The sequence below is a fragment of the Aythya fuligula genome, chromosome 1 (genome assembly GCF_009819795.1).
Source record: "Aythya fuligula isolate bAytFul2 chromosome 1, bAytFul2.pri, whole genome shotgun sequence".
Taxonomy (NCBI): domain Eukaryota; kingdom Metazoa; phylum Chordata; class Aves; order Anseriformes; family Anatidae; genus Aythya; species Aythya fuligula.
The window spans coordinates 105,498,485-105,642,663 of NC_045559.1; the positions used below are offsets into that span (position 1 = coordinate 105,498,485).

The 144,179-nt window shown below is 42.0% G+C and overlaps 1 protein-coding gene across 1 annotated transcript; it reads left to right on the forward strand.

Moving 5' to 3' along the window:
* The first annotated feature begins 16,484 nt into the window (after positions 1-16,484).
* Positions 16,485-76,677, forward strand: CYYR1 (cysteine and tyrosine rich 1). Its single transcript, XM_032195657.1, has 4 exons — positions 16,485-16,503; positions 20,369-20,474; positions 68,121-68,278; positions 75,050-76,677. The coding sequence occupies exons 1-4, from the start codon at positions 16,485-16,487 to the stop codon at positions 75,181-75,183; spliced, it is 417 nt and encodes a 138-aa protein (XP_032051548.1). The 3' UTR covers positions 75,184-76,677.
* The last annotated feature ends 67,502 nt before the right edge of the window (positions 76,678-144,179 follow it).

Genomic DNA, 144,179 nt, shown 5'->3' on the forward strand with positions numbered 1-144,179 from the left:
TGGCTATAGGCTCTTGAGAAGGGACAGACAGCATGGAAGGGGTGGTGGTGTGGCTCTCTATATCAGAGACAGTTTTGATGTCACAGAACTTGAGGCTGGGAATGATAAGGTTGAGTCCCTTTGGGTTAGGATCAGCGGGAAGGCCAACAAGGGAAGCATCCTGGTGGGGGTCTGTTATAGACTCTGAACTGTTCAGGGCACTGGTTGGTAGAGTCCCTTGGGAGGCAGTTCTGAAGGGCAGAGGAGTCCAGGAAGCCTGGGAGCTCTTCAGGAAGGAAATCTTAATGGCGCAGGAGCAATCCGTCCCCATGTGCCCAAAGATGAGCTGGTGGGAAGAAAACTGGCCTGGCTGAACAGAGAATTGTGGCTCAAGCATAGCAGGAAAAAGAGGGCTTACAATCTTTGGAAAAGAGGGCGGCCCACTCGGGAGGACTATAAGGATGTTGCGAGGCAGTGCAGGGAGAAAATTAGAAAGGCCACAGCTCATCTGGAGCTCAATCTGGCTACTACTGTCAAAGACAACAATGTTTTTACAAATACATCAACGCAAAACGGAGGACTAAGGAGAATCTCCAGCCTTTACTGGATGCGGGGGGGAACTTAGTTAGTTTACTTAGTTAGTTTACTTAGTTAGTAAAGATGAGGAAAAGGAGGAGGTGCTTAATGCCTTCTTTGCCTCAGTCTTTAGAGGCAAAACGAGTTGCTCTCTGGATACTCAGTACCCTGAACTGGTTGAAGGGGATGGGGAGCAGAATGTGGCCCTCACCATCCATGAGGAAATGGTTGGCGACCTGCTATGGTACTTGGATGTACACAATTCGATGGGGCCAGATGGGATCCACCCGAGGATACTGAGAGAACTGGTGGAGGAGCTGGCCAAGTCGCTTTCCATCATTTATCAGCAGTCCTGGCTATCAGGGACTATCCCAGTCAACTGGAAAACATGACGCCCATCTACAAGAAGGGCCGGAGGGCAGACCCGGGAAACTATCACCCTGTCAGTTTGACCTCAGTGCCAGGGAAACTCATGGAGCAGATTATCTTGAGTGTCATCACGCAGCAATTACAAGGCAAGCAGGCTATCAGGCCCAGTCAGCATGGGTTTATGAAAAGCAGGTCCTGCTTGATGAACCTGATCTCCTTCTATGACAAAGTGACGCACTTGGTGGACGAGGGAAAGGCTGTGGACGTGGTCTACCTTGACATCAGCAAGGCTTTTGACATCGTTTCCCACAGCATTCTCTTCAAGAAATTGGCTACTCGTGGCTTGGAATGGCGTACACTTCATTGGGTTAAAAACTGGCTGGGTAGCCGTGCCCAAAGAGTCGTGGTAAATGGAGTCAATTCCAGTTGGAGGCCGGTCGCTAGTGGTGTTTCCCAGGGCTCGGTACTGGGGCCGGTCCTCTTTACTATCTTTATCAATGATCTGGATGAGGGCATCAAGTGCGCCCTCAGTAAGTTCGCAGATGACACCAAGTTAGGTGCGTGTGTCGATCTGCTCGAGGGCAGGAAGGCTCTACAGGAGGATCTGGATAGGCTGCATCAATGGGCTGAGGTCAACTGCATGAAGTTCAACAAGGCCAAGTGCCGGGTCCTGCACCTGGGGCGCAACAACCTCAAGCAGAGCTACAGGCTGGGAGACAAGTGGTTGGAGAGCTGCCAGGCAGAGAAAGACCTGGGAGTATTGATGGAAAGTTGGCTGAATATGAGCCAGGAGTGTGCTCAGGTGGCCAAGAAGGCCAACAGCATCCTGGGTTGTATAAGAAGCAGTGTGGCCAGCAGGGCTAGGGAAGTGATCCTCCCCCTGTACTCGGCTCTGGTGAGGCCGCACCTCGAGTACTGTGTTCAGTTTTGGGCCCCTCACTACAAGAAGGACATGGAGGTGCTCAAAAGAGTCCAGGAAAGGGCAACGAAGCTGGTGAGGGGTCTGGAGAAGAAGTCCTACGAGGAGTGGCTGAGGGAGCTGGGTTTGTTCAGCCTGGCGAAAAGGAGGCTCAGGGGCAACCTTATCGCTCTCTATAAGTACATTAAAGGAGGCTGTAGCGAGGTGGGGATTGGTCTATTCTCCCACGTGCCTGGTGACAGGACAAGGTGGAACGGGCTAAAGTTGCGCCAAGGGTGTTTTAGGTTGGATCTTAGGAAGAACTTCTTTACTGAGAGGGGTGTGAGGCATTGGAATGGGCTGCCCAGGGAAGTGGTGGAGTCACCATCCCTGGAGGTCTTTAAAAGATGGTTTGATGTTGAACTTAGTGATATGGTTTAGTGGAGGACTTGTTAGTGTTAGGTCAGAGGTTGGACTCAACGATCTTGAGGTCTCTTCCAACCTAGACAATTCTGTGATTCTGTTCCTCAGGGTAGAATACAGATCCCAACTGCCTGACACTTTGCCAGTGCCCCAGATGATGTGACAGAATTCAGCTTTGTAATTAACATCAAACCAAGGGCAAGTGGTTGAAGGTTAGAAGGCAGCACTACAGATGGAGAGACCTCAACAGGCTGGAGAAATTGGAGTTAAAAAAAAAATACTCCTAAAGTTCAACAAAGACGTCTTTTACCTGGGACTGAACAATCCCATGAAGCAGCATGGACTGAAAACTTACCAGCCAGAAGGCAGCTTTCCATGGCTGAGAGGTCACGCTCAAAGGGTTATAGTACTGGTGTTACTTCAGGCTGGCAGCCAGTCATTAGTGGGGTTCCCCAGGGCTCCATTTTAGGGCCAGTTCTCTTCAACATTTTCATAAATAACCTAGACCCAAAACAAATATGTACTAAGTTTTCAGATGACACCAATTTAGGAGGAGCTGGTGACTCCTGTGAGGGTAGAGGGGCCTTGCAGAGAGATCTTGACAAATTAGAGGCTGGGCAGTCACCTGTAGCCTGAAGTTTAACAAGTACCAGATTCTGCATCTAGGATGGGGCAGCTCTGGATATATGTATAGACTGGGGGATAAGTGGCTGGAGAGCAGCCCTGCAGAAAGTGATCTGGGAGATGTGGTTGACGTTGAATTGAATATGAGTCAACAGTGAGCACTGACAGTCAAAATGGCTACCATACCCTCAGGTGTATCAGGCATGGTATTTCTAGGTGGTCAAGGGAAGTGATTGTCCCACTCTGCTCTGCGCTGGTGCAGCCTGAACTTAAGAGTACTATGTGCAGTTTTGGATGCCACAGTACAAAAAGGGCATAAAGCTATTAGAGACTGTCTAAAGGAGGGCTACAAAGATGGTGAAGGGTCTGGAGGGCATGTTGTATGAAAAGTGGCCGCAGCAACTTGGTTTGTTCAGCCCAGAGCAGAGGAGACTGAGGGGAGGCCTCATGGCGGCCTGCAGCTTTGTCACAAGGGGCAGGCACTGAGCTCTGCTCTCTGGGGACAGTGACAGAAGCCGAGGGAACGGCATGGAACTGGGACAGGGGAAGTTTGGGCTAGATACTAGGAAAAGGTTCTTCACCCAGAGGGTGGTCAGGCACTGGAACAGGCTCCCCAGAGAAGTGGTCACAGCACTGAGCCTGACAGAGTTCAAGAAGCATTTGGGTAATTCTCTCAGACACATGGACTGATTTTTGGATGATCCTGTGTGAAGCCAGGAGTAGGACTTAATGATTCTTGTGGGTCCCCTTCGACTGAAGAAATTCTATGATTCTGTGATTTGCACGGAAAGAGCTGGGGGTGCTGGTGGCCAACAGGTTGAACATGAGCAGCAATGCAACCTTGCAGCAATGGAGGTCCACCACATACTGGGCTATGTTAGTGGTAGTGTAACCAGCTGGTTACAAGAGAAGTGATGCTTCCTCTGTATGCAGCTCCTTTGAGACCCCAGATGGAGGACTAATAAGAAAAATACCAACACGCTGTATTAAGTCTGGAGGCATACCAATAGGACACTAAGGGACTGGAGCACATAATATACAAGGAGAGGCTGAGGTAACTTGGATTGTTCAGCCTGGAGAGATGGCTTCAAGTGACCAGGAGATTGCCTTCCTCTGCTATCTTCTGGTATTTATGGAAGAGATAGAGTCAGAAAGGCTGGAGGTGCTCAGCAAAAGGACAGGAGGCAATGTTTACTAGTCACATCTAAGGAAATTCCAACCATAAGCTAAAAAGATCATAATAACAGAGTTTACACAGTGGTACAGATTGGCCTGTGAGTTATCAGAACCTCCACCCTTGGAAATATTCAAAACTAGACAGTACAATGCCTGATCAACCTGACCTGACTGTGAAGTTAGCCCCATTTGGAGCAGGGTGTTGAATTACACTTGTGGTACCTAGCTGCCTTGGGATGCAAAGGGATGCCAGGTACTTGGCTAGTGTATTCAAAGAGAATTCAGTGTACCTCCTGTGTGTCTTAGTGTGGAGCTGCTTATGCAGCTGCTCAGAGCATCTGGCAGTACCGTCTCCTCAAGTTGTCTCTTGATGTCTACCTGACCCCAGAGAAATAAATATCTCACATCTGGCAAGCCCATGTCTTCTCTGTAGCACAATTTGTCCTGTGAGGAAGGAAATTACTTTCTGGCTCTTGGAATGTAAAGGGGATTTCTTTCTCACCTGTGGATATTTATAGATAGAAGACTGTATTTGGGGAGAGCCTGGAAAAGTGTTATTTTAATGCTTTATTATCTGTGAAATCTTTTTAATGCTTTTATTTTTATTTTTATGTAGTTATTATAGTACGTAAAAATACCTTATTTTGCCATTTTTTTCTGTATTTTTATTTATTTTTATTATTATTCTTTCATGCCTAAGTAGAAAGCAACAACTCTTACACTTCATTCAGGAGACTAGGAATGCTCCATCTTGGGTAAATACATATTTATTCATACTTAATAGAGCAAAATTACTCCCACTGGAGCTATTAGTCTATCAGCTAAGTATGTAATTAAGCTTTTTTAAAGCATATTATGTACTCAGCAGACCAGAATGACAATACAGAAGTTACTCTAGTCTATCTGGCAAATCGGCAATTATACCTTTTATTCAAATTTTTATTTACCATTTGCGAGAGCCATTCAAGTCCATTACATTCTCTACAGACAGTACTCTTGTTCAACTTTACATGTAACAACAGGTTTCATTTCTTCAACTGAAGCAACTGAAGTGGGGTGTGCCTGAAGAAATATATGTTATCCAATATGTCATGAAAGTCTTAGTCATATAAAAAGATCGAGGGTGCAACACTTAGTTTCTTTCTGTTGCTGTCTCTTTCTTGGGGCTTCTCCAGGTTTTCCAAATCCCTTCCAAGAAGCATATAACAACATTTTGAGAGTTATAAAAATCTTCCATAAAACCAACTTGCCTAAATATGAGAATGAGTTGTAAACCTATGGTATTCCTTTCCTGACTAATGATAGGATAAATATGCAATACCTAACAGCTAATAGGAGTTGGATGTGAATGTCTTACACTATAGGAAAAGAAACATACCTGCTATTCCTCTGAACTCTTCCATTTGTTTTCAGGATCATTTGGTAGAAGGTTTTATGAATTAAACTTATCCTTATGGAGCAAATGCTTTCACACATTTTATTCCTTTGAAATAAACCAACATTAAGCATGGGTTTTCTTAATATAGTTTCTACAGTCATTTTATCTACAAGTGACTAGCCTGGTAAATGAAGGGTGTGCTGTGGATATTGTCTACCTGGACTTCAGTAAAACCTTTGACACTGTCTCCCATACAATTCCCATAGATAAGTTGCTGATTTATGGGATAGATGGACAGACAATGAGGTGTACTGAAAACTGGCTCGTCAGCTGGTCCCAGGGGAGGTCCTCTACTCAGCACTGATGAGGCTACAATGGGAGGGCTGTTCTGGGTTGCCCAGTGCAAGAGAGGCATGGACCTACTGGACACAGACCAATGAAGGACCACAAAGATGATGAAGGGACTGGAGCACCTCTCCTATGAGGAATGCCTGAGAGAGCTGGGAGTCTTCAGCCTAGAGAAGAGAAGGCTCTGGGGGGATCTTATTGATGTATATAAATACTTGAATGGAAGGTGCAAAGAATATGGAGACTCTTTTCAGTGGTGCCCAGTAACAGCAAAAATGGAAATAGACACAAATGGGAACACAGAAGGTTCAGACTGAACATCAGAAAGCATTTCTTTACTGTGGGGGTGACTGAGCAATGGAACAGGTTGCCTGGAGAGGTTGTGGAGTTTCCCTCCTTGGAGATACTCAAAAGCCATTTACGCAACCAGCCCTAAGCAGCCCCGCTTGAGCAGGGAATGGGCCAGAAAACTTCCAGAAGGCCCTTCCAAACTCGACCATTATGTAATTCTGTGAATTTTGAAAACATCAGTACTGAAGAATAATCTCTTTTAAAGCATTTCTAGAGACTTCTGAAAATGTATTAATTTTACTATTTTCTATATATATGCCTTTATATATAATAATATATATATAATTAAAATGCCTTTAAATGACATTTAAAATTGTGCAATTTTCTATAAAACATATAAGACCTCCATTATAAAAGGAATAGTTTATGAGCAAAGTGTGGAAAAAGTAAATAATCTGGTAAAAGTTACAACATTTAAGTGTTGATCCAAGAATGCTTTTAAGCACAAGCTTAACTTTACCAAAGAACTATCCCACTCATATTACTGGAAGAGGTTGGGACACCCCTAGAAATATAAAAAATAAGGCTTCTTCATATTTTTAGTTTTGTAGAGTATGCTTAAATCAATGAATGCCTAGATTCATCATATTCCAGAGACCTGTAAATGGCTTACAATTAGACGAGGCATTTCCTGTGAAGAGTAAGAAAAGTGGTTTGTTTTGTTTTGTTTTGTTTTGTTGACAAGCAAGGGAAATATCATTATAGATTTTTGATATTGCCCTTTTTCAGCATAACCAGCTGCATTTTTATAGTTATTTTTAAGGGGTTTTGTGGAACCTTTGTGAAACAGAATTTAAACAGGAAGCATTTTCAAAACTAGGGTAGTGGTGGTTGTCTTTGTTGTAGAAGAAGAAGAGAATGAGCAGAAATCCCTGGGCTCAAAGTAATATGTTTTTATTTTATTTTTTTTTCTTTATTCAACAGAGAGAATGGCAATAAAAATAAATAAATAAAATTTAAAAAGTTCTCTCAGGAAACAGACCTTTAAAATCCAAGCCTATTACAATCTGTAAAATGACCTCTGTTCTGGAAAAAGTAGATGGTGCTGATTCTCTTTCTTCCTTCAAACAACAAATGGCCTTGGACATACTCAGCTGCATTCCAGCCTTCAGACACGGATGCTATCATGAACTATGCATTCACTTGCACAGCATATTAGTACATACCTCTTTTATGTGGATATAATAATGGAACAAGCAATAAGAAAAGTTTTAGAATCCTCATTTTTACATTTTCTGTTGGCAGGCAACCAAAATTTTTCTTCTCTGGATTTTGGTTATGATGTTTCTTGCTATAGAACAAGTTAATCTGTGAATTTTGTGTTATCAAAAAAGTTCTTCTTTCTTCTACTGTCATGCTGTCAATGCTAAAAGTGTTATACATTTAATTTTATTACTTACTGATTTATTATTCCTGTAGAATTTGAGTGATAAGATATAACTCACCTACTATTGTAGATTCTATTGACGGTTTTCAATGGATCTTGCAAAACAAAGGAGAACTAAGAACTCTGTGGGTAGCTATTGTCCAATTTAATTTATGGTTTGATAAACAAGGAATACAAAGGTTAGGGAGCTCATGAAGGAAATCCTTGCCATTTCTGAGAAGAGCTCTCATTTTTTGTGAACTTTCAGCCCTATTATTCTTTCAATTTCTCATTGTGGCTTCCAAAAAGTTGTTGGTATTTGATCTTGTGGTTCAATACCTTCTCAGTTTATGAGTTTGTATTTGTGTTCTCTGGCAGATGTACCTTCTGCAAGCTTTGTGCATAAACATCACGACCCAGATCCTTATTTGCTGTAGAGTGGTGTAACTGCTCAGATTTTAGTGGTGCTACAGCAGTTTACAACAGCAGAGGCTCTAGCCAAAAATTACAAATGTAAATGACATGTTTCAAATAACTTTCATTAATTCAGAGGTGTTTTTTTTTTTTTTTAATCTGAATGCTAAAGTAGGATTTACCTAACCCTCAAGAACACTACTTTTATAAACCATTTTCCATTTCTTTTTTTGATTATCCCATGTGCCATCAATTCCCTGTAAGGATATCTGTCAAACTGGAGCAAGAATATCACTGTTTCCTGAAGAGGTCACTCCTTGACTGCTTGGCATATGGATATAGATAATGTTGATAATGTAGATAATGGTATTACCTCTAGGAAGCCAAAACAGTATTTCTTTCAAGAGTTATGGTTATGAACACATATGTATTAATTGTGCCAGCTTCCTTCTTATATGTTTTAGTAAAATTGTATTTGGTCCGCTCGTATAATGCAGTGGTTATAATTAAGATGTCATTTTCTATTTTTTTATAGGTAACAATATTTTCTGCTCTGAATAGAGAAAATACTCATCTTTGTGTGATAACTGTCTACAAATCCTAATTTTCTTTGACAATCACATTATTGTAACTAATGACATTAACTTATGCATAAGCTGTGAAACATCTTTGAGATTACTTATATTCATTGCTCTTTTTTTTTTTTTTTAATCAGTATTGCATTCATAGCTGAGTACTGAGTCTACAACTAAAAAATAAGAGACCTTTGGAGATTTTCAGAAGAGGAATTGATTAAAAATGACCTTTTAAAGCTTGTGTTTTCCAACTGATTTCCTTGAAGTGACCCTCATTGGTCAACAATCAGTTACAATAATTACCTCTGATCACCATAAACAAGTGAATGGAATTTTAAACTCATGCTTTATCACAGGAATGTCTGACAGGAAGAGAAATTATGAATACAGTATAGAGGGCCAGTATCTTAGACAGAGACTCCAGATACAACAAAGGAAATGGATAAGGATATGGTCATTATATACGTTGTGCCTTGCATAGACATCTGACAACATTTTCCTCTCAGAAAATCACCCAACCAGAAAATTTAGAAATACATATATAAATTAAGAAGGAAGCAATGGTTAACTCATAGAAGTTTCCCAGCTCTATTCACCAGGCAATCTGGCCAAATCCCAAGCCAGAACAAGTGAAAGGGATACAAGGAGCAGAACAGGAGCACAGGTGGATAAAGAAGTGCCTTCATTTGGAGGCAATTGTGGTGATACGTGTCCGCAGAACGGAGCTCAGTTACAGATGTCTGTGTTGACATAATGCCACTGTTTTTCACTGGAATTGTCCTGAGCTGCTAGGAAAGTCTAGGCAGTTCTCCTGCAAGTGAATTACATGACTGCATTGGTGTGTTCTTGGGAAAAAACATACCTCCTAGGTTTGGCACATGGGCAAGCTGGGTGCCTAATAGCTGTAGAGACACAATTTTCAACACATGAATACAGAGCTTCACAGTGTCCTTTCATCCTCCTTCTCCTACCTTTCTTGCACCCTAAGTAAGTGGGTGGACTGTTGCTCTGATGGCATAGGGAGGACAAAGCCCCAAACTGGAACAGTTTTCATGAACTGACCCATGCTGATTTCTAATAGGAGCTTCAGGCTGTCTCTAGGGGTGAGTGTTGAAGTACTTGATAAAATGTTGCCCCTGCAGCACCCAGTGCATGTGGATTAGTACAGGGGGGAAAAGCTTGCGTTTTCTGTACCTTTTATAAAAAATAGATACTAAGTGTATACCAGGTAATCCATTGTGTGATGCATTATAACAGGATAACTCTGGATAGATGCAATTAAATCAAAATGAGCACAGAGATGCCTTCTCTTTTGATTAAGTTAGTAATCTCTTGGCTTTACTCCTACAATCCATTTTACTAAGTATTTCATCACTCTGACAAGATAATTTTTCAGTTCCTAAACTGAATGTATTTGGCTTGATTATAACTAGCCCCCTTATGATTATACTCCTGTGTTGTTCCAGCCCTTTGCTTTTCAGTTGCACATCTTGTGTCACCACATGACGAACTCTACAGAATACAATTAACAGCTGTTGTGCTGCTGGCAAGGGGGACATCACATGCAAGCTGCCTCTCAATTCAAAAGAAAAACTTTAAAAAAAAAAGTCAAGAGATTGAAACCCCTCAAGTTAAAGTATAGCATGAAAAGTGGGACACTTCTTGAAAATGGATCACCTGAACTATTATGGCAACTGGCCATTAAATCTCTAGAAAATGTTTTCTGCTTCAGAAATTATTCTTTAAGCAAAAGTATCCAAGGCTCAAACACTACAGAAGAGAGCATGACCTCCAAAGACCCGGTGTTTGGGAAGAAAGTACATTTGTCATTGTTAGACATTTTGTTTTTAACAGTATTTTTTAATTGTGTTAACAGCTTTTTGATTCCAGTAAGTCCTTCTTATGGCAAGAAGTCATTGTGAGATGTCTGTGGGGCATTTCTCAGAAGGGTGAGCTTTAATCTCCCATTTATTAGTCCTTGGCACTTACTTCCAAATCCCTGGACTTAATCTGTGTCTCTAGCCTCAGGACTCAATGCCTGTCAATTCCGTCAGATCTCAGGGTTTGAGAAGGAAGTCTTTGGCTGTCTCACATAAGGGTCAAAACACAGTGCCACCATGGAATAGCATAGGGAGAATCTTTGGCAACTGCAGTTTCCTCCTCTGAATCCCATGGATGTTGCCTTTTAGCCTTAGCTGGGAGCACCATGTCTCCACAACAAGCATCTTGTGCTGCTCTTTATCAGAACACAGGCTCATTGCCTACTGATGTATTTACATATATGTGTGTGTATGTGTGAATGTAAATATATATAGTATATATTTAGTGTATCACCAGGAAAAAGAGAGACAAGCTTATAGTTTTTACGAGAAGTTACCAAATCTCTGCGTTTGGAACCACAACAGAGCCATAGTTCTTGAAGCAGCTTTTAAACTTTGTGTGGCCAGAGTGTGATGTGAGGTGTGGCCAGGTTTGTCCTCAGTTTCTCACCAGAATCTGTTGATGAAACTCATGTACCTAGTATTTCTTATGCTGTATGCAGGGTATCATTTATGACTGCACTTGAAGGAGGGGCTCACGATCATTTAGGTTCAAATCTTGACTCTGTCACTGACTTCTCATGTTGGGTTAGGAAAGTCATGTAGTCTCTCTACCTCAGTTTCTTACAGACCAGGAAGCAGAACACCACTGTAAGAATATTAACAATATTTTTATTATAATGTCCTATGTGTCATGGAGATTAATACAAAGATGTTTGCATACATCATGGAAAATAGAAGACACAAGTTGTTCAGCTGAGCTTTTTTGGGAAACTGAAAAAACATCTAGCAATTTTAAGGATGGCTTTTTGTATGAATACAAAGCACTTGTTTCCATTGCCAGTTCTGGTGAACTAGAAGGCTGCCAAGGTGCTAATGAGTGTGCAGTCTGAATAGTAATTCCAATGTCACTGGTGATGATGATTGGGAACATTACTGAAAATAGATGGTGCTGCCTTGACCCCTATCTCTGCCTCCGCTTTGAATGAGTTCTACCCTGCTCCAAAAGATTTTTCATCTTCTTTAACTGAAGAGTTTAGAACATTTTGTTTTGTTTTTCAATGAAAGTATGCTGCTGCTGCTGTCCCGCTTATCAATTTATGTGAGAATTTGAGGTGTGGCCATACAGGCCAAAAGAATTTTGAAAGGTAAGGCACTGAGTCCAGCTACTGAACTCAGGGACTGTTTTTTTTTCTTGTGAAAGGGTTTAATAAATGTTAATATTTTATGTTTTCAATATTATTCTCCTGCTTCAGTTTGTGGAATAGGATACCGAAGAGAATGACACAGGGTCCATTAGCATAGGGTGTCTGCTAGGATAAAGGCATTCCACCACCATTTCCACAAGCAGCATGCCAGACTGCTCTCTTTTCAGGCCAGCAGGGTCTGTATTGCCCTAGGCTTCAAGTGGAAGAGTTATGTTTTGTCCAGTATAATGGTTCCTCTCAAGTCAAGCCACACTGACAACGCAAAACAGAAATGTGTATTTTTGTAACCACGAGGATTAAAAGGATGCTATAGAAAAAATAGCACATTAAAAACAGAACATAGTTATGCTTGCCCAAGCAAATATATAAGAACATAGTATTATAGAAGACTATCTGTTGAAGACTATCTGTTTCAATCCTAATAACTGTAGAACAAGGACTAAGGGATCAGCAGAATAACAATTTCCTCTCTCCTAAATACATGTACAACAAGCTACAGTTCCTAACTACTACACTCCTCTTCATGCGCTACCCATTTTGTTGATTTCTGCTGTTATTTCATTGTTAGTCAAGTAAATAAGTGTAGTTATTTGTAATCCAGTTTATCCACAGACTGAGATGGATAAACCACAGTCTGCCATTTGTTGGCTTTTGGTTTCTGTAAAATGTTTTCCTACATAGATCTGTTTGGCAAGAAAAGTAGATTTAGTGACATTTTTCACAAAGTCAAAGTTCTCTGAAGGTCACAAGTACCAGCCAAGCATCAATAATTATAACAGACACTGATAGGAGAACTTGAAGCTACTCACCCTGCGTGCTGGATGCTACAGGAAAAGGTGACATTTGGCTGTTTACACTGTACATTCCTTAGGAAAAATTTTAGTAAGTTCATTATATGAGTGGGGAGGGAACAGAAAAAAAAAAAATAAAAAGCTTTTCCTAGCACCCCTTCAATTCTACTCTTATCATAGGCGGTAAATAAAGGCAAACTGAGATAACACATGATGTGTTAGGTAAACACAAGACAGAGCAGACTTTGTAAGAGAAAGTGTACAATAAAAGACAGAGCTCTTCTTTAGATACCAATGCATCCTTCACCAGCATTCAGCATTGCTGAACCAATGAGATTTTCATCTACCTATCTTCAACACAAGCTTTTAAAACCTCACTCAACTTTGAATGATAGAGGCATTGTGCATGTGCTCAGAATTATTCTGTTTAGAACAACAAAAAACAAACAAACAAACAAAAACATTCTGTTTGGAGCAGAAACTTGAAGTTCACTGAGCTCATTGTCCATCCTATTTCAGTGTTTTTCTGTTTAACTAGAGTTTTGCCTGATCTGTAGAAGGAATGTGAAAAATAACAGCAACTAGGCTGTTGAGAACAAATTTTGGTTTGGTAATCTCCAGCTGGTTGCTCATCCACTTACATATCTTCCTCACCTGCTGTCATCCTAAAACCAGATACTACTCACAAAAATTTAGCATTGTCCCCTAAAAGTATGTATGGGATAAAATTTGCAAATTAAAAATAGTAATAATAATAAAATAAAATAAAATCTGAAAAAATTATTCAATTAATAGAAAAAAAAAAAAAGTATTATTAGTCAGATGATAAACTACTTCTCCTAACACCTTTTACTTCAAGTTAACTCACTTTATGTCATAGACCGGTGTTTAATGGCTAATGGAAATGAAAGTCTAGTTTAGATCAACTAATTATATTTCTGATCTTGATCCAGTCAAATCATACAACCTCAAATGCTATATCATTATTTAAGAAAGACTATTTATTACCCAGATTCTGAATTTTCATACTGAATTATGAAAAAAAAAGAAAAAAAAAAAAGATTGTAGAGAGAGGGTGTTTAGAAAACAAAAATCATCAATCTTAATGGTAAATCCAAGGCTTCTGCAGTTAGTGAATTTTCCCCAATGTTGTTACTGTTTGCTAAGCTTCACCAAGCACTACTGATTAGTTTATTAAATAAATGTTTCATTAAGGAAAGCAATAAAGCACACAAGTGCCTGTATTTTTAACTAGTGTTGTTCAAGTCTGAATGAGAGTTAGCCTTTCAGCAGATAGATGCTGCCTGCACAGACTTATAAATCACTGCCTGGTGCTCTACCTGAAATGAAACAGCATTTTGGGGACACACCTTGTTCTTAGTAGAAATAATGCTAAAGATATTCCATTATTTCCCTTTCTATAGGCAAAAACTTGAAGTGGCATAAGAGATGGCATGAAGAAGGGAAATGTCTGATTTGTAAATATTAAAAAACAGCCACCTATTTTCTCTACTGCCTTGAGCTTTTCTGTGTGCAAAATGTAGGCAAGATTTTTCTAGCTTTCATTCATGCTTACAAAAATAAAGAATGCATTTATACCTGCAGAACAGTTCAATTCCATAGAATATGAATATACTCTGTAAAGTAGGCATTATATCTACCTTAACACGGTAGGTGTAACTGAAGGGCCAATGTGATGTGTTGCTTGCTGCATCTGAATTACAGCATTCCTGCACTGTGCTTTCTGTGAGCTTCACACAGCAACACGCAGGAGTGTTTGCACATCCATCATGTGACAGAGATTGGTAGTCTGTGGAGAAGAAAAACAGTCTAGTAGCCCAGTCTAGGAGCTTTGTGATAAATTCTCCAATGTCACAGATAGTGGCAGAAATCTGAAACCCTGAAAGAGATAATAAAGTGGCTTGTGTGGAGATAAGCAGCAACGTAATCATAGACAACACTTTTGAAAAAGAAAGCAAGCATGTACTTTTTGTGTTAGAGTCATTAATAGTGTGAGACTAACTATCTGCCAATACTGCAATAGACCTAATGCATGCTAATGGAGTGGTCAGGAAAAGACGTGGCACTTTGTCAGAGAAGGACAGAATTTGATATTGAAAATCCATTTAAATATTGCATTTAGTGTTCATGCCATCCTCAGAAAAAGATTTAGCAGAAATTGCATCCCAAAATGGCAATGAAACTGATTAGAAGTGTGAAAAGATTTCAATTTAAAGAAGGATAAAAGATTAAGACTTTTTGACCAGCAATGAGATAAGTACAGGGAAGCAGAACATAACCAGAAATTAAAAGCCAGGTCTGGCTAATGTGGAGTCACTGGGAGGCCTTTCATTAACTTCAGTGGAGGCTGGAGTTATGCCCTCTGTCAGCTAATCCTGGTTGTACTTTTGTGATGTAGGAAAAGAGAAGGTACTAAATGAAATGCATATTTGTAGTGGCAAGGTTTTGGTAGTAGGGGGCTGCAGGGGTGTCTTCTGTGAGGAGAATCCAGCAGCAGCCCCATGTTAGGTAAGTGCCAGTTTCAGCTAGCTCCAAAGAGACCTGCTGCTGCCCAGAGCTGAGCCAATAAGTGATGTTGTTTGTGCCTCTGTGAGAGCAGATTTAAAAAAGGAGAAAAAAAAATGCTTTGCCACAGCAGCTGGCACAGAGAAGAATGAGAAACACTCTGCAACTCCCAAGGTGAGTGCAGCAGGAGGGCAGGAGGTGCTCCAGGCACGCAGCAGCTGTTCCCCTGCAGCCTGTGGAGGGGCCCCTGGTGGAGCAGGCTGTCCCCCTGCAGCCCATGGGGGAGGAGCCCATGGGGCAGATCTCCACGCTGCAGCCCGTGGAGGAGCCCCCAGTGGAGCAGGTGGATGTGGCCTGGAGAAGGCTGCGGCCCATGGAGAGCCCCCGCAGGAGCAGGCCCCAGGCCGGAGCTGCAGCCCATGGAGAGGAGCCCATGCAGGAGCAGGGGGCCTGGGGGGAGCTGCCCACCAGTGAGGGATCCATGCTGGAGCAGTTTGCTCCTGGGGGATGGACCCCGGGGTACGGAGCTGTGTGGGAGCAGTTCTTGAAGAGCTGTTGCCTGTGGGCAGCCCCCACAGGCTCAGTTCGGGAAGGATGGCATCCCGTGGGAGGGACCCCATGGGGAGCACGGGCAGAGAGGGACCGTGAAGGAGCGGAGGTGTCAGGGACTAACCGCAGCCCCCATTGCCTGTTCCCCAGTGCTGCTCAAGGGGAGGAGGTGGAAAAGGGTGGATGGCAGGAATGTGTTTTTAGTTTGCTTTCTTTGTTTCTCGATTTTCTAGCTTGTTAGTAATAGGCAATACATTTCTCTAATCTCCCTATGCTGAGTCTGTTTTGCCCATCACGATAACTGTTGAGTGATCTCCCTGTCCTTTTCTCAATCCTTGAGCCCTTTTCATCGTGTTTTTCTCCCCTTTCCCTTTGAGCTGAGGGAGTGAGAGAGTGGCTGTGGTAGAGCTCGGCTGCCCACCTGAGTAAAACCACCACAACAATGAAATCATATTTGCTCTCTGCAGTACATTGGCTAATCGTCTGGTCCTTGAAAGAAGGAACCTGCAGGAAAACAAAGGTGATAGTTATTCTTCTGATAGGTACCAAAGTGTATGCAGGCATCAACCATGACTGAGACCCAATCACTTAAATCTTGTAGAGCCAGGATGAGAAGGAGCTCGGAGGTGGCTAATACACAGAAGTTGAGACTACGCCTCAGTATATAATAACATGGGGCAGAGCTCAACAGGAGCATTTCTGGCCTCCCCTCGTTTCGGAACTAGGAGTTTGGCCAAACCAACAGCTCCACTGCTGCCACAGGGAATGTCCAGGCTTTTCTGGAGATGCTGAGAAGCTGCATGGCTGGTTACATGCTGGAAAACATCTAGAGGACTTGTCATTCCTCATGCTCAGCCAGCCAGCAGTCTTGCTTCAACAAGAAACATCTTCAGTATGTATAAAAGATATGCTGGTAAGTGTTCTTAAGTGATTTCTCTAGAGGTAGTCTAGAGGTAAAGAAGTCTAAACGCTTGCCTTAAGCATGTGACTTTTTCTCTATTAAGTTTCCTCTAGTGCTCTACGTGTGATAATTACTGTTTCTAAACTGCTAATTAAGCTTCTGGAGACAGAAATGCCCAATTATAGTGAGTTTCAAAACACTAGTGCACTGGGAACGAGATTTTCTCCTTGGATTGTGCCTGAAGATTGACACTTCAGGGCTTGTACATAACATCGCTTTATCAATCCCACATGCTATTCAAAACTGTCTTCTGAAAAATATTTCTGATAAAAAATAAAAAATGATTTTGTCATCATGTATTGCTGAGTTTTGTAAGAAGTATCATCATGGCTAGGGCCTCAGTTCTCATCTTTTGCTGTTCTTTGCTGTGAATCTGCCTTCCTTTAAAATCTCCTTCTGAGCACATGAAACGGTTTTTGGTCCCAGAAGGCCCTTACCATATCCCAGCTGAAGCAGAAGATACTGCCTTGGCATCGTGCTTCCTCTTCTCAGCCTTCTCATAGTTTGTGCTGGGGAGCATTAGAGAGGCTCAAATGCTGACATAAACAAGTGGCAACTACAGAAAGTCCATAAGCTTGTTATGTGCAAAGCAGTACTGAACTCAAACATGCTATGCTGGTCTATAAGCACTGGGCAATTTTACCCAGCATTTCTGGGTAACAGTGAAATGTGACTTGCTGTGAGATCTATGAAGGGGAGGGGGTTACAAGGGAAGGAACCAAGAAATAAGTGAAATTTCCTTTTATTCATTTAATTCAGGCTGTTACATAACTAAGGTATACACACTGCAGGGTAGTTAAAAACATAAAAAGTTGTTTCTCTTTGTTGATGATTAGATTCTGGCATATATTTAAAAAATAGCTGTGTGCTGATAAACAAAACAACTGGCATTCAAGAGATTTGACTTGGTGCTTTGGGGGTTGCTTTTTGTTGCCGCAGTAGAATAGCTAAATCCTTTTAAAAAATGTCATTGTATGTTTTTGTGTCAGCCCTCCCTTCTAAGCTGCCAACAGCAGGAAGCCCTTTATGAGCAGAAACACCTGTGGATTTTTCTCATTTTTGCGTGCATACTTCAGTGCTTCCAAGTGCATTCCTTGACTTGTAACTCTTTACACAAGGTCAGTGCTGGCCCTATTGTTTTGTGAGAACATGGGGAAAACATTCTGGCCTCCGGGCCCTGTCGATGGGAACTCTGGCACAGGGCTAATTGCCGCAGCATTTGAACAGTTATCAAAAATCTCTCGTGAAAAACACTTTAGAGAGTATGGCTCCAGCTGGGTCACGGAACAACTCTAACAGTGGACAATGCAGACAGGTTGCCTGGGGGGGGGGGGGTTGCAGGCTGCCGGCCGTGCTGTACTCTGCTCTGTGCCAGCTCGGCAAGGGCTGTGCTCCCTGGGGGCAGCAGGGGACCTCGCCACGCTTGGAGAGGTCCCATTCTGCTGTTGGAGAGGTCCCATTTTGCTGTCACTCGTGTAGATGGTATCTTGTGTTCACCAGGAGGTGCCATGCTTTGATGCCTCCCTCGCGGTTACGAACAGGGCATGGTTTTAACCCCAGAGGAGAGAAAGGAAGAAATGTAACTGCTCGGAAACCGTGCTTGCTGGAGGAAGAAGGAAAACAAGCGCGGCCATCCAAACCCCGCTGGGGGAACGCAGACGAAAGATGCAGCTCCCAGCTCCCAAGCCAGACGGCGAAACTCTGCGAAATCTTTGGGAAAGGGGCTCGCGCCCCTGGGACACCCATCGGTGTGCGAAGGGGGACGGGGCGCGGAGCCTTCCCTCCCCCGAAGGGGCTCCCCCGTGCCCTCCTCACACCCCCGACGGCCGCAGGGCCCGGGGCGGACAAAGGCGGGGAAGGGCCGGGGGCCGGGCCGCGACGGGGCGGCCCCGCCGACACACACACGGCGCCGCCGGCCCTGCCCGGGGGAGGCCCCGGCTCGGCGGGGGGCAGCGGGCCCGGACCGGCCCCGACGGCGCCGCCCGGCCCCGGTCCCGGCCCCGGCCCCGATCCCGGCCCCGGCCCCGGCCCCGGCCCCTGCCCGCCTCCGCCTCCACGACGGGGCGGGCGGCGACGGCTCCGCGCCCGCTGCCGGCATGGAGGCAGCGTTGCGGGGCGGGCGGGCCCGGGGGGCGCTGCTGCCCTCCCTCCTCCTCCTCCTCCTCCTCCTCCTCTTCCTCGCAGGTCAGCGGGACGCGGGGCGGCGGGGCTGGGCGGCGGGGCTGAGGCAAAATCTCCCGGAGGTTTTTTCTTTGTGTCGCAGGGGCTGGGGTGTGCGGAGGGGGCTGGAGCCCGGCCGGGGGCTGCCGGGGCTGGGGGAGGCGGTGCGGGGCAGGGCAGGAGCCTGGCACTGCTCGGCCCGCAGGCAGGGCTCGGCTGTGCCATGCCGTCGTGCACATGCCCTCCTCCAACATCGCACGGATTTAGGGCGCAGGTGGGCAGCTTCACCCGCACCTTGGTGCTTGTTCTCACGGGACCGAGCCTGAGCAGGCTCAGGGAGCTGACCTGTTGAACCCCAACCAGCGGGATTCACGTGATGAGCTGCGGGATGGACCAGCAGCGAGCAGCTCGCCACACATTCACATTCACACATTCAGGGGAGCCTCAGAGCAAGGTGGCGGCTTGCAGCCGGGGATGGGGCAGGAGGTGGCCAAGGAAGCGGCTGGGATGAGGTGGAGTTGCCCGGGTCCGGGCAAACAGGGCCAGTGCGATTGAGGGTGGGAGTAAAACCCACAGGGAGAGTGGGACCCCCCCAGCAAGGTCTGCTGCCTGGGGAAGAGGAGCCGCAGCTGGTTGGGAATGCAGAAGCGTGGTTAGCTGTCCTCATGTCTAGGTCTGTGCTGTAGCAGCAAGCGTCTTCAGGGCTGAGGCTCCATTTGTGGTCATAGGGGCTGCAGGTGAGCTCCTTGCAGTCAAGAAGGAGAGCCCAGAACGAGACTCAAGAAATATGCGACCCGTGTGGGTGCTTTTGCAGGACAGTGCCAGCACACTGAGGCTGTACTGTAACATTTACCTAGGGGGACCTGGCTTGGAGCTTCCAAAACAGAGGAGCAACAGCAGTGCTGCAAACAAGCAATCGATAGCTTCAAAACAGCTCCTTGCTACAATAAAAGGATGTGTTCTTCCATACCTCTCACTTGTAAAGAACTCCCTTATTGTTATTTTGCTCTTGGAGTTGCTCATCAGTCCTGAGGAGCATCGCTGCTGAAGCCATTCCTGGCCCCTGGTAGGCAGAAGAGCCCTTGGGGCAGCGGGCAGGACAGTGCTGTGCTGTGCTGGCTGGGGCCCAGCTGCAGCCGGAGCCGGATCTGGAGGTGGCGCAGAGCGAGGGCAGCGCTGCCAGCTGGCCAGGGCAGCTCTGAGCTCTGAACCCCGGTGGGCTGCGCCAGGCGGGGGGCCAGGGGGCAGCCAGCTTGCAGACAGCTTCATTCTCCTCTCCCTCCGCCCGACAGCACGGCATGGGAGGCAGCCTGGCCTCGGGTTTTAATCTGGACTCTTTGTTGGAGCGTAAAAAAAGATCATCCGTGGTGACTTGACATTTTGAGATGCTCTTTTTTTATTTTAAGTGATTAAATATGAGAAGGAACTGATACAGCCAGCTACAAAGTACCTGTACACAAAGCACCTAAATCTGAACTTCTTATTGAAATTTTGAATGAGTGGGAATTGGCTGCCATTTGGATTACAGGGTCAGGTCAAGCCTCAAGTGAAGTCCTGTGATTGTATAAAACTGGTAGATTGCGTTTTCTTTAAAGCTGTGCTGTACAGATTTTTGTTGTTGCTGCTGTTTGACCGCATGAATGTTATTTTTATTCAGCAGAAGATTGTCTGGCTCAGTGTGATAATGACTGCAAGGCTTACTGCTGTGATGGGACTACTCCCTACTGCTGTTCATATTATGCCTACATTGGGAATGTCCTTTCGTAAGTATATTTGCTCTTCAGAAAAGCTGATGCACTGTGTTCATGGACTTGATGTAAACTCAGGTTGCTGGAAACTGTTTTGGCAAGAAACTGTGGCAGGGTTTGGGTTCTTGGGGTTTTAGTTCTTTTTTTTTTCCTTGCTAGTAACAAATGTTGTTATTTCTGTAAAGTCTCACTTTTTGAAGCATGCTTATTACCTAAAAAGCTTGCTAAAATTGAGGGTTACATCCTTAGATTATGTACTTTGATAGAGCCTTTTGAAGCAAACTGTAGAGACACTGAGAACTTTGTTTCAAGCTCTTCAAGTGAAAAGGAACAGAAAGCTTTTTTTTTTTTTTTTTTTTGAAATGCTTTGTTACAATACCTGAGTCAAGCCACTATTCAAATGACTTGGATTTGAGATTTGGGTACTTTTTTTTTTCTTTTTACTGACTCATTTGTTTTGATTAAATGGCGTTTTGGCTTTTGGTGGAATTTATTGAATGTATTCTAGGTGAGAGTAATCTGATCCTTTAATACTGTGGTACAAGTAGCACCTTTCACAGTGCCTAAAAAAAAACACAGCAGGTGAAGTGGAATGGGTATTTTCTGTCTAAAGAAAAGTATAGAGGTGAGCTGTTGATAAAAAACAGTCTCCAGTTCAAGTGTTAGCTCTTCGATCTCTATTGATGAGGAAGAAGAGAAGCCCGTGCACTAGCAGACTTGACTCCAGGCTCTGGGCTTCATTTAAGTGACAGCCCATAAGTATTACATTTGTGCATGTGGATAAACCTAAACAAAACATAAAATGTTCTGAACACAGAACATTTATGTTCAGAACATAAAATATTCTGAAGGTAGGGCATCTTAAATGGTGTCTTGTCAACCCCATCAAGTAGTTTCCTTAATCTTTAGCATGCAGTCTGTGCTGTGGTTTTGGTTTGTATTCTTGGCTAAAACCAGAGAAGGAAGGTGAGGCGTGTCACATGAACTGCTCAGTGCTTAAGGAGGAGTGAGTGCGAAGGTGGTAGTTGCCTTTTCTAAAAGATTCATCTGTTGCAGGTTTTGTTTTAGCCATGGTACCTGGGGAACGTGGTAGTGTTCCCTTCAGCATATTATATAGCACTTTGAAGGAGTAGGCATAGTGACAGCATTTTAGTACAGAACTGATCCACAGCATTTATAGCAGATCAGAGCAGTTCTTGGTTTAAGGTAAATAAAATGGTGATAGAGCGCCAGAATACTTCATTCCTCTGGGAATAAGAAGGCATGCATTCAAGACAGATTACTGTTGGAGAATGACAAGTGATTTTGCTTTCTTCTCACTTAGGGAATGTCTGCTTTGATTTTTTTTTCTTTTCTCGTTCCAAGATTGCTTTCCTATTTAAATGCATGGAAGGAGGTGCTGCTTTTGAATAGCTGATTCCAGCTCATGTGCAGTTAGAAATGATGGACTCAGCAGAATGGGATATTGCATCGTACAGAGGCTTCCCACAGAGCAGCAAAGCAAGTGGATTTCGTCTCCCACTTGCACATGAACACCATTGGCATTGGTCTAGCCTGATGTCAGAGCTGTACTGTGGAAAGGATCAGCCAGGTTTATTCTTTAGAATGGTTGCTGAAATGTTCAAACCACGACCTTAATACCAGGTTCACACTTAGTCTTTTGTATGCTTATTTAACCAAGGTAAACAGCTATTGAATTAGAGCTGAAGTGGGAGTGACACTGGCATGTTGGGAAGGTTTGGGTGTATCTGGATGATTTCGAACACCGGAGTGGCTCTTACAAATACTGTTTGTCGCAGCATGACATGAAGGAGACATTTGATTCTTCTCATTTTTTATGGTTAAGTACTCCAATTCATAAACTCAAAGACCAGTCAGGAGTCATTATACTCCTCTGACCTGACATTTTGCATGATTGAGCCACACCTTTTTTTCCCCTGAAATCTGTATGGGGTGTACCTTCTACAAACACATGTAATACCATTCTGAAAACTTCAGTCATTAATGAGTTCACCGTCTGCCCTGGTAAACTCTTCTCTAGTTCATTTACTGATGTTGCTGGAAAATTTTGTTGGGAAATGAAGGCTGAAATTCCTAATGTCAGCTCTTACCTTATCTGTGAGTTTGAAATGTGGTCCTAAATAGTCGTCATGACAGCCTTCAACCTTATCAGTAAGCTGGGCAAACTCTGTCAGCCTCATATGTAGGATCTGCCTTGTTTTGCTCTGCCTTGCCCAGGGGTCAATTCTTTGGCCTTCCTTTGAGCACCCTCTAGTATTTTCACTTCCTTCTGAAAATGTGTCTATCGGAGCTGAGCACAAGGTTTTGACAGAAGCCTGACTAAGATTATTTTTTTCTATGTCTGAGAGTCTAGGTTTGGGTACGTATTTTGAAGCACTTGTCTATAATGATCACCACCAAAGACATAAGTGAACTTAGCGGTTTGTTCCAGGTCTAAGTCCTTAAGTCACTGTCCTCAGAACATGTCTGCTACTTTAAGCTTACAGATTGTTCTTTGCTAGGGGTTAGCAGCTTTAGTTTTATTACAGAAGAGTGACTTTAGATTGTATCTTCAGCTATGCTCCGTAACAATAACCATCGCTTTTCATTCTTTGGCACTATACCGGTCTTTGTTTCATGTGACACCATTTTTCCACAAAGTTTCATGTTGCCTCACCCCCAAAGGACAAACCTGTGAAATTACACTGTGAGATCTGTGGAATCTGGAAATCACCACTGGTGACCTTTCTGCTCATGTCTTTCTGTGTGTTGAAATCTTTCAAAGAACTGTTTTTAATCCAACAAATGATGTGCCCTGATAGTTCCACATAGCGATGTCCTTTCAATATCCTTGTTTGCTTGTATCATCATTCTTGATCTTACTGCCTGCACCAAACACCAAGTGGACTCGATCTGCACGGCTGCTTTTAGAAGTGCCTTTTTACTGCCTGAAGCACTGTTAGTAGTCCTTAGTGTTTTATTGGCTCCTCTGCTTCTTCAGAGGTTCCCTATGCTTCTTCATTTGTTTACCACTCATTTTTCTCCTCTCTCCATTCTTTATACACTGGGACATCTTTCTGAGGTTTCTGTTCTTTATCTTCTCCAGGATGTTTTTTTCACAAGCATAACTCTCCCTTGCAGTTTTGGAAAAGCCTTTCAGTGTGTGGTAGGTTCCTTTTAAACAGCTCTGTGTTTTGCTTTACGTCTCTCACTGTTCTCTTTCTAGACCCATATGCCAACGACTGTGCAAACAGAATATAAACTCCAGGCAATAATGCACATCCTAATTTTAAAACAGAGTCACTGTGACTAGATCATGATCATTGATACTTAGGCAGCTTTTAGCTTTTCAGTGATTAATTAAGTCTCTTCACTCATTAAAATGAGATTCAACTCTGAGATATTCCATGTAGGGTTCTAGAGTTATCTATTTTAAGAAGCCGTCATCTTTTTAGGACACCAGGGAATTTTTTTCTTTAGTCAGATGAGGTTTTCAGCAAACATCCTCCAGGCTGTGTGCATCTGTGATTAGCCTGTTTTTCTTTCTGCATATGAAAAACAGATGCAGAGTTATCAGCTCACTCTAGTGTTAGGACTTTGGGGATTTTAAGAGGTGCTCCCATAACACCCTCTTTAGCTGGACCACAGGCATAATTTAAGTACTCAAGGTCTGTGACTGAGTCACTTGTTATCCCATGAGCATCTCTAATATAAAGTAATGCATCCTTCCTCCTCCTTCTCCCCCTGCTTTTCATGATCCCCTTTCAGAGCAAGTTGTTACAGCATTAATGTTCCAGCTATATTTCCCTTCCCACTACTTTTCAGTATTTATAGCCTGTCATTATTTCCTCTGATGCATGTGCATTTCCTCCTGTTTATCCACTAGGCATCTAGTGCTCAATACTTTGCCCTTCTAAAAATGTGTTTTTTTTCTTGGACAAATTATAGATTTATGTTTGGACTTGTGCTATGTAATGGAGCTGTTTCTATGCAATGAATGAAAAGATTCAGGGATGCTTGAGTGGTCAGACTGATCCTCCTGCTCAGCTTTTCATTCCTTACCAAACAGCAGAGTGGAGGCACCCTTTCCAGCCAGCCTTCAGCACCATCCCAGCCCTTTGAGGCAAGAAACTCAAATTCCCCTCCTCCTCAGAAGCTAGTTTCTATGCCTGTTGAATCAATGGTGACTGACCTTTTATCAGTTTCCCTGTGTTGTGTCTACTTCTGCAACTTGCTGCCTGGCTGGGGACTGAGAGGACTGCAGTTGTGTTTCCTCTGTGACAGATGCTCCAGGTTTGCCCCCAGCAAAAGTATCTTCATAACCAACCAACGAGCAGCGTTCTGTTACTCAGAGGATCTGGAGACACCTGGTTACTGCCTTCAGCTCCAGCCTCAAACCCCTGTGCTCCTCAGAGGCTCCAAATTTGCATCCATGAGTGTTTCTGCCAGCGCCCTATGTATTTGCTTCTAAGGCCCCAAATTGTCTGGTCCACATACTTGGCCTAGTGGCTGCTGGGTTTTCTGTGGGCTAATTTCACACTTAGTTTTCTCCATCACCTTCTGCCTTGTGTTTACAGTGGCCCACATATACCTTTGGAGTCACAAGGAGGTCCCTGGGAGGAGATGTCAGCAGTTGCATGCTGACAGGACACACTCGGGGTGCTGCTTTGCCCTTTCACTCTTGCCAGCAACCATCAGTCCCAGACTCCAGGTGAACAATGAGGCACAGAGGACAAATAAACCAGCTCTTCTTTCAGATGAATGTTGCTGGGCCAGTTGGTTATTTGTTGGAAATGAAGGGGCTTGCGCCCAGATTTGGCCCACAGTATTTGTGAAAAGTCACTGCTAAAATATTCAGCCTTAGTGGTTCGTCCATATTTTCCTGTGTAAGGCTTGAAGGGGAATAAACTGGAATATTAGCTAAAATGGAAGAAGGAAGCTAAGATGCGGTGGTGCTACACTAAGTCACAAAGTACACGAAGTTTCTTGGTAAACGTCTTCACAATGACTTACGCTGAGGGAACTTTTTTAGAAAAAAAAAATAGTTCCAAGGACTTCAAAAATAACTGGGGGAAAAAGTAAATAAAAACTTTAGGGAACTCTGATCTCATTATAGGTAGTGGATGGCAATTTGCAAGAGAGTAGGTGGAACAAATCTTACCAGAGATAATGAGGAAGCAGCAGCCTATTCAGTGACTGCTGAAACAGGTGCTATTTACGTGAACTTAAATGTATGTTGGAAAGCATGATTTTTTTGCATGGTTTTTTGTTTTGTTTTAAGTCCAGGAGCCGCACAATGTGGCCAGGAAGGAAGGAAGGCAGACAGAGAGAATGGGAGGAAAAGAGGCAGAGAATATATTTAGCATAAAAGTCACATGCAGGCCTCAGCCTGTAAAACCGAAGAAAAAAACGTGCATAGTGTATGTCAGTGTGGCATTTGACATGATTTGACATCATAGCCAGTAGTACTACGAGAAGTGCAGATGACCTCAGAGACCCCCGTTTTGTTTGTGGAAGAAAGAATGTCCCTTAAGTTGATTCACTTAATATGGCAGCTTGAGTTGGAGGGTGGGTATGGACGAGGAGTGCACTGAAGGGCAGAATTAACATTTTAAGAGTTAGGTATAGAGAGATGTAGCCTCCGGGCTTCATAGTGAATAATAAAATAAAATTAAAAAAAAAAATCAGGAAGCTTGGCATTCACTGTATATTCCAAATAATTAAAATTAGATATTTTCAGGCATCCCACAGTAAATATGTGAGGCAACATATGGGTTGGGAATGGTTCTGTGTCTGCACTTCAGCTGCTTGGTACTCTGCTTAAAATAAAACCGGGTTCCTCATTGTCAGTGCAGTGTTCAGAATTTTCCCCGATTGGAGCACTTTTGGACAATATGTAAAACTGCAGTTCACCTGACAATTACCATGTCGTGCCTCTGGCTCCACGACTCCTGATGCGACGCCGGAAGGAGGGACAAAGGCCTGCTTCAGTAACTATTTTTTCCAATTGGCTTGACTTGTGGCTTCTGGTCAGGAAAGCCTCCCTGAATGAGCACACTGAGTGCAGGCTGAACTGCGAGGTGACGAGGGCAGAGCCTGAGGACGCTTGTGTTGAGCACTGGGGGCTGGCTGTAAACACATGATTGGTACAGGCAAGGCTCCAGGACTAAAACTATTTCCCTTTCATTCTGTGTGAGAGGAGGATAGCAGTTCAGCCCTTCAATCCCTGTCTTCAACATCTGCAGTACCTGTGGAAGTGTGCTATTCATGCTTCAGCTTGGGAAAGCCTCCTCAAGAGAGGCATCCAGCTTGCTCTGTGCAGGGGGTTGATTAACTACAGCTCAGAGAAAGACCTAGGACCACGTTTTCATTCTAAGATCTGCTGGAGAGGGAGCTGATATTTGAAATGTGACCTTTGCTAAGCAGTTGAACTCCCAGTTGTTTTTTGTTCCATGCCTATTGTTCCAGCTCATATCCTTCAGTGGAGAATGTGCGATCAGATTTACGACCAGAGCAGTATCTGCTCCCGACGACGGATGCAGAGGAAACCCTTGTCAGCACCAGAATTAAAACGTAGGGCGTCTCTTCTTTAGCCCTTTGTGTTTTTATTTCTGACCCTGTGTTGTGACAAGCAGCTCAAAATGGAAAAAAAAAAAAAAATTCTTTAACTTGCCAAACAGAAACTCTCAAAAGATAGCTCCCACTTCAAGTTTCCCACCCCTTTTTCTTTTTTTTTTTTTTTTTTCCTTTTTATTTGCACAGGGCATCTGACTAACTGTTTTGAAATGTTTAAGGCCAACGGGACTGGGACTGGATTCTTTTGGCTGTTTGTTTGTTTTCAGAAGTTTTGTTGTTATTTATTTATTTATTATTCAGTAAGTAGCTGTAAGAACTAGAATACCTTTTTAATGAAAACTGGAAGCCGTTGTAAACGTGAAAGATATGCTGTTCATGAGAAAAAAGGATAGCATGGTTGTGTGAAGCCCTGAGTTCTTGACATCTCTGTGGATCATCTGTTTTTCATCACTTGGAAGATTGCTAGAATTTGGCCTGCAAATGGATGCATTAAGGTATAAATCACTGAAGTGCTGCCTGTGGCTTACAGAAAACTCACTGGAGGGGGGGAAATAAACATTCTTAAGGAATTCAGTGCAATTAACTTGCCTTTACTGCACTGTTTGCTTTTAAAAGATTTATTCAGTGAAAAGGTGAGATAATTTTGTATTTATCACTTGCAATTGTCTGTTTTGGAAGCTTGTAGGATTTTCCCACAAGGTTTGGTCATGTAAAAGATGATTCTTTCTTAGCACTTAGTAAGACTGGCATAAAGAACTGGGCCTGGGAATTCTGTTGATCACAAGAACCCTGTCTGTCCTTTGTAAGAATTTTATCTTCTGTCTGTTATTTTGTACCCCTCCCCATTTTTTTTCCTTTTTCCAGTATGAGAAAGGTACAGCCCTGAATTTTATATAAAATTGTAACTTTGTTAAGCCATCTGTACATCCAGAGCTTTCAAGATAATTCAGACAGACTGCTAGGCACCAGTTCAGCAACTAGTTAAACGCACGTGTAACTTCAAGGCAGTGAGGAGATGCAGTGTATCATTCACCCTGTTGAAATCAATAAGCTAATTACTTCAGTGGGGATTTCATACACTGGCTGTATTGGGACGAGTTGTAAGCTCAAGTACCTTGTTGAATCCAGCTGTTAGAAAAAAGACACTTTTCTTTCATTTTTTCTATAACCGTGGTACCTTCCATGCTCTCTGCCACTTCGTGCTCCCTTGCTCCTACTTCAAGTGGCGGGAGGTCAGGAGATACACAGGACAAACCCCACCTCCCTGCACTGCCTCCCTGCATTTCTCAGACACATACATGCCTTCCCTACCCTCAGCTGGAGAATTTCTGTTTTATTGGCTAATTCTGAGATTTCACTGAGCTCACAGGATTCTCAGGGGATTGGCCTGATGAATTTTGTACTGGTTCCTCTGGAGTAAGTAATATCAGACTGACTCAGGGTAGGGTTATTAATGAAGATACTTCTGGGTCAAAAGCTGTGCGAGAGGGCCATTTGATGCTGTGCACACTGTAATTGCAGCCAGTCCAAATAATACCTGTAGCACTGGTTCAATATTTGAACAATATTCTCCTAGAAAGAAAACTCTCCAATCTTACATGTGCCTCTTTAAGGGACAGAAAGAAAGTTTGGAGTATATAAGTGAGTTATTAAAAATTAAAGGAAATGAACTATTAATTCACAGGGCAGCCACAAGTAAGTTCCTTTGAGATTTATAACCACCACGTAGATGGAAATTCCACGGTTAATATGATCTTTAGAAATTCAGTGAAGGTTTCTTAATAATTTTTCTCTATTAAAAAAAAAAAAAAAAAGTGGTGACATTTACTTTTGGAATATTCTTTTTTTTTTTTTTTTTTTTTTTTTCCTTTAATGATTTATTTTAGTAAAATAAAAGATTTGTCCTGGGTCTTACTCTATATGTGAGTGTTTAGTATGGGATGGCAAGGCAGTAATACCACATGCTGGGCAGGCATGTTCCATCATCCTATCTCCCTCTGTTGGCTCATCCACACAGATAAGAGGTTTTTACTGCTGTCATTAAATGAAGTTATTCCTTTTGCTCTCAAGGGAGGCTTGGTTTAATGCTGAATGTTCCAGCTTCTCTCTCTTTATTGAGGACCATGGTACAGTTTGTGACAAGCGCAAGAGGATCTACTGCTATTGTTGAAACATCTGTTCATCAGCCAAGATGCAGAGAACCTTATTTTTGGATACCTTGTGGACTTCCTACACTGCTTTTGAAACATAAAGAGACTGTATAAATTCTCTGTATTTCAGCCCTTCTTACAGTCCATAGTCAAGGTGATCTAATGAAGGCATAATCTGGGTACTGCTGACCTGCAGCTATTTCCAGCTGCTAAGCAGCCCTATGGGCTGCTTAGTGTTAGTAAACTAGGAATAATATATAAAATGCAGTCCCAAATGCATGTGCTGATGTGATCCCATTAACTGCAGTTTTGATCTGCAATTCCCTAGTACTGCTTGCTCCTATGCTGCCTGTGCATTTGAGTTTTTTGTTCCAGCAGTGGGGTGAGAGAGGACCTGGAGGTAAGTTGTGCCCTTTCATTCCCTCTCTTCACCACTGGTGCTCCCTGCTCCTCCCCAGTAAAAGGAACAGAATAGATACAGTCGTTTGGGGCACCAGGAAAACAGCTTTGGAGAGCAGTGGGTCCTGCCATGGAAGGTGAGGTACCAGCTTCACCAGTGGATGTCTTGCATCCAGAAGACAAAGACCCCCAGGAGTAGATTGCAAGCCTGTGGTTAAAGTAACAACAGCTGGGGAGAACAGGAAGGTTGGCAAGGGAGGACAGGGGCTTGCAACTGCTGTCTGTTATGTTTTTTACATTATATAAGTATTTACATATATTATTTAATTTATAAATGAATTATAATATATATACATATTGTTATATATATAATTTTTATATATATTATAGAATCATTTGGGTTGGAAAATACCTCTAAGAGTATCTGGTCCAACTGTTAACCTAGCACTGCCAAGTCCACCATTAAACCATGTCCCTAAGCTCTACATCTATATGTTTTTTGAAGACCTCCAGGGACGGTGACTCAGCTACTTCTGTGTGCAACCTGTTCCTGCTTTCCTGTTTTCCAGCAACACTAAAACCATCTAGAGAAGCTGCTGGCATTACAGTCCTCTTTTGGTGTTTGTGTTGCTGAAGCATAAAATTGATGGTGCCCATCATCAGTAGTCGGCACTCAGAGTTCAAGGCTCTGTGACTTTGGTTGTGATTGAGTGGGGAGAAGGGAGAAACACTGCAGAGCTCATGTTCCCATATCGTGACACCTCTACAACAGACCCCTTGGCGTGGAGCAAATGAGAAACAGAAATACTTTGATAACATACTGAGGAGAATTCAGGGACAGAAGACAAGCATTGGAAAGACCCTAAATTAATTACTCACTTAAAAGTAGTGCTTATAATATTATAGCATTTATATGATACATGACAGCAGCTCTTAATTCTGTTTTTTGGATTTTCCTTCAGCAAGTCCCTGAGCTTTAAGGCCTCTCCTCATCTGCTGCTTTGGAAATGTAAAACAACAGGAGAGAAAATAAGCAGCCAGCATAAATTTATCACTTACTTTTTATTGTTGGGACTAAAGCAGTGCTACTCATATTTTATACAAGACATTGGTGAAATATATCTCATGGAATATCTGAGGTTTTCCTGGAAGAGTAACAATAATTTTGTTAGTGCAGCTTTTTTGAAATTATCTTTGCTTTCCCCTTGTGTAGCATATGACCATCCAAAGGGTCCAAAATACTTACAGGCTTATCCTGTCAGGCAAAGAAACTGTGTCTGGGTATTGCTTGCCTGTAATCCACGTGGCGGTGGGCTGGTGATGGGCTAGTCAGTTCTGAATGATCTAGAGGTGTCAATGATCACAAATAAATGTAAATAATTTGGAACTCTGGGCAGAATTTTGATTATTTGGAGACAAAGTTTGACATCTAGATGTGGATACTGAGTATGTCATGGGTGAGCACATTGAGATGAAAACCTCCTGGGCCTTGTGTGTGAGGAGCTTCTTAGTGCTATGTCCAGCACAAAAGCTCTGCAGTTTTGAATGAAATTTCTTGGTGTTGATCTAATCAGAGGAATTAGTAACCTATTCTGTCAGAGCATCCGATGTGCAAATGCTGTGTTTTTCTATGGCAGCTGTTATTTTTGTCTGCCTTTCTGTTTGCCGACAGCTCTGCTCCGGGGCACAGCTTCTCCTGCACTATAGTGTGCCGGCTGCTTGCTATGCCGCATAGTCCTCGTCCCCACAGACCTCAGTGAGGCTGTGTCCAACAATAGCTGATATATTGACATGGCTGAAAGCTAATAATGTCTGCTCAGCCCACTGTGGTAACTCTGTGTTTGGCTTGGCAATAGATGGCCTATTTGCATGAAGTGAAATGATGAAAATGGCTGACAGGATCTCCAGGCTGCTTACCTCGCATTGCTTTCCTCATGTGGCTCCTTGCAGAGATAATGTGATATTAAATTCTGGTGGAGGGCAAAAGGATAGAGTTTCAAGGGGGCGGGGGAAGGATGAAAAGTTATGGCCCTCATTCTCCATTTAAAATTGTTTTAAGTACAGCGCAATGCATCTTTGTTCCTGAGCCTTCATACTGTTGAATGAAGCTCAATGATTGAATTAGCATATTTCCAGAAATGTAATAAAATGTCAGCTTGACAGTAACGCTTTCAAAATTGCTATATGACGGGTGCTGTAAACATAGCGGCATGTCTGGTGCGTGTTTCAAGTACCACGCTACATCAAGATAATAAGATAATGCACTGAAATTAAGAGGGAAGCTGTGGTATTTAACATTTGTATTTGGTACGTTTACATTGTTGCTACCTTCTAAAATAAGCCATTTTGCATTAAGATTCCATATCAAGAAGCGGGATTTTTCCTGCTCTCTCCCCACAGCCTCCCATTACCCTTCCTTTCCAGGAAGGTGTGTGAGGACATGCAGCCTGCTCACAAAATGGCTGGGATGGTCTGGCTGCCTGGCACAGCAGCGAATGGATCTGATGACCTAGGAAGGTCCGTTTGCCACAGAAAGAGGAGGAATTTGGGGTCTGGACAGTTCATTCCATTTGAAGTTCTGGGCAAGCTGCTAGATATGGGGACCCCTCTCTTTCTCTAAAGTCACAAGCTGACAGCAGCTATTTACAAGCCAGCCTCCAGGTTGGTGTCTGCATATGGGGCTGGTACTGTTTATCTAGCAGGCAGAATTGCCTCTGAGGGTGAACTGGCCTCTGCTCTGCTCCTGTAGCAGCCCTGGCTTGTGTCACTCCTATTTAGGAAGTCATAAAGCAATTTTGCTTTGTTTTTTCAGCAGTGTATCCTTCTTTAAAGAAGTTGTTGGCTTTTCCCTCTTACAAGGGAGGTTTTGTTCTGCATGTCCATGAATAATTACCCAGAAGGATGCCCAGGGGGCATCTGAAGAGCCCTTGGTGTCCTCTGAAGGGCTGGGAAATGGTCCTGAAGGACCCTATGCAGGCAGGGGGCAGTGGGAGGCTGCAGGGAGGCTGCTGCTATTGCAAGCCAAGGAGGGCTGAGTGTTCCCTGGATTGTCAGGTATTTAAACAAGTTCAGGAAAGTAATGTCTGCAGCTTATCTCCATGTAATTTGAAATCTGTCTTAGGCTAAAGTGAGGTTATTTTCAGACAGCATCAATTAAGTTGCTGTATACTTCTGCTTTATTTTTCTTCCAGAGAGGAGCTGTCATTTGCAGAGCTACTTGAAATCCCAAATTACCCCAGGAACTTGCAATGACTAGGTTAGGCTCCCATTAAACATTGGCTCGTCTCTTTCTTGAAAAGTTGCGTTACTTGAAAGTTCTTAGTACTTAATATGTTGGGAGGTTACTTTTCCATGGGGACACTTGAAGGCTCATCCAGAAAGTCACCACAGTACAGCTGGACTGGCACAGTCCTGCCCCTTGTGTCATGCTCCACGGCAGGCACCGTTTGAGGCCTGTGGGCCTAGCCTGGTGCTTGGCCTCTTGGCTGAGGTAAGGGTGGCCAAAGTGGTCCCAGGGAGGCTGGGTCTTTGGCAGGGAGGACACAGAGGCCTTGGGGGTGGCAAGGACATGCTCTCACTCTACAGGTGCCTTCTTGCACCTTCCCAGTAGCCTCCCAAAGCCACTCTGTGAGGATACAGCCTTGGCACTGAGAGAAGGCGCAGTACCTCTTCTAGCCAATGTGAAAGCAATTACTTCTCTGCGAGACCGCTAACTGGAAAGCAAATTAGGAGTTAGTAGCCGCTGTTTAAACCTGAAGGAGCTATGCCTCCAGTGACGGTTTTCACTTTGGCTTTGTTACGTGTCGGTAATTTAATCTACATTTCAGGTGCCGATAAGGCTTTGTAATGAGATGTCATTGTTTTTCTAGGCTGCATATTTGCTGCGCTCACACACAAAAAAACATGATGTGTGGATTTGTGAAACAAGCCAGATGATTTATTGCTGCTAGCTGTCACTTGCACCAAGTGGTTTTAATAACTGCCAGAACTAACAGCTCCTTCATAACCACCAGTAGCACCTCTATGGCTGCTGCCATATTTTTGTCACTCTCGTTGCTTTTTCAACTCATGTCAGGAGATGCAAACCGTCAATAAACTAATCAAAGTCATCAAGTCACTTGATTTGCACTGACATGCACAGGCTGAAAATAAAGTTCAGTGTGAGAGGGGTGACCACATTGTCCTCCCAGACTAGCCAGCAGCATTAGTTGGGCCATCTCTCCATGACCATAAGGATTCCTGGTGCTCCACTGCCTGCACTTGGGCTTGAGAAGCACTTCTTTTTTTCCTGGTAGTGTCAGCAAAATCCTCATACTTCACAAGAGCAACACAAGCCCATCCATCCAGGGGCCTGAGCCATAAAACAGAGATTGGAGGCCCTCCCTCACCCTGTGAGTTCAAGTCTTAGGGTTTGGATTTTGTGGTCTAACCTACTTAAGAAGTTGCTTGAGGCTGACCTTCAAACTGGCCCCTGCTCAGTAGCCAAGTGTTTTCAGTCCTGTTTTATTCTGAGCGTTTTAACTGATTCTTCCTCACAAAATAGCCACCTTAATTTACTTTTATCTCTGTCCACCTGCCTGGCCTGCCAATGGGCTTGGAAAGCTTTTGTGATGACTGCAGTGACACAAAAATCTCGACAGCGAGCACGTTGCTTGGAAGAGCTCCCTTCACCAGGCTTTTGCTCTTCTGCTCTAGCAGTTCCACACAGGCCCAGAAGCCAAAATAAAAACAGTTTGGGCCAGACCATGCAACTGTTCCCCAGCAGCAACAATGCTGTGCCTCTCGTGCTGCAGGGATGCATGCGGCTGTCCTGAGGCACATCAGGCCATGGCCCTAGGTGGGAGCTGTCGCTGCCCCTGCCAGCAGATCTCTTCAGAGGAAATCCTGCACTGCAGCAGTGTTACTCCTCTGCCCCCAGTGCCTGCTGCTGCTTCTCCCAGCCTGAAAGCCCCATCCTCCCAGAAGGTGTTTGGCCGAGAGCTGTCCATCCCCGTGAGCAGGATCCGAGCCCGTTCCTCCCTGCCGCGTGCCAGGGAAGCGCTCTCCGGAGACAGATCAGTGACCTTCTGTGGGACAACGCCGTTGTGTAACTGCTCCTTCATTAAGAAGTTAAAAGGATTAAGAACTGGCTGACATGTCAGAAAGTGGAGGCAGCAAAGAATTACCGTGTAATAAGGGTTGTTTGCAGCAAAGTTCGTTGGGGATTAGCACTAGCACTGAAAATTTTCCGATGCCAGTCAGAACCTTGGATGTAAATGCAAAATCCTTGCTCAAAAGTGTGTGCGTGTGTGTATGTGTGACAAAGATACATCTTAAATGAACGCACTTTGGAAGTTCTCAGATTTAAGGGCAGTTCTGTGACCTTCATTTGTTCCTTTTCTGTGTATTTTTGAGGTGCAGGCAATTACATAGTTTCCACAGAGCAGCAGGATTATAACATTTGTATGGCTTTTGCAGAGATATTTTCAACGTATAAGGGAATGTACTTCTCTATACAAATTTAAACTTAGACTCTTAATGCATATTACTCACAGTAGCACAAAAGAGCCCCTCTCTGATCTTGATATGGGAGATTTTGGAGCAGAAAGTGGCTCAAGCCACTCATAGCCAAAATTCTTTACCAGGCCTAATTAAAAACATAACAAACTGCTTTACAGCCTCTATGTTCAGAAGTTCTGTGGGATCCCAGATCCTGTTTTCATGCATCCAGCAAGAGGTTCACTTCCAGAGAAAAAGCATTGGGAAGTCTCAAAAAACTCAGGCTTTCTGCAGGTGGTCTCCTGTGGGTAGGGGCATCCAGAGTCCCCCCTGACTTTTGGAGCACTCACTTTCCGTGACCAAACTTCCGAGTGTTGGAAAACTGAATGTCTTTGTGTACGCTGACTTCATGGTGTGCTTCCTGACTTCATAGTCTTAGCAGCATGGCTCTTTCCTGTTCCTCTTTAAACAAATAAAAAGAAAATGCACTCACAAATATCTCAAAAAGTCCTTGTACTCTCTGCTTGCTCAATTACTCTGATTCTTGATCCCTCCAGACTTTCCACTAACATTGTTACATTATTTCTGTTAAACCATGAAATATAATAAATAAGCTCTTAATCAGATGTGACTGCATTTCTATTTCTGAAAGCTGTCCAAGATGGCAAATTAAATTGGGGGGCGGGGGAGAGGGCATTGCACTGTGATCTCTGATAGTTGAATATAGGTTGAAAACTCCTTTGAATTAGTGCCATCAGATGCAATACAAAATATCTGGAGTTTCAGTGCATCTTCTCAAATAAAGGTCAAGAAGAGAGTGAAAATAAGCTCTATCCTGTTTGAAATAGATTTCAGTAACAATATATTCATTCTCTTAAGCTACTTAGCATATTTTTCATAGCAAGTGTTATATTTAATCTGTGGAACAGGATTTTTTACTTGCATTTTTAGCAAGATATTTTCAAGACTCTTTAAAAAATGAATCTGCCTTTATATGTCTGTCTCAGGTTTAATTTCTACAGTCTGAAAACAGATTTGCAGTGGTCCTGAAAATGCCAATTTGATTTATCCTTAAGTCAGTGGGAGTGTTGTTGAGGCTATAGAACCGGACGGGTAATAAATGCTTCTGGTCTGTGTGCATAGCGATGGTTGATGCATGGTTCGCGTGTGCCATTTTAATCTCCAAAGTAAATAGGCAAGAGTGATGGTTGGAGCCCATTCGTCATAGCAGTGCAGTATCAGTGTAGTGTCTTTATGCCATTCTTTCTTCTCTTTCTGAAGCAGGAGGTTGTACAATCCAACTGAGTGCAGGGCAATGGGCTGTAGCAGGTTGCCCAGTGCCCATCTGCTGGAGTTTGCTCCATGATACAAAGGTGCTGGCAGGGCTCAGCGGACAGGTATGAGAAATGAGGGGTGATGATGGCACGTATCTGCCCCCTCCAGGGGTGCTTTGCATTCGAGGAGAGGCAGGAAAGGGGTGGCAGAAGTTGTCATCCTCCAAGAAGAAGGAGCAGTTCACAGGGATGTTCCTCCTATGTTGTGGAACAACCTGCAGGGTGTGGGAACCGAAAGGGGTTGCAGAGGAACATCATCTGCTAATCCCTCTCCTTCTGGAAGCCTGGTCTGTTTTGGGGATGTAAGAAAGTGGCCAGAGCTGTTTTATGAATCTCGTCCTGCCAGATGGCTGGCATGCTACCTGCACGAGCAGCACGCGGTGGCATACAGCAGGGGATGTTTCCTGATGGCCCCTTGGGGCAGCTCTTACAAGGAACGGGGTGTAAGGAAAAAGCATTCACTGTTAAATACATGGTGGTGTCTGGCTCTAAATTTAGTTACCTTTCCAACACGAGTACAGGCTTTTGAAAGAATCTGTGGTTAGTGGGAGCTGGAGCAGCTTTATACTAAGGAGTGTTGTAGCATTTTCTGAATCGTCTTACAAGGGCCAAAGTGCTGTTTACAGTAGTGTTTATTTTGTAAGTACAAGTGGTTATGCTGAGAGTGTATGGATTTGCTGCAAACCATGTCACTTTTTTTTTTTCTTCTTCTCGAAAAAAAAAAGCATTTTTTCTTGAAAACAGCTTGTGTTGTAACCTATGTCCCAGTCCAGGCCCCCAGGAATTCAGCAGAAAGTTTCACACTGTATTTCATGGGCTGTGATAGAGGAGACCAGAGGACCATCACCTCCTTGGTGGCAATGCTACCCTTTCCTCCTCCACCTGAACAGCAGTGCCATTTGCTTCTCAGTCTTGCTGCTGAGCTGGCCAGTCAGCCTCATGGCTGGCACCGGTTGTGGTGGCTTAATAGCCGGTTATGGCTATTGGGAGCTGGATCCCTTTCAATTCAGGAGCAGGCTGAAGCCATCCAGCAGTTTCGCTGCTGGTCTTACAGCAGTGGCTTCTGAACTGATCACGTAGAGGTATATTTTATTACAGCTCTCTTGGATGTCTCAAGCCTCCCTTAAGCAGCACATTTAAAAATCAGTGTAATCTCCATTTAGAACCTGAAGCAAAGTCATACGCTGAAAACAAGGCTGCGGAGTTTGGCTCCAAGAGAAGTGCTTTGATGTAAAGCAGATACATTTTGAATCTATTAGCTTAATGTCAGGAAGCCGGACAGTGAATATTGCAATGTATAGTCCATGTCTAGAAGTTTCCAGCAAATTAGTTATAGTGCCACGAAGAAGGCAATGTGTAACAAAGACAACGCTTGCAAAAATAGCTAATGTGCCATCAGCTTTAGGGCTCCATTTAAAAGGCAGGGTGATAATGGAAGCACATAATGTTGCTCAGGCATGAATATCTACTGCTGTGATCTGTAGGTCATACTGTAGCTGCTCTCTAAATTTAAATAGGTACTTACTGTGTGCCTCTGCACCAGATGGCGTAGGTTTAGCACAGCCTGTACTGCACCGAGTGAAATGGAGCCTTTTGCGTTGTTGTTGGGAAGGATACGTCCAATAAGTTAGAAATACATGAAGTACAGGCTTTTATTCCCCACAAAATGCCCTTCACTGCAGTGTCTGTCAGTCAAACAGACAATGCTCTAAAGGAATGAGTAACCAAAGGGGGGTCCCAGGTGGGGAAAAAAGTTATCAACTTGCGCAAACGCTTGATTTCCTGAAAAATTCCTCCTACTGAGATACGGGGTTGTAGCTGGACCAGCTACCTTTAATAAAGCATAATCTTTTTGGCAACTCACTGTAGTGGTCTCCCATTATCTCTTTGGAAGGGAGACACATATGAGCAGTCTGTGGTGCATTTATCCTGATGTTCAAACAGAGAGTTACCAACCCAGGAATTTATAATTCCACAGGCAGTCCATGTAAGTAATTTTCAGCATTCTCACTGGACTTAAGCTCTTTTTGTAATCTGTTTTATCCAGGATGCTTAGGAATTGTCCATGCCCTCGGAAAGCTGTGCCCTTAGCTGGCAGAGGCTGTGTGGCATGCTCGGTTGCTCAGCTCAGCTTCGTGCATGTCTCTTGGCTCCTGGGCTGGATTCACAATGGTTCTGGCATTTATAAGTATCACTGCACACACAGTACCTCCACAGAAGTCTATTTATAGTGCAGGCTTGAAGGAAATATAAATTAAGGCATGCACGCTAGCTAGTGACAGAGATAGGACGTGTTTTAGGGCTGAATGGAAGGCAGGTCAGCTGACCTTTGCTTTGCCAAATAGGAAATATATTTAAAAAAATAAAAAGAAAAAGAAAGAAATCACGTTTCATTAAAATAAAAGTAGCTAGCTATTCTCTAATCAGATGCCTTCAGAAATGCTAGGCAGTAACAACCACCATTTTCCTGCTTGCAAGGTGCTACATAACCAGCATTATTTCCTGATGTTTCAAAGGAAGCAAAATTGGGTTTGTTCTCCTGAGAGTCAATTAGTTGTCTACTGGTAAATATTACTAAATCTGTAGGTAAAAAAGATTAATGCTTCATCTGCACTACAGAGAACAGGTCAATTGTGTAACTGTTTCTGTAGAATTCATTAGTGAGTTACACGTCGAACAGGTTAATTTGCAGAGATTTGTGTTCTTCAGCCCCAGGTCCTCCAAGCTATGAAGCTGCTGCCCTTGCTGAGGACTCCGGTGCCCCAGGGGACCCATTTACCTTCTGCCTTTTTTAAGTCCCAGCTTCCGATTTCCAGCTAAAACAGGAGTTAAATTTTACAGGTGTAATCTGGTAGAGCAAGGGGATCTCCCTGTCAGAGGCTTTTTCCACTGTCTGCTCTGTATTACGGGGATACTGGTTTGACCCTTGTGTTGTCAGATCTGCCTCCATCACTTCTCTGTGGGCTTCCAAGGACCAGCTTTGTGACAGCGTGTCACTCTAGACTGTGGCCACCACTTTAATTACAGAATACAAACTGCTGCTAGGGGAAAGATAATTACAGTACAAATAACGTTGTTTCTCTACGATAAGATATGCAAGTGTAGTGTTGAGAGCTAGTGTAAAGAAAAGCAAAATTAGCCCTAAAACATAAAAATAACTGCTTATTCCAAGCTGAGTTTTTAAAGAGAAGTCATTTGCAAGATGAAATCTTAGCTCCTTTCGTATGGATAAGAAGTTGGGAATTGGCTGTTAAGCCGAGGATATCGTAAGTTGCTCTCATGCATTTAAAAAAATTTCATTATACTTTTTGAAGAAGGAGCCTGCCCCTTCTCTCCCATTTATAAATATTTCATGCTGAAATAATGCATGAGGTAGCAGAGCTCACACCATGCTGCAGGGCTGGCATCTCTCTTTTCAGATTCTGATTGAAGTGGATCACTGGGGAACTGAGCTTGTGCTGAAGCCAGCGTACCCAAATCTGCCTCAGTAGCAGGCAGTTTGCTTCTCAGCAGAAGTGTATTAGGGAAACAATTTGGCTAACCAGGACTGAGTGCATTTGTGTTACTCGTTCTTTAGGCCGGTATAGAAGTGGAGCTTTAAGAAAATAGGGGGAAAAAAAGGTTGTGTCTAATGTTATTCTTTAATGCAATTACAAATGCATTGGCCTTTTCACCAGGTAGTGGATAAATGTAATCAGTGCGTGAGTCATTAAGGAAAAAGCTGTCTTTTTTCATCTTCAATTCTTTTCTGGCCCAGAGGTTGAGATTTTGGGCTGCTAGTTAACCAGGGTAATTAAAGAAGCAGTCACAGGAGACAGCCATGGGAAAGAAGGAGAAAACCTCTTTTCCTCTTCGTGGCTTTGGGGAGGAAAGGTAGATTCCCTGAGCATCAAGTCGGGAGTGCTTCATGGAAATGGGGTTTGGCTGCACTGGTGTGTGGTGGTAGAAACCACAACGGGTGGGTAAGCAGCGAGGTGGTGAGGGTGCCCGACAGCCAGTGCTCCCTTCTCAAAGCAGATCCTGGACCTCTGTGAAATGGAGTCTGCCAGCCTCTAGGCAGGACGTGGGGAGAGGTGAAATGCAATTCTGGGGATGCTGTGTAATGAATGCATGAATGCCCAGTGCAGCTTGTTATTTATCACGTAAATAAAGTGTACAGGGCACGCTATATAGTGTAACTCAGTACTATTTATATACCCAAAGTCAGCGCATTTTATCTGTGTAAAACACTTAATTTCCTGTGCTCCATCTCTCCTAATGCTCTATTTTGTCATAAACTCCACAGAATATGGGTATTCCTGGAGGTCATATGTTTCCAGTTATCTATGAGGGAAAATGTAAAAGAACTTAAGCCGAAATAAACACCCTGCCAATTAAAATATAATATGCTTCCTTTTCTGAATCACTAGCAATTTGCATGATCTGGTCAGAACTACTGGGAAAAAGTCCTTGGAGAGATATTACAAAATGCCCAGATGATTTGCATATTTAAACAATTTATTCAGCAATCTGTTAAATCTTAAACGATCTGTTGAAATGGAAAACATAAATCACGCAGTATTTTAGCACAAAGGGGGTTTCTTCATCAAAAGATAAAACTTAATTGTACACTGCGTTTTTCTCTTAGCAGGATTTTTTATCCTGTTAAACCTTTATAAGGTCAGTAATTAATTGTTTTACCAAGCCAGTGGTTTGTAGGGGATTACCGGCATCATCCCTGTTTCTAATGCGTGGGAGAGAAACACATGTTCCAGCAATACTCTAGTTTTTGTGATTCATCAGAATTATCTCAGCTAATACTGGAATCTCCTTTTGGTTTATTTTGTGAAAGTATCAAGGACAAAATGAGGGTTGAATTGCTGGATTATTGACTAGGAAAAGTCATAGGTAAATTCTTTGCTCTGGTTCTGGTGTCCTGGGTAGCCTTGGTTTGGCCTGTAAATGCCTTGCAGGAATCAAGTGTTCCCAATTCTGTGGGCATGTGTGTATTTTTTTTTCTTTTTCAGGCTCAGTAAGTTAATAGCCTTGGTTGAAACCCTGTGGTACTGTTAGTCATAATAAAGCATATTCCCTATTTACTAGATGCACTTTGACAGAATTTAGGAGTGAAATTAAATCAGAATTACCTCCACATTTTATACAGCTCGCAATCCCAAAGCTGCAAGGAACCAGATACTGCTTTACAGCTCTTTTTGGAGGTAACAGAAAATCATTTTTCCCCCCCTATGTTTGCAGTAAGGCACCATGAGATGAAGTGAGTTGTCTAAATATTTTAAATGAGCAAGGAGTAGAATTATATCACCATGTATAATCCAGTTCTCCTCGTATCTGGTCCCTTGCTGCAATAACTGCATCTCTGTGCAAATCTTTCCCAGATGCAAATTGGCAAGGTCTTGCTCAGCTAATGTACTCAGTCCCTGATCTTACCCTGCAGGCAGTTGGCCCTGAAGTTGGAATTTGGTTTCTTTAAAAGTCATTCTCATTGTTTGAAAAGACACAGGCCGTTCTAGCTGCTGACCCAGGAGACTTAGAAACTGATGGGCAAATCTGAATGCAGAAAACAGACACTGGTTAAAATCCAAGTGCATATGTGATACCAGTTGTTTTAACATTACTATAATCAAGTAATTTCTTGTGGATAATTAAGTACTTGGAATTCTTTTGTCTTGCATTAGCTGTTTCAAACATCAGGAAGAGGGTGGTTGTTCTTCTGCAAAAAAAAGCAAACACATAATTAGGTTAAGTAAAAGTACTGACAGAGTGGCAAGGACGAATTACAAAATGCAAAACTGCACTGAAGGAAGAAGGATTGCATAGGTGCTGCTGTCTCAGCAACCTGAATTGTGCCAACATTTCTTGTGTTTCTGTGTTGGGGTGACCTTGGCTGGCAGCCAGATGCCCACCCAGCTGCTCTCTCACTGTTCCTCCTCAATAGGACAGGGGGAGAAAGTGGGATGGAAAAGCTCATGGGTCGAGATAAGGATGGGGAGCTCACTTACCAGTTACCATCATGGGCAAAGCTAGACTTGACCTGGGGGAAAACTAATTTAATTTATTTCCAATTAAAAATAGAGTAGGATGGGGAGCAACAAAGATAAAATTTAAAAACACCTTCCCTTTGACCTCCTTTTCTTTCCAGGCTGAATGTTGCTCATTCCTGATTCTTCCTCCCATCTTCTCAAGGAACACAGGGGGATGGGAAATGGGGACCATGGTCAGACCACCTCTTCTCTGCCATTCCTTGCTCTTCACGCTTTTCCCCTGTTCCTTTGCCACAGGCTGCAGCTTCCTTCATGCCATATCCACCTGATCCACAGGCTGCACTGTGGGTATATATGCTCCACGGTTCTCTCTTTCTAGATCTGATGTGGTACCTGGGGCACCTCCTGCCCTCCTCCTGCTCTCCTCTTGCTGTCTGTGCAGGGCCACTCCTCACACAGCTCCCTTCACCGCCCCCTGCCCTGCGGTGTTTGCCCTCCCTTCCCCAGGCTGCCCCTGAGGTGAGGCGCCGCCATCTTGGTGCCCTGCGGTGGGGCCATTGGGGCTGGCATGGGGCAGCCCCGGCGTCACCTCACACAGCGGCCCCACAGCACCTGGCTATAAACACCTTCACACCTACAGCCAGTAGAGTTTCAAAATCTAAATCTGTTTATGTTCTAAATTAGTATGTATCCTCAAAATTAGCTCTGCAGGGATAATGCACCGTAGGTGCTCAACCTCGGGAAAACTAGGGTTTTGAGGATTAATGGTGTCCAGGACCTTGGTCTCTCAGGTAGCAATACACTTGAAGGTAGTGTTGTTACTCAAGCACAAACCTCTGGCATGAGGATGTGCCTGTGGGGGCCAGTGCAGTGAATGCGGTGAGGTGAGCCGCCACTCTGTGTTTTGGGGTGCCCTGACCCAGACAGGGATAGATGCAGGAGAGGAGTCTAGCAGAGTTAAAGCTTTGGGAGGTATTATGGGGTTTGTCAGCCTGGAGACAGCCATTCCCTGCAGACAGATGTTCCAAATTGTGGGTTGATCACCTACCAGATCCTTTCCATCCCTGGAAGCTGCTGCCCCCAAGGTCAGACAGCTGAGCCAGGATGTGGGGACACAGCTGGGTCCAAAGGAGGAGGTCTCCTTTCAGCCTCTTTGGGGCTAAAAGTGCCTCTGTTTCCCTTCTGTGGTCCCAGGAGAGATGGTGCTGAGCAAGCAGAGGAGGTACTGAGACAAAAGTTAAAGGCCTGTCTGCCATCAGTGTTTCTTCTCCAGTACCCATGTGGCTGGAGGCCATGCTTCTTCTCACCTGTCTCCATTGTAGGTAGGTGAGGCTTTTCCAGACAACCTCACTCAATGGCAGGGTCCCCTCACTATTCCAGCGGGTTGCACTGACATGGTTCAAAATTGGGGCGCAGGGCTGCCTGATTTTTAATCATGACATTAAAATTATATTAATTGGATTTACCACACAAATATTCTCAAAAGCCTTTATAAGTGAAAAATTAGATTTACAAATCCTTCCATGCCTTTATAGTACAAATCCTGCCAATAAATCCTAAATATGCTTTCAAATATAAATCCTTTCTTTACCCTTGGGATGGCAATCACTGATTTATGAATCAGAACAGTAAAAATCATGAGGTTGTGTAGGGTTTGCAAATCCTGGAGTGTTTTTAAATGAAAAATTCTGGTCTTGAATTTCTGGGGTTTGTGTCACATTATCCCTGGAAAAACACTGCATGGTTTGTGTCTGCTTCTATGTTTTCACGTGCTGGCACAGGTCCTGAAGTTTTATTCCACATGGATCAGCAGCAAGAAACATTCTAGTGAATGTGGTAGGAAGGAGTTTTTCTCTGTCTCTGGAGACTTTAAATAGTTACAGCTCCCATGTCAACAGGAGAGTCAGTGCAGGCACTTCCTGTCAGTGGCATGGCTCCCTTTGGTTGGCACATTTAGTGGTCTCCTTCTTCCAGGGCTGACTCTGTCCAGGCCACCCTCTTGCTCCTGATCCTGAGGCAAGTGTCAGGACTGGTAGAGGTGCTGTGAGGATCAGAGGGCTAGAGAGTTCAGCAGCAGCCCTTGGCAGAAGATCAGCCTGACCAAATGTGGAAACCAGCAGGACAATGATAATCCGGAAAAGCTGCTCGGAAGAAAAAGACAGTTTTGCCAAAATAGTAGGTGATACTGTCATATATTTACTGATTTCTGATGTAAGACTAAATTTTCTTCTGAATAAAATTGACAGTAACTAATACATGCAAGAAGTTCTTTTCTGCTGGCAATCACGTCTTCCTGCATACTGCCCTGCTCTCCATCTTCTCCACTGATTTTCTTCTTGCTCCGCAAAGGCAGACTGTTTAGACCAGGGCTAAATGAGAAGCAAACACAGCTGTGCTGGGTCATTAGAACTGTATGTTCACTCTGCACTTACACAAGCAGGGGGGGTTGTGTGGATGACCTTCTCCACAAGTCCATCATATCTGACTGTTTTCATTCAAAAAGTTCATTCCCCCTAACTAAGGGCACAACCACAGCTCAGATAACATGACTAGGGTTACCAGCTTAGCAGCAGCAGCTTATTTTTGTTGTTATTTCATCCTTTGAAAAACTGAGTAACTTTCTGGAACATCTCCAGAGGCTCTCCATACAAAGCTACCTACTTAATTCCTTTAAGTATCTATTGTTTCATTCTATGTATTTTTTTATTTTTTTTTTTTAAATATTGACTCAAATGTGATTACCAATGAGGGGAAGGACCTGATAGACCTGGGTCAGAGGCTTGATGTTTGGTAGGTCCATGCAAACAGCTGTTGTGAGCTTCACTTAGGCTCCACAATTTAACTCTGCTTACTTATCATGCTATTAGCTAGAAGCCCAGAGTTTAAATCATACTGGATTTCTCAATAGCACCTTCTTGGAAATACCTTAAAAGTAACTTTGATCAAGTGAATAGTTGCACTTCTAAGTAGCCCGTAAGACAACTCTGAAGAACTTGACTACAGGTAGTTTTTAAGCATCCCAAAGGTTGAATTTCTTTTAGATCTAACCCACTGCTATTCCCTAGAAATTACTTCAAGATACTCATCTGCCAAAGCTATCTGTAACCATTCTTCTGTCATGGTCATACAGATGAAGAGCAGGGATGGGCCATCTTAGTGTGGGCCCAATGCTGGGTCCTGGGATGTCACCGCTCTTGCATGTGAGACAGTGTGTCACACCCATTTCGTCCTGGGAACAAGTACTTATTATCAAGGTGGTTAATGAGATACTTAGGTTGATAAAGATGAAAAAGCAAAGCTCTAATATGATTCCGTGTTGCCTTATAAAATTGTGAAGAATATTAGCAAAATGTAGACTTACATCTTTCAGAGGAAAATTGCTGGCTTACTTCAGCGTTGCGTCATTTTTCATAGCTAGATTTACCCTAAAGAATGACTGATACGCACCTTTTTTATAACACATGTTGTTACTTGTACTGTGATTGTGCTTGTCATAAATGCTCTGCCTTAATGTCATTTCAAAGACGGTTTATGAACAATGCAAACAAATTCCAAACTTTATGAAAAGGAAGAACAAGAGCAACTCTTATACTGATGCCAAACTTCGAGTCAGTGCTCAGCAATGGTAAATAAAAATATAGTTGAGGGGTCTTTTTTATGCGAGATGTAAGGCATTTTTTTCTGTTCACCAGCAATTCAGAGCTTCCATGACAAAGGAAATAGGGAGTAATATAATGTCAGTAATCTTGTGTCCAACTCCAAGATATGTATTATGCATGAATAGTTTTGCCTGGCAGGCAATGAATTTCAAAAAGGGTTGGATTTACACCACACAGATAACATTGAAAGAATTACACTGCCGATGCCATCATGGCTTCCAAAGCATTTTATGTTCAGGCAGACTCAATACTGAGGGAAAATAACTGTTTCCAATCACCAGTTCCTGAGCCAAGAGCTTGCCTGGTTCCTGAAATGAAAGCAAATGCATTAATAGTTCCTGCTTTATTTGAAACAAGGGAAGTTGACATAAAGATTAAAAGAACTGAAATGTTGAAAAGGGAAAAACACATTGTTGGGGGTTTTGATAGGACTTGTTCTACAAAAGCTCACTCATATTTTATTACATACCTTCTTGATTTTTCTGCCTGGTTCAAAAGTGCACAGCACTGCCATTAAGATTCCCAGGGGAACAGGTACTGTCTTCTTATATTACATTTGTGCCAGCATTTCATTCCTGGTTTTTAGGTCTGAGCATGTAATAATGATCTGAGGAATGTATGTGCTTGTCAGATAACTCACTCTCTGCTACAACACCAGTTGTGTGAAAGAAGGAGTGTCACGTAGATTTATGGGGGCTTAGGGCCACATATAGCCTTCAGGGCATGGAAGGGTCTCTGCAGAGCAAGGTCCCGGTGTAGCACTTAAAAGGCTCTTATACAATCTGACATGAGGATTTTGTGGAAGCAATACAATCTTGTTTTTCCTACCATGAATGCCCAATTTATGTTTTTTTGTTGTTGTTGTTTGTTTTCCTCTCCACTGCTTTTCATCTTGCATGTTTACAGAAGAACAGTGTAATCTCCTGTCCTTATTTGCAGACCTTTTACTGTCATCTCACATGAATGTAAATGGACACACTAAAGTGCGTCCTATGAAACACTATAAAGAATGGGATGTGCTATCAGATTTTCTTCCTAATTATTAACAGCGGACCTATTTCTTTTCTCCCTGTTCCTCCTCTATCAGGAAGAGGGGAATGACTCCATTCCACTCAGCTGCTTGCCCCATGACTTAGTCCTAAATAAAAGAAGTATTCTGTATTTACCTCAGCCCCAGGACAGCTGGAGGCCTTTCCCTCACTACTACTCAACAAGCAAATCTACAGCATAACTCTTCAACATGGAACCACTCATTCCATTCATCCTGCAGTTGAAAGGGGAGGAAATGTCTAAGAGTCACTGTAGAAAAGGGTAGAAAAGTGCCTGAAGTTGACTACTTCCATCAGCTATGTTCAGCTTGTCTGCAGCCCTCAATGCTTATGTATTGAGCACATTACGTATTCAGTAAGTGTTCTGTTTGCCACCATGCCTGAAGCAGGAGAAGCACCCAATAAACCCAAAGTCTGCTTTTAAGATGCCTGGATGAGATCAAAACTGGCTGTTCTGGGGGTGCTCCTTACCATTTGTTGCCAGCCTTGCTTATACATCAGTGCTCCCCCCTGTAACTTCGTCAGCTTTGGTTTGCATTTAGCCCAAATCCAAACTAACGGATCATGGAAATTTGCTGGTAGATACAAATGGCTGCACATTTATTTATGACTGCCAGCCTACTTGGGTAAGAACTCCTTGTGAGCAAGGAAGGAAATTCAAGCCTACAGTCAGACTGAATCACTGGAGGGCTCTTTGGCTCAACACCAATATCTCAAACACATTCTTTAAGTTTAAGACCCTTTGAATGCGTACGCAAAGAGAAAGTAAAGCATCCCACAGCCTGCATCAGACTGCATTCTGCACAGATCTTTGTGCTCTGACTGTTGAGGAAGCTTCTAGCACTGTTTTTCAATATCTCCTTATCACGTGCAGTAGAACATTTGGAAATTATAAAGCTTTATTTTGCAAGTTTTCAATGTGAAGCAGCTGATACCTATGATGACTGGAAATCCCTGCTTCTTTTTCAGGGACTGCTGCAATTCAACTTCTTGTGTCTCCTTTTCTCCTTTCATAAAATAGGGCTGTTGGTTAGTTACCTGACAGGAGTGCTTTTGTAAAGCTAATTTGCTGTCCTACACAAGATTTGTAAAAGCAAGCTAGGGACACCGGCATCAACTTCCAGAGCTTAAAAAAATGCGATTCCTAGTGTTTATCTTGGCAAAGAAAACCTGCTACATAGGAGTAAGTGTATAAAAATTCCATTTGTCTTTTCAGATAGCAATGAGAAGACATGTGCTGAAGGCAAAATACAGTCTGTGACCTCTAGTTTGTCCAGGCATGCTATACCTTCCACCATGACATCTCCATTTCATGTGATTGATTCAGCCAACCTTACTGAGATCCCATCCCTAGGAGCTGAGACTAGTAGGGAAGGAAGGGAATGGGTATCATCCACTTTTCCTTGTTAGCCCCAGGACAGCAGCAAATCTTCTTTCTGCCACCATGGTAGCTTCTAGGCTATGATTTTCTTGGCTGCATTTCCCAGCTTTGCTCTTCTGGCACTGACTAATTTCTTTACAGCACCATATAATAGGAAAGCAGCACACATACTAAAATAAGCGCCTCAGGTTTCTCTGTGGGAGGTTAATAGGGTGGGCACAGGTATTTGTGAGAAGTGTGATTTAGCTGTATTTTCATAAATTTAGAGGGTGATACACGGGTGTTTAACGAGTTCACTTTTAAAGATAAGAATGCTTTTCCTTTATAGTACTGAGACAGTATTTATTTTCACCCTTCCACATTAAATCATGGAGATTCTTGTTTTTCTGGAAATTATGGCTAACCAGCTACTCTCAAGTCTTTTTAAATATTATTGAACTACGAAACACAATTTTTTTTGTCCCTCATTCTATTTTTTCTTTCTGTTTAAACTATTGTCACTTACCTGCAGTTTTTCAGTATGACATTTTAATAAACAGCCTGTTCCCTCAGCTCGGTTCACAAAAGCTTTTCTCCTTATGTTTTTATGTCATGTCAGCTTGAGACCAGAATAGGTGAGCTCCACGTCTGAGCACCTGTGTTACATTTTTTAATATAATGTATTCTCTGAAGGTCTGTGCAAGTTCTGGTATTTCTACAATGGATTGCTTTGTGTTTGGTCTCACCAAGCAGAAATGTTTGGAAGGAGCAAAACTTTCTATTGCCTTGTTTTGGAGGTCATATTAACATTACACCCCAACCTGAAAGAAGAAAACAGCCTACCTTTTAATGAAAATATAAGCCTTACCACTGCCTCCTGCTTCAAAATGGCAGTCAAGCTCTGTGCAGTTAAAGTAAACTCACTCCGGTTTCATGTTTTCATAATATAGCAGGCTGTTATTTGCTGTGGGTGGGTAAGTGATTAGCAGAAACCTGAGCGGTCCCTGCAGCAGGGTTCTCTGGGGAGGTGGAGTGGGCAGCTAAGTGACAGTCCTGGGTGTTTCTAAAATAGATCCTCCCTGATAATGAGTTGAAAATCTGACTTCTCCTGGCATAGGGATTGGGTACTTAAGATATCTTAGGACATCTGTGTCTGAGAGCCTGAGTCATGGAAGAAAATAGCTCTAGTATTTATCTGCTTGTGGTGGCTTGACCTTGCCTGGCAGCCAGATGCCCACCCAGCCCCTCTCATAGTTTCCCTCCTCAACAAGACAGAGGAAGAAGAGAAAATGGCAAGGCAATGGTCAAGATAAAGGCCAGGAGATCACTTTACCAGTTACTGTCATGGGCATAACAGACCTGACTTTGGGAAAATTAGTTTATTGCCAAATGAAAATAGAGAAGGTTGTTGAGAATCAAAACCAAAAACTCAAATGCCTTCCTGTTGCCCCCTGCTCCCTTCTTCCAAGGCTCAATTTGTCTCCTCCATTACCAGCTCCTCTGCCAACAGCCTCGCCCCCGACCCACCAACAAGTTCTGCACAAATTAGGAAATGTGGGGGGTTGTGGTCAGTCCGTTACAGTTCCTCTCTGCCACTCCTTTCTCCACATCTCTTTTCCTCCACATCTCTGCTCTGGTGCTTGGAGCACCTCCTGTGCTCCATGCTCTCCCCTTGCTGTCTGTGCAGGGCCACTCCTCACACCACTCCCCTCACCGCCCCCTGCCCTGCAGTGTTTGCCCTCCCTTCCCCAGGCTGCCCCTGAGGTGAGGCGCCGCCATTTTGGTGCCCAGCGGTGGGGCTGTTGGGGCCAGCTGGGGCAGCCCCGGCATTGCCTCAAGCAGCATCCCCCAGACCCCTGCCACCACCTGGGCACCCGCCCCTCATACGGGGCTGTAGGCATCAGCAGAACTATTTCATCTCTCATTGACCACAGTTTTATATGGAGGAAGAACAGAAATGGTCATTTGATTGCTACTGGGGAAGGAAGTATTCCAACACCTTCTGAGCCAGGTCTTGGGCTGGTGAATACCTGCAGTAATATTTGTTAGGTTCCATAGATCTACATCTTCTCAAGCCACCTGGGAATCTGAAACAACTTTTTTGTTCTCTGGAAGGAAGAAATGAGAAGCTATTTCCTGTATTGTGAATATTTTCTTATGCAGAATAGAACAGTTCAGTTGGAAGGGACCTTCAGAGATCATCAAATCCAACTTTGTGAACACACCAGGGCTAACCAGAAGTTAAAGCATACTATTGAGACATTATCCAAATGTCTCTTGAACACTGACAGATTTGGGGCATCAGCCACCTTGCTAGAAAGCCTGTTCCAGAGTTTGACCTCCCTCCTAGTAAAGAAGTTTTTCCTAATATCCAGTTTGAACCTCCCCTGGTGCAGCTTTGTGACATTCCCTCACATTCAGTCACTGGGGTGTCTGGGTATAATATGTCTGGTGTCAATCAGTTAAAAAGAGATGAGGATCCTTAGAAAGCTGAGAAAGAGACTTTCTCTTTGCTCCTTGCTTTCCCTCGCCCTGAGATCTCTTGCTTACCTGAGGCCAAAGGTTGAATAGCTGGACACAAAGTGTGTTGCAAAATGGCAGTCAAATGCAGTCAGAAAACGATACCTTGGTTGGCATCTCTGGAAACAAAGCACAGCTGTAAGGCTAGGAAAAGGGGAGTATTTGATCTTGAGTTATGTATTGGATATGCATTTAAATTTTCCCTTCTTCCAGTCAGACTTAACTGCTTTCTGCTAGCCTAAACTGTCATTGATTGACCATGATATACGTTTTGGTTCTGTAGAGTTTAATTCTGTAAAGGGCTAAATAAGCTAAATGAAATAGCTTTCTGTGTAATTAGTAAATGAGGAAAAGGCAAAATTAAAACATGACTTTCCTTTGACAATTAAATAGGAACAAAGGAACACCATCGTTTAAATCACATGAGCTTTCAGCTAAGCCTGTCATTAGTGGTGAAAACCTTTTTTCTGAAATCTCCTGAACCGTGTTTTTGAGGAGGGAAATGGGAAAAAGCACTTTACCAAATTGCTGTTTTGAAATAGAAGGATTTAATTTATCTGTTTCTCTGCTTCCCAAAAGTTAGTCTTTACAACAGGGTCTCCAGACCACCCATAATCTGGTAATGGGTCTAGCACAACCTTGAGTCTCCAAATAGATGTTTATCTGAGCATTATCTGATTCCCTGGTGGTGGGAGAGTCTGTTCATAATCCCCACAGCCATTAAAGAAATGAGGGGGTTGTAAAAACATTTTGAAATAGATGAAACACCTTTCAAGAGAAGTTGCTGGAAAAGGAAAGCCAAAGCACCATGGGACTGAAATGATTCCGTGGATACTTCATGCTACTTCTTTGGCAGCTGCAATATTTATCTCTTACTGTGATAACTGCACTGTGTGGCATGTACTGAACAGTAGTTCTGCAAAAAATAGCTGCTGGAAATACAGTGAGGCTACTCCTTAACTTACTTTCTTATACATGCTTTAAAAATGCAAATTACTTCTTAAAAATAATGGTGATTATTTGGTCATTGATGCAGTCCAGGTAAAAGCTCTGTTGTTTTTGGCCAGTGCAGGACTTGAAGGTTGAAAATCAAGTGATAGTCTGATGTTTGAAATTGCAGTCTTATAAAACGTGCAAGCATGTATGTTTCATTTTCCATGTGAGTTCTCCAAGCAGAAAAAAAAAAATAGCTGTAAATCTCTTTCTTTGTACTTACCTACGTGATAAAGCGGGGTAGAAACATAATGTGGAAAAAGGGATTATTAAAGAATTCCTAAGCAAAACAACCTACGGAATCATTACAATAATTAGGTAACTAGAAGATCACATACTTTATTACTCATAAGCTGGCAGGTGATAAGAAAGGCGCAAGTGCATTTTTATAGCAGGAAATACTTCCATTAAATTACACCATTAAGTCATTTATACCATTTACTGTATTCTCTTGCTTTATGGGTTTTGTATCGACTTCTATTCAGTGCTGTAAGACCAGAGGGCAGCATTAAAGATAGGCAGATAAAAATACCTTTACCTGATTGTTAAGTCATGTTTTTTGTTCACACAAACATGCATAAAAGTATGAAATAGTGAAACTGGAAAAAAAAAATACTTTCAAAAGTGTGTAAGCACTCCATTGCTGAAAAAAAAAAAAAAGGCTGAAAATGAGAACTGTATCATAAAACATTATTTTCCCTTATTTTCTCTGATTTCTTCATTATACTCAGTAATGTTTTGCTTTCTTCCTTTAACAGGTTTTAAAGATTGTATTTATTTTTCCTGGTGGTGCTATCCTTTTGTGTGGTGATTCAGTTTGCTCAAACAGGAGTTCCTAATTTTCTAATTAACGCAACGGGCACCTTACTCACCACTGTTCTCATTCTCTGTGGCGCTTCCTGCAATTTGTGGCTGGATGTGCTTTCATCTTGGGCCAAAACATAGCAGCTTCCCATGGCAAGATCTCGTTCTGCGGTGTGTGTGCCAGGTGATACAGCCACAGGTTTCTAGTGCAGTTCTCCTACTTTTGGATGCTCTCATGTCAGGCAACCAGAATTCAGATATTCCCATCACCCCCACCCTTGCTTATTCACATGATCCACGTGTGCCATTGCTGTCACATCCCTAAGAGGTGCCATTTGCAACTGCAAAACTTCAGCCCAATTATGTAAAGGGTGGGAAGCAACAAAGTTGCTATTTGAAAAGCAAAGCACTAACCAAAGGTTTGCTCGTAAAACTTGGTTCTGTTTTAGAGAAATTGGTGTGCCTCATTAGCTTCTCTTAACTTCAGGGTTAGTCCTTCCAGGCCATTACATCATCTGGGCCATTGGTACTTAAAAGCTTGTTAATTCCTAACTCTATTCCCAGCCTTCTTCCGTTTCAGTTAATGTCACGTATTAGATGCAGTGCATTCTGCTACTTCTGCCAAGTCCAACATACTGCCACTTATTCTTTTTTTTTGTTCTTCCTTTCCTCATTCCATTTAAGTGCTGGAGTCCCAGTGCAATAAAGCATTTAAACATATGTTCAGCTTGAAGTGATGAAGTGTTTTGTTGAGTCAGGACCTTTCTATTCTACTCTGCGTGTCTGAGTGCGAGTATCCTTTGAAGTTTGAAAGGCACATGGAGAGGTTCTCAGTGGCACAGAGAGGACCAATTAATTCTTCCTTTTATTAGTCTCTTTGGCCCTTTAATGTAGTTGCTCTTAGCTTCCCATTTTTTGCTTTCTCTGCCATATTGTATTGTCTGCCTTTTTGTTTCTCATCACTCTGCTCTTATTTTATTTACCACTTGTCTTCCGCAGAGCTGGCAAGCATGCTTCTATTTTGAACTTCAGAAAACATAGTGAATGGTTATTTAACTGAGTTGGCACCTGAGGTTGTTTGGTCCATGACATGCTTCTGGTACCATCAGGTGCCTGTCTATACATGCCACTCTCATGCCACAGTGAGACCGGTCTGAGGGTACTATCTCACCTTAATTTGTCCTGATGGGATAAAAATATACGTGCTGGCCTAAATGTTTACTTAGTACAAGAGTGTTCCTGGGTTTTGTAAGCGAACAGTTGATGTGTGCAGCTGCTTCAGAAAGAAAAGATTTGAAAATTTGGAGAAGTTGAAAATGGGGGTTGCTAATTAGATCCTTCTCTCAATCTGAGCCCAGAGCTTTCCCAGAGTGTTGGTGACTTAGCACTGACTCAGAGAGACACGAGTCCTTTTGATGTCTTTGCATTTTTTTTTAACCTGCTGCAGCTTAGCTTTGAATTCAGAACTTTTGCTTGCTTTGCACTCCCAGGTCACCGTGACCAGGCTCTTGCTATCACAGGCAATGCACCACGTGGTTGCTTTTATGAATGTGCCAAGCTCAATATTCACACCTCATAAGTAGCTAACCCCAGCTGCATCCACGAAAAGCTGTTCCAGAAGCCATACTCTGCAGATTGTTGAAAATCTTGATTTTGCAAGCTTCCTCTACAAGTGTGTTAATTCTGGTGATATATTTGGGGCTTGGTCTATTCTCCCACACGCCCGATGATAGGACAAGGGGGAATGGGCTAAAGTTGCGCCTGGGGAGGTTTAGGTTGGATATTAGGAAGAACTTCTTTACCAAAAGTGTTGTTAGGCACTGCAATTGGCTGCCCAGGGAAGTGGTGGAGTCACCATCCCTGGAGGTCTTTAAAAGACGTTTAGATGTAGAGCTTAGGGATATGGTTTAGTGGAGGACTGGTTAGTGTTAGGTCAGAGGTTGGACTGGGTGATTTTGGAGGTCTCTTCTGACCTAGATTAATCTGTGATTCTGTGATTTATAAATTGACCCTGCATATGCCATGTTGCAATCTTGAAATATCCTTTTTGGTCCCTTCTTGAGTGATGGTGTCTCCAGACTGGAGCTGCTCTGGGGAGCGGCTGTGGGGCAGAGTACATGTATGTCCTCATATGTCTCACAGTGTTCCTCTTCAGTATATTAGTCAACTGTGTAGGTGAATGTGCATTTCTTGATTAAGGGATGTAATTCCTGTTTAATTGGGGTGCATGGTTTGCTTGCAGCAAGGGACATAATTCAGTCTGCTTTCCTGGGGAAATAATTCTCTATGTTACTTCACCACAGCGTTGACCAACCTGGCTGTTCTTTCCAACAGATGCACGCAGGTCTGAAGTGACTCTAATGGACTGTGACACATGTTAAAAAAAATGACCCGGTGAACATATATCTTAATTTAAAACTGTATTGATGTGTGGTTTAGCAGTGGTGGATGCTTTTGATTTTGAATATTTTGAAAGCCATATAATGTTATTCAGTCACTTCCTTCACACTGTTGCAAAACTGTGTAAAGTTTAGATTAGTAACAGGTCGTGGCATAACAGCAGTGCTTAAAGCCTTGAGGAAAACTTCAGAAAATGTTATGTTTACAGATCATCCTGTCAAAATAACTCAGACTGTCGCTAAATCTCTATTTCTGCTGCCAGAGATACTTGTGTGGATATGAGCTCCTCTGGCTCACGGATGCCACTGTGGTTTCACAGGGTGATGCTGAACGCTCGGCCCCGTGCAGGAGCACAAACCTACTAGAGCATGCAGTATGACAAAGGACACCTGAAGGTTGGCTGTGCTTTGGTGTTCCCAAGTGTGTTTAACTACTGTCAGATGTGATAATCACAGCACGGGAGAGCCTTCTGCCAGGCTGCCTCGCCTTTCGGGGAGGGGGAGCAGAGCATTTATTTTCAGATAGTCAAGCCAGCCTCAAAGCTGTTGTTACCTTAGGCAAAACTAAAACGGAAGGATAACATTTTAATTGTTTGACAGGCAGCGGATTTAGGCTTTTATTTAGCAAAGTACATGGAGTCTGTTGGCTTCCTTGGGAGTGTTACATTTAGACCTAAGCATATGTTTAAGTTCATTCCTGAGGCTGCCAAGCAGGGCCTTCAGGGAGAGAGCTTCTCACCTTCCCTGCATGGGAGGGAAAAGGCACCAGGCTCTGTGCCTGAAGACATCAGGGCACTTTGCAGCATCACATTGGTGTAAACAACAAGGTGAAGCGACTCTGAGAATAGGGAGGGAGGGACCAGGAAGACAGCAGGGTGTCTCTTCTGCACAGCCCTACAAGGTTAGGCGATGAAGATCTAATCTTCAGGGATAGAGGAGGAAGATCCCTTGGTCTGCTCCTCCTCACCCAATGTGGAGGTTTCCCTTCTTTGGGGCCCTGTACGCAGTTGAGCAAGGATCTCTCGCATTTACAAGGGAAGTTGTTGCTGAGTGATCAGTAACTGGCTCTTCTCCAGCCCCCAGAGAGCTCCGGCAGGGGAAGAGGTCAAGTCTAGCTCAACGTTACTTAATGTAGTGTGTGCATACGGTTTTATCGCACAGCGATTTCTGCATCCTCCTCATAGCTGCCTTCAGATTCAGCAGCTTTCAACATTTTATGCAACTTGTAAGAGCCACGGAATATTTTTGTAAATACAGTTTAATTTTCAGGTTTTTTTTTTAGTTTTCTGACTCATAGCCCTTTTCTTCAGAAACAGAAAATGATTCATATACCCAAGCACTTAACTCACTTTAAATTTGTAAATGGCACTTCATGCATGCTTAACGAGGGTATTCCAAACCACTAAAACCATAATTTGCTTATGCTACGTAATAAGGCTCGAAGCCTGCAAAGACTTATGTAAATACTGCAGTTCATTGTAGGTTTCTGCAGATGGTGACTTACAGCCACAACCTCCACTGGCGTGGGCTCGATGCATCTTTATCTCCGTGGTCCTCATAAACTCTGACACAGCACCTGGGAAGAAAGAACGAGAAAGAAAAATGAAATTGGTGCTATAAATCTGATGCAGAAAATAATGCAGAAGAAGCTCTTTTATTGCTTTCACAGGAGTAAGAGAGTTGAATATTAAAGTGCATTAGAAAAAGGAGATGGAAAGAGAAGATGAAAAACATTTTTTTTTCTTTCAGTCTGATCCAGAATTTCTAAAATTAAACTCTCAGTGTCTTATTATTTTTATTGGAAGATATGAGGGAAAAATCCCCCTATGCTGGATAATTCAATGCCCAGCTAGATTTATTTAGACTCAAGAAGTGCAGTACTGCCTTTTTTAAATGCTATTTCACTCAGGCAGTGCACATAAATTATGATTTCCTTTTTAAAATGGAATCAAATAATATATGAAGCTGACTAATCTCTTAATCCAGACTTTTCTCCCAGATCTTCCAAGAGCCACTTCAGATTACTCAATTTCTGAAAAAAAACAAAAAAAGAGCCTGCATCTTTGCATCTTTTTGTTTGTCTGTCTATCAGACGGAAGTCTAAAAGCAGTGAAGTATTCCATTTTGAAATATGGTAAATCGTAAATGCATTTGGGGGGCATGGCTTATGTTGTGGGAATCAAATTTCTGAAAAGGTCAAAAGCATTTTTTTAGGTACATTAAAGGAACATTGTTGGGAGTCATCTGTTCATTTTCAGGTATTTTATTGCTTCATCTTGTATTCACTTTGTTGTTGTGAAAAGGGGGTTTTGGTTACAATCTTCCCACTCTTCATTGCATAAAAAGGCAAAATTCTCTGCTTCTTCCTCCCCTCTATCTCCAAGGGGGGGAAAAAAAAGATGAAGAGTTAACAAGCATCTGTTCTGGGAGTAATTTATAGCTCTCTAATGTCAATGAAAGAGTACAAATGAAACAGTGCTGTTACATAGGTGCTGAGGATATATCCTGGGATGCCAGAACAAGGTCTGTGATGCCTCTTGAGGGGGAACGGTGAGCTCATGAAAAATGTGCTGAACAGGCAGGGAGCATTTCGGGGATGATGGTCTCTGTGATGCTCTTCCAGGTCAGTTGGCACAAAAAAAGAGCTGCCATTAGCCTTGTAATATCTGGTCTGTGGGCATGTGCTTGCTGGCTCCTCCCTCTGCACAGCACGGCCTTCATTCCCCTGAAAGCTCATATTTGGATTTGCTGTCTTTGTCGGGAGCTGACAGTGCAATTCTTTGCAACAATTACCAAGCGTGTATTTAGGGGCTACGTTGCATCTAAGCAGAAATCTTTCAATATTAAAAATATGTCTTACTTAGCAATTTACATAAGCTACTAGATTTGCTTCTAGGTTACTTTTGTCTTCAGAGCTGACCACAAAGGAGGAAAAAATGTTTCAGTTGGCCCTCAGTTTTTCCATAATTGGGAGGAAGACCTTGAGTCAGCAGTGTGCAGTTTTGTATGAAGCACGGACCAAATGCAAGAGACCAAGTTTGGGCTTTTGCCTCTTTGAGAGTATTTTGAGAGAGAATGCTTGAAGCACGGCCTGGTTGGGTGCCCCGGAGGGGAACCTGGAAAGCCCATGGTCATAGCCTGGAAAAGGCACATTTACATCATGCAAACAGGTTTCTCATTAGCAAACCAAATAATAACCTTGTCTGGGAGTTATATTCAGTAGCTTTTTGCCTCTCAAAGACAACTCTGTCATGAAAAGCATTTAACTGGCAAAGAAAAAAAAAAGTGTAATTTTGACTCAGTCATTGAGTTTGGGCCAGAGATGCATGGTCAGTTGAGTTTGGCATGCATTCGAGCTTCCACTGGTCATGGAGAAGGAGAAGTCATTTCCAGTGCTGCCTTCCTAAGCCACTAGATCCTGCTCTCTGCTCTGCCAGCATGAGCATTTCTGGGAAAGCCCAGAGGGTGCCGTGTCCAGGAATCAGGTCCCTTCAGCTCTTAGTAGCTGAAGAAAGTCACCGTGGTGCCTATCTTCCTCCACCCCATTACCCAAATGAAACACAGAGGACAGCACTACTTCTTCTGTTTTGTTTTTTTCAGAAAGTTAAAAATGGTGGTGTGGTTGTCAGTTTAACAGGCAGAGGTGTTTTTTTTTTTTTTTTTTCCAACAACCAGTTTATTCTCTTTCATTAGTTTCTGTTCAGCTAAAGGAAATGTGGCAGCAGAGGATGGTTAGCTCAGAGCTCTGCCAGCAACTCCAGCTTGTGCCGCAGTGCTCAGGGCTAGCGGCTGGATTGCACATGCAGGGCTGCTGAGAAAGAGAAAGCCTTGTGTGGAGAAAATTAAATAAGGTAGGGCCAGCCTTCACCGTGCACAATTTTGCAAGTGAAGTTGATCAGAATGGAAAGAGTGGTGCGAAACTATGGAGACAATATTGAGGCCAACAGCAAGAAAATGAAGTGAGTTCGCAGAAGACATCCTGGACTGTGACAGAGGTCTCTTCTGGTTTCCATATCAAGCGTTTCCTTCTCTGTTTAGGCAATTGCCATGAAAATCATGGGAAACTGCTCTTTTTAATAGTAGCCATTTGAGTTCCTTGTCTTTTAAAATTCATGAATCTGTGGGTCACCTCCATCCTGCCTTGGTGCTCCTCTGCCTCATGGAGCAAGAGTTTAGAGCCCTGCCTTTTGGCCCATTCCTCTAGTGCCTGCTCACTTCTTTCACCAGCCAAGTAACAGCCCCATGCGGGATGTTCCTTGGCAGATTGAAATCCCATCAGAGGCTGGCTTTGGGGTTTGTTACAGCCTCAAAGCAGGGAGTAAGCATGCTAAGAAGTGCCGAGCTATCAACCTTTCTGGCAACTGGGTAAAAACAATCTGTAAAACCAGGCAGGTCTGACTTCAGTCACTCTGAGATTTCAGGATCCCACAGGCAAGAGGTCCAGAAGTCAGCACAGTAAGTCGGGCTCTTAGAGCAAGAGCTTCCCAGGAGGGGAGCTGTAGGATTCTCCTGTGCTAAGCTCACGGAGTGTGCAAAGTCATTGTTTGCAGAAGCTGGTATAAATAAAATTGCTGTCAGAAAGAGTATGTTAAGAATTACCAGTAAGATAATATTCCTGGGATTCTATGAAGTGTTTACACCCAGTAAACAGGTTGGTGCCAAAAGTGAGTTATTACTGGGGCTACTAGCCTTGTGATCTTCGTGGAAACCCACCACGTCATCTCAACAGCATGCACTTTGTCTCTCAGAGGGCTGCGAGTTGGGCAGCAATTTCAGCCTCTCCTGTTGTTGATTCAGAAAGTGTTTTAAATGGCAGGCTCTGCCAGCAATGCAAGCTGCAGGCATAAAGAGAATAAAAAATGCCTAAAATAAGGAAAGTCTATGTTAGGTGCAGTTGTGCCACAATTTTCTATTTCAGACAACGCCGGCTTGGGCCTTGGATTCATAAACACAATGAGGAGCCTTTTGAAAAGTGGAAATTGCATTATGGCTCTGTTTCCTTTCCAGAGAAGCATGTGAAGCACATTACAGAGCAAGGGAAGGTCACGACTTCAGGGAACAGGACAGGATGTCTGAGCAGGGAAAGGTGGAGCAAGAGGAGCTGCTGGAAAGCGAGGGCAGAGAAGCAGCAAGAGAGCATGAGGGTGGAAAATGGTAACTGGAAACTTTGGCAGCATCTTAATCAGAATTTGTTTGGATATAACGTCGAAAAGAAAAGCATTTTCTCCCTACCCCCAGTTACTTCTGTATTTCTGATTTTTTATTTTTTTTTAAGTCTCTTGTTTTAATTTAAACACACGTTGATTTTTATTATTTTCACATTCTGGCAATGTTCTGAAATTTTTGAACTGCCAGACAGGCTCAGAGTTTCAAAACCAGCCTCTGCATATGTGCACAAATCAGTCTGATGAACATGCTGGGCAGGCCGAGACTGAGCAAAATGTATTTGCTTAACCATGATCGGTTAATAACACCACTGTGTCTTAAGTGTTGTGCTTGTTAAATTGCGGCGTGCACTTCCTAGCTCCATTTCATGCATCATTCCCTCTGTCCATAAAATTGTTTCTGAGACAGCCTTGCTCCTGGCACTGACTCTTTAAGCAGGGTGCAAGCGATTTGATCCCTGCCTTCGCCTGCTTTGTACAGGGCAGCAGGAGGATGTCAGGCCCATGGTACGCAGGCAGAGGAGTCTATGGTTTAGCATAAGGGAAAGAAGCATAAGACATCTACATATTTCTCAAAGGGCAAATTGTCCAAAGAGTCTCTCCAAGGCTAGCCCAAAACAGAACAAGCTGTAATTTCTTGTCCTTTTGTTTTGCACTTTGTATGATTTTCTCTCTGGTTTTGCAAGCATGCCGCAGTTACACTTCAGTGGCGCTGCAGCTTTTTAACAAGCTGTAGTAGGTACCCTATTGCTCATGCACTGGTAGTACTAAAAGACAGAAAGTACCAGCCTTTAACCCTTTGCAAGGTTACGCAGCTTAACAGTACAGAGTAGTCTTAGATGGTGACCTGCCACAGGTAGGTGGGAGGAGGGAGGTCAGGAACTGGGATGATTACCCACTCACTACCTCTCCATTGTACACCGGGATTACTCAGAATATTTTGCTGCTTGAGTTAATAATGTCATGAATATAGCAAGGCAGAGAGAGAAGGGCACAGAGGAAACAATTTTGAAGGAATTAAACATTAACAGCACACCTTAGATCCAACTGAACGGGAACAAAAGAAGGGAATAGCGTCCAAGTACAGTTTGTACTTAGTTGTAATAGGCAGACAGGTTTTGTTTACGGAAGCAGACAATCATTGCCTTCCTCTGTGCTATAAAACATGCCTTAAAATGAAGTACTAGTAGGAATTTTGTCTAAGTAGTGCCTGCAAAGTACAGCCTCAAAGGCAAACCTGGTCCATTTGAGTTGCTAGTCCATAAACTAATTATTTAATTTAAAACAGGAGGCAGCAGACAGCAGACTATTGCACTGATTCCTGAGTTAGATGATTTTGCAGTCCACCTTACACTGTTTTCTTCATTTCACGGCTGTAAAAATGTGGCTGCAGGCTCAGCCATGGGGTACCTGGGCTGCAGATATAATCAACCATTGCTCCATCAGTTTTAGCAGTGGCGCTTTCAAGGTGCCCCAGCCATAAAGCCAAACTGCCCCGAACAGCACAGCCTCTGGGACGGGCGCTCACTACGTGGTTTTGCCCTTATTAGAACAGAGGGGCAGCTGTAAAGAGGGGGAAAGCCTCCAGAGCAGGTCTGCATGCTCAGTGCGCTCAGGAGAAGTGCATTTCTGCTGCCAGTCTGAGTAAACCAAGGTTTGCTAACCAAATTAAATAAACAGCCCAACACCCCCTGCCTGCAAGGAACATCGGGTCTGATTAAGAGTCCAAAGAGTACATTTTTCAAAACGTCCATGGTTGGGTCAGAAGATCAAAGATTATTGATTTCTTCTTATTTTATTTTATCTCAAAGAATGATTTTTAAAAAATCCTTTATCAGCCTCTTTTTGAATGCCCAAAAGATGGAAGAAATTAAAGGGTATTTATTAGTATTAGCAGTAGTATTCCAAAATGTATTACATGCATTATTATTCATATTATTCTGGAGATGCAGCGCCAGCAAATCACAGATACAGAGAATTGGCAAGAAATTAATTGGAGGACTAAAAAAGTACTGGAAATTAGGAGAGATGATGAGATAGAAGAGATCAGCTGACCAAAGTGAAGACTGAAAATGGCACGTCATTCTTGCAGTAAAAGGGTAATGAAATACAGCGAAGGCAGAGTGGGAATACTGATCTTCACATGCTTCTAACCAACTTCTTGCCATACTCGGTCACATTTCTGTAAGATTGCTGACATAAGCTATTACAGAATGAAAGGACCTTTATGCCAGTATAAATGAATCTCTGGTGTAGTGCGCTACCACTTCTGCAATGATGGCTTCTAAATTGATAGGATATTACAGAGAGAGCTGGGCTTTTGAAAATCTGGTGGCTTAAGTTCTCCTGTGCTCGCTTTAGTCTCTCTCATCCAGTAGAGGACACGTGTCCAGGCACCATGGCAGGAAACCCAGGGCCTGTAAGCATTATCTAATGCATATTGGGAAAAACAGTCCCAAGTCCCACATGAAATGATGGGCTCTGAGCTGATGTTGCCTCTCAGAAATGAGACTGGGAATTATGATGAATAGTTCCACAAGATCTCAGCTCCCAACTGTTTGACAGCCAAAAAAAAAAAAAATCTAATACCATGGATTATTTTAGGAAAAAAAAATCTAGAGAAGAGACAGCAAACATTATTATGCTTCTGTGTAGCACCAGCATCAGCTGCATCCTGAATGCTGTATGCAGCACTCAAAAACCAACAAAGTAGGATGAGAATAAGTACAAGGACAGGTGCCCAGAGCGATTAAAGGTATAAAGCAGTTCCTGTACACAAATCAACCAAGTAGGACAGGGATCCTGTAGGATGGGAGGGAGCTGACTGCCAGGCGTGATGCTAAAAAGGTCTGTAAAATCATGGGCAGTGCAGACAGGGAAGCTGGTGACAGAAGAGCTGAGAGCTAGGAGGCTTGGGGAAACTGCCTGTTCGGTGCAGAATAGAGCAGAGGAGGTGGTTCTTCAGGTGTGTAATTAAGCTGGGGAGCTCCTTGCCACATGAGGCTATGGATGCTAAAATTTGCATGAGGGCAGAGAGAGGCTGGGCAGGTTTGCAGAGAAGTGCACTGAGTGATACAGTTAAAAACAAACAGACCTGCCTGGGTCAGAGTTGCTGTGCTGCAAAGCATTGGAGGGAGCAAGGAGAGAAATGCACATTTTCTTCCGTGACTTGCCATGCAGCATCTCTTGGGCATGATGACACGGGGAGTTTGGGGATGTGCACCTTCCTGGGCATCCCCAGGTGGGAGCAAGGGGTATAGGGGGGAGTCAAGGGAGGGGCTGTTTTGGTGCTGGTGGGATTAAGGCATGTTGTATTATGGTCTGTGGGCTTTCTGGAAAAACTGATTGAAAGCTTTTTCTTCTTTTTGTACTAATAAACGAGGGTTCCAGGCAAAGTTTTGTGCTCTGGGCAATACTACTCGTAAAGTTAGGGTAGAACCAAAGAAGGAGAAACTGCAGCAGTAGAAGGATGCCAGTGGATGAGGAAGTCTCTGCCATATCACACTGCAGGCTGTGGAGACTTGACTCCCAAACTTTGGCAATACATTTAAAAATCAATGCCTATTCAGTAATCATTCTTCTTTTGGAAACAATAACCTATTGAGTTGTAAAGTTTTTAGGCCTCCAAGATCCAGTAGTCCCAAAGTGGAGATGACCACAGAGACAGTATTAACCTATATCTGCAAGTTTGGCATCCACTTTGCTTGCCTAAATCCCAACCTACTGGCTTTCTGAAGGGGAAAATGGTGCTAAATGAACTTGACTCCCACTCGTTAAGACCTGAAGGAACGGGGCTGCTCTTCAGTCCCCTCCTGTTCTCTGGTCACCTCAGCCCTAGCACTGGCAGGTTGGAGCAGTAGCTGCTGATCACCAAATCATGGTACAGCTGAGGTTGGAAGGGACCTCTGGAGGTCAGCTGGTCCAACCCCCTGCTCCAGCAGGGTAAATGATGCCTCTGACACCTGAGTAAAACACCCAGCTGGCCGGTTCCACCAAGCTACGGAGTGCCTGACGCCGGGCACCTCGTCCATGCCACCTGCTCAGGCAGTGAGAGCCCTGCCCAGCTGACCCCTGCACGAGGCACTGTCTGGCGGGCAGTGTAAATCAGCTTTATATTCTTTCCAGTGGGATATTGCTAAAGACACCTCCAAAGCTGCTTCTCTATCTGATTTTTACCCTGGCAATTCCTCGTGACATTTCCACCAATTTAAAATTATTTTTCCCCTCTCTCTTTACTTTCCTGTGCATTGTTTTTCTCTGGTGCTTGTTCTCTCATATGTCTTTTGCTCCTGTAAATGACTTTGCATAATGTTTCCCTTTAAATTGTTCCATTTCAAAGTTTTCCCTCTGTTTCAAACTTCCCAGTTGCTATGTGACTCTGCTGTGTGGTTTGTAGGTCTCCTTTTGCGCTACAGTGTCCTTTATCTCTTAGGCAGCTTCCCTTGAAAAGCTCTGCGGTGGAGATAGAATGAAAAATATCATCTGTATCCCTCTGTGTCACTACATAGAAGTCTAAAATATCTGTGAGACAAAGAGACACAAAGCAAGCATTTTTAAATATAAAATAAGGGATATGTATTTGTAGGACATTTATTTTCAAAAATTCCCTAATAGCATGAAGAGAAACCCAGACACTCCATTAAAAAATGCATACTTTATTTTTTAATTCACACAGTCTAGTCATGCCATGGGCTTTCCACAAAAAGCACAAGTCTTTGTTTTTGTGTTATATCCACAAGACCGATACTACATGCCTGTGATGGTGCCGGGACGCTCAGACTGATGCAGGAAAGCAGAGTGCCCGTAGCTTTACAGGAGACACTGCGGGTGCAGCAGGTTCCTGCACCAGGACGTGTGCCAGGGAGTGTCCCCATGTGCATCTCCCCACATCCTCACAGCCAGCCCCTTCTGAAGTGAAACACTCTGTCCCTTGTGGCAGCTCCACGTGTGTGACTCTGGCTCTAATCTGAATCCCACAAAGGCCAGTGAATGCCTCTCTGCTGATGCTCAGGCAGGCTGCAGCCGGATTTAAAAAGTGACCTACATCTTCTGCTCCACACCTCAGGCTCTCTTTGCATAACTACTCATAGGTGGTCTAAATTTACCATTGCAGTCTGGAAAGAAGGATCCATGAGCAGCAGTAGGTCTAGCTATTTAAACCACTTTCTGTCCTGATTTCTGAACCAAGGCAGGACTTGCACTTAGCCACGACAGAGCTGAGCTGGTGGATATTTTCTTTGGTGACCGTTTTTGTTCCTAGTTCATGGCTATGCCAGCAGGAGCTACGGTGGATACAAGCAAAAGAATTTGCTATCTGATGGGGGCTAAAACACAACTGAAGCTAAAACACAACTGTAAGCTAAAACACAACTCCTCATTTTGCTTATTGAACCTGGCAGAAGGTGTGTTTAGACTGAGAGGCCTTTTCAAACTTGGAAGTTTTGCCAGTGAATTTCAGGCACATGTATATACTAGCCAATTCTAGCTCTTTATGAATTTCAGATGCGGACAGATGCTGATGGGTTTTGTGCAGCTGTCTTGCCCTGCCAGTGTTTCCCTGCAGAGGCAGGATGGTGTCCGTCAGCCAGCACCATCCAAAGGTCACTAGGAGAAACTGCAGGACTGCAACTAAGGCCTCAGATCTCACTTCTGTCACCCAAAGCAAGCTGACAAGTGTACAAGCATCTGCATAGTATCTCAGGAACGGTGGAAACTCCTCTTGAAGACAACATCAGACATTTTGTCATGTTTTTTCCTTTCTTTATGAACACTTTTCCTATGAAGAGTATCATTGAATCTGCATCTGAGCAGAGAGACACTGCTTTGGAACAATAGCTGTTCATGCAGGAGGGGAAAGTGGGCTTTGGATGCAAGCTGTCTGGTGGGCACTGGTGCATGAAGAATGCTTTCTGTGTTGCTAGTGCAACCCATCGCTTGGGGCAGATAACCAAATGGCATCCAGCTGAACGCCTGCAGAACAAACAGGGCACCTTTGCCTTTGGAGACAGCTGAGTCAAACTCTATTTAAAATGGGCTTCATCAATATTGAAGTTTTAATTTAGGTCTTGGAAAGTAATTATACTATGTATTAGCTATATGTGTGTGCAATATTGGGCATTACCCACATCTGTCAACCTTTAGGATGGAAGTCACATTTTCCTCAGCTTGCTGCCAATTATGAGCAAGGGAAATTATTGTAGTTTCTGGGATTTAAGGAGATTTGCCTGGCAGATCCTACCTGGGTTGCAAGCGCTGTGCAGCAGTGAGCCATGCACAAAGAAGAAATGCAGCCCAGGTCCTGAGGCCAGCAGTGGCTGCTTCTGTTTCTTCCACCTGGGAGTGGGTGGAAGAAATGTGAGTGTAAGAGCATTCTCTGTGACCATAGCACAGAGCTCTCAGGGAAGGTCATGTTGAAGCAGAGGCAGGGGAGGTGTTTTTTAAGTCATTCATACAGGCTAATACCAAAGTACTTGATCACAGCAGTGCTCCAAAATGACTTCTGAGCTACTGGTTTTGTGGCCAAGTGCTTGCTGCCGTGAGTTAGCATTTCATAAATTCGACCTTTATGTATTCTGCAAAATATTAGCAGGTTTACTCTCCCTGCACACCCTTCACTCATTGCTACATAGCAGCAGAGAGCGATTTAGCTCCCTGGCAGTGTATTTTACTAAGACAGCAAATTGTCTGTGTTTACTTATGCTATACAATTCAGTATTACCGCAAATGTTGGCCAGATTCCTGCAAAGTTAGTACCTACAAACAAACTCTTAAATTCATATTTAGGTCCCTAAATAAAAGGTTTGGTTTTTCAAATACTGAGTCTACTCTGACTCCTGTTGACTTTTTGGAAGCCAGTAAATGGCTTCCAAAGAGGAAGAAGAGGTGCACGAAGTAAGAATATTTCTGGCAAGTCACTGGGTTTGTTACATAAAAGGTCAGGCTATAAATACTGTCGTTCATATAACCTTTCATTCCTATGCCTGACAACAAGCCCAAGTGAACTGCAGGGTCCATCAGAAAGGCCAATTTTGCCCTTGGTATTATTGGGAGTTTTTAGTGAGGTTTTTCTCCTGTGTGCCAGCACAACGAGGCTTCCTGTCCTTTCTCTGTATGATTTCAAGGAAAGCCTGATTCATTACTTCAGGGGCTGAGCTGAATTCCAGCTCCTGGACCATTTTAAAAGAAATCATTTAAGCCTCAAATCCTTGCACTGGTTGCAGCAGCAGATGTGTGAAAGGATAGTCATTGCTTTGCCTCTTGCTGCTCATCCTCAAGAAGAGCAGGCTCTCCTTAATCTGTGGGCCGAGAAGCAGAGCAGGAGGACTTTTTGACCCAAGATAAAACAATGACACAAACATTCCTGTGGAAGCAGGCTGCACTTCTGGATGCTTCTGGAATATATTACTGGGGATAGCTTACACTGCCTTTAAAAAGAAAATCATGCCAATGCCTTCAGGAAAAAAAAGGTCTTGTGTGATGAGGAGAAAGGGAGGAAGTTATTCTGGCAATATTTAGAAGTGTTTAAAGGCAGAAGGACCTGGAATGGGAGGATTTCACATACAGTAAATCAGGAGAGTGATCTGGCATAATTGCAAAGGTGACTTTGAAACAGTCTGCGTTTCAGTCTCTGAGATCTTTCATTTCTTTTATTCTAATGGGTCAAAATTTGCAGCATTTTCAATAGCCGATATGCACTTTTTCTGCTCAAATGAGGCCACTCCTGAGGAAAGAATTTATTATTTTTGTAAACATTATTCAGCTGCGACTGACTGCATATTTCCTTTCCCCTTGCAGAGGCACAGCGATAGCCGGGATCGTTTTTGGCATCGTCTTTATAATGGGAGTGATCGCCGGGATTGCCATCTGCATCTGCATGTGCATGAAGAACAACCGTGGGACTCGAGTCGGGGTCATCCGCACGACGCACATCAATGCCATCAGCACCTACCCAGGTGAGGGGGCAGAACAGGGCCGGCAGGAGCGCTGGCAGTCCGGGTGGAGCCATGGTTCTGGACAGCCCCAGCCCCACAGCGAATGTGGGTGCGAGCGCAGGTGGCTCTCCTGGGCCTGCAGGGGAGAGGCAGGAACCACGACTCCCAGCTGACAATCGCAAGACAGCCCAGCCTGCGCAGGGTTCATTAGTGCAGCTCTCCACCCAGGCTCATTTATTCCGCTCCTCCATGGGCTAATGAGGTCTGGCCAGGTGCCAGATCCTCAGCACGGCTGCACGGCGGGCAGTGCCCGCAGCAGCACGTCCAGGCCTCGCTGCGCTGTGCGGAACTGGCTCTCTCCACGTGCCAGAGGCTCTCCGGTGACAGATCAGTTGGTTTTCCTTTGTGCTCTGGTTCTTGTAGTTGCACTGGGTCACGTACAGTCAGCTCCCTTTCATCACCCAGCACCATGGGGACCCAGCATGCCATATGCCAAGATGGCCATATGCCATTTTGCCGTAATGGTTTATCAGGGCAGCACCAGGGGAGGCACTGAGCCAGGGCCCTGGGGCACCCCAAAAGGCAGTAGGGACCCCTTACACTTCTGCTGTAGCGTAGCTGTGCCCATGGTGACCAGGAGCTGGTAAGTCTGGTGGTACCCAGACAATCCAGCTGAGGCGATCGGCTCCGGGTCAGATGCGTTCTGCAGCGGAGCGGGGGATCGGACAGGCAGGGCTGATTTTTCCAGCACCGTGCCCACTCGAGGGAGCCGCCAGGACCCAGCAGCCCTCGCGAGGGAGGTGAACGAGGCGGGAACGAGGCGTAGCGGGGCCAGCAGTGCCCCCTCCCCGGCCGTTCATAACCTGCCCCTAGGGAGCACGGCCACCAGGACGGGCACACAGCGCGTGGCGCCTCAGCAGGGAGAGGCGCGGCAGTTGGCGCGGGTAGGGCAGAGCGTTCCCCCCGCCCATACCAACACCTCCTCTAATGGCGGCCTGCCGCTAGCTAGGCTGCAATGGTGTACACCAGGCACAGTGCGCTCTCCTGGGAGTCTGTACGCACCCAGACCAACTGCCCGCTCAAAGCTGCGGCAGTTCAGGTCTCTGGGTGCAGGGAGTGCCTGAGCCTGTTGCTACCACCTGCGGGGGGCAGAGAGACTGTGTGCGTGAGGTGCAAGCAGGTGGACAACCTGGTCCGCCTGGTGGCAGAGCTCAAGGAGGAGGTGGAGAGGTTGAGGGATATCAGGGAGTGTGAGCGCGAGATAGACTGGTGGAGCAACTCCCTGCGTGGCCAGAAGGACAGGCCCCGGGTGAGACACCCCAAATGGGGGTGGACCCCCTGCCCTGTTGCTGTTGGGCAGAGGCAGGGGACCAAGGAGTTAAGGAGGAATGGGGACAGGTCCCTACTCGACATTGCAGGCGATGCCCTCCCCCACCAGCCCCACCTTCCCAGGTGCCCTTACACAACAGGTTTGAAGCCCTGGAGCTTGAGACACTGGTAGCTGAGGAAGAGGTAGAAAGTCTGCCAAGGAGGATGCCTAGGGCGAGGAGGTCAACTCCACGCCTCAGGACTGCCTCCACCAGGACAGAAAGAAGGGTGATTGTTGTGGGTGACTCCCTTCTCAGGGGAACAGAGGGCCCTATTTGTCGGCCTGACCCTACCCGTAGGGAAGTCTGCTGCCTCCCTGGGGCCAGGGTCAGGGATGTTGCCAGAAAGCTTCCCAACCTGGTTCGCCCCTCTGACTATTATCCTCTTTTAATAGTCCAGGCTGGCAGTGATGACACTGAAGAGAGAAACCTGAAGACCATCAAACGGGGCTTTAGGGGACTGGGACGGTTAGTGGATGGAGCAGGAGTACAGGTGGTGTTTTCATCCATCCCTATGGTGGCAGGGAGGGGTACAGAGAGGACACAGAAAACCGACCTGATAAACATGTGGCTCAGAGGCTGGTGCCAGCACAGAAACTTGTTTTTTTTTGACCATGGGGTGCTTTACTCGGCACCCGGACTGATGGCCACAGACAGGTCCCTATCTCTAAGGGGAAAACAGATCCTAGGCCAGGAGCTGGCGGAGCTCATTGAGAGGGCTTTAAACTAGGTGAGAAGGGGGACGGGGCTGAAACAAGGCTTGTTAGAGCTGTGCCAGGGGGAACAATGGCAAGGCTGGGAGAGAAGGCAATGACCCAACTGAAGTGCATCTACACTAATGCACGCATCATGGGCAACAAACAGGAGAAGCTGGAAGCCATCATGTGGCCGGCAGGCTATGGCTTGGTTGCCATCACGGAAATGTGGTGGGACCACTCTCATGACTGGAGTGCTGCAATGTCTGGCTATAGGATCTTCAGAAGGGACAGGCAGAACGGAAGGGGTGGTGGTGCAGTTCTCTATATCAGAGAGAGTTTTGATGTCGTGGAACTTGAGGCTGGGAATGATAAGGTTGAGTCCCTATGGGTTAGGATCAGCGGGAAGGCCAACAAGGGAAGCATCCTAGTGGGTGTCTGTTATAGACCACCAAACCAGGATGAGGAGGCTGATGAGGAGTTCTACAGGCAGCTGACAAAAATTGCGAAATCATCAGCGCTTGTTCCTGTGGGGAACTTCAACTTCCCTGACATATCCTGGAAGCACAACACAGCCCAGAGAAAGCAGTCTAAGAGGTTTCTGGAGAGCGTGGAAGATGGCTTCTTGACACAGCTGGTTAGTGAATCTACCAGGAGTGATGCCCCGATGGACCTTCTCTTCACAAACAGAGTAGGACTGGTGGGAGATGTGGTGGTTGAAAAATGTCTTGGGCAGAGTGACCATGAAATGGTAGAGTTCTCCATTCTTGGAGAAGCCAGAAAGGGGACCAGTAAAACTGCTGTATTGGACTTCTGGAGGGCTGACTTTGATCTGGTCAGGACGCTGATTGGTGGAGTCCCTTGGGAGGCGGTTCTGAAGGGCAGAGGAGTCCAGGAAGGCTGGGCACTCTTCAGGAAGGAAATCTTAATGGCGCAGGAGCAGTCTGTCCCCACATGCCCAAAGACAAGCCGTCGGGGAAGAAGAGTGGCCTGGCTGAACAGAGAATTGTGGCTCAAGCATAGCAGGAAAAAGAGGGTTTGCAATCTTTGGAAAAGAGGGCAGGCCACTTGGGAGGACTATAAGGATGTTGCGAGGCAGTGCAGGGACAAAATTAGAAAGGCCAAAGCTCATATGGAGCTTGATCTGGCTACTGTCATCAAAGACAACAAAAATGTTTTTACAAATACATCAACGCAAAACAGAGGACTAAGGAGAATCTCCAGCCTTTACTGGATGCGGGGGGGAACTTAGTTACAAAAGATGAGGAAAAGGCGGAGGTGCTTAATGCCTTCTTTGCCTCAGTCTTTAGCGGCAATACCGGTTGTTCTCTGGATACTCAGTACCCTGTACTGGTGGAAGGGGATGGGGAGCAGAAAGTGGCCCTCACTACCCATGAAGAAATGGTTGGCGACCTGCTACGGCACTTGGATGTACGCAAGTGGATGGGGCCAGATGGGATCCACCCAAGGATACTGAGAGAACTGGTGGAGAAGCTGGCCAAGCTGCTTACCATCATTTATCAGCAGTCCTGGCTATCAGGGGAGGTCCCAGTTGACTGGCGGGTAGCAAACATGACGCCTATCTACAAGAAGGGCTGGAGGGCAGACCCAGGAAACTACAGGCCTGTCTTTTTTACCTCAGTTCCAAGGAAACTCATGGAGCAGATTATCTTGAGTGTCATCACGCGGCACTTACAGGGCAACCAGGCGATCAGGCCCAGTCAGCATGGGTTTATGAAAGGCAGGTCCTGCTTGACGAACCTGATCTCCTTCTATGACAAAGTTACACGCTGGGTGGATGAGGGAAAGGCTGTGGATGTGGTCTACCTTGACTTCAGCAAGGCTTTTGAAGGCCTTTAGGAAGGCTCTGCAGGAGGATCTGGATAGGCTGCACCGATGGGCTGAGGTCAACTGCATGAAGTCCAACAAGGCCAAGTGCCGGGTCCTGCACCTGGGGCGCAATAACCCCAAGCAGAGCTACAGGCTGGGAGAGGAATGGTTGGAAAGCTGCCAGGAAGAGAAGAACCTGGGAGTATTAGTGAATAGTCGGCTGAATATGAGCCAGCAGTGTGCTCAGGTGGCCAAGAAGGCCAACGGCATCCTGGCTTGCTTAAGAAACAGTGTGACCAGCAGGGCTAGGGAGGTGATCCTCCCCCTGTACTCGGCTCTGGTGAGGCCGCACCTCGAGTACTGTGTTCAGTTTTGGGCCCCTCACTACAAGAAGGACTAGAAGAAGGTGCTCGAAAGAGTCCAGAGAAGGGCGACAAAGCTGGTGAGGGGTCTGGAGAAGAAGTCCTACAAGGAGCGGCTGAGGGAGCTGGGTTTGTTCAGCCTGGAGAAAAGGAGGCTCAGGGGCGACCTCATTGCTCTCTACAGGTACCTTAAAGGAGGCTGTAGCAATGTGGGGGTTGGTCTGTTCTCCCACGTGCCTGGTGACAGGATGAGGGGGAATGGGCTAAAATTGTGCCAGGGGTGTTTTAGGTTGGATCTTAGGAAGAACTTCTTTACTGAGAGGGTTGTGAGGCATTGGAATGGGCTGCCCAGGGAAGTGGTGGAGTCACCATCCCTGGTGGTCTTTAAAAGTTGGTTTGATGTTGAACTTAGTGATATGGTTTAGTGGGGACTGTTAGTGTTAGGTCAGAGGTTGGACTCGATGATCTTGAGGTCTCTTCCAACCTAGAAATTCTGTGATTCTGTGTGCTTCTTTGACACCTGAGCTAGCTCCGTGCAGATCTGTCAGCTTGCTATGCACTAGGAGTGAGGTACAGGAGCACCAAAGGTGAGTCTGCACCAAGCTGCAGGGCTTGTTTTTCTGGGGTCCCCACCTTATGAAAATGGCCACATTGTTGAAGAACAAAGCTGGCCCCTGGAAGCAGCATTAACAGCGTTTATGCATTTCAGCTGTGTCTCTGCTTTGGTATTGTGATTAATTGCACATCCAGGAGCAACTGCCTAGGGATAACTGCGAGTTCAGTGTCATAAAGGGCAATGGCATTTCACAGAACATGTCCCCCCATCCCACTCTTGGAGATCTCCTGCCTTTATATTCCCTCCTGTTTAAAAGGTTGCCACAAACCCCAGGTGCATTAAGTATACTCACAGGCAAGCCATGCAGTATTTGTCTTCCTTCATCACATTCACTGCCCTTAGTGTCTGTTCTCTCCCTCATCCTCTGACTTTCCAGTTAAACTAAACCCAGCTATAATCATCCTTATCATGGCGACCTTGTTTTGCATAGAGAGATGAGTAATGAAAGAAAACTGCAGTACTCTCAGCCATGAATTGCTGAAGAGCTACTTCAGAATCTAACAGTGACTGCAAGCTGTAAAAACAACAGCAAAATGAAGTCTCTGGGGCTGTAGCTTCCCCAAGTTTGCTCCTGCTATGACTCACCCCCTATCTCTCCACCTCCAGGCAGTTTGACTGCATACTCCCTGTTCCTGGTCCAAATATTTGTTCGTGCAGTTCTTCCTCTCAGCAGCAGCACCTTTGGAGGATGGGACAAGCCCTGAAATGGCTTCTGTGTTCCCCATTGTCATGAACACTTCTGGAGTGATGACTGACCTGGCCTTGGCTCTAAGATTTGTTCCCCCCTGCCACTGCCAGTTTTGGAGAGGAACAGCAAGTGAGGAGGTGCCTTTCCTTTGGCCTCAGCCACCGTGGCAGCCAGTTTTTCAGAGAGCAGGGAGTGCTTTTCCTGCCACACCGGGACTTGAGTCTCTTCCCTCCATCACAAACATCCCAAGTTTCTGTTTCCTCTCTGTTAAAGTGCTGTTTTGATGCCAGTCTGCTTGAGATACCTAGGCAAGGAATAGAAAGGCCTCCGTGGTGACACAAACTGAGAAGAGGCAGACTCAAGCTTAAAATTTGTGGACTACTGTAATGGGGTTTTGATATGGGGCCTTCTGTTCCTACCATACATACAATTCTGCAACATTTACTGTCTTTATGATCACTGAATTAATCTTTCTCTAAGGTTAGTAGAAGTAATTGAAGAAAAGCTTTTCAGCCGCCTCTTAATATATTTATTTATTTATTTATTTTTCCTAACTGCCTGACCTGGTTTACAGACACAGGGCTCTCTCTCCTCAAGTGTCTCCTTTGGGGAGAACAAGATGAAAGCTCTGTTATTGTTCAGCCTGAGACCTGGGAATATCCTGGAAAAATGTCCAGCATTTGCCCTAGCAGGTGTGACACTGCTGTGCTGCAAGGAGCTTTCCACTGTGTTTGGCATAGTGTGGCATGGCATGGCACACACCTCCTGGGGACCCAGAGAATATTCCAATTGTCTGTAGGGATCAGTGAAGGCTACACCATCATTTTGAGACACCATAAGTCTATGTTGCTGGTGAAGAGGGTGAAAGGGAATAGATCTGATGAAAACCCAACCTCCCTCCTCTGAAAAGGTGTAGCTCTGTGCCACACTACCCTGGTCTTTTTTGCCATATGGCCACTCAAGCCCTGTTAGCAGCACAACATGTCTGTGGCATGTCTGTGGGCATAGAGACAGCAGTGAAGGAAAGGGCAATAAGCAAAGACTGGCATTGACATAAAGTTACTTATAGCAACAGTCTGAAAAAACAAAACAAAACAAAACAAAAAAACACAAGTGTGTTGTCAGGAGACTTTACATCTGTTCTATGGAAATCTTAATGCCAACAAGAAAATACTTAGGTGCCTGCATATGAAAAAGATTAATTTTTAACTCTTTCTTCCTTCTCCCTTTTTAGTGGCTCCACCACCGTACAGCTATGAATATGAAATGGAGTACCCCGTTGATCTACCTCCACCATATACTCCCACTCCACAGACTTCAATACAGTATCCTCCACCCCCTCCTTACCCTGGATATTCAGGGAAATAATTACATGGCTTCACCTGGATATTAACTGCCTGTTGAAACAGCCAGCACCGTTGGAACAAATATTTTTGGCTCAGGGACAAGGAGGATGGGGTCTGCATCAACACATCTGGTCAGAGGTTGAAATAACCAAGGAGGGTTGATGTGGCTCAGGGCAAAGAAAAATACTGTCTACTCTGGACCATCACATTTCATGGTTAAACAGTGTGTGACCAAAGTTCCTCTAAGTCAGTGCCTGATGAGTAGCCCTTAATACCAGTGTTTAGCCTCAGCTGCAGCCTGTTACAGCACACGGGAGCCATGGTCTTCCCATTTAGGAACATGCAAATGTTGCAAATGGTTCAACAAGGTCTGTTTCAAATGCACAAGAGGCAGCTGCTGGGGCTTATTCTGGGAGAAAATTCCAACTGCGGTCTTCAAACATGTGATACACCTTTCCGTGAGACAAGGGGAATAAGGAAGAACAAGGAAGACTGAAGCTATTTTCAGTTTCTACTTCAGGATGATGATAACTGATGATCAGCTGTGCATATTGACCTGATAGGTGTATTACAAAGAGAAGTGCTGTTGGGAGTTACTCAGTAACCAAAAAATGATGGATGGTATTTTTGGCCAGGTGCAGGCTGTTTTAAGTGCCTACTTTTAAACAAGTTGAGACTAGTTTGTGGCCTAAAATGTAAACATAAAGAGCATTTTTATATGTGAATTACACTAATTTATAGCTGATTAACTTTTGCCTGGACTTAAATACCGTGGACATCGGACAATGCCACAATGCCTTTTTTAAGACTAAATGATACTTTGATTTTTTAATAAAATATTAATTCAGGAAAACTCACAAGTGGGAGATGAAAAACAAATCAATTACTAAAACATCATAGATCTGTGTTTCAATTGGATTGCTTAAAGACCTTTTTTAAAAATAAAAAAAAAATTGTAGTGTTTTTCAGTAGTAATGAAATTCAGCCTAAGCAAAGAGATGGGAAGAGAGACTGTGAGCATCAGATTACTTTTGAATGTTGCCTTGGCCATTCTAAAAGTCTAAGTTGCCAAGTAGTATTTTTTGCATTTGTCATGTATATTGTTCAAAATTGTTTAATCTCTGCTATGTAAAGTACAGACCTTCATGATTTAAAATCTTCCATATACTTATTGGCCTAACTGTAATTCAGCAGCAGCTATTTCAGAACAGAGTATCCAGTTGCCTAAAGCATCATTCATCCTAAAGCATTGTCCTTCAATGACAAGACTGGTTTTACATGCAAACCAAAAGGGAATGGTTCTCTTCAGGGATTTAGAAGTGTTGAACTCACTTAGTTTGAGTTGGGTAGCTGGGCAGTTGGAGAACTGTGCAGCCAAAATACTGGAAGGTGACAAAATACGACACCTGGTTCGAGACAGTTCAAGACAGCTGTGGCATCAAGTTCATTTCAGAGGAGAAGCTTCAGGTTACCACTGATTCCTAGAGATCTGAAGGTATTTAAATGTTTTCCAGTATAGCCCTCGTCTTTTTTTTTTTTTTTTCAGATGTTTCAGCATGTTAATGAACTGAAAAACAGCTTGCAAAAGGTGGTATCCGTATCCCTGTGAAGCCAGATAACAAACTCTCTCATCACCCCCTAAGTGAGATATTTTTGGCATTCAGTCCTGATTTAGGGAAGAACTCAAGCAACCTTTTAGCTCCGAGTACAAAACTTATTCAGAAGCTTTCTTGCATCCAAGACCTTATTGACTGTTCTTGCTCAGATTTTGTAATTGTATTTGTCCTTTCCAAGATGACTAACTTTACCCTCTTGAAAAAACACACTAGAAAGCACAAATGGCCTCAGTCCTTACCATTCTAGGATCAGATCTGTGTTGTGGCCTTTGGCCAAACTCAGCCTTGAATCACCGACCCACTAGCTCTCCAGGCTTTTGTGACCTGGTCAGAGGAAAACTGAGCTGTGTCACAGATTTTGGTTACTGCTGGTTCCTTGGAGCCTTCCCCAAGGAAGGAAAGTTACATTCTCATTTCTGTTTTGCTTTCTGAGATGAAAAATCCTGAACTAGGTTATCTTTACAGTTACTTCTCTGGGCTTTGTCCTGTGACATCTCTGCTGCTAACATGACCTCTCCTAAGAGACGGATGCTCCTCAGTTGCAATCCTCCTGTGAATTATTACCTTCTGGGTTTTGGCACTCCCTTTGCAAAACCATCTGTAGGGGTGCTGGTGTGCCTGCCAAACTTCCCATCTGGGCTGGTGGTCAGTGTGAAGGAAAGGATGAGCATGGTGTTCTATGTGGGAAGTCCTGCTTCTACACCGTTCTACGCTACTACCTCAGCACTTTACCCTTGATTGCATAGGATGATATTTCTGTGCCAAAAAGTTACCTGAAAATAATGAGTATTTGTCATTTCCCCCATTTGTGTATTTCATGTCTTTGTATTGAACATGTGGACACACCAATCAAAAAGTAGTTTGTATTTGATGAATCCAGTCTCCTGAAAAATACAGAGAAAGAAAACTATCCTAAATCTCCCCTGAGAGGAAGAATTTCTCCACCTGTGACATTTGTCAGAACAAGTGACCAAGCAGATCTCTTAAATAAAAAGGAATTTCAGGAAAACAATTAAACATCTTTGGTCATGGAGTCCTCTGTTTTTCGGCTTTGAGACTGCATGTTGCCTCTGATGATATTGCATAAATGTCATGGTGACCTAAGTAACTGGAATGTATACATGACTAATTTCAGGGGAAAATTATGGAAATAGCAATTTGAGAATTTCATGGTGATAGAGAGCTATTTGTTTGATATGAAAACGCTAGTGAGGAGATTGATTTTAGTATGCCAGTTAATGTTCTGCAGACCCATATGTATTGGGCCATACCAGACAATTATTTTACTTCTCAGAGGTTACCACATGTCTTGTCCTTGCTAAGAAGATAAAACACACAGGAGCTGCTCTTCCAGCAAATCAGGTAGAAGTAGTGTCAAGTCACCTCTTTTCAAAATCAGGTTAAGATTGCTTCAAAAATAAGGAAATAACCAAATAGGAGGGAGTTTGAGAAATGTATAGAAGTGAAGAAATAGCACATGAACATAGGCTGCATAAACAAATGGGAGCACTTGCTAACACTGAAGTTGAATCCTGTTGAAAAAGTTGAAGTGTTGTTATACCTTAGGTGTTATTTTCTTTGTGTGGAAACATGTAATTTATTCAGCATCTCAGTATTCAAAGTTCCTGCAGTTCGGATATTGCTGGCCAGTAGTCATTTATTCTGTCTCACATGAATAGCTTGCAGATGAGTGGGTTAGTACAAAGAGTTTTTACTTAGTCATAAAGATTTATTTCGGCACTGCATCATATCACAGAATCACGGAATCAGAGAGTGGCTGAGGTTGGAAGGGACCTCTGGAGATCGCCAGGTCCACCCCTCTGCCAGCTCCCTGGGCGCAGCCTGACCACCCAGCTCTGCAGTGATGGAGTCACACCACACTCCTGCAGGTCCAACACGACAGAGAGACGTCCCCATACTCCCATGCTTTGGAGCAGGGCTGTGCACCACCCAGCATGCCTGATCAGCACAGATACTAAAGATCACTACATCGCAGATAATACATTATAAAAACATTTTAGTCCTACCATGAGTAGATCTCTTTTCAATGCAGTGAGGACATCAAGACCCAACAGCTGTCCTCCATGCAGGCAAAATAAGGCAGCATCAATTGTAAGTGATTATTGTAAATACCAAAATGATCTTTTGCTTCTCTTGCTTGGCAGTGGACAGAATAACTAATTTAGTTAATGAATGTAGCATTGCCTTGGGTGATTCAAATACTTGGACTATGTGCTACTGACTGGCTTCTGCTCTCAGTTTGCCCTGCCTTTGGCTCATGATTTCTGGGCTGGATTGAGAAGGCAGAGGGAAGGTTGTAATATCAGGAGTACAGGATTTGGTCCCATGAGCCTTTCTCCTCGGTTTCATAGCTTAGCATGTTAGAAGATTGCCTGGTTGCGTGAGTGTTATTATGGACTAGAAGTATCAGGAGTTACAAGTACTTCCAAGAGCACATATGCTTGCATATGTTCTGATGCCAGTCCTCTTTTGTGAAAAAAAATAATATATATATATATTTTTTAATATATATATATATATGTAGCATCTTAGATAATCACATATCGGGGATATTTCAAGCCATGATTCATTTCACAAATTTAGTTTTAATCTGGTATTTTGTTAACCTTTTTTTTTTTTTTTTTTTCCCTTGGAATAAGCTACTTCTAAAACAGTTATCTCTCTGACAGTCTACTTTTCCTAGGATATATAACAAACAGCAGGAGAAATGTATTTAAGAGCTAATGTCCCATTTGGGAGACTTTACAAATTAGTTAATAATCAGTTGGAGGAGTTACAAGGCCAAGGCAAAGCCAAGGGAAGTTAATATGCTAGGCTACCATTACCTAAATGACACACTCCAATGAAAGGATCGTTAATGCAATTGTAAGCCCTTTTTAATTAATGTAAGGATTTACTTTTTCATTGTTGCTAACTTTGAAAGATGCAGTATCACCGTTGTACAAGACCAGATTTTCAATAGTGCCGCAATGAAAAGATTAGATTGCTCCACAGAACACCCGGATCGATATTAGCAGTGTTCTTGGTACTGTAAAAATACATTCTTTCAATTTAAAGCAAATGTTCTCAAGACCCTTTGTTAAGACACAATGATTTTTATTTTTTTTTTGATGTAATGGAATAATTCATAAGGCACTGATGGCTATCTATTTGAATAGTAAATGTTCTGCATTTCTATATTCATTTTCATCCTGGAAGCTCGCCAAATGCTTTAGTAACTGGCAAAAATATATATATATATTTTAGTCACCTTAGAATAAAACACAACAGGTATTTAACAGCAGACAATAGCAGTATATAACACCTTGAGGCAGAAGTTGCAGTAAAGAATTTGGACATACTGAATATATTTCTTCAGTTTCACTTAAATGGCAGTGCTCAGCAAAACACCTTGAGAAAATAATGACCAGGAACCTTTATCAAAGTGGTTCCAATTGCTACTTTCCAATGGATACATCCAGTCTAGCAGCTGTTTTTATATTGCAGCAACTTCTGAGGTCCAAAAAGCTGAACATCAGCCCAAGTGTAAATTATAGTACATCTATTGTAAAAACACCTCTCCCACTCTGCAGTGGTTTTGGTGCGAAGTCAAACTAGATGAACAAATGGAAGACTAGAGGAAGAAGGGGTGACAGTCCCTCATTTTACAGAGATGGAAAAACAACATGATGGAGACGTTTTGCTTTTTTTGTGACCTGCGGAGGATGGATTGCTACTGCTGTGGACAATAGCTATCACTGTGGGAAGACTGAGAGGTATGAGTAAGAAGTGTGCTAAGGAACTGACGTGCAACCAGGAGGAGAGCCCATAGAAGATCCCAGGAAGCTCATACTTGGGGATAATGCAATTCAAGGTGCTGTCGTCAGTAACTAGAGAAGAGGTGTTGGTCTGTCTGGTTTGCTGTGAAGATTAGATGGTCAATATTTGCACAGCACTGGAAAGGGGAAACATTAATTAGTTTTGTTATGCTGTGCATGATTAGTATTTTAGTGGAGATTAGGAAAGGGCAGCCTTTGGATGCCATTGCAATCACAACAATGACTAAGAATGAAGTAAAGCCAACAGAAACAACAGGAAAGCCAAAGACTGAGGTGTTTCTGAAGAAAGTGTTCTTTTTTGCTAGCATGTAATATGGAGCTGGCTCCTCATGGGAAGCGAGCTGGCAGGCCGCCTGCTCGGGCAGCTGATGGTGAGCAGCTGATGCCAGAAGGAGCGAGGCTGAAGCAGGAGCTGTGTGGTGCTGTCTTCCCAGAGGCCTCAGTCTTTACCTGAGCTGCCTGCCCACTTGTGGGATGATGTCTGTGGGTGAGGGCTCAGGGCAGTGTTTGTTTCTTGCACTCTTGCATAAATGCAGAGTTGGCTATCTTTGCCCATAACCTTCACAACAAATCTAAGACACGTTTGTTTTCAGTAACATGGGCAAAGCCACTTTTACCTGGCCAGGAAAAAATCCCTCCACTTTCCCTCAATAAATGCCATATTCTATTGACAGAAAGTCCTTCACAGAAACGAATTTGCACACCGGTATCGCCTTTCACCAGTTTATACAAACTGCCCGGTCTTTTCTTGTTACAGCATTTTTACCGATGACTCCTCTCACTGTCCTTGTTTTACGTGCTCCCTCAAGATCCCTCAGGCTGTGTCCTTATTTTACCATCGCTTGCCAAAGAGCTTTTCTGAAGAATACTGATCGCAGGAAGACATTTTATTCCCCTGCCCCCACCATGTTACCACCTTCAGCGTGGGAAGATCGGGCTCTACAAGAGTAATCCATAGCCCAGTTTTAAACATCACCTCCTCCACAGGGGAGGAATGCCAGCTGTTCTCCAGCTATCCTGATGTCACCCTCAGCCCAAGAGTTAGTCGTGATAAACCTACACTTTCTTGGTTTTCCCAAAATCTAAATATGGCCATTAAATTTAGAGAGAGTAAATGGCAATGGAAAAAAAAGTCACGCACACATCTGCCCTTAGCTTGGCTCTGAGAGATGCCTTTTCTCCGTGTATTTCCAGCTATCCAGTTGACAGGATGCTTCCTGATTTCTGAAGAGGGGTCCAGCCCCTTTCCTGTACAGCGGCCTTTAAGACAAGAGGAGGGTGTGCTTCAGCAACCCACACGGCTGTGAAACCCAAACCCTACCTGGGGTTGCACTCTGATTTTGGCACTTGTGTCCCTCTGTTTTGTATCTGGATCCTTGTGAACAATCAGTCAACTGGGAAGTTTTTGATTTGTTGTTGATGATGATGATATATAACACTTTTCAGGGCTTACTTTTTAGATATCTCATGTATACATACCTGTGGTAACGTGGTGACTAGGCTGCATTTAATTGCACAAAATGTTAACCTAAGGCTGGCAATCCAGTCAACTCATGTGGTGGGACTCAAAACTTCACTGTACATTTCATTATACCCTGAAACTTGAATAATAAATCGACTACTACAGATTATATAGCTTGTATGATGGGATCTGCATAACACACATGCAGATTAAACCTGCATACTTGTGACTGGCCCTTGCTTGAGACAGGCTGTCATGGCAGTGAGCTGCTTTGTTATGATAATAGGCTTGGGGTGGTTGATTACTCGCCAAGGCATGAAGAGATACCACGGTACCTGCCATTTATTGACAGCTAAGAGACAAGGTTGTTTCTGATGCTGCTACCTCACATAACGAGAATTTATGAAATCATCTGAGGCTGCCCTTGTCAATTATCATCATCATTATTTCTGTGCTTAAAAAAAAACAAGGCAAGGTTCTTGTGGGCATTCATCAAAGAAGCGCTGCGGTACTGCAGTCTCCACTGATGTGCCTCAGCCAAGACCTAATCAGGTAAATTCTTGAGTTTTAGGAATAAAAATAAATACATATGTGTTGCATTGCTGTTCCTCATTTGGTGGTGCTCTTCCTCTGAGGTCAATGGCAGGGGATCAATGACCCGATTCAGGATTAGAAAATCAGCATATATGTTTGTGCATAAAATGATGAACTGAGAGGTAAATCAACCCAGCTTAGTGATAAATTTTGGTCTCCTTACTGACAAATTGTCAGTATATGTTTAAGATATTTACAACTGTCCTAGTTAAGCTATCGCTGTATATCTGTCTTCATAATCTACCGGAGAATATGGAGAAGAATGAAGAGTCCCTGTCACAACTGAGAGGCTGGTAGAGTAAAACAAAGTTACCACTAGCTGTCACCATGTGATTACAACCAAAATGGAGCAGTTTAGTAAGCCTTCCCTACTCGACATGTGTGGTGGTTTCACACTGATGGGCAGCTGAGCTCCACCATGCTGCTCTCTCACTTCCCCTTCTCAAAAGCACAGGGGAGAATGATGAAAAAAGGCTCATGGTTTGAGATAAGGACAGGGAGAGTCCTTAACAATTATAATCACGGGCAAAACAGACTCAGTATAGGGAGATCAATGTAATTTATTGCCTAGTAATAACAGACTCAAGCAGTAAGATCTAAAAACAAACTAAAAAAACCTTCCTCCCCATCCACCCTTACTTCTGGTGCTGGTGTTTATTGTTGGTTATAATTTCTGGTCAGCTTTAGTGAGTGAAATTGAGGACTACCTGTGACTACTGATGTGGTGCAGAGGTGAAACTGTATGTCTCAAAGGATTGGAGTCCTGCAGAAAGGTAAGATTGACTTGATAATCAATAACCCTGGAAAAGTCCCAACACAAATATGAAGGTTTATTGATGCTTATCTTTAAAGCCTAAAGAGTAGCATCCTGACCTACCCATCCCTTACATGCATCATATTCATTTAAAAAGGAGTAGGAGCCCAGCATATCTTCTTTCTCTAGCTGATGAGTGCAGAGAATTTCCTTTCTAAGCCTGATATACTCACTGGTAAGCTTAGAGAGTGATCCTTCTGATACCAATAAGGATAATAAATGGGCTTCGTTCAGATCTTAGATCTAGGCTTGTGGGAAGTGAGGGAAAACAAAGCATCCCACTAGTTGGAGCTCAAGATTCACTGAAGTTTTAAAACAGTTTTCCATCTGTGGGTTGTTTAGATCATGATAGTCAAGGTATCTGATGAGAAGTCCCATAAATGAAACAGGACAACAGGCATCAGTTCTGTCTGCAGCAGCAGAGTAACTCTCCTGGTCTAGAGAGTGTCTGATTTTCCTGTGCCCTGAACACCATGACCCTCACATAAGACATGCATGCATGATGCAGGTGGATTAAGCAAAGTGGGATCTACATCCGGAAATACAGCTATGCATTTTATATCAGTTTGATAAACTGGTATTTTTGCCCATAGCAATGTAAAAAGGCAAGTAAGGCTTTGCCATTCACTTCTTCCATGCCTCCAGAGTGAGAAAGTGGGGTTAGCCCCTGGCTGTAGCTCTGCCAGTCACTGCCCACCAGCAGAGCCCAGTGACAGCGCAGAGAGAAGGAATGGATGCAGCTCTGACATCTCCAAAGGGTGATATTCTGCATCCAGTCTTAGGAACTGTTAGACTGGTATTTCGCCAACTCTGCAGTCTCTAGACTGCTAACTTTTGAGAGGTAGTATAGCTTCTTTGGGTAAGTTTTCTTCATATCTGGGTGCCTACAGGAGAAGTGAGAATATTTTGTTCAAGCCTACAGGAGAAGTGAGAATATTTTGTTCAGATTTCCAGTTTCTAAAAAAATTCTTCCTACACAAATGTCATACTCCTATGAAAGGCCAATTCCACTAAATCTAAGGGCAAAACAAAGAAAATGATAAACTTTCCCTGAACTTCATCTGAAGACTTCTTCACTTGGAGGTAATTAGTCCCAGTGCACTCTGGGTATGTTTTCTGAGCTGGAAAATGACATCCAAAGATTTCTGTTAAGGGAAGTTTCTCATGCTGGGCAGTATGAATGGCTTTGTTGCTGCTTCTTTAGAATATGCTTAATGCAATCTGTAATTTAGCAAGATTTCAGTCATCCTTGTTGTGAAAAAGAAATAGAACAGGAGTTAAAGGAAATTTTCAAATGCAGATAAATCTTTCTGATCTTCGTATCTTGAAGGTCAGTGTTTAAAAGTAAGAAGCTGTAGATAAAGATCTTCAGTAATTTTCAGTCTTCTCTTGCTTATGTATTTCCCGTGTGGCTGTCAAGTGTTATTTCTTCCTAATGTTGTCACCTTCTATTGCCTGGGACATGATATATATTTTAATTGACAGCCAGGAACAGCCATTCCAATCATAGTGAAAATGGTGTTTTATAGCCAGCATAGATGGAAGTCGTAACTTGAGGATGTGTCAGTTACTTGGTGAAAGTGTGAATAATTGATACTGAATGTAATTCTTTTTCACAGTTCCTATTTATTAGAGACAATGTAATCACAAAATAGCATTTTTTTTATTGTTTCCTTTATATCTGATTTGCTAGTCTCTATGTAATTCAGGAAGAAAATTATTCAACGTCTAGGTAGGGTCTGGGTGAAGGCTTGAACTTAGAAATTTTCTCGAGCATGATGAAATATTCAGTTCTGCCCATGGAAGTATTGAATACAAGGTAAAAATTACAGCGTGTTTCTAGCATTGTTCATTGAAATGTGCCAGCAAGATTTTGGGTAAAGTCTGCATGGTGACATGGGAGTGTGATTTTATGGACATGCAGACCAGCAATCAGAGGATGTACACAGAAGCTCTGGAGAGGTTGTACCATGCCCTGAGACTACTGCTGTAAGTTCCTTGCTCCCATACCTTTGTTGCTGTCCTTACTCATGTTGTTACTGGTAAATTTGAGTTGGGTATGTTGAATTGAATGAGATCTGGTAACCCACCAAAAGCAAGCATTGGAACAGAGGTAGTGCTACTTAAAGAAACCTTTGGTCTGAGCATCCATTCCTATGGACGATGAAGCTCCCATGGCGTATTTGGCTTCACTGGTGATTAACACGTTTTCTGTTACCTGTGCGGTATTGCTGAGCATAGCTAAGGCTCATCAATGGCTCTCCTCACAGATCTTGAAATTTATTTTTTGCTGAGATGGAGTGCAACACAGAGACGTAACTATCTAAACTTTTTGCTAAGATCATCCCACTATTATCTCTTGTGATGACTACAGACTACCAAACCTGCCCTAAGTCCTTTAGTGAAAGGAAATACTGTTACCCTTATACATGTTTCAGAGATGTTTTCAAACCCTGAGGAATTTAAAACCAAAAATTCAAAATCAAAGTGATTTGGAAGGCACTTTTTTTTTTTTTTTTTTTTTTTTTTTTTTTTTAACCTTTCTACCTGATGCTGTAAGTTATAATTTGCCTTAGAAGAGACAGCCTTGAAGAAGTTTGTCTTGGTAAATGAAGGGTGAATATCGTCTGGAGAGAACAGTTTTCTTTAACTGGGTTTGTATACCCTGAAGTGAGCAGCTGACTTGTTTGGTTTGGCTTTTTTTTTTTTCTTTTGGCAGATTTTGAGGATTTTCCAAGTTTTTTGGGGAATACACTGCAGACCTGTTGGTCCCATCATACAAGAGTTGTTTAGTCCTAGACAGAAAGGCTGCTGCTGTTAGGAACAAACACTGTTGTCTGTTGTATGATTGCCCACATGCTGCTGTAGGCCTGATGCGTCTGGGAAGGGGCAGACAGGTCTTCAGGTCAGATGGTGCCAATTGCCTATTCACTGTGGTAAATTAAGTTTATATTTGAATTAGATTTAAAGCATCTTCACAGAGCTTTCTACACAATTCAGATTTATTGTGCATGCATTAATATTGCTGTCCAGAAAGTCTTCAGACTTAAATAAAGGGTATTGGGGGGGTAGAGGGGGTGAGGATGGGTGGGGGAGTGGGGAAAAATTAAAAAGATGTTTTACCACAGGCTAAGCTAATGGCCAGTCCTGGTTATCTTACTGAAAAATCAAGTGTAAATTAAAGTCAGGGTTGGGTGGTTGCTTGTTTTAATATTGACAGCAACTTTCCTTTTCTCATCCCCACTGTGCAAACAGGAATCCAGCCCCCTAAATTTTTTAAGTAAGGTATTAGACGTCACACAGCTTTAAAAAATAGGCAAAACCCCATCCTTCACATAAGGAAGATAGAGTCTTTTAAAAATCTCTAGTGACTGGCACCTCATACCCAGCTGGGATATGCCAATTTCTTCATGAAACATTGCCAGAAACATGAGTTTAATGACACTGAAGGCAGCAGGTAGTTTGGCAAGTTATCTTTTTATGTCCATAGATGAATTTCACACACCAGTGCCCTCTCGTTTTTTCTCTGAAGGCTGCCTCTTGAGCAGAAGTTTGAGTAAATAAGTAACAGTCCCTTGGCCCCAACTCTTCTGTTGTTGATTGTAATTCCTCTTCTCGGTAAGGTGAGCAGCACTGAGCCCTTTGTTTCTCTTTCTTGTGAGAAGCCAAAGAATAATGCCCTGATAGGTGAAATCCCAACACAAGATGGCTGGATCATCCATGGGTACAGTCCTTCACTGTGTCACTTCAAAGCAGGCAGAAGAAAGCATCAGAAAAATTTAAAGCTGCAAACATTATGCTGTGAGACCTGGGGTCATTTGCTGTCACCAGGCTGCTTGCTCATGGGTTCCTGAGCCCAAGTTGTGGCAATCCCTGAAAGTAATGAGAGCCAACATGTTTGCTATGGCAAAGAGCCACCCCCTCAGTGGAGCAGGGGCCCCTGGTCTGTGATGTGAGGGCTTCCTGGAGTCCAGCATTCAGTTCTTCATGCAATCAAGTATTTTCTTTCTGACTTCATGCTTCATCTGGAGCTGAAATACTCCTGTTTTATTTTAAACTGCTTTAGTAAATGAGATTCTTTTTCCTCTTCTGTCTGCTCCCCAGCATATTATTAGGATTTTTAAGGACATGGTTATATTGGTATAAGGACGCTTCATTTGGATACTTCACACTTTTTTCCTGTGTGGGAGTAACTGTATTGGAATTAAATACCTTATACCATAGTTATAGCAAAGGAAAGTCATACTGCTTCAAATGTACTGTCTACCATGTAGTTTTAAATGCTTACCAGAAAGACCATGAAACTCTGTACATCCCTTATAAGATACTCTCCAAGGCAAAGCTTTTGTCCTTTTTTTGGAATCTTTCAGACACAAACCTAAAAAACTACAAGCTAGCACAAAGGCCATCTCATTGCCTTAAAGATTGTTTGACTCTTCTACTGGGGAAAGAAAAATAAACAAATAAATAAATAAATAAAAATGAAGAAATAACTGGGAACTATCAGAGTTTCAGAAATAAAACACAATGTTTGTTATTACTAACATATTTTTTTACGCTTTTGCTTCTTTTTTAATGTACGTTCCCTGTGTTTCTGGAGAGTGCTGTGAGAGGAGTTTGTTGAGGGACAGGGCTGCTGGGGGACAAGGTGAGTAGTGAAGCAGACAGAATTTCTCCATTTCTCTGGATGGGTACTTCCATTTTTTCAAGTGTAAATTTAAGTAGGTATCTCTTAGAGACAGATCAGCCTTCAGTGGACTTGGGTTGATATATACCAGATGAAATATTGTCCCCAGATACAAGGTAGGGCACCCCTAGAAGGACCATATAGGCCAGACTCTTTCTTAGAAGTGTTTTGAACATCAATTTTAAAAATAAAATGTCTCAAAAATGTCCTCTTACCCATGTTTCAAATACTAGATAAATCCTTATTAAATGATATTTCCTAAAGGGCAATGTGTTATGTCATTATCTCTAGGCAGTAGGAGTTTCTGTGTCACATGAAACTCTGGAGTACACCTAGGGTAAATAACAGCTCTTAACAGAAAAAATGCGTCACAAATGGGCATAGGTAAGCCTCGCCACCTGGAAGGAGTTCCTTCTACAAGGCAGAGAACAGCACAGCCTACCCAACAGCTCTGAAGAGAGACACAGCACATTCGTTCTATTCATCTTTCGATGAGGAACAGTTAAATCCAGGTCTTTAAAAAAGCACATCTAAAATTTAGAGGTTGAACTTGTTCAACACAACGGTGTAGTTCAGGATCTCCACGCAGCTCTGCAAAGTAAACATTTTTTCAGCTAAGAAAAAGATGGACAAAGATTTTCATGAACATCATATAAGCATGAGGTGGTGTAACCTCATTACACTGTAAGGAAAAAGTATTTCAGAACATTTCTTTTTTTAAAGTATGGATTCCCTCCAGGTTTCTAGGATAAGAGGCATTCTTACAAATACACTGTGAATGACAGGCGTCCTTGACTCAGAGCATGTGGGCAAGTGTTCTTGGCATCCAGGGTAGGCTTGCAGAGTGGTGCTCATCTCCCCAGCCCTGATACACAGGAGCCCTGGGGCAAACATCTCTTGCTCCCTGCATCTGAGTCATCATTACATCTGGGGCTGCCTACCTGCTTCTGTTTGGGCTGGTGCTGCTGCTTCCTTACCCGTTCCCTGGGTGACAACCCATGCTCCAAGAGCATCATGCTCTTGGTGGGGTGTTTCATCTCTCCTCCCTCCCACCACCTCATAGCCCCAGCTTTAGCAATCCTTCAGGTACTCCAGCTGGCCTGGGACGTGTCTCAACAACGTGGACCCCTCTGAGGATTTCTAGTCTGTTCCTCAGGAGGGTGTAGAAGATCATTAACCTTACGTGAAGGTTGAGGCATCCAAAGGCATGAAGCTGGGGGACCTACTGGGTTATGACTTCAGGAGAGGCTTGTGAAGGTGCCTGCAGGCTGACAGGCTCAGGCATGACAGGCATTAATAGTTTTCCTGTCACCTCAGCAGGAAACAGCTCTCTCCAGAGGCAGCCTCTGATAAATTCCTCCAGAACCCAGGACCTTCACAAATTTTGTTTCCATTAGGAATGAAATGTGTATAGGTTATTTAAAGAGACAGCTCCTAAGAAGAAACACAATCAGAAGAGTAGGAGAAGGGCCCAGCCTCCACAGCACTGGGGAGCAGTGGCCTGGCCTGGACGGGATAATGGCAGAGCCCACCAGATCAGTGGAAATAGTCTCAGTACAAAACATAAAGCATGTACCTTGGTCTTTCACGTATTGGAACCTGTGGTTATTACGCAGCTTTCTTGATGGTGACCTTACTTTATGTCAATTATTTGAAATTCATCATTCCTCCAGCAGTAGCACATGAAGCAACCTCTTCTGTATGCCATTTCTCTTTTTTTCATATCAGAACAGCTTTTGTAATAGGCAATTATTTGTTACATACACATTACATTCTGATGCAAACTCTATTTTTTTCTGCAGCACAAGGAAGAGGTGGAACAGTTAATATCCCCCCTTTCTGAGAAAGACTGCAGAGTAATAACACAGGAAGCTGAAATAATCATTCTGCCATCAGTTGTTCTCCCCTGGGCCTGCCCACAAGAAGTCATATGGAGAACTATTAGAGGCAGGCATAGCTGAGGATTGTCTGCTAATTTAACTCTCTGTAACATAATCTGTTTATTCAGAAGATGCACTGTATCTTCTCTGCTGTGATTCAGAAGAATCTCAATCTGACATGATTTCTTCCGTTCTCTCTCCTTGGTAATTAATATTGCTGCACCAAATCTGAGGCTTACCCTTTATTGCAAGCAATATATTATGAAGCAATTCTTTCTACCCAAGAAAACATAATCCATATTTTATTATTAACTCTCTAAATCTGCCGCTTTTATTTTATAATAATAATGTTGTCTTGGGAGATGGTAGTTTAATGCCTAGGTTTTTGTTTTTATTGCAAAAGAAAATTTGATCAAAATGGAAGCAGAAATAGTAGGAAACACTAGTAGGAATATGGGAACACTATAAAATTATGGTGTACATAATTATTTAAATACAGCCTTTGTTTGAGTTTCAAACAGCTTCCCTAAGGTGAGTATCTGTTGATTACCCTACGCGTGAGATATCCAAGGGACAGTGGATATCTCATTTTTCTCACTTTGGAGAATGTGTGCTTTTCCTTCTCCCTCCTTCCCCCCCCCCCCCCCCCCCCCCCCCCTCCCCCCCCCTTTTTTTTTTTATTTCTATTCAAACTGAGTTTGGCCTAAGTTTCTGAAACTTGAGTTCTTGAAACTCTGAGCCATTTCCTCAGAACAAAAATCTGACCCCAAATCGCCTCAGTTTGAATAGTGAGCATCTAGTGATATATTTTATTACAGCGTTGAGAAATACCTGACCAGTGGTCAGTGTTTAACTTATTTGTGAGATGTTCTCAAAACGGCAACCTGGGGTTTTCTTCTCACTGTCCTGCTTTTCTCTTTCCTGCCTTCCCCTAGGTTCCTGGGTCCAAGCAGATACTGCTCCCATTGTCCTTTGTCATTGCAAAAAATCCCACACTCACATAAGCAACAACTGAAATATGAAATACAGATTGCACCCTCAGCAATTTTACTGAAGACACAAAGCTCAGAGGAGTGGCTGATACCCCAGAGGGATATGCTGCCATTCAGAGGGCAGCATATCATTGACAGGCTGGAGGGTTGGGCCATGACAAACCTCATGAAGTTCAACAAGGACAAGTGCAGGGTCCTGCACCTAGGGAGGAATAACCACAAGCACCAGTACAGGCGAGGGGCTGACCTGTTGGAATGCAGCTCTGCAGAGAGGGACCTGGGAGCCCTGGTGGACAGCATGCTGACCGTGAATTAGCAATGTGCCCTTGTGGCCAAGAAGGCCAATGATAGATATCCTAGGGTGCATTTGGAAGAGTGTTGCCCCCAGGTCAAGGGAGGTGATCCTGCCTCTCTACTCATCCCTGGGCTACGAAGATGATTAGAAGACTGGAGCACGTGTCACAAGAGGGCAGGCTAAGAGAGGTTGCCCAGAGAGGCTGTGGAGTCTCCTTCTCTGGAGATGTTCAAAACACTCCTGGATGCCATCCCAGGCAATGTGCTCTAGGGTATGCTGCTCAGCAGGAGGGTTGGACTAGATCTTCAGAGGTCCCTTCCAACCTCGGCCATTCTGTGATTCTGTGAAATGTCCAAAATGCCATTTTAGTTATGTGACGGGACATTCTCAGGCAGTCAAAAATGGAAAACATTTGCCCGTTCCATAAAATGTTAATGATAAATCTTTCTTTCCCACAGTTCTTTTCTTTCTATTTATGTCTACGTCTCTCATTATTCTACTCTCATTTTCCTTTCCAAATATATAACTGTTAATAGGATGGTTGAATGAATAGGACACTAACATAGGATGTACTTTGCTTTTGCTCATAACTCCACTGCAGCTGTGATTTTTCAACATTTAATCTTTGCTGTGCTTTAGTTCACTGTAAGGTAGAGATGGTATTTTTCTGTTACACAGGGGTATTGTAAAACAGAACCACTTAAAGTCTGCAAGTGGCTGAGATAGGATGCTGGTGAGGGTGTTAAAGGACTTTAATAGATTAGGGAGTGGTATGCCCCCGTCTGCTAGGCAGAAAGCTTTCAGGAAACTGACAGTCACATCATCTATACAACCTGTAACAACCAGGGAAAAGGATGTGTTTGTGTATTGATGAAAGAAAGACTGTACAGAGGTCCATGCAAAGCAGAAAGGGCCTGTGTCTTCAACCACAACAGTGAGTTATCCTCCATAGAAATCGGTTTGTGGGTACAGATGAAGTCAGAATGATTCTGAGAATTTTTGAAAATTGCTTTTGACAAAAGAAACAAAAAATAGAAAGTGAATTTCCCAGTCATGGCTTACAGATAGAGGAATTTTGCAAGAGAAATAATGATTCCCAGTGAAAACTGAACTACACTATACAAGCTCCCTTGAAGCTCCCTCTTCCCCCAAGGTGCTCCATATAGTATGGATGCTTCTTGCCTAAAGGAGTATAAGAAGACCAGAAGAGACTGGGTCTAAAAAGGCTTGCCTAGGCATGTAGACAGTAAAATAAAAGATTTGAGTATCAGTGTTGGAAGAAATAAATGAGACCTGCCCAGTGAAAAACTTGTAGCCTAAGGAAACCCATCACCAGCAAGGCTGATTCACAGGCCAGAAGTCCCTGTCATGGTGAGCTGTCCCCTCCTTCACTTGAGAACAATATGGTCATTTACCTCCTAAAAATGCCCTTCTCTCCTTCTCAACATTTGTGACATAAATACATACCTAAGCTGTTTTTGTTTTACATTTGCTCTATGTTCTGCAGAAGCATTGCAGTGGCAACACCAGGGAGCTAGTATTTCAGCCAATCCAGGAACAAATTACTGTTTGGGACTATAAAAGGTACAAACGTCGGTAGTTTAACAAAAGATGGTACAGCTCTGTACTATTCTGTATTCTTTTGGGAGAATTGCTTGGAGGGCAACCAGAGAGATCTTTTTTTTGCTTAACCTTAAGAACCCTACTGGGGAAAATAGTTCCCTCATCTCTCTAGTTCTATACCAGTGCTTTAATTTTCTTATTTTCCCTAATTTTCCTTCAGAACTAAAGCATTCTGCATAAATGATGGCAGGGTGGATAATAATAAAACTGTATTTTGTAGGACATATGCCCTAGGGAATTGGGTATTGCTCTTTAACAGTGTATTAACACTGTAAATTGGTTTGCCACATGACTATATTGGATTAAATCACACAAAGAGTATGAGGAAGCAGGCAGAAAAGGGATAAAAATGTCTCTGGATACTGGCTGAGTCTCCTTTGAACTTGCAGGAACTCATTACTTGATGGCCCAGAGAACAGAAATAGGGAAGAATACGAGGGCTCTGGCAGATGCTAAAAATTCATCTTCCCTCAAAGGTGGCCAGTTATGGGACCAGACTGGTGCATCATCTAATGATGAGCTCCTAAACACGAGAGCAATTCATGTGGACAATTTGTACTCAAATCTTCTCTTTGTGTATCAAGATAGGTGATTCATACTTTTTCAAACAGTTCTTTGAGTGATACCAGACTGTACATGGATTCTTGTGGGGAATATGAGGACATGCCTGAATTCATTCAGATCCAGTGGATCAGCACAGTGAATACACACCACACTCACATCAAGAGCAAGGCCAGAGTGGTGACAGGTGTGAAATTGCTCCAGGAGACAGACCTTGACAGCTGAGTGGAGAGGAGAGACCCACGTGAGTTAACATTGCCGTGGTGGAGTTACACCTGCAGCCATGCCACGTGGGTCTGCATGGGTCAGCATAACTCCTATGGGATCTCATTTGCAAGATGAATGTTCTTGACAGGAAATGTGAAATTCATGGAAGGCAAGCAGATCAGTGTAAGCAGCTGAAGTTCTAGAAAGTATGAATGAATATTCTTGAAAAAAAAGAAAAAAAAAAGTTTTCATCATATTTTCATCATTCAACTCAGCTAAAAACCTTGTTCTGACTTTGTTGTTCTCCTTGTTGAGAAAAATGGGTTGCAGTAAGCACAGCTTTTCACACTACAGTTTCCTACATTTGTGTCGTTCTTTGGGCTTGTAATTAAATATTGAAGAGACAAAGGAGACTTGGCAGCAATCATACTCACAGCGGTCTAATGTCATATGGTTCATCTGAAAGGAAAATGTTCTGAAACAGATGAGATAATGTACTTAACTTTGGGGGAAAAAAAAGCCATGAAGCACTCATTGGACAAATACTCTCATAACATTTTATCAACAATACAGGAAAGTCAACACTTCCAAAACATCTGACTGTGATGATGGCAGCCAAAGGTCCATGTTAACATTAGAGCAGATTTGTGCAGTGCAACATTGAGTTTGCAAGGGCCATTGTTTTTCTGTTTCTCTGAAACCAAATTAGGTTCAAAGCAGTGGGAGACCAGCTTGCAGACATCTCTTGAACAGTGCATTCCTTTTATGCAGTGATAAGTAATAGCTTCTTCAGGGTTTCCTAGCTATTGGTGAAAGGCAATCTTTTATTTTCCCTCCTGTTATGATTTTCAAAAGAATCTCAAAAAAAACCTTGTACAAACAGAACTCCAATAATTACTTCTGTCTCGGTAAAAATAAAGGGTTACTTGCCTGCCTTTTCTGAGAAACGGATAAACTCGGTGTTTTCCTAGAAGCTCTTGGTTGTTTTTTTCATGTAGCCCTGACCTCCCATTTGCCTTCAACTGAAGACTATGGAGATTGAAAGAATGAATAAATAAGTATAAAATTTTGAAAAGTTTGCAGTTACTTAAAGTGATGTTGTCACAAGCTGTCCCCATATAAAACAGCCCATTTATTCCATTTAATTGGCCTAATTCTTCACACAGCTTAATCAAGGAGTGACCAGGAGCTTAATTCTAAGAAAATATGATTTATATTTACATAAAACTTTCTTCCCTGGGATTCAAGGTGTTTGTCTTCCTGCTGCTTTTATGCTTTTTCTCAGAACAGTTTTCCTTCTTTTTTTTGTGTTTCCTAGTTCCTAATCTCAGGAACCAGAGTCTGACCTGCACAATCACACAGCTGAACTGCAGTTCGTATAGCTAAATGCCTTCCCAGTATATGTCTGCCTGATCCTTTCCAGGATAAATACTACCTTACAGGTAACACTAGAGGAGAAGCCTACTTCTCCCATCTCTTTTAGATCCTCATTAACCTGAACATTATTTAACGTCTTGTTTGTATGTTTACTATGAAAAATGCACGAAAGTTAAACTACTAAAAACTCAGCTGAACAGAACATTCCTTACATTGAAGCTACTGTTTGCAACATTATAATGACTAGAAGATCAATTGCTTGCTATAGCAAGGGTAACTAATAGCACTGCTGCCAATGAAAGTGGTGATAGTGCAGACATTCTGATTGTCAAACTTGCAAGTCTTCCTTTTATCCTTCCCTTTTCTTTTCCCCATTTCCCTTCTCTAGTCTCTTTTTTTTTAATTAGAGTAATTTTACATCTGGACTCTGAAATTACATCAGGCTGAACCCTGCAATATAAGTTGGTCGGTCTCCTGAAGAGAAATTTGCTTCTTTGGGGAACCATGGACAGCTGTGGCTCAGTGTCTTTACAGAAAGAAAGGCAGACAGCAAGAATCTAGTTCATACTAAACCACAGACCAAAGTCTGGTCTGAGATTTATCTTTGTGGATCCAGAGGACGTGGATGTCGTTAGAACAATTCAGCAATCATGATTCTTACGGTCTTCGATCTCTGTATGATTCCTTTGGTAGAGCTGACGTACTGTGTGAATGATTTTCTCATAAACTAAGTCTAAATTTGAGCTTCTTAAACCCTATCATTTAAACTGTCATCTGAAGAGAAGACAGTGTTTGTGTGACTTCTGTTCTCTGCCAGAAATTAAAACAAGACAAAGCTCAGATTCCCATAGCCAAAATGATGTGCAGTATTTGCAATACTCATCAGTAAAGAAAACTTTATTTCCTCATTTTCTCTTGTCTTCTCTGATTCAGTAAATTCCATTTTAGAAGCTAATCATATTAAGTAGCTTAACTTATAGGCATGATGGCAGGCAAGCACACATAAGTCTAATATCTAAATTATTCTCAGGGAGACAATCTATTGTGTCAGTTAGTGATCAAAGTGTCCATTTATATTCACAATGCTATATACAAAACAATTTAATTTCAACATCTAATTTTTTTTAACCATAAATGATTATGTGATAAACAAATCATTTGGAAACTAAAAGAGTAGTATCACTGTAAATCTCTCTCCACGTCTCAACTTGCTTAATATGGGTTGTCAAAAATCTGAGAAAATATGACCCACAGGGGATTCTCTCAGCTGCCTGAAATAGGGAGAAGATACAGCATGTCTTTACTACATTTTCAAAGGCAAAAGAGGGAACACTATTAGAAATAAGCCTGCTGTTCTCTGTCCTCCCTGAAACTGTACTCCAAACATAGGTGCTTCTATATTTTTGCTTTATACTATAAGCCTTATTTTAAATAAGAAGCACAAGGAACCAAAAGCTCTTATGGTGAGCCTTCGCTTTGTATTGTCTCTAAAATAAATAATTGGCCTTCTTTTCTGAACGAGATTCACATTTACTTCAGAAAGGGCATCCTCTTTGCGGGACACAGTGGAATTTATTCATGTTTTGGAGGTAAAGAAGACAAATTTTCTGTGAATTCTGGAATACATGGTCATAAAAGAATATTGACTCTTTCTCAGTAGTTTCTTAGTTAAATAAAGCAACATCTGTGCTAAACAATTGTGGCATTTCTTTAGCCTAAGTCAGCATTTGCCCAGAATCCCAGTCTCAATGAGAAAAAGATCACTCATACAAAAATATTTGGCAGGGTTGGATTGATATCCTCGTGCTCCCATACAGCAAGAGTTAGGAACCCCAGGAATTAGTAGTGTTAAATGGATGAAACAGCTACAGAAAGACTCATGTAAAATGCTGAAAACAACCAAAGGTGTTCCTGAGGTACTAATACTTCCAGAAAATATTGAAAAGAACCATGTGGTTCTTTCTTCAACCCAACCACAAATTTAATTCAAAAACTTCAATTGCCTTATCTCATTTGTCATCTTTGACCATGGGTAGTATCTGTGATCTTCTTTGCTGGCTTCCCTTCAGCTGGAGCTAATGCTGAATGTCTGAATACTCATATAGATTTTGGGTAGTACCCTGCTGACTCTCAGGGTGTGAAGAACCTCCCATTTGCCCAGCATACAGCTCTCTACCAGCTTTGCACAGCTGGATCCACATCTTCACCAAGAAAATCTCATCACTCTCTATTTCCAGATGCTCCAGCAATGGATCCCTGAGGTGCTCCCACTGCAGGTACCTGGCTCTCCTGGCACCAGGGTTCATGCAGTCTGGTTCCTCTTCACCTTTGCAGTCTTCCCTTCTTTGTGGTGGTCAGAGGAGCACCGAGCTTCATGCTAGCACCCAGCAAGTAGTGCCAGATCAGAAGTCTTGTCCCTGAGACTGCTACTGAGCCACTCTTAAGAGAGATGCCTGGCATCAGTGCTGCAGTCAGGAAGGACGTGTAGGCCCCTGGGCACCGGGATACGGTCCCATACTGGATATTTGAACAGTTTCAGCCCAGATGAACCAGCACATTGCCAAACAATTCCTGGGAATGACTGTGAGACTCAGCATGGCCCAAGGACCATGTTGGCACCCTGCCCACAGCTCGGCCAGCTGGGGGTCAGGGTGCTTGGTGGCTCCTGGCCCCAGAGCCAGGAGCAGTCATGGATATCTTTAATTTACTGTTATGCCTCCAAGCTACGCATGCTGGTTTTGATTTCAGTAGGGCCAGAATTGCCATAGATTTGTGGCTTGTGACAAATCTTTTACCGTATATGTATGTATATATATGCACTGGAGTAAACAGGTATCTCTTTTCTTCTCTTTTTTTGAAAATCTCTACAAAAAAAAATGAAGGTTTAGGTACCCAGGGATGTATAATAACAAAAATATTGTTTGACACTTGGTAGAAGAATAATTGGTTCCTGCAATTTCTTCAGACCACTGCCAATTTACCACCTTTTTTATTTTAAAGGCCAATGGAGTGGCCCTCACGCAGACAATAAGTCATGCTCATGCCATTAAAGTAAACAAGAAAACAAATAAAAGCTATACCTGTCATGTTGCTTAAACTATATTGATGAGAAGGGAAAACAGGCCATAGAACTGATTATGTTTATTAGATAACAGGCAGCCTATGCTGTCATTGTGCTCTGATTTAAGGACTTGTCTAGCAAGAGGACAACATTGCCTCTTAAAAACAGGAATATCTGAAAAGGAAGGATGCACTGCTTTTCGAGGGCCTGCATTTATTTATTTTTTTCCTTAGACCTTTTTTTTTTTTCTTCTTCTAATTACTATCTTTAAGGCAGATAAATTTGAAATTCACTGCCCTTATAAAAACAGCAAGTATTGGCACATCTCCTTTTAAATATACCTTGTTTAAACTAGCTAAGACTCTGAGCTGCTGAAGAAAGCACTACCCATTACATGATAGCTGTTAGATGTTGGATAGCTGTTAAGTTAGATGAATCACCTGCTGAAAACACCTTGTTTTCTTAATTGCCTACAGATGGAACCCAGATGAAAAGTGTAGTGTAAACACCTGGGGTGGGAATTCAATTGCTTAAATATAAGGTTTCAAAGGAGTTTAGCTCTTTTGGGTTACCTAGAAGGGGTTGTGTGGGACTGGCAGAGATGACCTAGGATCTGTGACTTCCTTTGACATCCAAAGTTGACTGACAAAGATGATCAGGTTGATTAGGCTGATAATACCTAAATGATACTGGATATTGGTGGTCTTGTTTTTGAATTGCACCTGGAATGCTGCGGTTAGCAGAGGTGAGTGTTCCCCTGGTTTCTACCTGTATGCTGTTGGGAAAAATTCTCTTGATAAGAGACCTGCAGCTCTTGAATTTTTGAGTATTGGTCAAGAAAAGCAATTTAGATCTCTTTTGTCTATGCCAATACACTGAAAAGACCTTTATTGAGTACATGATTAAAAAAAAAAAGTCTTTAAACAACAAGGAGTTACAGCTACTTCAAGAACTGTTCATAGTATGCTGTACAGCTGTTGTAGTACCCATTGAGTCCTACTGTTATGATAGTGATGAAATCAGCTGAAAGGAGACTGGGGAGAGGTGTCTATAAGTTACAGTTATTTTCAGGCACTATTGTAGCTACAGGAGCTCCAGACTGAAGGAGTTCTTGAGATCACATTTTCTATTTCAAGAAAAGAAGAAAACTTTCAAATCTGACCTTTTGCTGGAACAGTAATGGCAGTAGTATCCTACTGACCAACACTTTTATTTCTGAAGTTCCTCAGCCATATGTACTCTTTGGCTGTGGCACACTTTGATGTTTCTTAATTAGACACTAGTATGGCAAGTCATTCATTTAGCTTTAGACCTATAATTGTTTAAAGTCAGTTGACAATTGTCTAATTGTCAGCTTTTGTTGTCTGATACGTAACTGCATCTTGCTTTAGTGCCACAGAAACAAGACTTGCTTTGTGTGTGAGCGTGCATTTATTTCATTTATTTACGCATATGTACCCCTGTGTATGAATATGTAAAAAAAAAAAAAAAAAAAAAAAAACCTTGTATGGGGAAGACAGGAGGGGAGGCACAGAAATAAATGATTCCCCATCACAGCAGTACATTAATTCAAATGAACAGGACTATCCTTATGCCTGGGAGGTGAATCACTTGCCAGCATGCTTCTCAGGCTGTAAGAACCAGAAGGTTGCATGAAGTGTCCCCAGCATGCACAGAGGAGAAAAAGTTCAGAAAACAGGGAAGTTTAAGGTTTCTTTGCTGTCAATGTCATCCTCTATAACATCTTTTTTCATGCACTTCTAATGTAAACAACGTGAGTGATTAAAAATGAGAACAAACAAAATCAGAGAGGGAGAAAACTGTGGAACAAATCCAGCTGTATCTCACAAAATGGGGAAGGAAGATGTGTGCTGTGGAAGGTCTTTCTCTCTCTCCTTTTAACTATTCAGCTGCCTGGTTTTGGCCCTAAATATCCTTAATACTCCCACAGTCATCTATTTAAGGGAATATCTACTGTGTGGTACAACTCTGACAAACTCCCAAACGTTTCTGTGATGTGCCCCTGTTTCAGACAGTTTTGTGGGCTGCAGCGGGGAACTGTACTCAGGAAGAGGGGTGAGTCCTCATCCCTAAAGCAGCTTCTGCCTTAAGGATATCTGAAGTGCTGGCTAATTCAGACCCATGTCTGATAATCACATTTGGTTGGATATCACTTCTTAATTCTACCATAAACGTGTGAGGAATCTACTTGTGTTTAGAGTATGGAGATTAAAATTAGAACTGTTTTCTCTGTTATGTGGGTGTCAGTTTAACAAACTAACATGGCACAGACAACTATCAACTGAGATGTTGAATAAGGCAGTCATTACAGCAGCTGTAAAGGCTGCTATTCACTTCACTGCTGAAGGAAATCCTTGCTTAGTCTGTGTCTGCAGGTAACAATGAATCTATTAAAATAAACTCTGGATTCATTTCCTGGCACTTCACATTGCTTGAATGCCTGATCTTCCAGTAGTACATAGAAAATATCTTCATGTCTCAGGGGTGAAATAGGTCTCCAAAGATGTATTTTGTAAATATTATGTGTATTAACACTAGCAATGAGGGTACCCTTACATCTTCCATTTGCTTTTCTTTGGGTCAGCCAGGAAATGGTGTAAAGAAATTAGATCTAAATTGTTTCTGGAAGCCAGTTACTGCATGATGACTGCAGTTTCGATTCTTCTGTTATTTCTTGGATTAAGAGGAAAACTTCTTCAGTTTAATCCTTCAACCTTATTGTTCTGGAGGCAATAAGAAGTTAATTTGTGCACAACAGGTGTGGATGGTAACTTCATTCACCAGTTCAGTGGGGGGAAAAACAGTGAGGTTTATTCATGGGGCAACAAAAGGGCAATACAGTAACTCTTGATGTATTTTGGAGGCATTACCTGGAAGGCAAATGAAGACAAACTTGTGTCAGCTGGCATTAAGCAGCACCAGTTTCACTTATGCTTTACTGGTTAGTACTTTGTATTTTCTTTCATATAAGAATGAGATGTAATTACGAGATTAATTAGGGCAAATACAAAGCATTTCATTAGAAATGCTATATGTTCTTAATATAATTTGTCTTAAAGCTAGCCAAACTTTATTTCTGAAACACCTCCAAAGCACCAGACTGTGCTTGTTATGGGGAGTGGGTCTTCTCATTCTTGACACCCAACTGTTAGTCTGGAGAGTTCCTCTAAATCGACTACTGGAATACATGAGTTTGGGATATAGTTTGCGTTAGTGGAAGGTAAATCTTCCAGAGGCTTGAAGTTCATACTAATTGGGGTTTCTGTACTGGTTGTGGATGAACAGCTATTCTGGAAAATGTACAAGCAGCCAAGAGTACTTATCTACTCTAGTCAAAGTGCTGCATATGCCCTGAAGTACAAAGGTGAGGGTCGTGGTCCTGCAGATCACAGAGGAGGAGGCACCCTGATCTGCTGAAGCCCTCTCACTAGTCATCCCTACTGCTTGCTGGTGAAGTAGTGAGGAGCATGACCCAGGTCCTGCAGGGTTTTTCCTTCAGCTGCCTCTTTTGCTCTTGTGCAGCAGGGTTGCTAAGCCCTGAGTGCTCACTGCTGCCCAGCAGCTGGAGGTTGCACATAACAAGTGGATGATTTACCTGGTGCTAATGGATGCACTACTTTCTGGACATCATCTTGGAATGCTTTCTTCTGGCTAAAGGTAGCTTTTTACTTCAATCCCTCTATATTTAGCATTTCACTGTTGTAGACCTTGATACTGACTTATCCAGTTTCGGCCAATTTAGTACCAAGATTAGTACAAATGCATTTGTTTTTAACCAGAAATTGTGGAAGTGGGTTCTGGTGTGCAAGGCATTAACCATCTTTAATCAGATACCAGCTAGGTCTGGAACCTATTATCTGTTTGAGAATGCATCTTTTTGTAATGTAATGGTCTGTGATGCTTTCTTATAATGATATCTCACTGTGCACAAAGTCCCTTCCAACATGAGACCCAGTGCAGTCCTCTGTTTGCAGGGGAATATCTCTTGTAGATAGGTGAAGTCTCTGTACTTGACTCTTATATTATTCACTTCAACAATTATAACTACATTTATAGATTACATGGCTTGCTGGAAGAGACTGAAATAAGTGCAATGAAACTAACCATTGGAGTACTTCAGTAAAGTGGAATAAACTCTTTAAATACTATCTATATACAATGCTGATAATTATGGCTATGCTTAAATGAGATGCATATTGTGAGTCTCAGTTCTATCTTAGAATAAAAACTAAGGATTCTTTTTTGCTGCAAGATAAATCTATTTCCCAGAAACACATTTCTAACTTTACATATTCTTTGTGTTGAATAGGTATATAGCGTTGTAAGTTTGGTGTTTTGTTTTTTTTTTTTTAAGTGTGTGGGTAGCTCTTTTCCCAGACACTGGTTGAAGAATTTTTGTCATGTGGCTTTAGTGTTCACCATACATGCAAAGCATGGCTTCAGGAAGACATTCTAAACATAATGCTGGTAGGATGTATTGATCAAGTGTACTTGATGTTACGTTCTCTCAGAAGTGAAAGAAAAACAATCAGTATGCTGATTTGAATGACTTTACCAGGAAATATTCTGAGACATAATTTTTTTATAGAAACAGCAGAGTTCATGATACTTAAGCATCTACACAAACTGTATGCACAGCTGTTATAGTAGGTTTCCATAATTTTTTGCTCTGTTCATGAAGGCTTTTAGTTTGAACTTGAAGTTTACCAGCCAGGAGCAAAATAAGGAGAAAAAAAATACTGACTTAATCTGAAAGCACCATGAAATATTAAGGAAAACTTGGAATTGCAATTTCCTGGAGGAAACACCAACTCTTTAGTAGGACAGTCAAAGAAAATGACATGTTATCGGAAATATGAGAAAATACCTAAAATAATTCTAAAAGCTTGTCTTATATAAAAAGGGATACAGAGATGACCTTTGTATTGAATTGATTCTGCCATTGGAAACTTTGTGAGAACTTAATCAAGCTTTGGAGCCATCATAATACTGCTTATGCCTCCTCTAGAGCAGTCTCTGATCTGTAAATTTACAGTGATTTATCTTACACCAGGGTAAAGACCATGTCTTTAAGACCTTAACACAGTGTTCTCACGTACAAACTTGATATTGGGAGATCAAATTAAGAGTTCAACAGACTTTTGTACAGATTAAAACCATGGTACCAGCATGACTTGCTCCTTTCCAGATGAGATGAAGAGGTATTTCAATTAACAAAGTTCAAGAAACAGTTTTCTGAAATACCTTGTTGTCGAACCCTTGCAAGCTCTCATTAAAACTTAAATCTTATTTAGAGATTAAAAGCAAGAGAAGTAGCTAAAGGTTAATATCGTGTATCTTAACTTTTGTCTTCTTTGTTTCCAGTGCTCATGAGAAGTACAGAGGCTGGAACTTCCAGAGGCAAATGTTTGATTTAGAAAATCTGAGTCCCCCTTGGAGGACCTCTATATTTCTAGAGGCAAAAGTTTGCCTCCAAATTCTTCTGAGGTTAAGCTTTATCAACAATCAACACTGTGATTGTAGCCCTTAATACTGGTATAACCATTCAGGAATGAAGACCACTGTTTTATTTGCTGTCAAACTTCCAGATGCTGAAAAGGAGGTGGTGAGGTTTGCTATTGTTACATCTGGATTATGAGTTAATGTATTCCCCAAATGGGGGAGAAATTGAGCACAGCATGTGTGATGGTTATTTTGGTGTACTGTTGAGTTGTTATCCCAGGCTTTGACTGATTGTTAGATGCTGTCTTCAAGAATGATAAAAGATGGCTGACTAATGGCTGATTTGCATCCTCTTCCACTCTGTATCAAAGTATTGCATTTAAATGTTCTTCATGTTAATCTACTTGAGGTAGAAGGGGGGAAAAAAATTGCTTCTATCTCTCCACCACTATGACCTTTACTTATTTTATTCTGATAACTCTTGTTTGTGGGAATAGATAGTGGGAGGAGATACTGTGACTTTTATGTGTCAATGTATTTTTAACTAGAGGCAGATTTAACACTATATTAATCTGGTTGTACAGCTGTGCACTGCAACTTGGCCTCAAGCCCTGTTCCCCAAGCAAAATGTCGGGGGGAAGGGACCACCACGTGGTTTTTCTTATTGTGCCCACCACAAACACACCAAATACTTATCAATGAACTACACTGAACCCCAGTACTCCTTGTGAACATGGGATGCAGATGGGGTACGGCCTGGAAAGAGCTTTGATGATAATTTCAAGCTAGAATAGCTTGTTCATAATTGTCAGTTTGACTTTGTTTATAAATAAAAGTGAATAGATTTATCCTTGCTTAGCTTAGAATGGGGGTGGAGGAGGGGGGGCAGGGCTCTCTGATAAACTCAGAGGGGAATCAAATCTATTTATACTATTCCATTTTAAGTTTACTTCACAATTAGGCAATAAATGTAACAAACTCTAATGCACAGGCTGGTTTAAACTTTATTCCTTTGGCAAGAAACAAAATGGATTTTGTGGTAAACTTTATATGCCTGAAGTCACAAGATAACAAGAATTGAATGTAGTGTCACCCCAGACTTGGCAACAGCAGTGTCTTGTTGGAGAATGAAAAGGATATGATGTGTAAAACTCAGAAGAGGAAAATGGTTACAACAGTCTGGTGCCTTGTTCTAGGAGCTGGGGAAGAAGAGGCAGAGCTTCTGGTTTTAATTCATCCTTAAAAGATAAAATGAGGGTAGTTAAGCAAGGATAAATATTAAAATAGAGTAAGTACTGGGAGAAGATAGGATTTTAGGAATAAATCCAGGACACCAATTTATTTTAGGATCTTCCAGGGAATCTTTAACATGTCCAGCTCTCAGTGATTTTTGCCCCACTTCCAAGTGAATTCCTCTGAGTCTGAGGCCTGCCAAGTGCAAAATGCAGAACTGTTAGTAGCAGGCTGTAAAGCTCCCCATTGCCTCCTTTTCATCGGCCACTTGTGATGTTGTGCTACATCTTTGCTGTTGTCCCTTTGGCTGATGCTGTGAGGAGCAGCTCTAGTGAGATGGGCATAAACAACTACAGATTGACTTCCAAGTGATTGTCAGACACCTGGAGACCCACAGCTTCTGTTTAATGGAAGCACAAAGCCAACTTTGCCAAGCCCTCAAGGCAGCTGTAATTACAAATGTGACTGATGTAGCCACTCCATAGAGACACAAAACCACCACATTCACAGTCAGACCTGCCATCGAATTCACAGCAGAGCTGAGTGTTTGAGTTACAGTTCAGAGGATTTGGTCCTTCTGAAGGAGTATTTGTAGGGCTGCAGAAAAGAGAACTTCCCATGTTTGTTATATGATGTTATAAATAGCTCCCCAGGAAACAGAGCTGCTGTTGCATCCAGGAAATATAACAAATGCAGTATTTTAGTCTTTTTGAAACAGCGTGACTTGAGCCACTGATCAGACCTGTATCCTGCATATGTATGTACAGAACACAGTAGCAGAGATAGATGTTTTCTCAGTTGAAATAATATTGTTTTCAACATAAAATTCTTTATTTTAAGCATATGGTACAATGTTATTTGGTTAATCTTAATTGTAAAATAAACAGATATGAAATGTGTGCTGACATCTTCCCTTATTTGTTTATAGAAAAGTCCCTTGAAAGATTAATCTTCCCACTGGCCATGTCTGCAGCTTTTCTCTTGAGCTCAGCATGAAAGTCAGATGCCTGCTGAAGGCCTTGTAGGATCCAAAACTGCACGTTTTGAAAATGTCAGTTTTACTGAAGACTCTCTCATGAATTCTCATTTCCAATAAAATAATCCTGGGATAAAGGAGGAGCACTGAGGGACTGTGAGACAGCCAAGTCACACTCCAGCTTTTTCAGTAGGACTCATAAAAGTAACACCTTAAAGGAGCATTTGACTATTACTGTGTTAATCACTTTTACATGTTCTTTAATCTATTTGGATTTTTTTCCCAAATCTGATAACCTAATTTAAAAATAAAAGATTCAAAGTATGCAAACAATCTTGCACAAGCTGATGTGATTTTATCTACCACTTGATAATCTAATGTGTCATGTAGAAGACCTATTTATAAATTCATAGAAGTGTTTTGCATTTAGTGTTTCTGATTTGTTGATGCCTTCTTGCTAAGAAGCAAAAACTTAGGTTAAAAACATTGACACACTTTAATTCAGCGTGAGGGTGAACATATACCCTTTTGCACTAGTGTACCTGGATTGGTTTCAAATCCTACTTTAACCTGATCTGTGCCAATTTGCTCTCAGCCTCATATCAGCTATTTCTAGAGGTGATCAGGAGATATTTTCTTCAGGAATGCATTGCATTTAATGATTTGAAAATCCTTCATTCAAATATGTATAAGCCTTCTAAAAGTGTATTTGCCAATATAGTGTTATTAGCTTTTTATTTTAAGTGTAAACTCTTTGCAAGCTGCTACAAAGACAAACCTGATCTGTGTGGAACTGTTTGATGTGAACTCGGTACCATTGCTGAGTACTTTTGAGGGAGAGAAAGTCATGCTACCCGCTTTCAACATGCATGAACTTCATCTATTCAATGTCTAGTGCCTGCCTGATAAGCATGGGTTTAGTTTCTCAGTACACTTATGAAGTGGGAATTTCTGACAGTTTATGTTAAGAAAAGCTGAAGAACCAGGAGGATGTGACTTAATGTTCCTGGAAATCTCTATTGGTCAGCCATAAAAAGCAGGATGTCCAGACCTTAAGAGAAAGCTGACTGAGCTTCTGCGAGTCTTACTGAAGGGACTTTGCAGGACTTCAGTAAAATATTTCTTGCCTTCTGGTCAATTTTGCAGGATGTTCCCATTTGCATTATGTTTTCATATGACCATCCTATATTAATATTGCTTAGAAGGAATACATGTATGCAAGAGAGCTCTTCAGAGCTGTTGGAGGATATACCTAAAGGAATACCAGGGTAAAATGGATTGAGGAACACTGCTGCTGACAAAGCTGCTTCAATGCGTGACCCTACAGAAGTAAGAAATCAGCTGAACATCTTAAGCTTCAAAGAAGGAATCTCTATTTGGGACAGGAGTTGGGCAGAAGACTGCAAAGTAACAGCTGACCTAGAAGTGAAGTATATTGTACAAGTATGTAGTCTCTACTCTAAATGTATACCTTTACTCATAAGTTATTTCATTAGTCCTGAAATACAAGGATGTGAGTGGTGTCCTTGTAACACAATTGCTATTTTATTTTTTTCTGCTGCTAGTAATATGTTCTTATATCTATGCCTGAAGAAGAGGGCCTTGGAGTGCTTGTGGTCTACTGGGTCTGAGATCATAGCATTCTTCCTGGAAAGAACCTAGAAGGAGCTCTGGCCTTTCTTTTGCCCATGTAGAGCCTCAGCTTCCTCTCAAACTTTGTCTGCAGTTGAAAGGGAATAACTTTGTCAGTCAGTTTCTAGATAAAACCCCAAGACTCTTCACAGCTCTCATCTGCTGCTCAGGTGGACCTGCTGCCTGGTCTATCAGTGTGTTCATGAGAGAATTTACGGTGTTTTATGCACCATTTAGCTCCTGCCTAGCTGTGCTCAGAGCTTCACTCTGTCTCCCAAAGACGCTGTCAGACAGCCAGATATAATACAAAGCCAGAAGAATACTGATAGCTTGTCAAAACCCAGGAAAGATGGACTCTGAACTGCTAGAGGGAGAGCTCCTGGCTGTTGAGATGTATCTTGCTTAGGGGAAGTTTGTCACAAGTTGCTTCTGCTTTTCCTGGAAAATGCTCAGGTTGAACTTGCACTGGGATGTTGCTTTGGGATGTCACTGGCTGTTGATGCCTGCTCTGCTACTGCCCTGCAGCAACCATGGTTAATTCATCTCTTGAAGATGGGAATAAAAACTCACTGGAGCCCAGGAACGCAGTGGACCTGCATGATCAGCCCCTCTGTGTTGGCTTTGGGAGTCTGTTTTTTGTTTGCTGAGATGGTAGCTGATCTTTGACAGATATCTAAAGGAAATGGAAGTATGATTTAGGAGGCAGGATGTGGCTAGCAATAATAAAGGGCTTTTATTTGTCTCAGTGTTTTTTAAATGATTTTAATCTTCCCTCAAAAATAGGTGTATAAAAATGGAGAAATTGGCCTGCTTTAAATAGGAACAAGGTCCTTTTTATCTGTGCTCTTCCGTACTACCCTTCAGCTCCTGGTGCATTGCTCACTTCTGTCAAACTGAAATCTGGAGCAAAAATTCCCAAGTAAAGTTCGTGATCATGTTTCCTTAAGTGCCCTTTGCTAATCAGAAGTAACTGCGAAGTTAGAAGGGTTTCACTGATAGCCAGTTAAATGATTCTGCAGTCAGTTGCCGTTGTGCAGGATCATTCTCATGAGGATAATAAAAGCTCATTAAAAATGGAAATACCAGATTTTTTTTGCAAAATTTGTTTTTTTATTTTTAAAGTATCCTAATCACAGAGCAGAAAACCTCCCTCTTACACAGAGGGAAGATAATTTATATCAAACATTTGATGTTCAGTAATCAGATCGTTGATATTTGATGATAGGGTTACATGCCATGGTATGTTTAAGTTAGAGCAAAAAAAAAAATTCAAGTCATGAATTTCCTTTTCTTCTTACAGTGAATGCTTTTGCCATAGAAATGAATTCCAGTATATCTGATTGCAGAAAGAAAGTAGGACTGTTCCACTAGTAAGCCAAGTGCATAATGTGTAGGAAGATTTTGATCAGAGTTTACTGAAATAAACCAAACAACTACAAGGTTATGATTTTTGTATGCATTCTTGGCTTGAATTCTGTAGCTTTCGGAGATTTGTTTGTAACTTGCTGATTTTTAATTAAAATGACTTCTTTAGTCAATATCAGATTAAAAAATGGTAGCACAAAAGGGGTATGTTTTTTACTGCATGATAACCTAGTGTATGTTTTTAACTTTTAAAAGATAATTAGGAAAACCAAAAACCTTTACAACTCTCCTTTAAAACACCAAGCTAATAAGGTTCTCTTTGGGATGAACATTTCTGGGACAGCAGAACACTGACACTGGCCTAAGGGAGTACTTAACATCAGAGCCCACTATGAAGATGCGGTATGCTTGACTTCATTCACAAAGTGAAAATCACACCCACTTTATAAGTGAAGCTCATTAAATTTTTCCTTTTTTCATGAAGCATAAGCACTACATATTTTTATTGAAAGGAACTGCTTGCTTGGATGAATTGAAATTAACTGTTTTTCACTTTTATTAATTCTGTTCAGTGTTTTGCAAATCTCAGGCTGCAGGGAATTATTCACTATTTTAAATGTGAGCTATGGAAGTCAGCTGTGATTGTTCTCAAAACTTCCTCTTGTTTCATGACCAACCAAAGACATTTTATTTCTTTTGCCAGCTGCTAGAATAGTAATTCCTGTAATCAAGATAAGGATACTGCCACTGTGTGTTTTTTTTTTTTTTTTTTTTCTTTTAAGGGAAAATATCAGAAGATTAGGAACTCTTAAAATTGAAAACCACTTCCTTTGAACTTCCCCAGGTATTGTTCCTGTGTTGGTTAGGCTGTTTTAAGATTTACTGGGTTGGGTATAAGTTTTAAACCTAAGGAGTTTCTTCACATTATGATAAAGATCTTGGTATGTGTGCTTGGGGATGTGGAGACAGCTCTTGCTGAGCTGCTGTACAGTTTGTGGGGTTGTGGGAAGGGGCTTGCATGAGCTGCCAGAGAGAAACCCTGCTGAGAAATTCCTACTGATGGATTCTAGATTTGAACCTTTTTTTTTTTAATTTCCCTCCCTCTTCAAGGATAACAGGCAGTTCATTCATAACCATTTTATGTTGTCTAAAGGATGTAAGTCAGGAGAGAAACAGCAAAAAAGATTCTTGGACAATTTCTTCAGGAGCTCAAGTCCACCAGGAAGTGGACAAAGTTGGCAAAGGTTTTATGACATGCTTCATCAAAAGTACTCATCAGCAGTGCTTATGCTGGGAAGTGCCAATAACTATTCCTGATACTGGGATTACATTGGCTAGATTAAATGAACCCTCAATCATCTGTTATCGCATAATGGTGTGAGGTGAGCATCAAGCACAGCAGTTTATTTTTATAGCGCAGCCACCAGTCTGCAGCTCCAGAAGCTCCTAGAATTGAATGTGATCCTACATTATTTCAGAAACAAAGGGTACTGAAGTCGTAACAGCATAACAATGACTATGAAAGAGTAACTTTGGTGTCAGTTTTTCACTGTTTAAATCACATTATTTGATCGGATAAAGCATAAAGCTCCAATATATTGCATCTATCAGCAAGATTTGAATATTTGTCTTACCGCAGAAAAGTTATCTGTTTTCACTAATCTTGGTGATCTCTGGTAGTATTTCTGCAAGTTTGTTTGGAAAAGTGTTTTGTGAGGCATAATATAGCTTAACACTATCAAGCTTTCCTACAAGAATATTTCGCGTTGATGTGATTTTTACATCTTTATTGTGAATTTGTTACTGTTTTGGGCTGCTTGATAGCACTGTGCTCTTTTAGAGCCACTGCACCATGGAATTGAAGAGCAAATAAAAAAGTATTGCACTTCAGGCATCCTCATAAAACCACCCCAAACTTGTTCAGCCTGCTAACCAAACAAAATAAGGAGTGTCTCAATTACTTCCTCTTAACACAGTAGATTTTTCTTGTGGGCTTTGCCTATCTTATTACCCTCACACAGATATAGATTAACTAGATTTATTCCAACCTGTATTGATTTGCAGAGCAGTGGCCCATCTGCATTTGAACTGCCATCCCCTGAAAAATTGCTGCATCTGGTGGAATGGCATTGGGGAGTGAAGTAGTGAGAAATTTTAAAGAGGAAGACAAGCACAGCCTTGTAAACTTTTTATACACAACTACAAAGCAGCTTCCAGTTTTGCTAATATTGTTAGACATGTCTGACCTCCTCTACAGTCACTAGCTATTCAGCTGAGGGAGCTGGGTGTGTACAAAACTACAGCTGAGGTCAGAGTGTAGGCTTATATCGATGCAGCCTTACTGACTTAACTGGATATGATTGAGAGCAGCATGTGGCCTGCTAGGCAGTTCAGAAAGCAGGCCGGGCATATTCTCTTATTCTTTCAATGAATAACTGTAGACCTCTCCATTCAGACCTTCAGAAGCTGGCTGGAGATTATAAACAGGTGAGAGGGAGAAAACTCTCTGTAGTCACAACTCAGGGATGCAAAACCAAGAGGGGGATAGGACTCAGAATAGAAATACTTTGCATACCTGATCTTTGGATCACATTTGAAGGATCTGAAATGCAAACAGGGCTACTTGTGTTAGGACAGCAGATGATGCATTTGCCCTCACTGTATGGAGGCTGTGCTGGCCTGAAGCAGTTCCTGTGAAGGTTTTGTCTGAACACATCGCATCACAATCTGCAATAGAGAAAGTTCAAATGTTTCATGAGCAACTTGTCCTTCCCTGTAGGAGGAAGAAGTTGGAATTTATGAGAGAAGGGCACTGTGTGCGGTGGGAGGCCCTCACATTGCCCATCATCGCACTGTAAAGTAGGCAACCCTACCACCTGAATGGAGACTTCTGAAATTGGCAGATACATGGTGCTTGGTTCTGGATCCTCCTCTGGATTATAAATCCCTAAAATCTGCTTGCATGAATGAAAAAAAAAAAAAAAAACTATATATTATTTAAAAAAAAAAAGTGCTAAGCTAGGTTTTATCAGCAATACCTGACTAGGGAAGAAGAAAAAATAGCATAGCCCAGCAGCCTGGTAGAGATTTCTGCTCCTGTGGCTGAGATAATGGAATGGCTTGTCAAATAATTCAGAATTACCACCTGAGTATTACGGTGGGGTGAAATTGATGTTAGATAAGTGTAAAAAGCCAAGAATGTAGCAAGGCAGATATTTTACATTAAAGTGCTTTACAGGTACAGGATGGAATATACAAAAGCTGTGCGTGAGAATGTTTTTAGCACTCTGCTGTTCATACACCTGCTTGGATTCTTAGTTTAAGCTTTCCAAGTTAAAGACACCACAGTGATTGTAAAAGACATGCTGTGTTTTGTACCATCATTTATGGTTGTGGATTTCCTTCCATCTCTAAACTGCAATTAAATGTTCCTATCATCCTGTAAATTAGCCTTTCTCTTTTAAACATCACATTTGCAACTCTATGTTCATATAATCCTGTAATTATGTAACTATTTTCATTTCAGCACTGATTCAGCAATGTACTTAAGCATATGAATGATCTCTTTGAACCCAATGGGACTCCTCACATGCTTAAAATTAGGCATAGTTTAATTACTTTGCTAAATCATCAGCGATACTGATACAGAGATGGAAACAAAGGAGGTGGTTTGCATCTACTTTAGAAGTGTCCAGTTCAATAGTGGTGTTTAAGCTCTACTTTAACTTTCCTATTTTAAATATTTTCAGCTGAATCATAGTATTGGAGCAAGGTATGCAGATTGAATCATATCTTTTAAAACTACAGTTTCTCTAGAAGCAAAGCTTCTGAGGCAAAAATTCTGAATTATTTGACAAGCTTTTAAGAGGATCAAGATCTCTCTTGCCATCTGTGCTCTCTTTATATCGGTTGCCTTTTCAGGCATGTCATTGCAACTGGTGGCACACCTGCACCAGGAAGGGCATCTTGCACAAAAGGGGATCAGTGTGCTCTTCAGGGTTGAAACATGGTCTTACCCATTGCATGGGAAATTCTGAGATGGTGATAAACCATGATGCATGAAGAGGAAAAGGTGGGGGGAGGGGAGGAGGTGGGAAGACTGCAGCAATCTCAGTCTGTTATGCAACTTTTATACTATTGAAGAAAATACATGTACGTCTGCATCCTCATAAATTTCTAGTCGTCATCTATCCTAAAATTGTATATTTGCTAGGATCTATAATATTAATGGTTTAAACCAAAGCATTTCTGTGAGATCTCTAACTTTTATATCATATTGTATGAAGTAGGAAACTTGAGGCATGACCACTACATTGGAATTACAGCTCTTCTATATTCAGAAGTAATGGGACAAGAAGTACTCTTGAAGAAATTGGGAACACTGAAGAAAAGAATTAAATGAAACATTGCAAATTGCCTTTTGTAGCAGAATATGAAAGTCTGCAGCAAGTATCTCCAATTTTCACATTAGGAAACAGAGGCAGACAGACAAAGTTCTTCAGAGTTAAGTACAAATAAATGATTTCTATGAGGCTTAATGTTGTAATAATTGTAAAAAGCTCTTGTTGCTATCACAATAATTTGCCCTAGCACAGAAGAGCTTTCAGAAAGCATGTCTTTGGTATTTAGTGCTTAAGTTACAAAAATATCAACATGCAATCAAAATTCTCTACAGCAGGGCAGGTGGGAACAAATTCTGCCCCAAAGTTAGAATTTAATCTTAACACAAAAAGCGCTAACATAAAAGATCAAAATACACTTAAAGACTCTTAGAAGCAGAAAAAAAAAAAACATACAAAAGTTATAAAAGTTCTGTTTGTGGCTTAACATCCACTAATGAAGATGGACTTAACCCAGAGCTATGAATAATGAAAGTCTGCCCACACAAAAGTTTATGCAACATGGTGAAAGTCTGCAGGGAACCTGGATCTCAATTAAAAAGTCAGTGCATGGTTCCATAAGATGAGGACAAAAAGAAATCAGAGGAAGGTTATTTGTACTGCTTGACTAGGAGACCTATTTGGAGATGCCCACTGACTGAATAGGAAAGGAGCTCTTACAAGGAAAAGAGAGGGCTTAGAAAGATTTGGACATGTAGCAAATCGATCTATTTGTTTCAGCGCTTAGGTTTAAAAAACAGATCAGTCTGTGAGGAAAAGTACTGATTATTGGTTTCCAGCTGAAGTTCCTTGTCATGCAGGCTTCAGTGGTAGTGGCCCAGAGGTGTTAACACTGCAGCTAGCAAAATGACTAATGTACTGGGAGGCATTACTAGCATAATTTGCTATCTTGCACAGTCCAGCCCACAAGTTAACCAAAGGGTTTTTGCATGAAAACCTTACCTTCTGTCTGAATGTGTCTTCTTAGTTTTAAATGTTGATTTACAGATTTGCTTGGATGGAAAATAAATACCCTTCACTTAGTGAGATTTTTTTTTTTCTGAATTTCTCTAGCTTCAGCTACCAACCATGATATGAGTCAGTTAAATAGTTTTTTTTATATCTCATTCCAAAAGAAAAGATCACTGAGGTGCTATATATTACATAGAAAAGCTGCTTTACCTTTTGATTTTCCAACAGTAGTCACCTCTGACTCTAGAGCTAAGCCACAGTAGGACAGGGAATCCAATTAAATAGCATATCTATAAGAAAAGCATAGCAATGTTTAGCACACAGAGCATATTTCAGCTACCTAGAAGCTATTCTGTGCAACACAAAGTGGGGATAATTAAACTCCAGTTCCTACTTACCTATGCAGACTAGAAGTAAATGCTGTTTTACATTAAAAACTTAGTTTTGCATGCGGGAGGATAGAACGTAGTTTGTTGTTATTAGTGTTGCTGTCATAAAGCACTGAGACTGCAGTGTCCCCACAATCTGGATGCTGCTACAGTGGATTTCTAGGCACTTGACCTCAGTGGAGTAGGGATACAGTCTGGCTTCTCACACGCTGCTGTAGGAAGTGCTGGATACCACAGAGGGGATGCAAAAACTATACAGCTCCTCAGTCTGTATTCTGACTAAACATAACCTTAAATAAAATAACAAGGACATATCAGATATTCTGCTTTTCTTTAGGGCTTTGGGGTTTACTCACAGCTGCGTGTCTTCCTCTGGTTAGGATCCCAAATTTAATAGTAGTTCTCTCTGTTACTTTGCAAGAATAGAACAAAGAATTGTTTTCTTTTTTTTTTTTTATTGTTGATGGTTTTTTTGTTGTTTTTTTGTTTGCTTTTTTTTTTTTAAAAAAAAAAAAAAAAAGAACTGCTCAATAGCTGTTTTTGTGTGTTTTGTTGCAAGTTTTAACTGGTGAGTGCGGAAAGTTTTTGATAATGAACGTGTACTCTCCTCTTTTTCAGAGATACAACTACTTTGGTTATACAGTTACCTATATCACTTGCTTTCTTAGGTCTTCCACAGTTCCATCAACAGGGATAGGGATTGTGGCTCCTTGCCCCTATGCTTCCTTTTTCGTGGAATCTCTTAGGTGAGGAGAGGAGCTCTCAGGAGTCCTTTGCAGGACTAGCTCTGGGATCAGACCAAGCTGCTTGGGACTCTCTTCAGACGGATCCTGAAAATCACCATAGATTCCAGATGGAGCTTTCTTTCCCTTTTTTCTCCCTTGGATAACAGCCATTATCCTGTTGATCAGGCCTTTCTCTTTCTTGTGAAGCAAACAGGCTGAAAAGGCCCTTGCAGAACTGGATTATTGGTAGTTTGTGTGACAAAGGGTGGTAGCAGCATCCCATTTTTTACCAAGCCTGCAGCTGCTACAGTCTTAACACATCCACGTCTGCCATTGGCTGTCAGGTGCCTTCTGAGAGTGTCTACTGGGGTAAGGGTATAAGATGCAAGTAAGGATGGATTTATAGTTGATTTAATGGCAGTACGTAAAATAATATCTGTTGATATTTTGCTGGGTGGTTGTCTTTACAAACACAGGTACATGTCTTCTTTGTAACTTATTCTTCCTTTCTTTTCAGTGCTCTTCTCCTATTTCAGCTCCTTAATGTTCTCAAAACATCCTTCAAAATTGTACTCAAGTTATATTATGGGCAAACATCTTTATAGAAATTAAAGGACAAAAGTTTCATTAATATTTATGAATAATGAATAACTGGGATGTTGCCCTTTGATAAACCATCTATAAACATTAATACAAGTGACCATTTAATGTAAACACAAGTATGATGTTCTAATTTATTTTCCGTTTCCCTCTGTTTGCTAATTCATTGATTTATTAAACTGCCTAACTAGAAAAAAAAAAGTCTCTGCAAATAACAATTTCATTTATAACACACTTATAAATGTTTAATACTAATAGTTTAGGAATTGAAGGATGAAGTTCTGTTAGAAAGATGCTATTACCTGTGTGACATGATTTTCCCAGTTTGCCCTTATCCTCCCATTGCTTGAGAGCAATAATTTTAGCATGATAATCTCTGACTTCCATGTGCAGGCCAGGGATGAAACAGCTCACAACAGCCTCCTACACACCATGTGTGCTACTTTTGAGTAACCAGTATACTCTAGGAAGAAGAAAAATACCTCAGGCCCCCAATGTGCACTGTTGCCCTGGCAGATGTGGTGAGACATAATTAATGTGAGGATGGCATACATCAAAATTTGTTTGTTCTGCTGAATTGTATACCTTGCAAGGTACAGGAATTTTAAGCTCAATGCAGCTATTAGAATCCTGCTGGCATTGCTCTGATTCCTTACTGCTTATTATGAAATTATTCAGACTTGTGAAAAACATCATATAATGATGACTCAAACAATGACTTGTTATGCTAGATCTTCCCAACACTCACGAAGCTGTTTGTTTTTGCTTTAAGAAAGGGAAGTGAGTCCAAGTAGTTGTTCAGCTCCTGCACTTTATGGTCGCTTAATTTTTTTTTATAATCTAAGTTTGCTGTTGTTGGTCACAGAATTATGGTGAAATTATAGTAAATATTTTGCTAGCCTTTGACAACAGGAGGGTGGTTTCTATTTGGGTAGCTTCATAGTGTGGCAAGACTGCAAGCGACAGCTTCTGTTTTGCTTTGCTTATGAAATACACTGGAGTGGAGAGCTGGGACCCAGTGATGTGGGGTTTATGAAGCATACACAAGCAGATTCTACCATGATCAGCTCCCAGAATAAATCTATTTTCCTAAGCATCCAATAAAAAAGAAGGGATGAGCTTTTCCCACTCTGAGCCTCTTCATTCCACTCATTCTCAACTAAGGATAGTCTGCTTTTTCCTTTTATTAAAAATATGAGACCTAATTTTCCCCATCATTTGTGTTCAATGAGCCACTCCATTCCTGATGTGACTGATCTTAACAAAGTTATACCAGTAATATATCTGTTCCAAAGATTTTCAGTAGACTGTTTTCTCCTTTTTCCTCCATGCACTTTTTTTTTTCCTTGCAGCTATTGAAGTGGTAGCATTCCTATTTTGTGTTATAAATACACGGGTATTTTTCTTCATGTGCTTCAGAAGATCTGTTTACAACACACTGATACACAGCCTGATTACTATGAGATCTTAATTATAAACCATTAGCAGTATATTATCTTCAATCTTCTGAATAAGAATATACTTTAGTTTCACAATACTATTAAGAAAAACAGTGTTACTTTCTTTCACGTGTATGTGAACAAAAGCATTCACTTGTTAGTAGTCAGTTATCGTCCCTGCTCTGTGGTCAGTATAGTTTGCCTCAAGGGGTTTATATGACTTGATTAAATCTTTTAACCATTAGAGCCCCAAACTGCCTTAGTATCGTTTGTGAATATACCTTCCACGGGTCCAAATAAGCCCTTGTATTTGATAGTCCCCTGGCTGAGATTCTCAATGGAAGCTGATGAGGGCTTTTAGCAGGAGCACCTGTGTGCTCAGAGGCACCAAGTATTTGTGTCCTGAATGCTACAAAAACAACACTGGTATTTTTCCAGAGGCCATCTGGTAAAGATTAAGAACTCATTTTAGTCTTTGTAAAACTTACAAATAGAATTAAAAAGGGACAATGGATGATTCTGAAAAAAGCTTGAAAGAAAAAGAAAAGCAAACAGCCCTGAAATATTTCTTGTTCATACTTAGCTGCAGCCATTTGTTCAACACAGTGGAAAGCGATAAAGGGAAAAGTAATGTTCTTAGGCTGTTGTCACATAACAGGGAGGAGCCAAAAAGAGCAAATAAGTGAATTGCAAACTGCCCACAAAAGAAAGAAATGACTCGGACATTTATATAAATGCACTGGTATATGAAATGAAGAAAAATGTGCCAGTTGACTTTTGTTATGTACTGTTTCCTTCTTAATCCAAGAAAAGTTTTTTTCAAAAATTGTAAGCCAGCTACCAGCTGCAAAATTGACTTTTCTACTTAAGAAGCTGTTGTAATGAATGTGAGCTTTTTTTTTTTTTTTTTTTTCAATATTATGGGTACTGCTCAGGCATTCCATGCAAGTAACTTTCTATTTACCATCAGCACTCCAGTGAGGTTCAAAACTGCTGCCTTGTAGCATAGCCACAGGGGCTCAGATTTTCAGAATACGTATGTGATGCATTTTTCTTGAAAAATAATGGAAGATTTCTGTCTTCTGTCTAGAGAGCCTCAGCCAGGACATTTGTTTCACAGGCGTACTCAGTAAAGCACTCTAGGTATGTAATCATCCAAGATGTCTTATAGACAAGGAATGATGTAAATGTTATTACACAGGTGTTTTGCTCACACTGACGGGCAGATACTAATCGCATTGCAATTAATGGGACAGTGATGTACACTTAAATACACACCTGAAGAGTGAAAAGCAGGGAGTGATGAAAGAGGGTTTTTATAACATCTGTGCTGTTTAATTAAATTATTAAGGGTGCTCTCAGCTCGAGCGCTCTGGGTGTACAGCACTGAGTATCCAGAGGGCTCCACGCACACCCCAGAGGAGCACCCTCAGGCTGCCACCCACACCCCAAAGCCTCCACCACGGTTGCCCCCAGAAAGGCTCCTGGCATTGTGCTGCTGCTCCTGGGTCCACATTTACTCCCTAACAGTCTTGCAGTCCAACAGCAAGGCGCCAACCTGGCCATACCCCAGCCCACCACAGGCCTCTTCTGCCCTCCCTCCTCAGACTCGGGTGCCCAGGACCTTGCAGTGGTCTGAGGCTCTACCAGGAGCCTCTGCCACTTGGGGCACACCAGGATAAGGGCATTGGGTCCCATAGTCAGCCCCAAATTGTGCATGTCCTGTGCTGGTGGTGGCAGCTCCAGTAGGGGAGGACATGGGCTGCCGTGGCTGCTGGCAGCAAGCTGGTGCTGAGCGCCAGGAGGAAATTCCTGTCTCATTCAGAGTCCCATACTGAAAACCTCATGGACCTCTGTGAAAGCAGATGGTTTGTATGCGAGGCTGTGTTTGGCCATGTGGGCTCTTACAGCCCCTGACAGAGGATCGCCGCTCCCCACATACACATGGATTTGCACTGGCAAAAGCCTCAGCCTGTGTAGAGCACCCACAGGCCTTGGCTGGCAGTCTGTCTGTCTGTCTGTCACACAGCTGGCATGCTCTGGTGGTTTGTCAGTACTGTGAACTCAAACTGAAGCATATGCTGTCTGCTATCTCCTGATCCTTGAGCTGATCTGTAGACATAAAGGGAGGGGAAAGAGAGGTAGAAATGGAAAACTGAAGAAGTAGATTCGCAGACCCGAGGGTAGTAGCAGTGTTGTTTTTGTATTCCATGGCTCAAATCCCTATTTGAATGTTCCAACCCTCAGCTTCTGGGAAGTACGGAGTCAGGGATACCATCCCCAACAGTACGGGGATTCAGACAGTGTCAAATGACATGTCATGATAAATAACACTAAAATTTTGGAAGATTTTCCATCCTGTAACACAAAGATCTAAATATCTTAAATTTTATCTGAATTGTATGTGCATATGCAACCTTTTTCTTCTTTCACTACCCAACTGAAAGAAAATGGCTTTTGCACATCTCCATTGTAGACCAAATAAAAGGGAGAGATGTTGCTAGAGAGGCTTTTGATCCTCAGACTTTTTATTACACATAATAATATATAATACTTTACAATACCAGTCATGGTGTGCCTCTTTATGCAAATGTTTATGAAGTGCCTGATGTACATCCAAAAGGATTAGCACAGAGGGATGCTATTCTTTGAGTATCACTTCATTAGGGCTTCTGTAAGCGTTATGACTCAGAGGAAAAGTTGTTGACAATGGCTGCCTACAGTAGCATCCTACTTTCTTTCTGCCTGTAAGCTGCCCAAAGGGAAAGAAGAGGATTTAGTCTGTTTTTTGAAAAATAAACTAAAATTTTGGTCAGGTAAATTAGTAAAAATGGACTTAGATTGTGTGTAGTGGGCACCATGCAAACAGGACTAAATTTGCGCCTATTCTAGAAGCACGAAGATTTGGAAAATATTTCAATGATAGCCTTCTCTGCTCTGATGAAAATAGATGTGAATCTTAAGTTCTCAAACTGCTGTTATAAAAATTAAACAATAAAATTATGGTAAAAGTGAATATCTTCAGATTATTAGTAATGTTAAAAAAAAGGGCAAAATTTAGTAGTAAAAATTCTGCCATCCCACTTAAACACAGCATAAATTGTTCATTTTCATTTATTTAATGGTTATGGTGCTTGCAGCTGCTACCTATTCATAGGCATTGTGCCTTACTCTAAATGCTCCTCTCCAACCTGAATCTGAAGCTCTGGAGAGCAGGCAGCAGCAGAACAAGAGTTCAGTCCATTGCTATATACACAAACATGCTAGGACTGAACACGCTGAAAATGTTTCTTTGTGTGAAACATCAGGGGAGAAAAGGTTGCTTTTCACATGGATTTCTTTTCTCCTTTGGGATTTTTCTAACACTTTGTTTTTAATTCAGATGGAAAAATCTATCTGCCCTTCATTCCGGTTGCTTCTAATTCCCCAATCACTTAACTCTAGGAAAGCTGCAGACAGAGGAAGGAAGTAGAGGGCAAGAAAGACACCGAGTTTACTGAATACAACAATTGTTTTTCTAACCCTGTGCATGTGTGTGGATGCTTGGTTTGGAAGGCACACCAGAGGGAAGACAAATCAATAAAAGCTGTTCTCACAGGTTTGAAATTAAACATTTATAAAGCATTGGTATAAGGGAGGTTTTGACTTTATCTGTTTTACATGTTTTCACTCACAAAAATTCAGTTTTGATGAGACCTTTTTCCAGCTTACAATAGAAGTTATTTTTTAGAATTTCTTTGTGGTTTTTGACATGACTTTCAAAACTGACCAATGATTTTGATTGAGGAAAGATTTTTATGTAAATATTTTAAAGAACCAGCTTTTTATTGCCGTCACAAGGCAGATAATTTGATGATTGGTCTTTCTGTGGTTCAGGAAAAATAATGTAGTTGAATAATGTAGTCAATATAGTCTTGGAATGCATTTCTTCTAACATCTGTCAGATGTCAACTAAAATGTTTTAATTCATGCAGTAATGTCTTTTTTATCATGTAAATTGTATTGAGTCTACTTTTGATTAACTTAATTAAATATGTTCATAAACTAGAAATCTGAGGAGCTTCAGATGACAAAATTATTTGATGAGCTGCCCTTTGAGTCAATCAGCATTATTCCATTGGAAAAAAAAAAAAAAAATGTAAACAAGCAAGGATCAAATTAATACATAAAGCAAAAGGAATGGATGTTGTTGTAATTACGGCTAATACATCTGGACAAAAGGTGAGTTCCACATCTGCCTTAGGTCTCTACAATGGCTCAGCTCCACATGACATAAAGGGAGAGGCATAGATTTAGGCAGCTCTGCCACATGTCAAAATAAATTTCGTAAAACAAAGCAAATTAAGAAGGCATGACATTGTAAGGATGACACCAGCTCTCTGGGTGTGAGCTTCAAGCAGTACAGGAGAGGAATTGTATCGCGTGCATATCTGGCCAACACATCCTCTGAAGTGAACATAAAGCTCCAGAGCTGAGCTTTGCTCTGGACACTAAGGCCTCTGGTGTTACACTGATGCGCAAGGTAGAGATGCCTGACCTGGTTCTGAGCAAGAAAGCTGCAGGAGGCAGATAGGGGAGTCTTAGTACCCAAACCCCAGAGAGGCAGGGCACCATGTTCTCCATCTTGCCCTGGCTGTCATCTCCAGAGAGCAAGCGTGCTCTTTCTGAGCTTCATCTCTGTCAGTCATGGCACAGGGTATGTCAGCTAAGTGCTTGTAGCTCTTAGCTGGCCATCTGCATACTGAAGGTTTCTAAACCAGCCAAACATGAGGGAGGAAACGCTGAAAAGAGAAGCGAAGGAAGAATGTTGTGCTTCAGAGATGCTGCTTACTGAATATGCTAAGGAAGCATCCTAAATCAGACAAAAGGATGTAAAGCATAAAATGGTCTTGTACTACCTACTACCTCAAGGAATAGAGGTACTTTTTTTTTTTCCTTTTTACTTGGTGTTCAGTATGTCCAACAGAATTTGGGAGAATTTAAGCTAACTGGTGTTTTGCCCTAAAAACAAAAATATAGTAATTATTGAAGTTGAAATATCACTTTTGAGGGGAAATCATTAAAGAATGAGCACCTGAAAAGAGGATATTTTAAGGCCACCTTGGCAAAGAAAACTTGCTGTTCTTGGAGAAAGGAGGCCATTTTTTGTTTTCAGCAATAGGTACTTTAAATGTCTGATAGACTGGTAACAGTATAGGTACTTGGTGTGAGGAGTTCTTGAATGATCCATCTATTGATTCAATTCAAAACAGCTGTAGCATTTTCTTTTTTTTTTTTTCTGCCTATACTCATTGAAGATCATGTCTCTTGACCTTGCTAAGTGGAGATATATTTGCAAAGCAGCAATGCTTTAGATTTTATTTTGACAACAGAATTTATAAGTCATACCAGCATTAAGATGAAAAGCACCCTGCTCAGTCTTGTTGACCAAAAATTCTTTTTTTAAATTGCATTCCAAAGTAGAAGATGAATCCTGGAAGCATCTGGTTACACACAAGAAAACGTTTTGTGACTCAGTTCCTTTGACTTTCAAATATGCACCCAGGTAAAAGGCGTGCCCAAATTTACTTTCATTGGTACTGCCGCTCTTGGTGTTCTGACTGCACCACCTGCATATTCATCCTTTTAAATGTATTTAAAATTCAGCCTTGGATTTGAATACATACAGATTGAAATTCACTTATGATACAGAAAATAGGTGTGCTAATGAATGTATTATGGTGCCTAAAGATGAACTGAGTAGATAAGTAAGGAAGAACATAGAAGATGAAGGGTTAAGTGATGATGTGAGCAGAAACTGAGCTCTATATTGTAGCTGTTATAAACTGAGAAACCAATATAGCTGCAAGATGTTTTATGACTTGAAAAGCTATTCATTCTTTACATAGCATTACCATTAGTTACCTATGTAGGTTGTATTAAAATAAAGCCAGGAGTTAACTGAACCTTACATTTTATAGGTGCACGTTTAATTAAATTGTATGTTTTATCTGTAGTAATAAAATACGAAACTCATCTGAGTTAACACACAGCTTTACACTTTTAAGGTCTGAAACATCTCCAGCATCTCCATTTCAGGCTGTTTGGTATATGAGCCATAACATCCATTGGGGGAAAGTGCTAATCTCTGAACCTTTTCATTTGCAGCTAGAAAGCTATCCTGCTCATCATGCTGATGCTGTATTAAGCAAGTAAATAAAACTGCTTCCTGTTCTGGAATGAAGTGAACCTACAAACTCAAAAGAAAATTCCCCTGCTAATCATTGTAGAGCACTCAGCTTTGCATATTATTTAAATCTAAAAGCACCAACACAGGATAGTACTGTGAAAATATAGTCAAGTGATCCTGAAAGACACACAAATATTTCCTGTTGATGTTGGACACTTTTACAAAGGCAACATTACATGAAAAAAAATCTTATTTAACCATATGCATGTTTTTTGCAGTGTTTTGTTTCTAGACTTTGAGTTAAGTCTTTCATATTTCCCCCTATTACAATAGCCTTACAAGCACTTTTTTCTTTTTTTTTTTCCAGGTATAACCCCAGAAAAGGCTTATTTGTAGGAATCAGTATGTCTTATTGCCTCCTACCACATTTTTGTTTACAGAAAAACTCAGCTTGCTTGATGGGTACTTCTAGAGCATGATTTTGCAAACTGAATTTCCAAAAGTTTAGGAGGGAAACCAATGACCTGATCTGTCACTGCTCTCTTGTCATAGGGCAATCACTTGTCCCTTACTTCTTCTGAAAAATTATAAAGTCTAGATCCTATTTAAGTTGCTGTAGAGTCCCCCTTCAGGGGGCTGTCTAATGAGGTTGTCTCAATTTGGCAAAGCTCTGCATTCAGCTCCAGAAGTATTCTGCTGGTATCACAGTGTTTACAAGGAGCAGGCTGGGAAGTTGTGTGCACTACCACTATGTCTGTCCTTTGTCTTTGAGGAGCCTGAACTGGACAGGCACCTGCCAGGCCCTGTCTGCCATTCCTCTGATCACAGCTCAGACAAAACGCCTGCTCTGATCTCCAAGAAGGATTTAAACCCAGAATGTCCACTGATGGGCATAGTTATATTGTGTGGAGGCCACTGCTAGACCTTGTTTGTCCAGGCTTTGTGACAGAGAGCTGGGTTGGACCCTGAGTACTGAACATCTTAGTTTTAATAATTCATTAGAGTTTGGCCTGTTTTCGCTTGCACATAGACAAATCAGGACTTACAAAAGCATTCAGATCACTGCCAGTACGTCCTGGTAGATAACCCTACTTGACACATCTGTTGAGCTCTGGCAGCACAAACTGTACAAAACTTTTAAGGTAGAATAGATGTAGCTGAAAGTTATTTATATTTCACTTAGCCAAATGTGTGTGAATAAGGAGTGGTCTGGACAAAACAGACCAAGAAGTATTTCTTCTGAAATTGGATGTGAAACATCTTTACAGTACCTTAGTGTCTGTGAGAACTCAGGAAGATTTTCATGTCTGCTTCCGTTGTTGAGGTCAAAGACAATTTATAAGGACAGGTCAGCAGAAACCAAGTTATCTCATTTTCTCTACAGGCCTGCTGTATTTTGTATACCTTTGACTGAGCTGGGAGAGAAAGAAGGAAATAAGTTGTTTGTTTTTATTGTTATCTTACGATTAATTTTCCAACTATAATGGGTTTGCAGTGGCTTCACAGCAGCCATGTAGCTGCTAAGTTCCCCAGAAGCCAATGGAGCCAACAAAAACCTCTGCTGAAAGAAAGCACTGCCTGTACCCTGGAGATTATCCGTTATTAAAACCAGTAATGATTTGTGTTCATCAGAGGGCAGAACACATCTATCACACAGATAACCTTTCTGTTCTGCCTCTCTGGAAGAGTGCTTGTAGGTGTGAAAGAGATTGTTGAGGACTCTGTTTTGGAAAGCCTGGGCAAACATTTCTAGCTGAAGCATAAGTCTTAGTCCCTCGTATACAAGTTTCCATTGCCTAAACTCGTTTACTGCGTAGATAGGCAAAAATGTGTAACTTTATAACTTTGATTGTAATACACATCAGTATCACATCATCAGTCTATGGCACTGACGATTATTTCACTTTGGGGATGTGGAAATATAATAAATATATTGATATTTCTTTTTAAGGCTATTAGCCTTGTGAATCTTTAGATATATAAAACCGTAACCTGACTCTTAAACAACTACCTTTTATGAAGCAAACACTACTTCACACAATCATTCCCAAAATAAATAGTATTACATTGGTAACAGGAAATCACAAGTCATTTATGTTAAGGTTTGGTCCTTGACTGTAAATTATCTTTCAGCAAAGATTGTATTCTTTCAGCTATCTGTAATTGCATACTAGGTTTGAACTTGAGACTTTGGGTGTCTGTAATAGTAATGCATTCCGTGCACTTTTGGTGGGCAAAGTTACATCTGGGATTACATATGGCTTTCAATTTAGTTTACACTCAAGAAGAAGAGAGGAAGCAAGGATTATTTGAAGAAGGAATATTTTGTTATTGTGCCTGACCAATCTGCTTGCTCTCCATGATGAGATCATTGGCTCTGCGATGAAAGAGAGAGTAGTGGGAGTTGAATACCTGGACTTTAGCAAGGCCTTTGACACAGTTTCCTGCAGTGTTCTTTTTGCCAAATTGGTGAGATCTGGGTTGGGTAAGTAGACAATAAGTGACTGGACTGTTGGGCTCGAGGTGTGTTGATCAGCAGTACAAGGTCCAGCTGATTACTAGTGGCATGCCTGAGGGGTAAATAGCAGGGCCAAGGCTGTTACTGGCTTTACTTACAACATAGGCAATGGGATTGAGTGTGCTCAGCATGTCCCTTCCAGTATAAATTATTCAATGATTATTTTCATCTGGGGATTCACAAAATAGGTAGGGTTGAATGTTGAATACAAACAGATGTAAGGCATGGTGAATGTGTAAGGAGCACTTATTTCTGAGCAGTGCTCAGCAGTGTAAATGTGGATTTAGTAGCATGTTGGTTTCATGTGTACAGTAAGTATGAAGGAAGTGCTTTAGGACTAGGCTAGAAAATTCCATCCTGAGTTGGCATTAACCCAGGTGGCTGAGTTACTCCAGGGACTGTCTTTTATGTGTAAAAGGAATCAGTAAATAATAGTATTTTTCCTTGTATCTGAAATGGTAAGAGCAGACAAGGTGGATAGCCTTAGTGTTGCTTCAGACGCTACTCTCATGTGATTCAGCACCTCCTGTAGAACTCTGCTTGCTCTTTCACTGGCCAGTGCACATTTCTCTAGGACCGGTTCCCAAACCTCGATCTGCCATTCTTTCTCAGGACAAAAGTGGTACAAACAACACTTGCAGGTATTTGCATGAGGACAAAAATACTGCCCTGTGATAGAGCAGCAGTTTAGCATTTGTTCAGAGAAGAAAAACTGAATGCCCAGGGGACAGGTGTCAGCTGGTTTGTGGCTTTAACATTCTGAGCTTTGGATTTTTATTTTTTTGTGTGTCTTTGGCCCTCTGTACCAAAATAGCTGTATCTTAACTAGTAAGCAATATACAATTTGCAAACAAACAAACAATAACAAAAAAAAAAAACAAACCAAACAAACAAAAACCTACCGTGGCTAGTTATTTCTAGACACCACTTCCCACCTGCTGTTTTCTAAACTATAGATTTAAAACACTTCAAATAGACCCCACGACATTCATCTTCCTATTTTGCCATTTGTATCTTCTGTTTTCACTGTGCCTGACGTATGTGATATGAGTCATCCCTGTCACTTTTATATTTCCTGACTACCAGCAGTTTGGGATGAGACAATTTTTCCTTTCAGCTGACATTTTCTTTGGGACTAAGGGGCAGGGAAGTATTTAAAAGTAAATTTAGTGTTTAAAAATGTTGACAAGCTAGCATGGGAACTTTTCAATGAAATCCAAAAAGGCACAAGTCTCATCAGTTTCGTGCTGGGATTCTTCTATCCTGACCTTAAAGAAAAGCCTCAAGGAGTAAGAGGGCATTTCATTTTCCATACAACCCATGTTTCTCTACCCCACCATTATCTTTGTCTTTGCCCTTCCACTTTTTACTCCTGATGTTTCGACTTCTTTATTTCCTAGTCATTTCTTGATTCCACCTACTCTGCCTCCCTTATGTACCTTTCCCACATCTACACTCCATGCTCCATTTTAATTTTTCAGCTTCCTTCTGATTTCACTATTCTACCTGCTCCATTCTGTCTTTCTTGGGTAGTAGGGATCTAAATTGTATGCTAAGAAAAAACAAACTTCCCATCGTATTGTCGAACCATATTGTCCTTGATGCTTACAGGGAAAAAGAAAATACGTGTTTTTTTCATTGACTTGGAGTTTTTTCCCCTATACGTCTTCTTCTGTTGTTGTTACTTTTTTAGATGGAGGTGTAAGAGCAAAACCAAGATAACCTACTATAATTATAGTAGATACAGATTCACAGCATCAAATCCTTGCCATCTTGTCCAGTTTTTGTCACTCATTTTCAGCTGCGGTTGCAGCTGAGATGAGGTTGGAGCATAAGACCCACAGTGAAGAACAGACGCAATTCATCTTAAAATGATGCAAAGCTAACATATTTGTAAATCCTTAGGACAGGCAGTAAAATATGTTTTATCACTCCATATTTAGTCATTGTGTTACATTTCCAAAGGCACAGTCCACAGAAAAGACAATTATCTCTTTCTGATGTCAGAGGAATGGCTCATTAAATGCAGACACTTAGCAGCCACATAAAGAAAATGACATCATAAGCAGATTTGGTATGTCACAACCAAAGATCTCCAGGTTTTCTACAAGCTATTTAAGTCTTACAGTCTTATATAAGGTAGTCTTATTTCAGAGCAATACTTCTTCCTGTAAAATAGTACTACTGTTATTATTTCCACCCATTCCTATTTTTATATATATACATCTTTAAAAAGAGAAAGGTTGGGTTTTCTTCTTTTCCTTAAGCCATGATTAATACTAGGCTTTTTTTTTTCCTTTTTTTTTTTTTTTTTTTTTGAGTCATTCCTTCTTGCAGAGGCAGAAAATCAATAATCACCTTCAAAAAGAATGCATGTCAGAACCTGACAGAGTAAAATATATCCCTACCACGTATATGCCTCAGATTGACTCCACAAGTCTACTACCATCCCTTGTAGCTTTGGAGCAAGAGAGAGAGAAAGAAAGATTGAAATCCAGAGATTCTCACTCTGAATATAGGACTTCCGATGTACTTTGGAGTTAGCCGTTCATTAAGTGTACCATTCTGGTACTGGAACAACCTATAAAATATTTACATTCTGTAGAAGCATGTATCATGTAATGACAGGAACAATGAAATATGCCCATTTTTAGCATGCCATAAAAGATCAGTCTTCACTTCAACACCCAACCATGGCAAAGTTTTATGGTACAGATAGCGCTACTTCAAATAAGGAGTTGCCAAATAGATAAAGATCCAGCTACAGGAAGGAGCTCAGGGAGACTTTTACTAAAACAGTTGTACTTTACAAGCTAAGGGAGGGCAGGGGAAATGATTAAATGCCCTCCCTGAGGGTATTTAACTACCTCCTGTCCAACAATCAAGCAGTCTTACTGAGTGCAGCAAAGCTCATTGTTTTGTTGTTCACAGATAGTTGTAAGCAGATGGATTTACTCAAGTGCTTGGAGTTGTGCACTTCTAAAAGCTTTCCTGAATCAAAACTTTGATATGACATTCTTTTGTTTGACTAGTTCATTTCCTATTTGGCACTCCTCCTCCTCACAAAAATGATTGGGTTTGCTCTCCAGTGTCTTGGCAAGCAGTCAGAAACATCTCCACAAATCTTTGGATGCCAATACAAATGCCAAAAGTGTCAAAAAAGTGCCAAAATAAAGGTACTCCATAACACTTTAAATGGCATTTTCACTTTTATTGACAAAACCTTGCTCTTTTCATCAACCATGCTTGTCCATTCTGATTTATTTTTATATACGTAGCTTTTAGAATCACAGCAAAATATGATTTACAGAGTTAGATCCAACTAACTGTAGGTGGAAATAACTGAAAAGCAGGAGCACCATTCAAAGCAAGGGTTTAAAATATTCATTATTTTTGAAAAATATGTATTATTTTGGGCTTGTTTTTGTTCTTTCTGTTCAATTCTTTTATTTAGCTCAACACAGAACTTGCTTCAGTGTGAACTGTCTGTCTTAAAGAAAAATCTAAATAGTTTAAAATATAATATCACAGTAGCAGTAGGAGATAATACCTCCAGTTTGTTATGCCTACAAAAATATCTGGGCCGACAGGACTGCCAAGACTCATAAAACTCTTGCGTCACCATCAATTTATTGGCATGAATCTATCATATCTTTATATGATGTTTACTGGTTTTGATACTAGCTCATGCCAACGTTAACTTCCTTTAATTTTAACTCTCTCCATGTGGTTGGATGTCTTTTGGTAGTGGAAATTTTTTGGTTTGGGATGTTGGTATGTTTTTGTTTTGTTTTTTGATGATACTGGTGTACAAGGTTGTCTTCAAATTTGCTGTTTTGAGAAAGGGAGGGTCTGATCAGGCTGATAAGCTAATTTCTTTTTGAATATTAAGATTTATGCAGATTGGAGCCTAAAGAGATATGTTTTCATACTTGACATTGTCAATACTTCACACAGTCTTTTTTTTTTTTTTTTTTTAAAAAAAAAAGGCAGTGAATCTTCTGCTATGATGAGACCAAGCTCTTTATAGTACAAAATGTAATCAGCTGCCTTCCATTACTATATTGTATGATAGTATGACTTCATTCCTAACACAATTTACTTAAATTGAGCATTTTGGCAGATGTGTGCATGAGACTAGAGGAGCAGAACTTCTATTAAATCATATCCCGAAACAATAACAGATTGTGCTGTAGCTCTAGCTATGGAGAAGTTTCCAGCTCTGCTCATAACTTACTGCACATTATAGGAGACATTAGGAGAGTGCACCCAGCAAATGACTGAAAAATATTCCATGATCTGGCCAGAAATGACATACATAGATAAACAATTTGATCTGTGATAAGAGGTTTGCATAGCACTGCTACCTAGTCAACAAAGGTCAGTGAACATGTCCACTTGTAGTGATTCCAGTGAGGCAGATGAGAGGAAATTAACATATTTTTAGTGAATAATGCCTTCCTCCACTTTTTTAGACCCACCTACCATCTTCCTCAGAATTAATGACAAACTCAAAACATGATTCTTCTCTCTGCAGGTAGTGAACTCTTTGAGCATGGTGGAGTTTTTTATGAGTTATTCATGTGCATGTATGTGTGAATGTGTTGCTGTTTGCTATATAGTAAAGAAGGCAGGTCAAAGAAGTTCTCCTATCGCTTGGAATAAAGTCCTATGAGTGTCTGAAGAGTCTCCATTAACAAATTCAGAGCAGCCCCCATCAGCTCTGTCTCCTGCCTAAACACAGGGGTACTCTCACAGCAGAATGCTCCTGAATTCAGCTGCAGAATTCAAGTTAAAAGCCAAGGAGTGCTGGGGTAACTTTTTAGATATGTTGGTTTGAGGGACAAGTGCTAGAACTTGATAAAATATTCTGAGGAAAGTCAAAGGGACTAAAACCTGCATTGGTTTTCACATTTTGCACTTCTAATTTCTTTTGCGTCTTCTCATTAGGTTTGTCTGGTCTAGATCTTACAGCTTTGGCTAGGGTAGTTTCAGCTTGAACTGAGTCAACTTTAGACTGATCACAGGGTAAAATTATTCCAAGTGAAGCATTAGACATGAGGCTTTCTGTACTTCGGTCAATTACTGGCACTAACTTAAAAGCACTACTGGTTCTATAGCATCTGAAAAAAAAAAAAAAAAAAAAAAGCAAAATTAATTCAGTTCTGTAGACCCTGATTCTGCTGTGATATTCATGGAATTTTCAAAAACAAAACAAAAAGACAGGATGCTCAAAATGTGTGATCATCAGGCTCTGAGCACTGTAAGAAGATAAGCTTATCTCATCTTCAGTACTATTTCCACTTTTCTTGACTTTCTGATCTCTTTAAAAGACATATATATATATATATATTTTTTAAAAAAAAAAAGTACCATTGGAGGTGCCACCTGTGTCACCAAATCAATAAAGGACTTGTTTCAATTCTATTGATGTAAATCTGAATCATAAAATGTCCTACCAATATTAGAACAGGAATTTGCATTCCAAATGCAAACAGAGAACACGTGAATTTTCTAAGCAGGTTGAAGCATATGAATTTTCTAAGTAGTTGAGCTGCAACAAGTAACAAAATACCTGCAAAAGTAATTGGCAATAACAATTGCTATCCTAGTTAGGATAGAATGGGGGCTTAGCTTGACCTCGCATGCATTAAACATTACAGAGTAGCTTTAGCTTCTTTATTCTACCACTGAGATTCAATGAAAAGTTAAGGACAGACTCTTTGTCTCTGGGCTTCTGTCTTATTTGTGAAAGATGAACTTCAACTTGCAATTCTCATTAGGGGAAAAAAAAAAAAGCCCCTACTTAAACATTAAGTTGCGACTCTGTAAAGAGTAAAGGATGAAAAAAATAAATAAAAAAGCTGATGTTTCCTCTATTGCCTATTATATTTTAAGCTCACAGATCACAAATCAGAATACTTCAGCTGTACTTTTGATTTTTAGGTGTTACTGAGAAGATTTGCTGGGGCCACCTTCGTGCTGACTTGGAGTCTTTATTCTACATATAGCTTCGCCGACTCAGAATTTGAGAGCAAACGAGTGACGTGTTGGTTGTAGGCCTGCAGCAACCCCTCCTATTCCTTAGTCAAGAGGTAGCTAAAGAATCATCTCCTCTAGATGCAGATTCTTCCCGCTACCTCCTGAGAGCAGTGTGGAGGATGTAGTCCTTCCCTTCCCACACGGCTATTCAGAACCGAGCCTTCAAGGCTGTAAGAGCTGAACTTGCAACGAGTGAGGCTGCTGCCCAAGTGCCTCTGGCCCACTTGGTTCTGTTGTCTACAGTGGCACACAAGGGCGTAAGAACCCCAGATGACCTTGCAATCAGTAAAACCTGCTCAAAGCACACCGAGGGTGAAAAGATCTAACCCGACCAAATCTCAGAGGACCTAAAACACTGAATGTGGCATTACCACATCCTGCTAGCCCCTGTAATAGTCAGGCCACGAGCCAGCAAAGTGCTTGTATAGCTGTTTAACTTCAAGCACACCAGCAGCCTCACTGAAGTCAGTAGGGCTATTTGTATGTTAAATATTGACTACGGTAAATGTTCTGCTGGCTCAGAGCCAACAGACATCTGTCATGGCTATTCGTTTAAAGAAAGCAACTGCATCTAGCAGCAAAAGAAAAGGGCTGCTTTGGGGCTTTGGGGAAGGGGGAGGTCAAAATCTACCTGAATGTAGAAAAGGGTGGGTTTAACTACCTTGGCCGATGAAATAATTTTTTAGGGGGGTTGACTACCCAAGACTAACATACAGGCAGTTCTCTTAGTGTCTTTATCTGCCCACTGAAAGCATGAAATGCCATTACTAAAGAGTGTCTATGTCAATGGTGTCTAATGACCTCAGAAATTGTGTGGCTGTGTCACCTGGGGCAATGGAGCTGTTCTCCATCCCTTTGTAGCATAAATGAGAGCACAAAGTGTTCAACTTTGTCTAGGTATTCTTGAGTTTTAGTTTTCTATTGGAGTAACCTATATTTAACTTCAGTTTTTTTAAATTAAAAGCCTGATCTTTTCAGTTCCTATTTCTACTAACGGTCCCTATTCATTTAAATAAATATACAGATGGAAAGCTATTTTCAGAAATGCTCGGCATTGGCTTATATTCTGTGGAAGTCAGCAGTAAAACTCCTACTGATTTTACTTGGGAGTGGAACTATGTCAATACTGAATGGTTTTGAAAAGCACAACTTAAGTATCATTTTGACTAAATGCTGCCCAGGTATTATAATCTGAAGATATTAAGTCAAAACATTTAATTAAATATGTCACAATATTTTCCGTCCATATTTTCTCCTTAACATGGGTGCCTTGTCTGCACAGGCAGAGACATACCACAGAATAAGTCAAATGCTTCCTACAGAGGCTGCTGCTTAATTCAAGCTGCTGTTACAACATGTTATGTGGCTTACAAAGTTTAGCTGAAACATGTATTTGAAATATACCAGCTATTTGCATCCTTGCTGCTACACACAACTCCTTTCCTTTTGCCTATTTTCTCCTTTTTTAACACTGACATCTGCAGAAATTTAGGTAATCTGTATTTGAGCTTGAGCACTATGCCATTAACACCTAGATAATGACAGTAGTCAATGCAGTTTCACAAGAACAGAAAAAATCATCCTTAATATGGTGATTCCCAATCAATATATATATATATATATGTAAAATATGTATTGTGGTAATTTCAGCACACTGATTTCTAATGCCTCTTTTCAGCTAGATTTAGGATGTTTTCTGAAGAATGAGGCTGTGGTTCCATGCCAATTTAAGGCTACATAGTTTGGGGTGACTGCAAAAACAAATTTTATAAAAACAAACAAACAAACAAAACCAATAAAGTATATATTGCAACCAAATCATCTTCTGAGTGGACTCATTACAGAAGCACTGGTGCTGGAGTAAGACAGAAGATGGGAAAGCTTGGCTGAAGGCAGAGTCATGGATCGCTCTCACACAGGTTGGTTTAAATGACCATGGAATTGCACCAGAATATCTTCAGTATTCCTTGACATGCACTGGAGACTGTAAGACTGTCCCCTGAAAATCCTGTCTGATATCTGTTAGTTCATAGAAACATTTTTGTTGATCATGATGAAAAAGACTTGGATCAGCCCATAAGCATGTCATAAGAACAATAAACATCCTGCTTTCTTAATTTTTTTCTTAAGATTAAGTGATCAGTGATGGTTCAGTCAGTTTTGAATGTCACCAATGCTGTTACAACACTAATGTGTTGTTTCCACTAGCCCACGTGATTAACGGGGACCAGGGCTGTTTTCCTCATCTCGATATATAGCTATGCCAATAACTACCTTAACAGATAAACAGCTATAAAATGCACCATAGAGAGTGTATCATATTAAATATAAATTTATGTAAGTACGTATTACATATTTAATATAATTGTGTATGTAAAGAATTTCTGGCTCCAGATATAATGTTTAAGTGCAAGGAGGAGGGGGAAGGAATAAATGCCTTCACAGTGTGATGGTGAGAGGTGTGTTAGGTTCGGTATAAAAAGCATAAGAAACCAAATGAAACAACTTAGAAATTGTATCCAGTGATGCTGGATTTATCTGCTTAATTTCCTGCTTTTTTAATTATTTTTATTTATTATTTGAGATTTTGGAAACAGAGTATCATTATTTATGCTTGCTTATTATTTTCAATATGTTTAGGTTTATAGCAATGGTATAGCACATATACTGTATACTTATTATGATAGAAATATTGGCCCATTATGTTTTGAGATGCTGCTATTTTCCATATAGCTTTTCATTAATTTTCTCTATGGTAAGAATTTATCCTGTCTCTGAAAACTGACTTTGAGTGAGGTTTCCTGAATGTATTATATGCCAAATTCAGAGCAAATGACAGAGATATTTGCCATTTCAGCTATGCTGTGTAACCCTCTGCCTCTTTTTAAAAAATGTGGTGAGTGGTTATGTTTGCTTAAATTGAAAAATAATTGAGGATCCATTCAGGTCAATGAATGTGCAAGTAAAATAAGTCAGGTGGTATACTCGGAATAACCTGGGTGATTTCAGCAACATTTCTCACATTTTCAAAAGTCCCTTTAAAAGAAAGAATGTCAACTTCAGACAAATCACTGTTGAAAGCAGGACTAAGCAAGCTTTAACTGGATATTAGCTTTTACGATTTGATCTGATTCACTCTGTGATTATATAGTGCAGTGGCTCACAGTTGGCTGAATTGAGAGTCAGTTCCCAGGGCGGTCCTTCTTTTGTGTACAAAGATAAGCTTTCATATGCAGGTGTCAGAGCCTGTTCTCTCTGCTGCACCGTGTTGATGTTTTGAAAAACTGGATGGTTCTTCAAATGTCTAACATGACACTGATCTTCTTTAATGCTGCATTTTTCCCTGCTATTATAAGGGCAGCCCTATCGCTTTCAGCGTTTCACTAGTAGCTCATTAAAAAAAATGCAAGGAATAATGTCAGCATCTCTGTTGTGATGAATATTTTGACATTCACACCTCTGCTGATGGGTGCCTGAATAAACAAGCTATGTGAGCCACACAGGTGCGGGGTGCCTGGGACCCTGCCCTAGCCCGAAGGCTCAAGGCTCCTGCTCCACCGAGTGCCGAGGTGGAAGGGAGGGCGCGTACAAGCCTCTGCAGTCAGCACGATCGGGTGGTGATGCTGGATCTGGGTGTTGGCAGCTGGTGAGAGGAGCCTTGCTTTATTCTGCCAGTACACAAAGTCTGTTTTTGTGGCTGTTTTTAGTAGAACCAATGTTGTCTGCTCCAGTGGGTGCCATTCAAAAATCCTGCTGTGGGGGAAGGAAACTTCACCTACTCTCCTACTCTCAACATGTTTTGGATTCTCTGCTCTAAGACAGGGAATCAGGGAATTATATACCTTTTTTTTTTTTTTTTTTTTTTTTGTAAAGAAATAAGGCAGATGTATGTCGAATCAACATGACCAAATATTTTAAAATCCTTTTGCTGAAAGAAACTTCAGGGTGATTACAAAACACAGAGGATCTAAGGATGGCATTATTCTTGTATACAGAACAGTCTGCAGCTCTTCATTGCAATTCCACCCCCCCACATCCTTCAACACAAAACCATCCATTACAAAGCTACTGCAGTCATTGATTTATGTGCTTGTGATCAAACTTCCCTGCTTCTGATACTGTGAGCATTTTATAAAAGATGCCTGCAATTCCTAGATGGACTCAACGTGTCTGTTCCTGTGCTGTTGTGCAGCTGCTTTATTATGCTCCTGGCTTCTCATCAGTGATTTCAGTCTTAGTACAAGGCTCTACAGAAATGAATCTCTTGGAAGAGCTCATTTATATTTTGATGATCACCTCATCTGCATAGCTGCACTGTGTACTATGCTCTGTGATAACTGTCCATGATACCAAAGTCCCGGTAGCTATGCTACAGCTAATTTTCAAGGCATCATGAGATGATATTGGTCCTTGCCCCAGAGCAATATCAACTGTCTCACTGAGCAGTCTGATTTGTACTGTCCCATGTGTGCCTGTTAGGCTAGACTTGTGATTTGGGGCACCAGGTAAAACATGAGAAGATGTCTCATGTTCTGTAGCCTCATGCACAGTTATGAAGAGGACACTGAGCCCACTGGTCTGGCATATGTGAATTACAGCTGTGTGGAGGGTTCATAACAGGACCCAGCAAAGGAAATCATATTTTAAGGCTTCCTCCTCTTCCACATTGTTATAAATGAAGTCTCAACTCAATCTGAATTTAGTAATGTTTATAAAAGGAATATTTATAAAAGGTATAAAAAGCAAGTAAACAGCATTGGGTGTGCGGGGAGTCTATGCTCCACCAACACAAACACACGAACATCAAACATTTTAAACGTATAGAACATTGCTTTTACATACTAAACCCGAGTATGCCTCTACATACATACAATCAGGAAAGGTAACAAACAATCCTTTATGTTCCATGACTTAACAGTCTAAATTTTCCATTCCTTTTCTTGACTACATACAAGTCTCCATTTTCCATTCCTTTTGAACAATATGTCTCGCTTTAAGTTGTCAAGCAAGTCGGTCGTCAGGCCTTATGTATCCTGTTCTTCCCGGATCGAAGAAAAGCATATCCACCTCCTTTTCAAGGCCAATAGGCCTGGGTCAAAAGGCACGTCCAGCTCAACAGGGGGCGTAACAGCAAAGGCCTTCGATGGCTGTAGCAGCAGAGGGGCCCATGGCGTAGCAGTTGGATCAGTAAAGGAGCCCGCAGCTCCCTCACTGTCTGGCAAACCACATGCTTCTGACTGTGGTCCCACAGGGCTCTGTAAGGCCTCAGAGACTGCTAGCCAGGTGCTGAGCAATCCCACTGCAACCTTGTCATTTTTAGTTGCAGAGTCCCACACCTTGACCTCAGTTTGGTCCCATATTTCAGGCTCATTAACTGTCCAATTGTTAATGAGGAGAATAAGCTGTAAGGTTACCAGGACAGTCTTTGTTCTTAAGGACGTATGATTCCCCATAAGGCGCAACTGCTTACCAGCGAGGGGCAGTTGTGTGCGTGGCTCCGCTTCTCTCAGCTTGAGCTTCTCTCCAGCTCCAGTGCACCTGTTTTCAGTGACTTTCTGTATGAGCTTCTCTGAGCAGTTTGCTGAGTTTGGCCAAACCTATCTTCATGAGGCAATCAAAGTGCCTGTTCCCGTCCTGGTCTCCGTTCTGCCAGCCTGTTCCTCTTCACTCTTTTTTCCTGCTTCTTTATTAATGACATAACTTCATCGAGTTGCTTTTTTTTTTTTTTTTTTTTTATCTTGAGGACACGCTCCGCTCTTATACACTTCTCCCCACAGCAGTCTTTTTCAAAACAACTTTTCGTTGGTCAAACAACTTTGCATATAACAACAACAGCAAACACCCAGAAACTTCCATGCCTTAACAGCTGGAGAACAAGCAACCCAAGACTGCATGGAGTCTCCTGAATCACCCTTCTCTGTTCTCTCTAAGCTCTCTTAAATTCCTGATGGTCTCATTGTTAAGAGTCTGATGTTACCATCAACCATGGGCCTTTCCGACCCCCATTACCACACTCCCAAATCTCCCCCTTCTTTATTAATATCAACCATTTTCTCGACATGAACTACCACTCCATATATAACATACATTCTTACATTTTATTCTGTAGAATACATTTATTTCTAGATGATAACCATAAGAGACATTACCAATCTCTGTAACATAGAAATATAAGAAGCCAACAAGAAGCAGTATTTTTAATTCAATGTTTCCTTTATTTTCAGGTCTACTACTTGGCTTGAACTGCAGATCTTGAGGAAAGAGCTACCAAACACTGGTAACAGGAATGAGGGGAGATTTCTTTTTTCTTTCACATTTGTTTCCACTTTAATTACAACCTCCCACATCTAGGCACTGCACAGGCTATTCCATGACGTTCTTTCCCAGGCTCCTAATATGAATTTACAAATGCTAGGAGAGTTACAGATGCAGTCTTTACCCCCAGCCTCCCCCTCCTCTGGTTCAGAAGCAGCACCACAAGGCTGCTGCAGTGTGGTGCTGGGAATGCAAAGGTACTGGTGGTATTGTGGAGGACGGTGGCAATTGTCAGAGTGGAAGCCCCAGCTACCTACAGAGAGAGCGCCTGGAGCTACAGCACAGCCACCGTGATTTACAGCTCCACTTTCTGTCTCTCCAGCTGGGCCCACGGTCTTTCAGGTAACGCTTTCAGTCTTACAAATGGCTGCACAGGGAGGGAAGAGACAGAAACCTGTGGCACTTACACATCCAGCTGCTGCTGAAATCTCTACACATATATCCCTACTATCCCTAGGGGCAGTTCAGGAAAGGGTAAATGGTGTGGTGGGGCTTCCTATAAGCAAGCTGAGGAATGGTCTGCATTAAGCGGGGTCTGCTACTGTTCTTAAATGTATTGTTTTTATTTTCACCTTTACAAACTAGCTGGGACTTTCAAAATCAAGTTGAGCATTGTATTGCTATACACAGGTGGTAGGATGGGGCTTTGAGCACCGCAACCTGTTGTGTTAGCAGTTTGCAGCTATTTTAGGATCTAAGACACTATGATAAAAGAATCAGAATAACAATGTCTGTCTTAATTCTGTACAAAAGTGTTCAGTTAACTAAACTCAGAACCTAAGATATATTTTGTGTATATGTAGCTACATACATACACTATCTGCTAAATTCCAATTCCATTTTTTATTTTAATCCCAAGACAGTTTTGAAAGAAACTTTTTACAAATAGCTCCCTGTGCCCAGCCAGAGACCTCTTTTTTTATCTTGAGCTCCATTTCAGATGTACATGGAAAGCTTGTATGGCCAGGAAAAAGCCAATACAAAAATACTAATATCTTTGTTTAATAACTTCACTACATCCAAGTACAGATGGTTGATTTATCGGCAGCACCCGTCTCTCGCGTACAAAGTTTGTAAAGGAAATACAGTGTATATTGGTGTGTTCAATCACATAATATGGAAGAGGAAATAACAGGAGCCTAAAAGCTGAGAGGAGTGTTTGGGAACTTCTGGTGTTTGGGGAGGGTTGGACAGGTGGCAGACAACTAGGCAGATTTGGGCAAAGCTGCAGAAGAGCCAAGCCCTATGGAGGAGAACCTGACACGGACGAGGCTCTAGAGATATGTGTCCATGGAAAGAGGGCAAAGCATAAGGGAGAAACAGGATAGGATTAAAAAAAAAAAAAAAAAAAAAGTAAATCTTGGAGAGACGTCCTGTTAGTTGACTCTGTTTTTGTGAAATAATGATTTGGGACATTCCCACCACAAACTGCAGCGTTGTTTTTATCTGGGAAAATAAAACCATGGCAGAACAAGCTGACAAAAAGAGGCCAAGAGGACAGTAAGTATCTCATCTAGAAGCCTTCTTTACACGCAAAAAGTGCATCATAGCAATCAGTTGTAGGGGTGCAAATAGCCAAATGTCATTTGCATAGTTGCTCTGGAATTCCTGTGGAGTTAGATGCTCTCAAGGGCTTGCTTTAATCATTCAGAAATGCTTATTGTTCTCATGAACAATGCCAAACATGACTTGCCTGAAAATAAATATGCCTGTTGTATTGTAGGATAACTTTTTTGTTTATTGTGAGAATTGTGTTGGTATTGAGTTGTTTCCATGTAGGATGGTGGGGAAAAACAACACCAGAGAGCCAGCACCTGCAATATTTTACTGGTGAATTGACCACACAAGGCATGAGGCCAAAAATATCTGGGAAGATTCAGTGTATACAGTAGGAAAAAAAAAAAAAAAAAAAAAAAAAGTTAAATCCAGATTCTGCTAGGAATATTTGCATTATGCAACATTATGTAATTGTGTAAACAAAATCAGGGAAACAGAATCAAATGAAGAAGCAGCCACTCCATCGCTTCTCTACTGACACCATAAGCGAGCAACAACAACTCCTGTCAACAAAGGGAGAAGCCAAAACAACACCGTATTTGTTTGGTACAGAGCAATGTCCATATACGTTAGCATCCTAATCAGTGGAGCAATTACTGTTGTTCACATCTCCATTTCATTTCCTTGGCTGAGCACTCCTGGGATTTTGGACTGTGATCTCATTATTTGCTTGGCTCTGCCATTTGTATTGTGTACCTGCTCCAGCAGATATCATCAACTCCTAATACTTCTGTGCTATGCAGAACAATCATTTGCATTTGAGTAGGTCGCTATGGCTACTGGCTACCTAACTGTGTACTGCATCTGTACAAGCCAAAAACTGAAGGTGCTTTGCAGAATTCAGACAAGGATCAACTGTTCAGGCTTTGAAACCATATCCGCACCTATTGTTACTGCTAACAGCACGTATTTGTGTAGGCTTGATTAGGTACAATCTCCCTCTTCCTATTTTGGATTAATATTTAGAGGCTCTCTTTCTCAGGGCTGCCACCTGACTCCAAAGGGAAGATTGTCTCTAGAGGACACTTGTGTGACAGTGAGCGGATTAATTATACCTGCAGCAGTTCAAGGTGCAGCATAAAACCTAAAGGTTTTCCATTAAAATTAATTCCATGCTGTTAGAAAATACAACTTCCAGCTGGGGTTGTCTGAAACAAATCAGTAATTTGTGCTGTAGTAGTTTCCAGAGTGCAAAAGAGCTCCTTAACTGGGACCAGCACGGGAGGTGCTAGTTCAAGTAGGATCCAACTCCTTAACTTCCAAGGTTTGCCCAGAAATACTAACCTTCATGCTTTGTTCTGTTCTCTAGATGAATCACAAAGGCAGGGAAACAGCATTATCCACAGTAAAGAAAGTGTGGAGACTGAAATGAAGCGACTCCAGAATGAGACAGTGAGTCAGCATCAAAGTCTGGACCAAAACTGAAGTCTGCCAACTTGGAGCCCTCTCCTCAGAGCTGAAAACAAATGAAGAAATCATCTCAGTGAAAGCACTGGCTGCAGCGTTATCCTAAAGGAATCTGACTGAGGAATCATCCTAAGATGAATAAAATACAGCTGAGACTGACGACAGTAATTTTGTCCATGTGCATGAAGTAAGTCTCCATGATGAGAAATTCAGTGAACATTGGCAAATTGCATGTATTCTATAAAACACTTGCACATATTGAGGGATGTCTGGCAGTGTGTCCATGGCACAGGCTGGCTGCTCTCTCCTCAAGACTTATGTATGAGTCCTCCCCTCAAAACTCTCTGCTACAAGATCCATGGGAGTATCAAGGGGAAGTTTATTGCTTAAAATTAATCAAAGAATGTTCTAAGTCTTGTAGTACAATTTTTGCTTCCCCCAGCAAATATGTTCACTTAACTATTATTTTGGGAGGGAAGTTGGAGAATTTTGAAATTTCCCTATTTCCCCCATCCCAAAAGAACGGCCTGGTTTTGGTAACAAGGTGTATGTCCAACCCAACAATGTTCTGCTTTGGTAAGTGTGGTACCAAAACAGAGGTGGAATCAAATATCCATTTACTTATTTGCCATTGTAATTCATTAAGTTACGAAGCAGACTGTGGTGTTTTACTGTCTATTTACAGAATAATATCAGCATTTGTGGATAAGATCCACTTGATCCATGGGTGTTCAATAAGGAATTGTAAAGATGAACAATGTTTCCATTTACATCATATATTAAAAATAAATAGCTGTAAAATAATATTAGACACCATTTGCACAGAAAGATACAGAGGCAGAGCACAAAAGTGGCCAAAAAATGAAACTTGACATGCATGCTTTGTCATCGCTTTGAGAGTTATCACACTAAGGGTGAATAACTATGCTCAGCAGTTAAAGGGAAATCACATCTGGACGTAGTTTGCAATTATTTGCTCAAAACTTTTTATAAAATTCCAGTGTAACCCCTGTGATGCAGCCTGTGGTACTTTCTTCTTTAGGGAGATGATGTTCATTGTTTGTCCTGTTGTGAGGCAGTAGTGGTCTTCATAGTGCTCCATTTATGATGATTTCTGAGGTCTGGTAAGGCCAAATCTCAATAGTAAGAACACAAGTAGAGAAAGCAAGAGAAAAAGTGTATTAGCGTACTGGGTCTGGCTGGGATGGAGTTAACTTTCCCTGCAGCAGCCCATGTAGTGCTGTGCTCTGCTCCCGTAGGTACAACAGCCTTGGTATCACCCCAATGTTTTGTCTATTGCTGAGCAGAGATGTCACAGCATCCAGACTCTCTCCAAACCTCCCCAGAGCCAGTAGGTTGGGGGTGGGCAAGAGGTGGGGAGGGGACATCACCAGGGCAGCTGACCTAAAGCCACCCAAGGGATCACACACAGACACAGACACACAGAATTTCTAGGTTGGAAGAGACCTCAAGATCATCGAGTCCAACCTCTGACCTAACACTAACAGTCCCCACTAAACCATATCCCTAAGCTCTACATCTAAACGTCTTTTAAAGACTTCCGGGGATGGTGACTCCACCACTTCCCTGGGCAGCCTGTTCCAATGTCTAATAACCCTTTCGGTAAAGAAGTTCTTCCAACCTAAAACTCCCCTGGCGCAACTTAAGCCCATTCCCCCTCGTCCTGTCACCAGGCACGTGGGAGAACAAACCAACCCCCACCTCGCTACAGCCTCCTTGAAGGTATCTGTAAAGAGCGATAAGGTCACCCCTGAGCCTCCTTTTCTCCAGGCTGAACAAGCCCAGCTCCCTCAGCCGCTCCTCATAGGACTTGTTCTCCAGGCCCCTCACCATCTTCAAATATTGCACAGTATGTGGTGTCACACTGAAATAGAAGGTGGGAAATGGGAAGAAGAGAGGGACTCCCATTATGAAGATGCCTGTCCTCCCAAACACCTGCTGTGTGTATTTGGGCCCTGCTTCCAGGACATGGTCGCACATCACTTGTTGATGGGAAGAATATTTTTTTCTTCCTGTGCTTCCACACAGCCTTTGCTTGTTTTTTCCTTCTTCATTTTCATTTTAATTAAATTATCCTTATCTCAACCAGTGAGCCTTTTTTTTTTCTTTCTAGCATACTTTCTTCTGCCCCTCTTCTTCTGTGGAGGGGGAGTGAGAGCACAGTTGTGGTGGAGCTTAGCAGCCCAACAAGGTAAAACCACCACAACTGGACCTTCTATACAGATCCTGACAGAGGACAGGGAGTAGAAAATAGGACACAATCTCTTTATTTATTTATTTATTTTCCTATCAGCAAGTCATCTCCAAATTTTGTAGACCTTACACACAATTTTCAAAAGAGTTTTTAGTTATGACCTTAGCAAATATTGCCATTGGTTTGTATTAGTGGGCTAGCTGTACATGGAAACACCCATCCCACAGGCTTTCCTGTACCTTTGACTTTTCCCCATCTTTTCACTGGAGCCTTTCCTCCTCTCCCCCAAGGTGTGCAACTCCATGGGTCTGCCCCACTCCACGTGAAGGGCAAAAGGGGCCTCATGCCTGCCTGCCTGCATGCCCACCATCCATGAAGAACGAAGAGGGCTTGGCTGATCCAGTGAACCAGCAGTTGAAATACTGTTCGATTTCAGCACTGGGAAGAAATGTTTGCAAAGAACTACCAAGCCAACTTATAATAAAAGGGTTACATGAATCTATTTTGGTCTTCTATCCATCTGGAAGCTTTTTTTTTTTTTTCTTTTTTTCTTTTTTTCAGAACTTGCAATCCTTCTGATTGCCTCCATTGTTTCTGGGAAGAATTGTTTTTGA

Excerpts from the sequence above, each read along its gene's own strand:
- CYYR1 (XM_032195657.1), top strand. Across the intron at positions 20,475-68,120 it reads TACATTGGGAATGTCCTTTC|AGGCACAGCGATAGCCGGGA; the intron begins GTAAGTATATTT and ends TTCCCCTTGCAG. Across the intron at positions 68,279-75,049 it reads TGCCATCAGCACCTACCCAG|TGGCTCCACCACCGTACAGC; the intron begins GTGAGGGGGCAG and ends CTCCCTTTTTAG.